Raw genomic sequence first — 138,558 nt, forward strand, 5'->3', positions numbered from 1 at the left:
TTAGAAGAAAGCAGTCCTGTATATGTAATCTAATACAACTAGGGTTGAGCGATCGTGTTCGGAAAAGATTGGATTCTGATCGGCGATCGAGAAAATTTCATGATCGCGATCGGAATTCCGAACATGATCTTTTTAGGTGGGATCGAGATCGGTGATTTTCCCACAATGCTTTGCTACTGGCCAAGCATTGTGGCAAAAGCTAACAATGTTAGCCTTCACACTGAGTATACGCTCCACTCATTCTGAGCGGAGTGTATACTCATTGTGAAGGCTCCGCTGCGGTTCCATAGGAATGAATGGAAGCAGCCAGCACACAGCCTTAACCCCCTGCGCGCCAGCTGCGTCCATTCATTCTAATGAGAGACTATCTAACATCTCTAGTAGCTACTTTCCTGCAGAGATGGCTGGTCCGGTGCCTGGGGTTCTCGTTTTTCTTCACCTCGTTGCCCCCGCCTCCCAGGTTAGTGTTAAAGAGCTAGGAAGAAGACTGGGCTTGTGGCTTAGGAGAGTGTGGGCGGGTACTGGGAGGGGAAACGTCACGTTTCCCCTCCCAGTACCCGCCCACACTCTCCTAACCTGGGAGGCGGGGGCAGCGAGGCGAAGAAGAACAAGAACACCGGGCACCGGACCAGCCATCTCTGCAGGTAAGTGGACACCAGGGGGGACTAAGTAGCCAGAGGATTAAAAAAAAAAAAAAAAAAAATCCTCTGGCTACTTAGTGATTAAAAAAAATCACTACACAGTGTTCAATTGTTAGATTCCATGCTGTATAGTGAATAGGATTGTTTTTAAAATCTGATCTCCGATTAGTAAAAATTCCCATTGACTTGCATTGGGATCGGAATTGGGATCGAGATCGGATTCGAATGAAAAATGATCAGAAGTCGGATTTCAAAATCGATCCTGAAAAGTCAAGATCGGCTCAACCCTAAATACAACCCATGTAAGCCAAACCGAAACTAAACGCATACACCAAAGACGACAGGGCCTCTCAAATATAGGCTTAGTGGGAACCTCTGAAACGGGCAAAAATGGCCAAAGATAGATATGATGAGAAAATTTTTTTAGATTGCTAGAATAATCTATCCACTTACTGCAGCCTGAAAGGTTTGGAGGTATATGTAATGTGCGGGAGGGAGGGGAAGCAATGGGCCGACAGATATGTCCTAAAGTCAACCAGTCAGATTCATGTTCTTGTTAAAGTGCGGATGGTAATACGATAAAAGGGATATGATCGAAACAATTTCCCCCTTTCAGTTCTCTCCACACAAAAATGCCAATGGACGACCAGAAAGGACTTTCTGTTGAGTCATTACAAAGCCTTTTTACATCAAAATTCGTATCAGGGCTTTGCCGAATATCATTGGACCCAAATTTTATGTCTTAAATTATATATTGAAAGACTGGTCCGCGGTCCCCTTTTCTTTATTTGAGGCCTGTCCTACTAACTGGACCAATGGGGTGTATGCAAGTGTTACCTTTTTAGTTGGGTGTTCCTGTAGAGAATATGAGGGTATTTGTACTAATGTCCCCCTATAGGGGAGACAAATAGAAAATGGTCATTTAGATGTGTAAGATATAGAACATGCATGGCTAAAAGAAAGTGTTTCACTTAGTATGGGATGGTGCAGCAAGTTATACAAAGGTATATTGGTAGAGCGGATGTAGGTCCTTATTAATACTGGATAGCTAATATATGTAATAATAGCTTAACCCTTGTGTAGCTGTATGATGATACAATAACTGTGGGTGACCAAGATTAGATAAAGCCCAATTAAATCAGTTGCAGATGACGTGGACACTGGCCGATCCCGCACCGTATGAGTGGCTTTCTTACAAAGCACACATTGTTAGCAGAATGACCTGCTGCAATGTGCTACAATTACTGGCCTACCAAAGATATATATATATATATATATATATATATATAGATATATATATAGATATATATATAGATATATATATAGATATATATATATATATATATATATATATATATATATATATATATATATATATATATATATATATATATATAGGCAGTATTCAACATCTGTGACCTGTGAGAAGATTCTTCCACATTGATATAGAGCAGACATTCCCATCTACGGGCACATACTAGATGGCTAACATTCTTAGCATTGATTATGATGTTGGAAATGACCCACTTTATCCCAACTTAATTTCTCTTTTGGTTGGCAACCATCCTCCAATCTTTTGCATTTTTGAATATTTTATTTCTATTTATTTTATGGGAGTTTTGTTTGAGGCGATAGATCAGTATAAAACGTTTTTGGGTAGGTAAATGATGTGCATTGTGTCACATTGGGGATCAGAGCTTTTGTGTGGTCATTGTGTATTCCACTGTGTGCCTTCCTGTCATTACACACAGCATTGGCCTTACTAGAATAACTTGCTTGCAACATCCTAAATACCATTCCTTTGTTTGACAGGCGCACTGGCCTCGTATGGATTTCTGACAGTGTTATGTTTCATGTGGTTTTATTTATTCACGTGCAATCCCATCGGATGTTTTGTGCTACATTTTGTTCTCCTTTTTCTATAAATATGAACCTTTCCACACATTTTTATTATAAAATTATATATGGTAATAAAACATTTATGCACTTTGATTTGTGTATTTTTGTTTGTTTTTTATATAAAATACCTTTCATTTTGGGGGCAACACGGTGGCTCAGTGGTTAGCACTGAATCCTTGCAGCGCTGGAGACCTGGGTTCGAATCCGGCCATGAAAAACATCTGCAAGGAGTTTGTATGTTCTCCCCGTGTTTGTGTGGATTTCCTACCATTCTACAAAGACATACTGATAGATAGAAAAAAATAAATAAATAAAATAAAAAAATGTACATTGTGATTCCTATATGGGGCTCACAATCTACATTAAAAAAAAAAAAACTTTAATTTTTTATTATCTTAGCTTAACCCTAATACACATGAACACAGAATATTTTCACATTTTGGGGCAGCGCTTTAGATTTTCTACTTAATTAAGTAGATTTATTAGAAAAATGGCGTACCAGGCATAAAAGTCAAAGGTTTTTGGCCAAATCAGGTTTTTGTGCAAAACAAATTTGCAACCTTTTCTTTCTTTTCCTTGTTGCTTTCCCATAATGGGCACGAGGGCCAGGCTTCTTAAATCGCCCCCATTGTTTTGTCACCAGGTGAAAAATTTGGAAACACGGTTTGGGGCAAGGTTGTTTCAACAAAATTGGCATCAGGCACAGGCCAATATGGGAATCTTATAACTGATGTAAGAAAGATTCCGGTTTCATATATGGTTTGTACTCGGACACATGCGATTTTATATACAGTTAGAAAGCTGACAGTGCGCTGAATTCAGCGCACTGTCGGCTTTCCCGTTATGTGCCCTGGGGTTGGAGATATTGGTGCCGTTATAATGGCGCCGATCTCTGCCCACTGTCAGAAGGGCGTTCCTGACAGTCTAGTGGGGCTGTGAGAAAAGTCCCTCTTCAGATTACTCATCATTAGCCCTGTACTGTTATAGGGGGGGGGGGGGGGGGGCGTTCCTTACCCCCAGCGATGACACTAATCTGTAAGGAATGCCCCCATAGACTAGTACTGGGAGAGCGTTCCGCACAGCTCAGCGTCATCGCTGGGCAGTAAGGAGCGCCTCCTCTGACAGTACGGAGCTATGGATGATTACTGTCGGGGGGCGTTCCTCACAGCCCTGCTAGATTGTCAGAAATGCCCTTCTGACAGTGGGCAGACATTGATGCTGTTATAACAGCATCGATATCTCCAACCCCGGGGCACATAACCGGAAAGCTGACAGAGCACTGAATTCAGCGCACTGCCGTCTTTCTAGCGATATATAAAACCGCATGTGCCCGAGGACTCTGAAAGCTCCTCCTTAAAACCATAGTGTAAGTCAAGCGTGACTGTCAACTCAGAGAGATTACATTATATATTGCCCATAGATCTCGATGGAAATGGGAATAGAGAGGAGTTGAAAGACCAACACAGACCTGCTGTTGCTGCAGCTAATGGTAAGTTTTCCCTGTGGCTCCCTAGAGCTTATTTGATATAAGTAATGTTAAGTATGTGTTGTATAATGCCCTCCATACTGCTTCTTAGTCCATTTGGGAAAAGAATCTACTGTTTTTTCCTTGATCTATGAGAGATATCATCGCGTCAGGTCTTCACTTACTACTTAAGGCAAAACCACTTACAATAATAAAATATTCAGAAAAAAAATCTGATTTAAATATGTCATAATCTGATAACCTATATGCTCTTCAATTACTGTACAGATAATCTTGCATCTGAAATGTGTGCACACATCTGTATCCAAGGATCAATACCTACTAGACTGGAGAAATGTGGCATTTCTTTTTGTAAACCGTTGCAGAATACACTACTTTAGATGTATTGCAGCCTACACCAATGTTTCCCAACATTTTCAGACTTTGGCACCCCTGGAAAAAAATAATTCTTCTGGGCACTCCTGGAATATAACCCCCAGGCAAGTTAAAATAATGTTCCCCAGTAGCCCCCAGGCAAGTAATAATGGCCTCTTGTGGTGCCTAGGCATGTAATAATGTCTTGCAGTAACCGCAGACAACTAAAAATGGACCCCACCCCGTGGCCATCAGGCAACTAAGGCCGGGTTCACACAGGGTATTTTGGACGGGAACCTGAGGTGAAGGCCGCCTCAGGTTCCGATCCAAAATATGGGTAGCCGCAACTGGATGCCGGTGCAGTGGACTGGCATCCAAGTCACGCACTCCACTCCGGATTAGTCCCAAATGAATGGGCCTAGTCGAGAGGAGGGAGTGTCTTCAGGCAGATTCGCGAGGCGTCTCCGCCTAAAGAATGAGCATGTCCTTTCTTTTTTCCAGGAGCCAGAACAAACGGCTCCTGGAAAAAAGAACTGACCGGCTCCCATTGATTTCAATGGGAGCCATTTTTTGGTCAGGATTTTGAGGCGGATACAGCCTCAAATTCCTGACCAAAATACCCTGTGTGAACTCAGGCTTATAGTGTCCTCTATTGGCCCCAGTAACCCCCAGGCAACTAATAATGACCCTGAGACAACTAATAGTGTCCTCCAGTAGCCCCCAGGCAAGTAATTATATTCCCAGTATCCAACTGGCAACTAATGTACCCTTCTTTAAAGAGGACCTTTCATCAGATTGGGCACAGGCAGTTCCATATACTTCTGGAAAGCTGACAGTGCGCTGAATTCAGCGCACTGTCAGCTTTCCTGATCTGTGCCCCGGGTAAAGAGCTATCAGTCCCGGTACCATAGCTCTTTACAGTCAGAAGGGCGTTCCTGACAGTCAGTCAGGTACGTCCTTCTGCCCAGCAGCGCCTATCGCGCTGTACAGTGTGAGCGGGGAGAAACGCCCCCTCCCCTCCTGATAATACTCGTCTATGGACGAGCTGTGTGAGCAGAGGGAGGGGGCGTTCCTCCCCGCTCACACTCTACAGCGCGATAGGCGCTGCTGGGCAGAAGGACGTACCTGACTGACTGTCAGGAACGCCCTTCTGACTGTAAAGAGCTACGGTACCGGGACCGATAGCGCTTTACCCAGGGCACAGACCGGGCACAGACCTCTTTAACTATCCATACTCTTGATGTAAAACAGGGATATAAAGAGTGTCTGCCAATCTATTACTGAAGGAAGCTCTATATACAACTTATTATTATGATACTGATGAGAGGCAAAAACCTCAAAACGGCTGTCTGCAGATAGGAACGTCTTCCTTGTAGATGAGCCATACTTGACTATTATTTCCAGATTATGCCCCTAGGTTACTTTGAAAACCTGGAATTAATCTGTAGGGAGCTCCCTGCCAATAGGTGGTGCTAGGAGCAAATTCCTCTTTTACACCAGTGAGGTCTTATTTGTGTTCCTTACCCATGATATAATAAAGAAAGACCAAATTGAACGAGAACAAATATTTTTAATGAACAATATAAATAGATAAACCAATAATGCTGGTGTATACGCAGCGTGATGTCATCTCCAAGCCTTGATGTTACTGGGCTTCCGTATCTCCGTCTGAAAAGGCAAAATACAGAAAATGTCATTCTTTCCACAAAAAAAAAAAAAAAATGTTTTAAACAAAAATATCCATTACTATCTGATATCACTGTTACTTTTATCACCTATGTTGTGATGTTATTTCTTCCACTTCACATAGTTATGTTCTTCCCACGCAGAGTACGGTGTCATTTTTCTATTTGCTTTTTTCCTCTGGGGTTCTGGTGGGTTCTCTTTCACAATATTGTGTGCCGCCACCTCAGGGGTTGTTGCGATTTCCTTCACTGCCTCTGTTCTATCAGGCATCTTCCTTTCCTCTGGGTTTGTGGCTCTATATTGGAGGAATACAGATGTTTTACGTATTTGTAACAGTGTCAGACATAGGTTGATGGCGAATTATGTACTGCATTACAAAATATGTTTTTTTGGGGGGGGTTTTGTGCCATTTTTTTTTTCTCATGGTTTGATGTGGCCTCACTCAGAAAGCACAGTTATTGGCCAAAGTCAGAAGATGCTTCAAAAGGAGCTGAAAATCTAAAGGAAGGATGTCTACTACACCTCCTTGTTGGATCCACTTCTTACTTTGGCTCAATAAACTGCAGTGTTTTTTTTTTTTTGTTGTTTTTTTTTCTATATTAGAAAATTGCTTGGTAGAAACCACTCTTAATGAGGACCTTTCATCAGATTGGGCACAGCCAGTTCCATATGAATTCAGCGCACTGTCGGCTTTCCCGATCTGTGCCCCGGGTAAAGCGCTATCGGTGCCAGTACCGTAGCGCTTTACGGTCAGAAGGGCGTTCCTGAGAGGAACATCCTTCTCCACAGCAACGCCTATCGCGCTGTACAGTGTGAGCGGGGAGGAACGCCCCCTCCCTCTGCTCACAGTGTTCGTCCATAGATGAGTATTATCAGGAGGGGAGGGGGCGTTCCTCCCGCTCACACTGTACAGCGCGATAGGCGCTGCTGGGCAGAAGGGTGTCCCTGACTGACTGTCAGGAACGCCCTTCTGACTGTAAAGCGCTACAGTACCGGGACCAATAGCGCTTTACCCAGGGCACAGATCGGGAAAACCGACAGTGCGCTGAATTCAGTATATAGAACTGCCTGTGCCCAAGCTGATGAAAGGTCCTCTTTAAGGTAAGTTCACACAGGGTTTTTTGGTCAGGATTTTGAGGCCGTATCTGCCTCAAAATTCTGACCAAAAAGATGGCTACCATTGAAATTAATGGAAGCCGGTCAGTTCTTTTTTCTGGGAGCCATTTGTTTTCCAGCTCTCGGAAAAAAGAAGCGACATTCTCATTCGCAAGGCGAATCCGCCTGAAGACACTCCCTCTGAACTAGGCCCATTCATTTGGGCCTAAACCGGAGCCGAGTGCACGACTAGATGAATGGACCTAATTGGGAGGAGGGAGTGTCTTCAGGCGGATTCGCGAGGTGACTCCGCCTGAATAATGAGCATGTCTGTTCTTTTTTCCGGGAGCCGGAACAAACGGCTCCCGGAAAAAAAGACCTGAGCGGCTCCCATTGATTTCAATGGGAGCCGTCTTTTTGGTCAGGATTTTGAGGCGGATACGGCCTCAAAATACCCTGTGTGAACTCAGCCTTAGGGCAGGGAAAATCCATATCTTGTTTTACTTACTCATTTCCATGAGTCTCCAACTCCTTCTTTTCTGTCCATGGCTCCATATACTCCATATACTCTGCCGACTCTGCTGCCTTAGTAGGCATCAGCCCAAGGTAAGCCATGAATTCTAATCTGTGAAGAGATGGTAAAAGATAAAAACCATTAAAACAAATCATAAATCTACAGGCCAAGTATCCCAAGCCAGGGCGACAGTCATGTGTGACTTTTCCTAACTTGCTAATATCTGGAAGGCCCTTGGTCTATGAAATTCTTCCAAAGTCTTATTAAATTTGCTAAATAAGCCATTGATAATAAATGTAAAATTTCTATAAAAATAATCATTTGTTATTTGGTTCAATTAACATTTGCCCTTATTTAATCTCTGACACTGAGCAGATCTTGGTTGGCTCATGGCTGGCATGAGCTGCTGCCAACTGACATCTAAGGCAAATAACAGTTGATGGCACAGGATCCTTTTATGTATTTTCCCCAAACTTGGTTACTAACCAGGAGATAACTCCATGCCCACTACAATACAGACCCCTCCACCTGGACGCTTCTTTAATAAGACCAGGAACAAGAGTTTCTACATTGGGTAGGTGATGGTATTATATTGCCCAATGTCCATCTACTTTACCAGACATCAACTGTCTAAAGTAAAGTCACCCCAAACGTGAGCACTAGGAATAGGAAACACAGTCCATATCTTACTTAGTAGGAGATCGACGTTGAGTTGAAGGCTCCAAATCCTCTATAGGTTCCTCCAAACATCTTTTCCTCTTATTCTGAGCTATAAAAAAAAAAAAAAAAAAAAAAAAGAGGGGAATTTGTAACATTATGTTCTTGGTGTGCAAGGTTACACTCCTATAGGTGGTCACTATAGGAAGAGGAGATGGTGGGCCGGGGTGGGATGGGTTGTCATCAGTTAGCTCACTATTCATGTTACACTTACTTTTTAAATATGCCCAATATAGGTTCCCTTTGTTCAGTCTGAACGACCTTCTTTGTTTAGTTGGTTTAGACATTGGAAAGTCGCGTTTTGAACGAAATTTAGCGAAAATCTTTAACTGTCAGCTACTAGCAGTAACCGTGCACGATCCAGTAATACTCGGTGAGTAGTGACCGGACTGATCTGGTTCGGTTTCAACGGACTCTTTCTATGGAACGTTTGGAATGGGACATAGCGGCAACAGCCGGTGATGCCCATATAGCAGGCATACTGGTGTTTTTACGTCCATTATTATCATATAATCCTATTAATATTATAAATGTGAAAGTTTGTGGGTTTGTGAGTTTGGATGTTCGGATGTTTGTTCCTCAATCACGCAAAACCCGCTCGACCGATTTGGCTGAAATTTTCCACAAATATAGTTAATATACCCGATTGCGCAATAGGCTACTTTTCATCACAATAGCGCACATACGTTTGTGCCAGGACCCCCACAAAACCCAAACTCACACCACCATCTCTTCAATCTAACACACTTTGGACCATAGCAAGCCACAAAATTCATATTGCCCTCTCCAGCCTCGCCCCTAACCCCACACAATCACATATACATATACTTTACCACTCTGCCCCTCACCTTAACGATACTCCAGGAGGCGCTCTATAACGCTCCAGAGAATCCATGTTTGCCGACCCCCACCGCTCTGACAATCTGCGACACCCCCCACCCATGTCAATACCCCTATGCGGTCTAATAAATGCAAAAAAAAAAATTTAAAAAAAATATAAAAACAAATAAAAAGGATTAAAAATTCAAATCACCCCCCTTTCCCTAGAACACATATAAAAGTAGTTAAAAACTGTGAAACACATACATGTTAGGTATCCCCGCGTCTGAAATCGCCCGCTCTACAAAGCTATAAAAATATTTTTCCTGTTCGGTAAACGCCGTAGCGGGAAAAATGGTCAAAAGTGCCAAACTGCCGTTTTTTCACTGTTTTGATTCTGATAAAAATGTGAATAAAAAGTGATCAAAGCAATAACATTTCCCAAAAATGTTAGAACTACAAAGTACACCCGACCCTGCAAAAAAAGACGCCCTATACATCCCCGTACACGGACGTATAAAAAAGTTACGGGTGTCGGAATATGGCGACTTTTCAAAAAGAAAATTTTTAACATAGTTTTGGATTTTTTTAAGGGGTCAAAATGTAAATAAAACCATATAAATTTGGTATCCCCGGAATCATAACGAAACACAGAATACAGGGGACATGTCATTTTGGCTGCACAGTCAACGCCGTAAAACCAAAGCCCGTAAGAAAGTCGCAGAAATGCATTTTTTCTTCAAATCCACCCCATTCTGAATTTTTTCCCTGCTTCCCAGTACATTATATAGAATAAATAATAGTGGCATCATGAAGAAAAATTTGTCCCAGAAAAATTAAGACTTCATATGGCTCTGAGAGCGGAGAAATAAAAAAGTTATGGGGTTTAGAAGGAGGGGAGTCAAAAACTAAAAACCACAATCACAAAAATGCCATCGGCGGGAAAGGGTTAACTTCAAATACTTCTGTCCCAAAGTCACTATGTAAAGTTTCTCACAACACCGTATATATAGCAGCTCAAATACAAAGTAACTTCAACACAAAAGTCTCACGTATTCTCTGAATTACAGAAACAACAAGATACAAAGTTACATTTCATATCCCATACCTTATACACACTACAAAAACCTTACCCACGCCTGTATATACCCACTTCTACAATCACCGCAGACGAAGTCGCGGGTACCAGCTAGTTTTATATAATTTCACATATCCTCCATAAATCTACCCATCTCCAGCCTTGTTCTAAATGCTTTTTCATGAAGTCTAAGGGTACCCATACACATTGCTGCCAATCCATGGTAACCACATATAGATTACCGCTAACCGGGCTGCAAGTACAGGCGCAGTGTGACAACAAGCGGTAACCCAGCAGTTACAACAGCATTGTCTCAACGTGTACATAGAAGTTTCCAAAATATATTTGTTTTTTGTTTTTTTTTTAAAACTATATGTCTAATATAATGCAATATAATAAAAACATAAAATGTCACATATACATGAAGTCATTGATGAAAGAAAATACACCCTCCCACTATTTTTAATCCGGCATTCATTCTATGGAAAAAGATAGGTGGGGAAAAATACGTGAACCCTTCCTCCTTTATTACTATCATTAGAGGGGACCTTTGGCCACCTTGGTGTACTAACATTGCATCCTTCGGCTAAGGCCCCACGGGACGTCCTGCAACAAAAAAGCGCTGTGGGAAAAAACGCAGTGGCAAGAGATTGTGGTTCTTCCCGCAGAGCTTTAGACAGAAAGTTCACAGAGTTTTCTTCCGTGGAGTTTTTGCCTCCTGTTACAATTATATCTATGGGGAAACCGCCAGCGTTTCCGTATTTATAAAACCGTGCCAGATCTGGAAATAGTGGCTTGTCCGTACGGTGGTTTTTTACTGCAAAATAGGCATGGGATTCACTAGAATCCCATCCACTTTACCATTACTGTAAAATGTTGCGATTTTTCCTGTGGCGGTTCCGTCCCGTGGGGCCCCCGCCTTCAGTAAATTTGGGTCCACTGATTCCAGCACAATTAGAGTAGCTTCACATGACTGAATTTGAGGTGATTGTGAGGTGGAGGCCAACCAGTACCTGCATTGCTATTATTTTGTTTTGATGGGAGGATGCTAAATAAAGAAGCACCCTGCTCAATTCAGTCATAGAACCTACCTACACTTGATCAACCACATATTGTCTGGGGCTTAATAAGCAAGTAAACCACAATGGAAAGCCGGAAAGTGGACAGCAGTCTATGGTAAAAGACCGCCTCACATTCAGCGTCACTTTCCACTGTGTGAACAGCCCCTTATAAACTTTTTCCCTAGCCCTCCATTATTCCTGAGCAAACATTACAGTTAGTTTCAGCACTCAGTTTGCCATTTAGGTTCTCTACAGTCAAGTGGGCAGTCTTGGACTGGACTATTATCATATTGCGTACTGAAACTAATAGCACTCATTGGTGAGGGGCTAGAGAAAAAATTCTAAGGCCTGGTTCACATCTGTGTCAGTAATCCATTCGGGGAGTCTGCATGGCCCCCCCAGCCCCATACGGTCTACCGAATGCATTGGCAAACGGTGTGCAGTGAAAGCACACAGACCCCATAGAGTATAATGGGGTCAGTGTGCTTTTCGCACGGTCTCCGCAATGAGTCATGAGGACGGGAAAGTAAATCATGAACTATTTTTCTGTCCGCATGTTCCCCAATTCAGCTGGTTTGTGCTTCAGCAAAATTCAGGTAATTCCATTACTGATTTCTAGCAACAGAAAATCCTCAGCCACCTTTAGCAGCAATAATCTGAAGTAAAAGTTTTCTACAGAAATATAGTGTATCAGTATCTCAGAAATTTTGACCTACTCTGTTTAGCAATATTTCTTCTCCTTAGATTGGACATGGAGAAGACTCCATAGACAGCCATAGTGAAGAACCATCAACGAGACCTGAAGAAGGCACTGTGCACGGCAGACTCATGGTGTCCACAATAAAGACTACTCTATCCATGAAAATGTCATGTCTGGTGACTGTGGTACACACTGTTTTTTCAACTTACTGTAGATGACTATTTTACTGCAGGCAGATAAGTGACACGATACACAGAAAAAACTCTGAGTGCACCCCTTAGAGCCTATTCATTCAACCAAGCACATTGGTCATGTGCACCCAAAATATATATAAAAAAATTGAGCAGGCTCTATTATTTAAACTGGAGGCAACTAGAGGGGGACATAAAACTCCTCCTCTAGTTGCCCTCAGTTTAATGTCCTCCTCTAGTTGCCCCCATTTTAATGCCACCCTCTAGTTGCCCCCAGTTTAATGTTCTCCAGTAGTCCCCATTTTAATGGCCTCCTTCATCTACCCCAGGATTAATATCCCCCTCCAGTTGCCCCTAGTTTAATGCCCCATTCATCCGCCCCCAGTTTAATGTCCTTCTTCATCTGCCACCACAGTTTAATGCCCCCTCGATCTGCCCCCAAAGTTTAATGTCTCCCTCATATGCCTCACCCAGTTTAATGTCCCTCTTCATATGCCCCCTCTATCTGCCCCTACGGTTTAATATCGGTCTTGAACTGCAAACGTTTAACATAAAAAACTCCAAAATATTGATACTCACCTCTCCTCGCTCCCCTGCTGCATAGTCTGCAGTCTCTTGTCCCTGGAGCTGCAGGCACGATGTGAATGATGTTATCACATCGCGCCTACAGCACCCGGGGCTGGAGCACGCATGGGCATAGTGGTGAGGAAGCAGCTGTCTCTCTGGACGCAGATGAGTTGAATCTGAGACACACCTCACACCAACCAGGACCACAGGACACAACCCAGAATCCGGGACTGTCCTGCTAAATCTGGGACCGTTGGGAGGTATGCTTTATCTGCTAAGCCATGACCACTTAGCTAGCAAGTCAGAAAAATGATATCTATAAACTAAGCAACATTTTCAAGCCCTTTACACAAGAGTCTAGTTGGAACTGCAATAATAAATCTACCCCGATTCAGTGCTAGATCTGCCCCAATTCATAATTAAAAAAGCCTAAGCTAGCAAAGTCCACAAATTGGGAGGCAGCGACTTTTTAACTGCAGAACAAAATAGAGAACAATAGTAACAGTAGCACATACAGTCCTCATCGTACCTCTATAAGTCCATCCTCAGTGCAGGAGTTTTCTCTTTGCCAATTTTCGATGGTTTCTGCAGCGGAGTTTCCAACGGAGATTCTTTAAACTCCAGTGTCCACTGCTTTGACCGATTATCGAATGAAGTCCTCCCCCCCCCCCCATCTTTTGCATTGAGGCTGAAGGGGGTCTGCGACTGGTACATGCTGTTAAAATGAAAAGAGAAAAATTTGTGTGTTTAACTAGTAAGAGAAAGAAAGGGTTTATAAAAAAAATGCACTTTAACCCCCCCCCCCAAAAAAAAAAAAAAAAGCATTGTAAAAAAACAAAAGGTTACTGCCCACTTGGTAAATAAGAGCTAATTTACATATCGCTTTCTATGGTACATGGAAAAAAACAAAAATTGTTTAGGGGCACAGCAACAATCAAATTATGTATGGCATTACTAGGGGTTTGGCATAGAGTGGGGGTGTGAACTTGTCTGAGTGTGCCCCGAACTCAGAGATACTGAGGAAAACAGGAATAATTTTGTAATTTACAGGTGACATCCCTGACTGTAATTGTTCACGTCTTGTCTCTTCCATCTGGACCACTATGGGCTAGTTCACACCGGGTGAAAGAAATGCTAAGTAATAAGGGTATCATGTGATTCTCGCTGTGCCATCAACAATCTGGTGTTTTTCTTTTTAAAATCCATGCAAAAGATCTCGCCCTTGGAAGGTTGTATGTGAACTAGCTTTGATTATCCAAGTGGGTGGAAACCAGTGGAGTAACTAGGAATAGCTGAGCCCCAAGGTGAACATTTGAAATACCCCCCCCCCACTCCTTTCCCCCTCGACCGTGCAAACCACATGCCTGCACACACTATTCTGCCCCATAGCAGCCCCTGCACACACTATTATCCCCCATAGCGTCCCCTGTGCACACTATTATGCCCTATAGCGGCCCCTGCACACAGTACTATCCCCCATAGTGGCCCCTGCATACAGTATTATCCCCCATAGTGGCCCCTGCACACACTATTCTGCCCCATAGCAGCCCCTGCACACACTATTATCCCCCATAGCGTCCCCTGTGCACACTACTATGCCCCATAGCGGCCCCTGCACACAGTATTATCCCCCATAGTGGCCCCTGCATACAGTATTATCCCCCATAGTGGCCCCTGCATACAGTATTATCCCCCATAGTGGCCCCTGCATACAGTATTATCCCCCATAGTGGCCCCTGCATACAGTATTATGCCCCATAGCGGCCCCTGCACACAGTATTATCCCCCCTTAGTGGCCCCTGCACACAGTATTATGGTCCATAGTGGCCCCTGCACACAGTATTATGCCCCATAGTGGCTCCTGCACACAGTATTATGCCCCATAGCGGCCCCTGCACACAGTACTATCCCCCATAGTGGCCCCTGCATACAGTATTATCCCCCATAGTGGCCCCTGCACACACTATTATGCCCCATTGTGGACCACCCATGAACAATTATTATACTCTAGGGTCTTTTCAGACCCCAGTGTATAATGATCGGAGAACCAGGGGAGGATGCAAACATAAAAAAACACTGTTACTTACCTTTCCTGTGCTCCAGAACACTCACCTTTGATGGCGGCTATCTTCAATGATGGACTAGACGTCACGTGAGCTGGACCTGCGTCGAAACGCATAATGACACAAGTGCAGCCCATGTGATGTTTGAGATGTCACCAAATAGGCCGGAAGCCTTCCGCAGCCAGGAAAAGTAAGTAACAGTGTTTGTTTTTTTTTATGTTCCCTCACCTCTCCTAGCCCTCCAATCATTATAACTGGAGATCTAAAAAGACCCCTCAAGTATAATGACAGTGTTTGTGGGGTTTGAGGGCCTGTGGCCTTACTTACCGGTCCCCTCTCCTGATCACAGCCGCCTCCTCAGAAGGGGAAGCACTGGTGGCCGTGAGCAGGAGAGTGGATCGGTAAGTAAATAGGCCCTGTTATCTGCTGCGGTTACTCCAGCAGGTAGTGGCCTAGTGAGAAAAAAAAAAAAACCCCAAAAACTTCAGAGATCCCCCGGGCTTCCTAATGTCCCGGGCCTTGTGGCAGCCACTACCCCACTACATACCTCCCAACCGTCCCGATTTCCGCGGGACATTCATGAATTCGGTGTCCTGTCCCATGGTCCTGGTCGGCGGGAGGTATGTCCCAATTTCAACTCATTTCAACGCAACAGTTTAAACACATACTGCTGCGCTCCGGCTTTGGCGTGTGTAGGGTCGATGTGATGATGTCACATCGGGCCTACAACTATGTGAGTGGAGTGAGAGAGCGGCGGGGGAGCGTTGGAAGGTGAGTCAGTATTTGTGTTAAACATTGAGGGGAATGTAATGTAACTGTATGAAACTGGGGGCATATGGGTGGGAGAAGGGCATCACATTGGGGCAGATGAAGGGGGGGAGAACGACATGGCATGACACTGGGGCAGATGAAGGGGGGGAGAACCGCATGACACTGGGGCAGATGAAGGGGGGGGGACATGAATCTGGGGGCAGAGATGACTATAGGATGATTATAATGTGTGGGGGGCACATGAAAAATGAATGAGAATGGGTGGAGTCAACATAAAAGTGGGTGGAGCTAAGTTTGCCGCCACATATTTTGTCCCTCTTTTGGCTCTTCAAAAGTTGGCAGGTATGCCACTATGCCCCTGGTGGGAACCTTATATTGTCTCAGAGAAAAACATAAGGTTACTGGCCACTTGGAGAATCAGAACTAGCTTACATATAACCTTCCAGGGGCCAGAGCTGTAGTGTCTTGTGACTTACAAGCCTTTACTTCACCCCCCAATGTGCTGCCCATCCTGGACAACTGCCACCAAATGTTGGAGAGCATATGCCCCATAATGCTTCCAAAAACTAGAATTAAATAACTAAATAAACAATTAATAAATAAATAAATAATAATAATAATAATAAAAAACAATAAATAATAAACAATAATAATAAACAATTAATAAATAAATAATAAACAATAACAATAAATAATAATAAACAATAAATAATAATAATAAATAATAATAATAAACAATTAATAAATAAATAATAAACAATAACAATAAATAATAATAAACAATAAATAATAATAATAAATAATAATAATAAACAATTAATAAATAATAATAAATAAATAATAATAAATAAATAAACAATTAACTAAGTAAGTAAATAAACAAGTCCATATATACAACTCCCTCATCTAAAAGAACTGAAACCCTCATCCCCACCATCATACTACTGCTGCTACTTTGTTACTTTCCCTTTACATAGAAAAAACATAACAAATAAAGCTAAACATTGTATCAGCGGCAGTGGCCGTGTCTCCTCCCGCGCAGCCCTATTGGTGTGCTTGCGAATACTTTTAATGCGTTATAGTCTTCAAGAAAATGGCCGCCGCACGTCTGCTGTATATAGTCACTGCGGACACTAAATCATGACGTCACTCGCTTCTTTTAGTACTGATTGGCGGAACGGTTACCATGGTACTAAGTGACGCTCTGAAGTTTGCCGCCCTCCGGTTACCCTGGGTACGCGCATGCGCAGTGGATTACCGAACGGTGTCCGAGAATGAAGGTAAGGAGGCCGGAAAGTGAGGGATCAGCTTGTGTTGTGTGGACGGGGCCTCTAAGTGCTGTGATGCTGATGATGCATCGTGGTGTTAGCTGTAGTCACCGAGGTGTGTTAGTCATGTGCAGTTCTCTGCTGGTCATGGTGGTGTCTGTGTGTATCTGTATCCAGGTGTGACCCCAGTGTCGTGGACTAGATATAAAATCTACCATAGACAATCATATATGACCCCGCTATAGGTGACAGCTATAGGGGCCGCCTTCTGTGTGGTAATATGTGGTCAGGGGAAGCCGCCCACATAACAGTCCCCCCAGTATAGACCAAGCTGGGGTGGCCGCCATGACACACTGTCAGACTGGGCTGCTGCAATGATGTTACCATAGTAGTCTCTATAACATATAACCAATTCTGGTCTTAGAAATCTGTGTTCCTCTGTTATACTTCCTGGCAATGTCTGACTTCATAGCTCCCGGCCGTCCTGGATCCAGTTGCCCCGTCCCGGATGATTTGTCCTGCTCTGCCCCTGAGTCAGACTATGATTAAGGGGCTACAATAACGCCCCGAAACGCGTCAGTCAGACGTCATTTCATCTCTGCCATCATGCATACTTGTATTTGATTTTATGGAGCGGCTCATGCTCCGGAAAACTTTTTCATAATAAAAGTTACGTTTTATACAAAGGAATAGATGCTGGATTTTTTCAATTCATGGACGCTTGTACATATATCATAGACCACTTGCACTTTTGCATTGTATTTTAACTGCAATGATAAAAATATAATGTTTCTCTTTTTTCTTTCAGCGGGTGTTTTCATTGGCAGAAAAGGGATTGCTTGGGCATCCCATCCAGTATGTGTGGCAGAAGACTTTAGGAAATTACATTGTAGTTACTGGGTAAGTACGGTAGTTATTTTTCCTTTCTGATAGTATTATATTACAGCATTTGGGAATTGCTTCCTACACCTGCAGTAGTGTCATAGCAGGCCACAGAGCTAATGGTTTCTTACATACTGATCTATGTTGCAGGTAGATTCTGAGGACAAAAAAAAAAAATGAAGCTTTAAAAAATATAATTAAAAAATAAAATAAATAAGTTGTAAATCCCTCCTTTCCCTAGAATACATATAAAGGTACAAAAAACTGTGACACACATATTTATTAGGTATCCCTGTGTCTACTGAATATAGGGGATCTGCAGTGCTCCTGTTCCGTCGGGAAGGGGTTAATAGGAGCACTGCAGATCCCCTATAGTCAGCCAGACTGAATTCCAAGTGGGGAAAAGAAAAAACAGTCCTCAAGCTCAGGGAAGGGGCAGACAGACAACCAAAACACCCCCTCCCCTTCCCCAGCAACTACTACACCCAAAAACTCTGACCATTTTAATTTTTGAAATTTTCCAGTAGCTGCTGCATTTCCCCCCATCGGCTTATACTCGAGTCAATAAGTTTTCCCAGTTTTTGTGGTAAAATTAGGGGGCTCGGCTTATATTCGGGTCGGCTTATACTCGAGTATATATGGGTATGTCATCCAGACACCATGTGGTGAATGCCCTTTGGTTTCTCTGGAACAAATGGGTCATCCAAAGTAGAAAATCCTGTAATAAAATTCTCATAAAATAAAAATTTAACAGGACCACAAATGTGTCCTTCCTTTCTATATTTACATCTTGTTGACTACATTACTGAATAATCCTTGTATTTCTCCAGAGCGGATCACACCGTCAAAATCTATGATCGCCACGGCCAGAAGAAGGATGAAGTTAACTTACCAGGGTGAGTGCAGTGACTGGACTGGATATATTTTAGATTTATGATGATTTGTAAGTAGATGTTTCATCTTGTCTGGATTTAGGTTTTGTAGTTATAATTTATTTATTTTATTTTTTTAGCGCATGTTATTCTATGGACTGGGACAAGGATGGCAACGCTTTGGCTATTGTTGCTGACAAATCAAGTTCCATTTACATGTGGGACTCTAATACCTGTAAAACAAGCCAGTTAGACAGTGGCATGAGGTAAGGGGCATCCTCAGATCTCTCACCCCAATCCTTTACCGAAATATCTTGTTACATGTTCTGGTTTTCCTAGGGAAAGAGCACATTCCAGGTAAAGTAAATATGGCTTGTCTCTTAGGTCAGAGAAGAGCAATTCTGGTTTCTCTATATAGAGTAAAGATGAACAGTCTGACTAGATCTAAATCTATCTATCTATCTCCTATCTATCTATCTCCTATCTATCTATCTATCTATCTATCTATCTATCTATCTATCTATCTATCTATCTATCTATCCATCTCATCTCATATCTATCTATCTCTCTATATCTCTCTCTCTCTCATATCTATCCATCCATCCATCCATCCATCCATCTCTTGTTTTGTACAGACTCATACTGGCAGATTTGTTAAGCAGTACATGATGCCATGGTGTATACGTTTACTGAGTACCCCTAGGTTTTTCCGGTCACTATATTTGTACTTAATATCTTGTCTTTTATGTTAGAGATCAAATGTCTTTCCTGCTCTGGTCAAAGACTAGTTCATTGCTGGCTGTGGGGACAGCTAAAGGAAACCTGCTTGTCTATAACCTACAGACATCTAGGAAAGTACCTGTCCTAGGTAAGTTGTTGTACATGTTTGTCTGAAAACGGTCTCATTTATGACTTGGATATGTGGAACATGTAGAAATGGTGCTATAAATGCGGTCCATCCATCTAGATACTGATTTAGTTTTTTTTTTACTAGTTTAACTGTGTTACCTTGTCAGAGTATATGTGGCAGCCATTCATGTAAGGGCTCGTTCACATCTGCGCCCGGTCGGAAACCTGCCGGCCTTTTTCAAACCCATTCATTTGAATGGGTTTGAAAAGTGTCTGGCCGTGTGCGCCGGTGAGCGTTTTATGCTGTCTGCGGCGAAACTGTTTTTTTTAACCGGACACAGAGTCGGACATGCAGTACTCTGTGTCCGTTTTAAAAAAAAAAAAAACAGTTTCGCCGCAGAGAGCATAAAGCGCTCACAGCCGGACCCGGTGTGACAGGTTTCCGTCTTCTGCATGCAGAAGACGGAAACCTCCGAACGGAGATCGAACGCTGGTGTGAACTCAGTGTCACCATGTAATACAAGGGCGGCTCGAGTCCACAAGTATGGAAGTCACACATATAGAATTACTGTGTTCTTGTTCCGATAATGCTGAGCAGTCCTTGCCCTCAAAGGCCCTTTGCAATGACATAGCTAAAGAGGGGTCTTGAATGGTAACCCAATAGAGAATAAGGAAAGGTATACTACTCATTTGTCCTCCTTTAAAACTTAGAAAACCAGTTTGATTTATTGCCAAGGGTAACATCACTGGTTTGGCTTCCTTCTGCCGTAAAGTGTTGTGCAGATTGTCTGAAGATCTTCTCATCCGCTGGGTTATTGTTCTAGCTGTTTCCGGAGTCGCACTACATGTGCTAGTGTTATTATATTGGAGTGTCTTACATGCATATGTCAAAAGTTGTGTAAGCCAGTCATGCTTTAACTGTAGGTCAAACAATGCACATGTATTGGGCCCTATAGCAACTGGGGCCCCTTTCAACTGTCCTGTATCCAGCAGGACAATTCTGGAGGCTGGTCGCAATTTCAACTTTATCTGTGTCCTCAGGATGCAGGTAAATTTGAATACAATGATAAGCTAGGAGCTGTCAGGTCAATGTTCACCATTCAGTGACTAGTGCTACCTGCAGCATGGTGTCATGCTGAGCAGCAATAGAATTGGAGCCCAAAGACAGCTCTGTGGGAATGGGGGTAGGAGAGTATAACTGATTTTTTTCATGGCACGACTTCTTTGTAGTATCCAAAAGGTGAGCATTACAATGTGGGGTTAGACTGAGGAGGTATTATAAAATAATTTCACAATCATCCCTTTTCGTCTCCTGGGGAGGGTCAAACAATGTGATAAGACAACCCTGGTGTAGGCGCAGGATCCTATTGTGCACCATGCACTGATTCTATTGGATAAAGTGGAATCTAATAAACCTGTAATGTATTTGTTGTAGGTAAACACACCAAACGCATCACTTGTGGTTGCTGGAGCTCTCAGAATTTACTGGCTCTGGGAGGTGAAGATAAAATGATTACCATCAGTAACCAGGAAGGAGATACAATCCGACAAGTATGTCAGAAATGCCATTTGTACATCCTTATTCCAGATAATACTACACCGAAGTGCCTATATTCACAATTCATACATACATACTGTATGTGAAAAGAAGTATTGGTGGTGGTACTGATAATCCTCACCAACATTGGGCTGCAGGTTCCTTTTATAATGACCCAACTGCCTTTCTCCTAAATAAAACTGAGTTAGGATCCTAATACACATAACAGAAAAGATGGCCGACTTATGTGTATTCGGATGCCGCAGCTCACCTTCGACAAGTGAAAAGGAGAGAAGGAAGCATTGGGCAAGATGAATCTTATCATGCGCGGCCCTTTGTTTTCCAGGACATAAGCAGCTGCCAGACCCCTCTTCTTCCTTCACCCTATTGTAAACAATTGCATACTTAGCCAAACCGAGTGTGCATGTGTACAGGGGAGAGATAGCCGTTGGCTAAATGAGCATTTGGCTGACAGCTTCTTGGTGTATGGGCACCTTTAGTGAGGAGTTGTTTATACCGTCTTTTGACGGTACACATTAGGTATCCCTGTGTCTACTGAATATAGGGGATCTGCAGTGCTCCTGTTCCGTCGGAAAGGGGTTAATAGGAGCACTGCAGATCCCCTATATTCAGCCAGGCTGAGTTCCGAGTGGGGGAAGAAAAAACAGTCCTCAAGCTCAGGGAAGAGGCAGACAGACAACCAAAACACCCCCTCCCCTTCCCCAACATCTACTGCACCCAAAAACTCCGACCATTTTGATTTTTGAAATTTCCCAGTAGCTGCTGCATTTCCCCCCTCGGCTTATACTCGAGTCAATAAGTTTTCCCAGTTTTTTGTGGTAAAATTAGGGGCCTCGGCTTATATTCGGGTCGGCTTATACTCGAGTATATGGTAAATGATGGACGTTCAAGCTGCTGTTCAGGTCTGTGTATTTTTACTAAAAGTAGTAGACTAATAAAAGGTTGTAGGGGGATGGAGAGTTCCCCTTAATATTATACCATTTCAATCTATTTTTAACCTTTCTATTTTTTGTAGACCTCTGTGAGGATGGAACCGAGCGACATTCAGTTCTCTGTGATGAAGACAGATGAGCGGGCATCACCAGGAGAAAGCACTGTAATCTACAATTGTCACCATTAATATCCATTTAGCTCTTGTTTATTCACATTTTATTATCTTATGTGTATAGAAGTGATATGTGAAGGGCACAGTTTATAGGACTAGATTTCCGGTTACATGCTGTACTCTACTATTAGCTGAATTAATCCTACTTGTTAAGGCTACATTCACATTGAATGGATCCACATCTCCATTTGGGGAAGATCAGCTGTGGTTTTGCCCAAGCAGCATGTGGTTTCATAGCATCATTGCCACACATTTCACCCCATGCTTTGTAAAATGTGAAATCCCTGGTGGAAACCTGCAACGTAAATTGACATGCTGCGGCTTAACCTATGCTGCAGGTGAGTTCACCACAGATCTGTTCCCCTATGGACATACCCTAAGGGGACATAAACGCCGCGAGATGCTGCGGGAAATATCGCGGCGTTGTACAGTGCAGGCAAAGTGGATGGGATTCATGCAAATCCCATCCCCACTTTGCAGAAAAGATCACAGCGCAGACACGCTGCGATTTGCAAAGCCATTGCAGCTTTGCAAATCGCAGCATGTCAATTATATCTACGGAAACGCCGGCAGCTTTCCTGTAGATATAATGTTAAGAGAAAGTCCGCAGAGGAAAACTAAGTGAACTTTCTCTTAAAAGCGCTGCGGAATGAACCACAATGCAATCACGCAGCGGTAAAGCGCTGCGATTACGGCCCGTGGGGCCTTAGCCTGTGGGAATCATTCAGGTAATAGATATATTTTATGTAGTGTACAAATGATGGTTAACTTTTTCTGTTGGTAACAACTCCACTCACGAAAGATGGTTTGGATGAAGTCCAAGTGCTGCTCCTTATAGCACTGACAAGCACATGTGAGGCCTGTGGTTTAGTAGTTTCTCTTTTAGTTGTGGTTTCTTTGGACATAGCCTTGCAGACATCACTTGGGTTAATGATCTCTCTTTCACCCACATTTTCCTGGAAACTACAAAGCGGTTAAGCACACACTAGAGATCTAATGTATCAAATATGCCTGTATATAAACTGAATATCCTGTTCATAAATCCCACTCGGTATCTAATGTTCTTTACCTTGTTTAGGTAAGTGTCGTAGTAGGAAAGAAAACCTTGTTCCTCTTCAATCTAAATGATCCGGATAACCCAATAGAACTGGCCTTCCAGCAGCGTTATGGCTCCATCGTGTCCCATCGATGGTAAGAGATCCATTGCAGTACGCTTATTGCATAAATATCTCATAGCATTACAGCCATTTATGGCAGGCCTCATTCATACAAGACAAGTCAGAACCTTCCAAATACAGATGATATATGGAGAAGAAAAACGCTAATATGAATAAGGCCTTACCAGATTTCACAATGCAGACCGCATGCATTATATTACATAGATTTCTGTTAGACATCCATGTGACAATGGCTGCATAATCCATTTTGGAAGTTTTGCAGTGTGATGTTTATATAAGCACTTTATGGGGCCAGCTATAGACAGAGCTCATGAGTCCGGTGTAATCTCTGCCCGCGTAGTCTCATTTATATGAATTTTTTAGTGATCCTCCCGACTACTCTGCTGCTTACACTGCTTATGAGTTAAGCTTGGTGGTTGGAGTTGGAGTTTAGCTTCTGAATACACTGGACTCATCAGTTTCTCGTACTCTAACTGGACTCATAAAATGCTTATTTTAATATTAGGCAAAAATGGCTTTCAGATAGGATCTTACAGCCCTTCTGACATCGATTTTCAAAGTAAGACACCAACGTCATCGAGAACTTTTTAGTGATCTATTCAGTTGGTATTGTGAAATTTGGTAACAGATCTTTTTTAATGCCTATGTTCATAGAGAAAGGGAAAATTTAAGAATTTTTCAGCCAGTGTGATCTAATCAATAAGCAATTGGCAGAATTGGTATAGCTAATTCTCCATGCGGTACTCTTGATCAGTCGCCTCTGATGTTTGATTGACAGAGACGATCATTTGGATATGATCACGGGTGAGGGTTGTCAGCCTTTGGATAAAACTAAATATGCATAGATAGCCACTGACTGAAACACATTGGGGAAGTTTTCTGGCGTACAAGGCATAAAAAGCTGCAATTGTTTTTGCAGATTGTGTTTTTGAGACCTCTTCATTTTTGTGCCATCATTGCCACTTTTCCAAAAAGTGGGGGTCTGGGCCATAAGCTCCACCAAATGCACCATCATTTACACTAGAAAGCTAGGAGCTGGCTTAGATTTCCTTCCAGGTGCACGGAGTGGTGGTGGATGCTCTTCATTTATGAGAAGGTTGTCCTAAATGACTGATGATGAGAAATAGAATCCCCCTGTGTGTAACAAGTCTCCATATAAATGCACCTGCTCTGTGATAGTCTCAGGGTTCTGTTTAAAGCGCAGAGAGCATCATGAAGACCAAGGAACACACCAGGCAGGTCCGAGATATTGTTGTGGAGAAGTTTAAAGCCGGATTTGGATACAAAAAGATTTCCCAAGCTTTAAACATCCCAACGAGCGCTGTGCAAGCAATCATATTGAAATGGAAGGAGTATCAGACCACTGCTAATCTACCAAGACCCGGCCGTCCCTCTAAACTTTCTTCTCAAACAAGGAGAAGACTGATCAGAGATGCAGCCAAGAGGCCCATGATCCCTCTGGATGAACTGCAGAGATCTACAGCTGAGGTGGGAGAGTCTTTCCATAGGACAACAATCAGTCGTACACTGCACAAATCTGGCCTTTATGGAAGAGTGGCAAGAAGAAAGCCATTTCTCAAAGATACCCATAAAAAGTCTTGGTAAAAGTTTGCCACAAGCCACCTGGGAGACACCAAACATGTGGAAGAAGGGGCTCTGGTCAGATGAAACCAAAATCCAACTTTTTGGTCACAATGCAAAACGATATGTTTGGCGTAAAAGCAGCAAAGCTCATCACCCTGAACACACCCTGATCCCCACTGTCACACATGGTGGTGGCAGCATCATGGTTTGGGTCTGCTTTTCTTTAGCAGGGACAGGGAAGAGGGTTAAAATTGATGGGAAGATGGATGAAGCCAAATACAGGTCCATTCTGGAAGAAAACCTGTTGGAGTCTGCAAAGTCCTGAGACTGAGATGCAGATTTATCTTCCAACAAGACAATAAAGCAAAATCTACAATCGAATGGCTCACAAATAACCGTACCCACTTGTTTTTGATTCTTCTCCCAAATATTAAAATTTGATATCTTTTATGTTTGAAGCCTGAAATGTGGCAAAAGGTTGAAAAGTTCAAGGGGGATAAATACGTTCCCAAGGCACTGTACTTATCTCTGATCCACAGGATAGAGAAATAGGAGATCGGGGGCTCAAAAGTCTCCCTGATTTCTCCCTGTGAATGTAACGTCAGTGCACTTTTGTGGTCAGGGCTCCATTCACTTATTTGGGGCCGCCAGAGATTGCTGTTGCCCAGGTGTACTGGAGTCAGGACCATAGATGCACATATAATAGAGCTGAATTACAGAAATGGTGATTCTCAGTGTTGAGTGGGAAGAGACATTCTTTGTTTATTTTCTGGCTCTGTGGTTTATTCCCATGTTCAGATAAGGTTCATATATAGAGATGAGCGAACGCTATTGGAAACAGCCGTTTCGAATAGCACGCTCCCATAGAAATGAATGGACGTAGCTGGCACGCGGGGGGTTAAGTGGCCGGCCGCCGGCAAAGTCGGCGTGCCGGCCGCTTCCATTAATTTCTATGGTAGCGTGCTATTCGAAATGGCTGTTTCCAATAGTGTTCGCTCATCTCTATTCATATAGTGGTTTTTTAGATGGATGTATTAGAAGTGAATGTTATAAACTACTGCTAGGAAGGTGCGGCTTCTCCTTGTGGAGATCTAGCGTTTATAAGGTGTCTTCTTGTTCAGTTCTCCTCCAGAAGGTAGAAAATTGTCTCTCTTGAGACGCCTATAGATAATTACCCTAAAAGACAACGCTACACCCATTAGAATACCCTGAACATGACATGGGATGTCAGCTACCTATAGTTGCCACTATAGAGACAGTTTTCTTTGTCTGGAGCTGAGCTATTTTGCAGACTATGACTACTTTCCCAATCTCTCATGTTTTTATGTTGTATGTCTCCTTCTGGCAGGTACGGTGACGGATACATCATGATAGGCTTCTCTCTTGGATTCTTTGTGGTGATTTCCACACACATGAGTGAGATTGGTCAGGAACTCTTCCAGGCAAGCAACCACAAGGACAACCTGACGAGCATCGCTATTTCACAGTCTTTGAACAAAGCCGCGTCCTGCGGAGACAACTGGTGAGAGACGGCTTGGTAGAATAACTAGACTGAATATAGAATACTGTATGTACATAATAATTCTCAATGATTGGATTTTCTAAAGCCCCCGTCATGTAATATTAGTATAAATCATGATATTTCCTTACTTGCTCATCATGATAGTGTTCATATTGAATTGCAGCATCAAAATCCATGATCTGACTGAGCTGAAAGAAATGTACGCCATCATTACCCTGGATGATGAAACTAAAGGTAACTGACCACCTTAAGATACAAGTTGTAAGCTGGTAATAAGATATAAACCACAAGCTTGTGTATCTAGTAGGGGAGCGGGCACTGCTGGATGTAATGTTATCATTCAGCGCCTGCTCCCCTACTAGATATGGAAGCCTATGAGACAGAGCAAGGTACATAGATAGCAGCAGCCCAAACTTACATAACTGTATATAGGTGAGCCTCTTGGGAGTGAGTACCGTATATACTGGAGTATAAGCCAAATTTTTCAGCACAGTTTTTGTGCTGAAAATGCCCCCCTCGGCTTATACTCGAGTCAGCAAAACAAATTAATTTTTTTTTTTTTTTTTTTTGGGGGGGAGGGGGGGTCTATGACTAGTCGCAATAATAATGTATAGAATCTCCCATACAATGGTGCAAAAAAAAAAAAAAAAAGATTTAAAAAAAAAAAAAAAGTTGTAAATCCCTCCTTTCCCTAGAATACATATGAAAGTAGAAAATGACTGTGACACACAAACACATTAGGTATCCCTGTGTCTGACAGTGCCCGGTCTACTGAATATAGGGGATCTGCAGTGCTCCTGTTCTGTCAGGAAGGGGTTAATAGGAGCACCGCAGATCCCCTATAGTCAGCCAGGCTGAATTCCAAGTGGGGGGAAAAAAAACCCAGTCCTCAAGCTCAGGGAAGGGGCAGACAGACAACCAAAACACCCCCTCCCCTTCCCCAGCAACTACTGCACCCAAAAACTCCGACCATTTTAATTTTTGAAATTTTCCAGTAGCTGCTGCATTTCCCCCCATCGGCTTATACTCGAGTCAATAAGTCTTCCCAGTTTTTTGTGGTAAAATTAGGGGCCTCGGCTTATATTCGGGTCGGCTTATACTTGAGTATATACGGTAACCTAAAAAGTATCAAATGTGTATCTAAATGTACTATTTATTTTATTGGCTTTCATGAAGCCTCATTTTTATCTTTGATTTAGTAAATGAGCGTTGTATATGGACTTGTTTCAGATACTTTTTCAATCCATTGTCTGGAGTTCAAATAGACACATAGCAGGGAGAGCAAAAGGTAATATCGGCATACGGTTCACAAATAGGACCACATATAGTAGATATATAATAGTGACATTTATATGGTTTTTTAGACCATATAAAATGTTGCCTCTGCTGCTGCTTTTATACTCTTTTGTCAGTACCAGTTCACTGCCATCTACAAAGAGTTCTCCGCAGGTTTGTGCACTGCAATGGGATAGTGAATTTAGATTGTGAGCCATGCTGGGGGTAGAGAGAGATGATGGCTGTAAAGGGCATCCTAAGACATAGACATTGATGACATACCAAGAACTAGAACTATGTGTATAAGAAGACAATGTGACCTATCGGTCTTTCTTAGTGTTTTGGCCCTCCAACACTGCATGTCTACTGAGAGTCAGATTATATATCTCCTATATGTTTATATATATATATATATATTTTTTTTTCTTTTCTAGGGTTAGATAAACTTTCCTGGACAGATGACGGTCAGCTCTTGGCTGTATCCACACAGAGGGGTTCCCTCAATGTCTTCTTGACCAAACTTCCTATCCTTGGAGATACGAGCGGCACTAGGATTGCATATCTCACTTCTCTGCTTGAGGTCACAGTGTGCAATCCTGTGGAAGGGGTAATTCAGTTATCTTTTCTACCTCCTTTATATAGGTGCAGAAGGAAATGGCTTATATTTGAATAGAGACTTTTAGAATATAAATTCACTTGTGGCACTTTTGCTACCCTTTGGCCTCTATAGCAACTCACTTATACGTATAGGGCAATGAAAGTGCCTGTTTCCACCTTGAATAAGACCTCTCATGTGCATCGACTTGTAGTCGCTTGTGTTCATGTGGTAACGTGTAATTTGCTTGTTACTCAGGAGCTCCCGATCACCGTCTCTGTTGAAGTGGAGCCCAATTTTGTGGCTGTCGGCCCTTATCATGTTGCTGTGGGAATGAACAATCGTGCCTGGTTCTATGCACTGACAGAGAACGGTGAGAGTTAGATTTAGTAGATGTCAACATTTCATTAGAGGGCTGGTCCACAAAACATTTTGGCAATCGCCATCAGTCCCATAGGGAATGAATGGAGCTGTAGTGATCATGTCCACAGAGAACAAGAGACCTTCTACCATTAAAACTTTTTTTTGTGGATAAGACGTCGGAATAGCCTTTAGAAAGGCTATTCGTCTCTTACCTTTAGAAGTGGTCTCCGCTGCGCCGTTCCTCAGAAATACCGGTTTTTACCGGTATGCAAATGAGTTCTCTCGCAGCGATAGGGGCGGGCCCCAGCGCTCAAACAGCGATAAAGGCGTCCCCACCGCTGCCAGAGAAGTGTCTCCAAGCGCCGCCTCCTTATTCGTCCGCCACGTCATGTTTAATGTCTTCTTCCGGCGCAGGCTCGTAACTTCTAGCAGAGCGGACTGCGCAGGCACACAGGCTATGGGAAAATGGCCGCTAACAATAATGTGTAAGCGGCCTTTTCCCTGTGACCTGTGTGCCTGCGCAGTCTGCTCTGCTCTGCTAGAAGTTACGAGCCTGCGCTGGAAGACATTGAAAATGACACGGCGGACAAACAAGGAGGCGGCGCTTGGAGACACTGCTCTGGCAGTGGTGGGGACGCCCTCATCGCTGTTTGAGCGCTGGGGCCTGCCCCCATCATTGCGGGAGAACTCACTTGCATACTGGTAAAAACCGGTATTTCTAAGGAACGGCGCAGTGGAGACCACGTCTAAAGGTAAGAGACCAATAGCCTTTCTAAAGGCTATTCCAACGTCTTATCCACAAAATTAATTTTTTTTTCAACATTAAGTGTTTTATTAAGGTTTTTCCAAGGGTTTAACAAAAGGGGAGAGGGGGAGAGGAAAGGCAGGGGAAGATCAGGGAAACAATGGGAAAGAACAAGGGAAAAAAAAGGGGTCAGGAAAGGGAAACAGGGGGAGGGGGAGGCGGACTCTGACGCAGCAGAGTTACAATGAACAATGCATCTCAGATAATTAGAGAAATAAAGAAGAAAAATGCAACAAGAACCATAATATGTTGTAAAAGCATAACAGAAGAAACAACAATCTGCAACACTAAAGTACTAACGGAGGTTATGCGAGCACCAGAAAGGTAAGTGACAAGAAAGAGTACCAGAAATAGGAAGGTATCATACAGGCGAGGAAGGGAAAAGAGCACGAAAGTCAGTAGAGTAATAGAACATGTTCCACAGTAGCCAGGTCTGATGGTGAAGTCGGTCATCAGGGCGAAGCATCGCCAGCATGTCCTCCATTGTACGGATATGTAGGAACTCCTTAAGCCAGGAAAGGAGCGTGGGGGGGGGACTGGGACTTCCACAGTCTCGGGATGACCAAACGTGCAGCTACCAACATAAACCCCAAAAGCTTGCGAATAGGTTTCCGGAATTTACGAGAGAAAAGAGAAAGGAGCAGAGGGGCCGGGTCATCTTCTAAAGCAACACCTGTCACCTGAAGAATAACCCCTCTCACACTATCCCAGAAAGGGCGAAGAAGGGGACATCCCCACCAGATGTGAGCCATCGTGCCGCGATCGGTGAGACATCTCCAACACCTATCAGAGGTGGTCGGAAAGATGGCGTGGAGCAGAGTAGGGACCCTGTACCACCTAGAGAGGATTTTATAATTTGTCTCCTGAGCCTTGCAGGAAATGGAGAACTTATGACACATTTCAAAGGCTGACGACCACACACCCGGCGGGAACACCACCCCCAACTCCCTCTCCCAACCCCCCACGAATGGTGGTAAGCCACTCTCCGAGCCCTCTAACAGAAAATTGTACAGAAGAGAAACCGTATGTCCCGGTCGAGAAGCAGAAAGGCAAAGGCGTTCTAAAGGCAGAAGCGGTCTGTGGACATCCTGCGACCGCCTCAAGGACGAGTAAAAATGGGATAATTGGGAGCAATGCCAATGGGCAGCTACTGAGTCCGGCCTGGGGGCTAAAGCCAACAACTCCGAACGGGGAAGGAGAGTAGAGGCAGAGGAAACATGCGTGAACCGGAGAAGAGGATGGACAGGGAGGCGACCCAGAAAGGAGGAAGTAAACGCCGCTGGAAAGTCGGGGTTGCCCGAGACTGGAGTCAGAGGGCCGTCATTCTGGAAGAGCAAGCGCATACCACTATAAATTCGACACACACCCATGGTCTGACTCGCTACGAACGGGAGCAAATAGGGCTTACAGTCCGTCCAAAACTTCCTGTGGAGCCAAGGGAGCGCCGTGAGCGGTATAGGGCTCAAAGACTCTTCTAAGGCAACCCAGAGCTTAGAGCGGGACGAATGGTGCCAGTCAAGAATACGTGTAGCGACTGCCGCAAGGTAATATTTAGAGCAGTCAGGCACCGCCAGTCCTCCTCTCTTCTTGGGCCGAGACAGAGTATTCCGAGCAATGCGAGGGGGTTTAGCAGACCAAATAAACTTACAAAAAGTCTGTCTAACCATTGAGAAAAAAGATGCTGGGAGAATACAGGGGACCGTTTGGAAAAGATACAATAGACGGGGGAGAACGTTCATTTTCAAGAGGTTGATGCGCCCCAACCAGGAAAGACCCCTCACATCCCAACGACCGAGATCCGATCGCAGCGTGCGCAGTAACGGAAGAAAGTTCAATGAATAGGTGTCCGACAGGAGAGTAGGAAGCTGAACTCCCAGGTATCGAATCGACTTGTGGGACCATTGGAAAGGGAAAGAGGCTCGGAGAGAACTAAGGACCGTCGCAGGCAAGGAAATATTGAGCGCGGAGCTTTTAGAGAGATTTATCTTATAGTTACTATAGGAGCTGTAAATGTCAATCTCCTTAAGAATGGACGGGAGAGACGTAAGGGGCTGTGTGACAAAGAGAAGGACATCATCAGCAAAGGCGGAAACTTTTAGGTGTAAGCCACCCGTTCGCAAGCCATTAATATCAGGGTTCTTCCTGATCGCCACCAAGAGGTGTTCCATGACCAAGGCATATAGCAGAGGGGATAGGGGGCAGCCCTGACGCGTACCATTGTAGATAACAAAGGGAGCGGAGAGGGAGCCATTGATTCGAACCCGGGCCTCAGGGAAGTTATAAAGAGCTCGAATGCGAGTAAGCATAGACAGGCCAAGTCCTAGTTGAATAAGCGTGGCTTCCAAGAACTTCCAGTCCACCCTGTCGAACGCCTTCTCCGCGTCCAGGGAAAGAAGCAACATAGGCGTACGCGAGCGCTGAGCATGACGGATGGCGGAGAAGGCCTTCAGGGTGTTGTCGCGGGCCTCTCTACAGGGGATAAAACCCACCTGATCCGGGTGAACAAGATCCCCCATGTGTGGGCCGAGCCGGTTGGCTATCAGTTTGGCGTACAGTTTAGCGTCTGTATTAAGAAGGGAGATAGGCCTATAGCTGGAACAGAGGGTATGATCTTTGCCCTCCTTAGGTAGGACGGTAATGTGGGCTTGGAGGAAGGAGGAGGGGAAGGGCGTATCAGGAGAGACTGAGTTGAAAGCGCGTAGAAGAGGCCGGAGCAGATCAGCCTTAAGAGTTTTATAAAAAATTAATTTTTTTTAATGGTAGAATCCCTTTTATCACGGAGACCACACAGCACTTGATTTTCCTGAGACATGCAGCACTTTTGTGATTTGTTTTCCAGCCATGTGGTTTGTACAGATAAATCCTACAGATTCAAGGTGTTTTGCTCATACCAGCCGTGGAGCCATAAACGACTGCACAAAACCATGTTAATTTACTTAGAAAACCGCATGCCTTGTAATCTTGGCCACACTTCACAAACCTCTAGGAGTGTGGGCAGACTAAGATCTTTAAAATTTACTTCTTGCAGGTGTGGAGAGACTGAAGGACATGGAATACCTGGGTACGGTCGCCAGTATGTGCCTAAATTCTGACTATGCAGCTGCTCTCTTTGAGGGGAAAGTGCAGCTTCATATGGTAAGGTATCACAGTATATCCCATAACAGAATAGGGGGCGTTTCTGAAATGTTGGCTTAACAGCAGCAAATTGGGAAAAGAGTTTTGTTAGCACTTTGCTGAATGCAATGCAGGAAACTTGTTCAAAGTAAATTTTTCAAGTTTGGATAAGACAGAAGAATCTATAAAGCTGGCCATATATATTAGATTGATGTCTTACCCCCAATTTGAGAATAGGATTTTCATTAGTCTGATGTCTAATGTGCATGGCTGGCCTAAGCTGTCATTTTTCAATGAGACACTCTGTGGACTACATAGAAGGTAACGGTCTTTTTTGGTTTTAGAACCTTAGGTTCGATATATCTGGTGGTTTATGTGGATCTATAATATTAAACATATACTAGTACTAAGGTTTAGACCGTCTCACTTTGTGCCAGATTTATCAAAGTGCCTGATCCTGTTTGTTAGCATATTCTTAGGCTGTCTTGTGTATAAGCGTACACCACCTATTAGTTGACTCAGTTTATGACAAAAATAATAATCTTCGTCATTTTTTTGGTAGTACAGTGTTGCATATTAAATCCAGCCGCAACTTTTTTCCTGATAAGCCCCACCCACCTGTCAGACAAGGCACTGAAACTATCAGGAGTTGTCTAAAACCCTTAATAAATGATTTGTAAGGCATGCATGTCAGTTTTTTGGCGCAGATTACACATTTTTCTCAATAGATGTGTTTTGTTGACTTATTTGCAGATAATGTGTTATAAGGGAAGTTTTCATTTTTCAGTATAACTCAGTTGTGTATTGAGCCCAACAACAGCTACCAGTCGTGACCTGTATTACTTTCTGCAGATTGAAAGTGAACCTCTAGATTCTCAAGAAGAGAGGGAAACCCGTCTCTTTCCATCCACTGATGAGAAGTATCGGATCCTATGCCATGCGCTTACTGGAGATTTCCTTATTTATGGCACCAATGTAAGTTCTTTTCTTTATCACAGTGCTAGCCTCTGCCCGCTACTTCATCTGTGTGTTGTTGGCTTTGATGATCTGCTTATATTCAGCGGATCATCAATGATCCGCCTACTTCGGCATTTCGGCAGCTCTCAAGCTGGCCTACCACTGAACTTGTTCCTCGTGCCATACCTGTGATTGTTCCGGCATCTCAGCAGCTCGCTGGGACGCCATATAATGAGCGTGTTGTTGGTGTTAATGATCTGTCAGCTTGACAAGAAACTGCCAAGGTGTTTTCTCAAGTCAATGTCTGAACACTCCTCCAGAATTTGCTTCTGACTTTCTGTATTTGTGTCTCCCCCTCCTCCCTCTGGCTCAACAGGACACAGAAGACTTACTTATGAAGAGTCTTCTGTTGTTATCTGTGTGTTTACATAGTGAGATAACAGACCTGGCGTTATCAGCAAGCTGCAGATTAGCTGATAATGCTGGCAGGCAGAGCAGTGTAATATAGTATGTGAACATAAATTCATAACAGTCGTGAAGCCATGTCATATACCGGGATAAAAAGTAGTCTATGTTTAAATTCGAGGTTACAATCTATCTATGTGCCAAATTTCATCCAAATTCGTTCAGCCGTTTTTGCGTGATTGAGTAACAAACGCACAAACGATATAATAGGATAGGATAGGATTAACACTTCCTATAGACTAAAGCACAAGTCAGTGGCAGCGGCTTCCATTACATGCACAGTGACACCAGTTTGCCTCCTTGGTTTCACTGCGTATGTGCTGGATATTCTTGTAATGGCGTATCCCGGTCTGTGGGATATCACTTAAGCCAGAAGGGTTGTGATTGCAGATAGTACCACATGACTATTTGTGACTTTTAATAGGTAACTACCATTTTACATACGCTGTATTGTATGTACATTTTCTACATAATGTTGAATGGGACAGTTTAAACAAGAGCATATATATCAAGCTATTCCCCAGTAGGATAACACTAGTGGTGGTATAGGAGCAGAATATTAGGCTCCTTTTAAAGAGCTATAGATACAACTCCAATATCTTAGTGCTTTGTGTCTAGAGCGGACTAGTCAAGTACTTTTACCTGGAAGATTGGCAGTATGTGAATGAATATCGGCACCCGGTCAGTGTAAAGAAGATATTTCCTGATGCATCTGGGACTAGACTGATTATAATTGATGAGAAGACTGAAGGCTTTGTCTATTGCCCTGTAAGTACACCAATGCATTTTACTTGTACATTGTGTTTTACTTATTCTTATACTGATAGCTATTGATCGGTAAATGTAAGAGCCACTCCTAGCAACATTTAATGTTATAAAAGTTACATGACTTTGCTGCCTAGTGCCGAACTCTCCTGAGAACCCTCTCTAGGCTACAGTACTCCTCAGTGACACAACAAGGGTTGTAATGATGGAAATGTCAAATATTGTGGAGTGTAAATGCTGCAGAACTTTCTTGTACGTGTCATGGCAGGTCTGGAGAAGCAGCTGCATAGACTTCTACAGACACAAAACAATCTGCTAAAAGCTTTGCATGGTGTCTTGTCACCGTTACATCACAGCACACTCATTTATCAACAACTAGCATCTGCCTGCGACTTCGTCTGCGGGTTGGTGTTGGCACTAAGCCGCTTATATTTAGCCAATTGCTGTTGTGGATGATCCACCTGCTCCTGCGTCTCAGCTCTGCTACATTGCAGCATATGCGCAGCTTACTCAGTTGTCTGTACATCTCTGCATATAGAGAGCGTACTGAGCTGTGCTACAGCGCTGCTTAAGCTCTGCTACATCTGGCCATTTGGATTATAGGGGTGTTCTTATGTCAGTGTGTGAGCAGCTTCTGTGTTACAAAGGGCTGAATGGATGTTGCTGAAATGTGCCAAAGTTCGATCAGCCTGCTCCCGTGTCTCGGCTCTGCTACATCGCTGCATATGTGTAGGATACCCAGCTGTATGTACAGGTTTGCATATGGAGAGCCTACAGAGCTGTGCTACAGTGCTGCGTAAGCTCTGCTACATCAGGCAATTGTGATTACAGGGGTTTTGTTATGTGACTCTCTGAGCAGCTTCTGTGTTACAAACGGATATTGCTGAAATGTGCCAAAGTTCTCCCCCCCTCCCCCATCAGACACAGAACAACACATTCCCGTCGTAGTCACTGAAACTCTACACCCGATATACTCCTCTTGCCCACACACAGCCTGCATGTTCTGTAGTCTCCTGATCTTCCATGAAACTCCATTTTCTTTCAGCTTTCACACTGTCCAGCTTCATCCTATATAACTCCGCCCACAAAATAGTGTGTAACTCCACCCACTGCGTAGCATGATCCTATCCTAGAAAGGCTGAAGGACCTGTGATGATATCTTCACAGGTCCTTTAGTTTTGTGTGAACCAAAATTCCTTCACTGCAGTCGTGTAGTGAATTCATTTACTGGGATAAAAAGTAGCCTATGTTTTAATTGGGGTTCCTATCTATGTATGTGGCAAATTTCATGCAGATCCGTACAGCTGATTTTGTGTTATTGAGGAACAAACATCCAAACCCACAAACTTTCAAATAAATAATAGTAGGATGCATTTCCAGAAATATCCATTATATTCATATATCACACATTTATGGCATATGGCCACAAGATATGTATCATAAGGGTCTGATGAATGTAGAAAAACCTCTGAGATCCACATCTATCTGACGGGAAAAGTGGCTGCTCATGTGTGGCTCCCTCCGTTCACTTTCATGGGAGATGCAAAAGTGAGCGTGCTGTATACACTAGCTGGACTTAAAATAATAAGTAGTAAGTAGATACTCACCTATGTATACCGCCAGGGATTCAACGGAGGGTCTCTATCCAGTTTCTTGGTCTTCCTGACCTCTGACCTGCACTGTAGCCAGTCATGAACAGTGATGTTCTGTTCAGATGTAGCATCACCTCTCAACCAATGATTGGCTGACATGTTTGTGTACAGGGAGAAGCTAAATAAGGGCTAGTTCACACGGGGCTAGGGACCGCGTATTTTGGTCCTGATTCTGACCACGTCAGAATAGGACCAAAATATGCCTGCCACGACAGTCGCAGCTTCCCGCTCCGGAGTAGGCCCAAATAAATGCCTAGTCCGGAGGGTGCTGCCGTGAGGCGGATGCCGGGACTGAATCAGCTGCGGAATCCGCCTGAAGAAAGTTCAGTTCGCTTCTTTTTTTCCGTGAGTGGGAACATACCGCTCACGGGAAAAAAGGAAGCTAGCGGTCTACGTAGATCTCTATTGTGAGGGGGCGGATTCTGAGGTGGATTCAACATCAAAATCCGCTCCCTCTTGCCCCGTGTGAACGAGCCCTAAAGACTGGGGACCAGACTGTTCACTTGAACCCCTGCTGAATGAAGAGGCGAATACTGTATACAATGTTTATTATTTTAAGCTTCACTATGGGATCTAAAAATGGCGTGGAACACCCCTTTAACGGGGTTGTTTTGTTTAACTTAACTGAGATGTGCAGGAGTCTGGTTCCCAGCACCTCTGCTGATCAGCTGTTTGCTCACATTGCAGTCCCATTCACTAGAATCAGACTAAACTTGAAGTACCTTGCCTGGGTAGTACAAAATATATGGATCTGTATTGATCTGGCAAACAGCTGATCCCCTGCCAATCTGATCTATCGTAAAGAGAGGTCATCTGTTATGTTGCTGGGAGAAACTGTCTTTCGTTGTTATTTTATTGTTGTTTCCTGTTACTTTCTAGCTGAATGACAACTTATATGAGATTCCAAACTTCTCCCCGACGATTAAAGGAATATTATGGGAAAACTGGGCCATGGATAAAGGGGTCTTCTGCGCATTTGACGACGATAAAGTGTTCACATATGTCTTTCATAAAGACACCATACAAGGTACATTGATGAATGGTAGCCTTACATATAGCGTATGTGACTGCAAGAGAAAAGTATGTTATTTTGTTCAACCAAATCCACATGGTCACTGACTATTCTGCCCTTTCCGTGTTCAGTTCATTCTCCGAATACTGAGCCGTCAGCAGGACAACATGGGGTTTATAGCTATATCACAAACCCTGAAATGCAGTCGCTGAAGAACTCGGGTTGATTTATATTTGGGGAGAATGTGGAAATCTAACGTCACTTATTTCCCTGTTTGTTTCAGGCTCCAAAGTCATCCTGGCAGGTGGCACCAAACTACCTTATGGCCACAAGCCCATCCTCTTACACAACGGTGAGCTGACTTGCCAGACTCAAAGCGGGATGTTAAACAATATCTTCCTGGGCACTCACAGCTTCCTTAGCAACATGAAGGACGCAGAACCCAAAGATCTGAAGAAAATGTTAACACAGACGTTAATGCTACGGAGGTAGGTTTGGAATACCTTGGTCTGTATCCTAAGAACAGTTGGCATTGTAAAGGGTTGGCAGATCCCCTTTTTATTAAAAGGGGATCTCCTAATATTGGAACTACACATCATTTTCTGCATGTTCTATATGACTGCATCCTGTATGTATATAGCAATAGTGGACTGATGAGATTTGTATACTTCCCTTTATGTAGGTTCTCAGATGCCTGGAGTGTGTGCACCTTGTTGAATACAGAGGAGGCTTGGACTGAGCTAGCCCGGGCCTGTCTCCATCACATGGAAGTGGAGTTTGCAGTGCGGGTTTATCAGACTATTGGCAATGTGGGCATGGTGATGTCCCTTGAACAAATAAAGGTATAGGATGAAAATGCTTCTCTGTTTGTATATTATAGACTGTATACTACTTTCCTATAATATGATATTCATGGCTCGCCCTTCTTTTTGGATATTTCTGATCAGCCACAATCCAGAAGTCTAAAGGGCATTTCTGGGACTTTGCAAATGATGACCTATTTATAGGATTGGTCATCAGTATTAGATTGGTGGGGTCTGACTTCTATCTCTGCCACCAGTTAGCTTTAAGGCAGGTGGTCAAAGAACATCGACGTGTGATGTGTCCTCTTCTATGTTTATGACGCACTCCTCTGTAGATTTGGTTATGACGGTGACTGGTATTTCAGTTCCATTCACTTGACTTAGGGCTCGTTCACATCTGCGCCCGGTCTCCGTTCTGCAGGTTTCCATTTCCTGCACAAAACTGAGCAGGAGACGGAAACCTGCAGGACTCTTTCATACCCATTCATTTGAATGGGTTTGAAAGATGTCCAGCCGTGAGCGCCAGTGAGCGTTTTATGCTCTCCGCCACAAAACCGTTTTTTTAAAATCAGACAGAGTCGGACATGCAGTACTCTGTGTCCGATTTAAAAAAAAAAACGGTTTTGCGGCAGAGAGCATAAAACACTCACCGGCGCTCACGGCCGGACCCAGTCTGACAGCTTTCCGTCTTCTGCATGCAGAAGATGGAAAGCTGAGAACGGACTCCGGGCGCTAGTGTGAACCTTGTGTTAGACTGAACTGCAAAGAGCTATGGTAGTGCAAAGACACTACATAGTGCATGAAGCTGTGCATGGTGCAACAGTGAAGAGTGGGGTTGATCCGATCTTGAGATTTCAGGATCAATTTTAAAATCCGATTTCCGATCATTTTCCATCTGATCACGATCGTGAAATTTACTCGATTGCCGATCGGAATCCGATCTTTTCCGATCCCGATAGCTCAACCCCAGTTACTTTATGGAGTAGGGTTGAGCCGATCTTGAGATTTCAACATCGATTTTTTTTAAATCCGATTTCCGATCATTTTCTATCCGATCCCGATCATGAAATTTACTCGATTGCCGATCGGAATCCGATCTTTTCCAATCCCTAGTGAAGAGGATGCAATGGTGGTGCTGTGATTCGGACCAAAGCGTTTGTATGTTCTTCTTTTGTTTACACGTGTTTCCTCTGGGTACTCAGGTTTCCTCTTACACTCCAAAGACATAGTGATAGGGAATTTAGATTGTAAGCTCTTTATATGTCTATAAAGCGCTGCGGAATACGATGGTGCTATATAAGTAAACAAAATAAAAATAGTAAGCAAGATCAATAAATCTAATGCAAATACTGGGGAAGGGCAGCAAACATTTACATAGTGGATAAGCATCATTACTGCTATAAATCAGGGTCCGTGTTGCCTTGATTAGCCTTGCAGAGTGCATTGGGGGCAGGGAGATTCACTCTTTCGTCTTCCCTGCTGACACTTTGACTATTGGTCACATGACCGACTCCACTCTACTCCATGTAAAAGCAGCAGGTGTAGAGCAGACGTCACAGAGAGCCCGTGTGTCAGGGCTGAGCCAAGATTTTGGGCCTCCATTTCATTCTGCAACTCTCAGGGCAGCGGGGGACCCTCATTTATATGAGTATGAATGAATGTTTATCCAGTGCAGTGAATACATTACTGTACAATATGCCAGTCTTAATGAATCCACCCCAGTGTATTATGGAAAAGAGGATGGAAGATTTCACGGTTATCATTGGACAACAATACCCAACAAGTGATCCCCGCACTGCACCATAGGAATAAATGATAGGATGGTGATAATACTCTAGTACTAGGCACACTTTATCAAACCCACCAGAATGAAAATGTTGAAGTTTTTTCTGTGTATTTTCTTGCAGGGAATAGAAGATCATAACCTCCTAGCAGGACACCTTGCCATGTTCACCAATGACTTCAACCTTGCTCAGGATCTATACTTGGCTTCTAGCAATCCTATTTGTGCCCTTGAGGTGACTTCTTCTTGTTTGATGATGAATCTTCTATATTACAGTGTTCATTGTAGACACTTTATTGTTTGATGTATAGCTTAGACGTTCTTATAATGACAATGGGCATAGACCGTCTCTGTGTACGGATAAATCTTTGCACGTCTATGGTCTTTTTATCGACATACCAACCAGCTCACTTCTGGTCTTATCATGGTGGTCACGTCCAAGCCAAGGAATTCATTACTTTCTCTGACTAACACACAGTTTTCAGCTCTGTGTCAGTCAGAGAATTTGGGTGAGATTAAAGGGGTATTCCTATGACGCTTGTTCACTAACCTGCAGGCTGTTGTGCTCTATTCACTTCCTGCTTTTCTCGGCACATTGGTGGGCGGGGATTCCCTTGCACGAGATTGGTTGTAAATGAATTACTACAGTGTGAAGCTGATGTAGCAGAGCTGGATTTGAGTCAGTTTGCATTACATACAGAGGTAACGGACTCCCTATCTCAGCCCTTATCAGCCAAATTCAATTAAACCAACTGATAAGAGCTCAAATCCCGGAGCTCTCACCTCCCCTATCTGAGAAGCTCCGCTACTTATTAAACACAAACAGCTCAGAGCTGCTCCCAGCCCCTCCCTCCCTCCCCCCTCAGAGCAGGCAGCTACATCACTTGGCAAATGAGCAGATAAGCCCAAGGGCCATAGAAACAAGTGTAAACAATGAAGTGAATAAATTAAGATAGCAGCCAAACAAAGCAGTTTTGATAAAGCAATGCATTTAGGAAAAGTCTTAAATCCACATAAACTAACAGTATAGATAGGATCCTTGTGATGGGACAACCCCTTTAACTAAGACTGACCAGGACAGTTAAGCAGTATGAATATCAGTGGACACTTGGCTGAATATGCCAGGAAAGAAGCTCAAAATGCACATCAGTACAGGCCAGCTATCTGGTATGTATAGGGGCTTGACTCTATCCCAACAGATGTCGGGAGACAGAACAATTGGGCATGTTGAATTTCAGCAGCCTTTTGTTCTCCCTGGACATAAGCTGCCACCAGATGTGTCTGGCCCTGATTTATCCCCCTCTTCCTAATCTCTGCATATGCTACTTGGCTGACCTGGAGTGCACATGTATGGGGAAGTTCAGAGGAATAGCTATTGGACCAAGAGCTATGGACTGTGTGTGGGCATCTTTAAAGGGATTCTACCATTAAAACACTTTTTTTTTTCTGGTTGACACGTAAGAATAGCCTTAAGAAAGGCTATTCTTCTCCTACCTTTAGATGTCTTCTCCGGGCCGCAGTTCGGTATATAATCCGGTTTTCGTCGGTATGCAAATGAGTTCTCTCGCAGCATTGGGGGCGTCCCCAATGCTGCGAGAGAACTCTCTTTCTTGTGGCCTGTGGGCATGCGCAGTCGGCTCTGCCCGAGGCCTAGAAGCTTGACCGCCTGCGCTGGAAGAAGACTCGTGAAGCGGACGTTCCTGAAGAAGGTGGAGGCGGCGCTGGAGAATTCTCTCGCAGCATTGGGGACTCCCCCAGTGCTGCAAGAGAATTCATTTGCATACTGATGAAAGCCGGATTATATACCGAACGGAGACATCTAAAGGTAGGAGAAGAATAGCCTTTTTTAAGGCTATTCCAATGTGATAGGTAGAAAAAAATTGAGTATAAATGATAGGATCCTTTTAATGAACTCTTCTTGTCAAAGAGATGTAGTGATGCAGAGTTTGATGAGACATGGTGGATCAAGCACTATATACCCACCGGGTATACATTGAGAACATAGCAGGATATACCTGGAGGGCGGCATTCATAGCAGAAACACTTGTTACAATATCCTTACATGGTGGCGGTTGATATAAAATCACTGCTTGCATATAACATTCTCATTCTGCTCAGGTCAGAAGAGATTTACAGCACTGGGATAGCGCTCTGCAGCTGGCAAAACGTCTGGCGCCCAACCAGATACCATTTATATCAAAGGAGTATGCCATCCAGCTCGAGTTCACGTGAGTTTTGTGTAGTTTTTCATTTTTTTATGTCTGCATTATAAAGTTTTAGTATTGAAAGAGAACAGATAGTGAAATCTTTACCTTGTTTCTCCTGCAGGGGTGACTACGTCAATGCTCTGGCCCATTATGAGAAAGGAATGACTGGAGACAGCATGGTATGGATTGTGAGAATATGGATCGTATATGAACCTTCCTCAGGCACAACATTTTTATTCATTGTTGAAGTGACATACCCATCCAGGAAAATTGTAATTTCTAACTGAAGTCTATTTTACAACACGATCAGGAGCACGATGAAACTTGTCTTGCTGGAGTGGCTCGAATGTCTATCCGTATGGGAGATATCCGGCGCGGGGTTAATCAGGCTCTCAAACACCCCAGTAGACTGCTGAAGAAGGACTGTGGGGCCATTCTAGAGAGCATGAAGGTACATGGGTATGACATTAACCTGGGAAATGGGGATATTAGATGGATATATGACATTAGCCTGTGATATGAGGATATTAGATGGCTATATAACATTGTCCTGTGATATGAGGATATTAGATGGATATATGACATCGGCCTGTGATATGGGGATATTAGATGGCTATATGACATTGTCCTGTGATATGAGGATATTAGATGGCTATATAACATTGTCCTGTGATATGAGGATATTAGATGGATATATGACATCGGCCTGTGATATGGGGATATTAGATGGCTATATAACATTGTCCTGTGATATGGAGATATTAGATGGATATATAACATTGTCCTGTGATATGGGGATATTAGATGGCTATATAACATTGTCCTGTGATATGGGGATATTAGATGGATATATAACATTGTCCTGTGATATGAGGATATTAGATGGATATATAACATTGTCCTGTGATATGAGGATATTAGATGGCTATATGCTATTGTCCTGTGATATGAGGATATTAGATGGCTATATGCTATTGTCCTGTGATATGAGGATATTAGATGGATATATGACATTGTCCTGTGATATGAGGATATTAGATGGCTATATGCTATTGTCCTGTGATATGAGGATATTAGATGGATATATGACATTGTCCTGTGATATGGGGATATTAGATGGATATATGACATTGTCCTGTGATATGGGGATATTAGATGGATATATGACATTGTCCTGTGATATGAGGATATTAGATGGCTATATGCTATTGTCCTGTGATATGAGGATATTAGATGGCTATATGACATTGTCCTGTGATATGGGGATATTAGATGGATATATGCTATTGTCCTGTGATATGAGGATATTAGATGGATATATGACATTGTCCTGTGATATGGAGATATTAGATGGATATATGACATTGTCCTGTGATATGAGGATATTAGATGGATATATGACATTGTCCTGTGATATGAGGATATTAGATGGATATATGACATTGTCCTGTGATATGGGGATATTAGATGGATATATGACATTGTCCTGTGATATGAGGATATTAGATGGATATATGACATTGTCCTGTGATATGAGCATTGTCACCATATTTTTCTTATTTGTTCCTATTGCAGCAATTCTCAGAAGCCGCTCAGCTATACGAGAAGGGGCAGTACTATGATAAGGCGGCTTCTGTGTACATCCGATGTAAGAACTGGTAAGAAATCCGAGTCCTTCCCTTATAATTCCTATGTACCTACTTATGTTTTGCTTTTATTTATACCTTTTTTCCCATTGTTTTTTCCTTTTCCATACTCCATTATATTTTTGTTCAGGGCGAAGGTTGGCGAACTGCTTCCTAATGTGTCCTCTCCTAAGATCCACCTGCAGTATGCCAAGGCTAAGGAGGCAGATGGCAAGTGAGTATGTCAGTAAGGCTTGCATGGGGTTGTCTGTTCATATGGATGATCCCCTAATATGTAAAGGGTACCTCCGATTATGTTGTGGATCACATCTTTTTTCCTGCTGGAAAGTTGAAAGAAATGGCAGGAGCGTGGCCGATCCAGTAGTCTAGGGAGCGCTCAATGCTGAAAACACTTTCAGCATCAGATTAGACTTTTTGGTTTCTTGGCCACATCTCCCTCCGCTGCACTTATACTTCTGGTGGGAGACGTGTTCAGCGACATAACCGGAGGTCCCCTTTTATTGCAAGTAATTCTGACTAACTAGAAATGAAATGCAAGCAAGCTGACATCTTCACTTCTGCCTTGTAGATATAAGGAGGCTGCTTTGGCTTATGAGAATGCAAAGGACTGGGATAATGTCATCCGGATCTACCTGGACCACTTGAACAATCCTGAGAAAGCAGTTGGCATTGTGAAAGAGACCCAGTCATTGGAGGGGGCAAAGATGGTAGCGAGGTAATATGTGTTCACCATCATATATTATCAGTCGGGCAGACTTTGGCGCCTACAGTTTTTAATCTTTTGTGTCTGTATTTTATTTTACTTCTTAGATTCTTCCTCCGTCTTGGCGACTATGGTTCAGCAATTCAGTTCTTAGTATTGTCCAAGTGCAACAATGAAGCCTTCCAGCTGGCCCAGCAGCACAACCAGATGGAAATCTACGCTGATGTGATAGGTACGGCCTTGTGCCTTACGTCATATAGGTCTTGTCTGTCACTTTGCATGCTAACAGGTGGAGATTTGCTTCAATGTAAAGTGGACACTATATATTCTGCTGTCATATGAATATCTTATGCTCATATAATACTCCATGATATATTCTATATTGTGATTACCTTTACATAGCGAGGGCTCATAAATAGAGATGAGCAAACACTGTTCAGATCAGCCGATCCAAACAGCATTCACCCATAGAAATGAATGGAAGCACCTGTGACACCGGCCGGCTGCCGGCAAAGTCAGCGTCACAGGTGCTTCCATTCATTTCTATGGGTGAATGCTGTTTGGATCGGCTGATCCGAACAGTGTTCGCTCATCTCTACTCATAAACAATATTAAAAGAATTTGTCCAACAAACAAGACATATTTCTATCTACAACATAGATGATGACACCAAGTTCAGAGTCCTCCAGTCTGAAAGGAACACGTATTGTCTTTCCATTCAAGTATGGGACTATGTTTTGCAGTCCCATAGAGTTAAATGGAGCTGCAGCCAAAGGACTCATGACCCCATTTTCAAGATTGGAGGGACCCCCAGCGATCAGACCATTATCCCCTATCCTGTGAGGAGGAGGTTATCTTGTTTGTGGGACAGCCCCTATAGACATTCTTTGTTACCTGTGTAAGGCCTCATATGTTAGACAAATAATTCTTATCATTATATGATGTCTTTAGAGCTGCATGTAAAATAAAAATGTACCTGTCTGGTTGCCGTAGGGTCTGAGAACACCAGTAATGAAGATTATCAGAGTATTGCACTTTACTTTGAGGGAGAGAAGAAGCATTTTCAAGCTGGGAAGTTTTTCTTGCTTTGTGGTCAACATGCGAGGGTAAGTGAAAGCAATACCTATATGACATGTTTCCTATGTACACAAACTATTAAATGGGCTTTCACTTTCAGAACCCCCAGTCCTGCGCTCTAGCATCATGTCCCTCATTCCATCCCGTGCTCGCACTGGCTTGTTCGGAAGTGAAGCAGCTTCAGCTATTCACTAGCCTCAATGGTGACATGTTAGGTACCGGTGACATCAATGTCAATATATGACTAGTATGCAACACTGGACAACTGAACTGCTTCCCTTCTGGCCCATACAGTGTGGGCGTGGAATCAAATGGGGGACACAATATCAGAGTAGAGCATCTGGATCAGGTCAGTATTTCTTCTTTTCCAGTATTGCCTGTATTGGGACATTCTGTATATTACTATTACGGCTGGTCATAAACTAGCCGCAATGGTAATATAGCAATGACAGGCCTGGGAGCCTTCAGTTGGCTCCCGGCTGTCACCTGAACAGGTCGGCTCCTGCGATATTGCCACTCAGGAGCCGGCCTGCTGGCTTCCTGCAGGGCAGGAGCATAGCAATGTCGCAGGCCCCGGCACATGTGCCGACGTCTAACCCTCCCCGGCATCTGCCTCTCTATTACAGCAGATGCCGGGTCTGTATTGGCGGCCACATTCGGACTATAAGACGCACCCTTCTTTTCCCCAAAAATTTGCAGTGTAAAAACAGTCTGTGGTTAGTTCAGGTCAAGATTATTCCCACACACCAGGGTATACAGTATATACCAGCGGTGACAAGCTAGAGCATTGAGAGCAGGCTGAGAGGAAGAAAATGCTCAGTGAGCTCTGAACTTGCAGTTCCGCAAGCAGACACTTGGCGATTGTGATATTAATACAACTTATTACAAATTCTATTTTCTATTTTATTTTTTTATTTTTTTTAGGCTTTGAAACACTTTTTAAAGTGTTCAACTTCTGAAGAAAATGCAGCCATAGAAATGGCAATAGAAACGGTAAGAAGATGCCTATTATCTGCTCCAGTTCTGCTTTCTTTAGCTACATATTGGGTTTATTATATGTATTGATATATGTCTTCCTGAACAGGTGGGCCAGGCCAAAGATGAGATGCTGACCAATCAGCTGATAGACTATCTAATGGGCGAAAGTGACGGCATGCCTAAGGTTTATCTACTCCACCATTGTTAATGGCTGAACATCAGTGTTACATATTAGCACTGTATATATTTGACATTGTATATTTTATCTTTGTAGGATGCAAAATATTTATTCCGCTTGTATATGGCTCTAAAGCAATACAGAGAAGCAGCTCGCACAGCCATCATCATAGCCAGGGAGGAGCAGTCCGCAGGTCACTATAGAATTAATATAAGATAAGATAATCCTTTAATAGTCCTACAATGGGGAAATTTCAGTGATACAGTTTCATAGATGGTACAGTAGTATATAACAAGAGAGAAACACATACAAGCTTTGCCACCCAAAGCACCTTTATATACTGTATGAGAAGAAGGACACAATGTGCCATATAGTATATGGCCAGTGTACAATACACTTTAGTCTATGTGCACAATCCTGTATGCGTTGGGATAGATGTAGCTGTACAATGTATCCTATAAGCTGTGTATGGGAAGTTGGTTCCATTGGCCGCTATTTTAGGTTTAAGGCCACCATTAGTTGTATGGCATTACCTCTTTTTAAGACTTGTGTTGTAAAAAAAAAAAAAAAAAAAAAAAGTATTCATCCTCCACCATATTTCTCTTTTAATGAAAAGGTAATTATCGAAACGCACATGACGTGCTCTTCAGTATGTATATGGAACTGAAAACACAGAAGATCAAGATACCGTCAGAAATGGCTACGAACCTTATGATCCTTCACAGCTACATCTTAGTAAAGGTAGTCATATTTGCATATTTTTACCCAGAATCCCTAGTGGAGCAGGAATGACTTGTAAGTCTCCGTACTGCTTATGTAGGCACACACTCTCCCTGATGTGTACGATTGTCCCCTGACCCTGGTCTATAGTCTCTCACTCTGCCAAATCAGTATCCCTGCGCTAAGCTGAGGAGGTCCAATAGGCCGAAACAGCGCTGTCCATAGCTGGGAATCTGTTCCTTTTGGGACAGAAATACTGATTTGGCAATTAAATCCACATTATGATTAAAAAGACTTTATAACTGAGTCGTTCATGATGTTAAGGATGCTGCCCTCTATAAGATAAGATAAGATATTCCTTTAATAGTCCCACAATGGGGAAATTTCAGTGATACAGTTTCATAGATGGTACAGTAGTATATAACAAGAGAGAGACACATAGAAGCTCATGGCAGATAGAGAAATCCTAGGAATCATAGGGTGGTGTACAGAGGCACTGTTCTCCTAATTCCATCCTGGAGAATAGATTTGCATATTTTTTACCCATAAAGGTAGTCAGACAATTTGTAGATACAGAATGATAACTAATCTCATATTGAGCAGGTTTCGTGGCATTAGTCAGTCCCATATTATCCCGCATATGCCACCATGTTTTCCTTGAATGAAAAAGGAAAACTATAAGTTTAGCGCCACCTTTTGAAAGGTAGCTCCTTAGAGATCAATGCCTGTTTTACAAGAAACATACTGACATAACTTGGGACTAAAGCCAAACCAGAATATGTCCTCCAAAATAGAAGAGACGGCTGTTTTAGGATTGTCTCCTCCCATCACTGTAAGGCTGAGGTCCCACGTTGCAGAAACGCAGCTTTTTTTGTTGTTGCAGATTTTGCTGTTTTTTTTTTTAGCCAAAACCAGGAGGGGATTGAGCAGAAGGGAGAAGTCTTAAGAACTTCCCATATATTTCTTATTCCTTTTGTAGCCATTCTTGACTTTGGCTCAAAAAACCGCAGCAAAATTTGCAACAAAAAAGCTGCGTTTCTGCAAGGTGGGGCCTCAGCCTAAAGCAGGTACTGGGTAGTTAGGAGAGAGGCGACAGATGTAAGTTAGGGGGGGGGGTCTATGTTTCTTTAAGGAGACTACTGTCTTTGCAGGCCACCTTCTCATGCTTTACACTGGCAAAGTTTCTAGTATTGATGGGCTATACTTAACATGGGTCATTATTTGTTGTGTAGGGGTCCGACATATGTCGTGCAGATCAGCTGAGAACGGCTCTCAGTATATGCCTACGTACTGGGATCTACGCTGCTCTCTTGCCTTACAAACTCTAGTGGTGAGTGTAGGTACTGCAGTGCTGTCCCATAGGGGTCAGTGGTACAGTGCTGAAATCCCTACACTCGCCTCTACAGTTTGTTTGGTGAGTGAGCAAGTACAGGAATATAAACAATACTGGAGCTATGCGGTCTTGGTACAGCTGATCTGCGGGGTGACCAGGTGTCTGATCCCTGCAGATCTAATATTGATGGCTTATAGTAAGGATAGACCATAAATCCTAGAAAGTGGCTAACCAGTTTAAGGAGGTATAGTACCCTACCTCATCCACTTATGGCCACACATGCTTGTATATTATGGCTGCCTTTCCTTAGCGGAAATCACCAGGACACAAGTACAATGTAGAATTCTTATTTTTCTTCACAGATCCACGTTAAGCGTGGAGACCACATGAAGGGGGCCCGTATGCTGATCCGGGTCGCCAATAACATCAGTAAATTTCCATCTCGTAAGTGTGTGACTAGGTCACCTCTGCTTTATTGGCTATCACAGTAGACACTGAACAAGTATTTCACTTTGCCGTATTGCTGCATTTCTATGTAGTCGGCTATTTCTTCCACTTGTCTTGTGTTGTTAGACATAGTCCCGATCCTGACCTCTACGGTTATCGAGTGCCATCGTGCCGGCTTGAAGAACTCCGCGTTTAGTTTTGCAGCCATGCTGATGAGACCGGAATATCGCAACAAAATAGACGCTAAATACAAGAAGAAGATTGAGGCCATGGTTAGGTGAGTTGTGTCCTGTTTTGTAGTTTACACATCTCTATTATAAAAAAACAAAAAAACTTGAGTCTTCAGTAGTTGATACCTTTTATAATGATGACAGATTACGAAAATACGTAAATTACCTGAGGAAGAAGCCAAAAGCTTGTAATCTGTCATCATTATTAGTTAGCCATTAAAAAAAGGTATCACCTACTGAGGACTCAAGTTTTTTGTTTTTATATTTCCTACTCACTGGCTAACATGGTACAAAAACAAACATCTTCCTACATCTCTGTTCTTGTTTATGGACCAGGCGACCAGACACCTCTGAAGTAGAAGAAGAGACCACACCGTGTCCATTCTGTAACTTCAAACTCCCCGAATGTGAACTTCTGTGTCCGGGCTGTAAGAATAACCTACCGTATTGTATAGCAACTGTAAGTACATCAGTATGACACCAGAGTGCGCTGTAGCCATGTCCAGCTTTTATTCTCTTATGTCTGGCATTGGGTAGCATCTTTGTTAAAGGGGTATTCCCATAACTCTTGTTCTGCAGCCTGAAGGCTCTGTGCTCTCTTCACTTCCTGGATTTCTCGCACATTGGTGGGCGGGGTTTCACTTGCTCTGCTATCTGCTATGATCCACAGTATTTAACGCTGATGTGGAAACTGATGTAGCAGAGCTGGATGTGAGTCAGCTTGCATTACATACAGAGGTACCGGACTCCTTATCTCAGCCCTTATCAGCCAAATTCAATTAAACCGGCTGGTAAGTGGAAAAGCTGAAGATAGACAGCACAGTAATCCCGGAGCTCTCACCTCCCCCTCCCCTATATGAGGAGATCTGTTGCTTGTCAGCCCCACCCTTCCCCCCTGAGAGCAGGCAGCTACGTCACTTGGGAAATGAGCAGATAATCCCAAGGGCCAGTGTCAACAATGTGAATAAATTAAGATAGCAGCCAAACAAAGCAGTTTTGATAAAGCAATGTATTTAGGAAAAGTCTTATATCCACATAAACTAGCAGTATAGATAGGATCCTTGTGATGGGACAACCCCTTTAAGGGATACATGAGACTTGCTGCTGTTTTGAAACATGAATTCTTAAAGGGCAAGTTTATGCTTCAATAAAGTTGCACATATGTGAGCTACTCTTTAAAGAAGACCTGTTATCACTCCGAATATCTCTCTTGTAGTACATACTTACTTTCCCCATGAACTTTGGAACATTTTCCAAAGAACAGTGATGTTATTCCTCCTAGAATGACAACTGGATGTTCCTATTCTCCTTGTCAAAGGGACAAGTCATAGTCTGGCACTGGCAGCACCAACTGAACAATGTGAGACTATCCTCAGGATAGGTGATCATGATCAGTATCCGATCTGTGGGGGGGTCTGACCCCCGGAGCAGACAGCGTCCAGCACTGGGACTATACAGGAGGCAAAGTCAGAAGCAGATGGTGGTGCTAGAGTATGTGAGACTATCCTCAGGATAGGTGATCATGATCAGTATCCGATCTGTGTGTGTGTGTGGGGGGGGTCTGATCCTCGGAGCTGGCAGCCTCCAGCACTGGGACTATACAGGGGGCAAAGTCAGAAGCAGATGGCGGTATTCACTATAGAGCGGTGGTGCTGGAGTATGTGAATAGGAGCAGAGCTGCAGAACTCTGGCACCGCCACTGATCAGTAGGAGTCAGTAACATTTGAGTATATTAATCCTACTATTATAAATGTGAAAGTTTGTGTGTTTGGATGTTTGTTCCACTATCACAGCCAAACGCCTGAACAGATTTGGCTGAGATTTTGCACATACCTAGATATTTTGCTAGAAGGAAACATAGGCCACTTTACGAGACACGCACTCCCCCGACAGCGACCGGAGAAACGATACGCTGGTGACGCTGCATGACCTGAGATGACTTCATCACAGGTCTGTCAGCGGCGCTCCCATTGTTGCATGGTAGGCTCTGGGCCGGCAGATGGAGAAGTGGATCGGCCTGATACGTCCAAGGCAGTCTGTGGGCAGGCTGGGCTCCGCTGTACGACCTGGCCAACATGACGGATACTCGCGGCTCCCAAGCACCGCAGCCACCCCGCCTGCTCTGCGTGCCACGACGACTCTATCCACGGCAGCAGCGAGTGTGCAACATGCCGCGGCACTCTGCGCGGAGCAACACGTCCATCAGCTCGGTCGGCTCACTAAGCATACCTGGAGCCTGTAGGGTGCAAGGTAGGGTGAGTCAACCGTCGGGTCGCTGGCAAGGTGTGTCAGGCCCACGGGCAAAACATTGGTGACCCTGGATAGCGCATGGGAGGATGTGCGCAGGCCACAGTTTGGGGGGTACAAGGGGGTGGCCCAGGAACACGAGGCAGGGAGAGCACGGGAGAAAGCTTGCCGTGGGAGCAGAGGTGCAATCACGGGGGAGGATGGGGCTCCCCGGAAAGGGGGGCCCACAGAGGGGTGCAAGCGGCACCGTAATATGGGGGACCCGCGGAAGGTAAGAGGGCGGGGGGGGGGGGACGGGGGCCACAGGAGGAGCAGCGGGGGAGAGAGACCACCACCACAGCGGCGAAAAGGGTCCGCCTTGGCGCATGGTGGAATTTCTCCCCCACCAATACACCAACTGTACGCGTCTCAGCGCCACCACCAACCCGTGGACGAAGTCGTGGGCAGATGCTAGTTTTATATAAAGCTACCTTAAATTTCTAAGACTGTACCCATGTTATGTTTGTACATGTGCCCTTCTATAGGGAGTATAATTCACTATGAAACACCCTGCAAAATTATATATATATATATATATATATATAAAATTATATATCTATTCTATGAACTTAATCTGCATATCTGTATCTTTTACATTCTGACAGGGTCGGCATATGGTGAAAGACGACTGGTGCATCTGTCCACATTGTGAATTCCCAGCCCTAAATTCAGAGTTCAAAACGTAAGGGAAACGTGACCCTATAGAGATCACTATAGAGTCCCATAAGGTTTTTAATTTTTATTTTTCTGCTGCTATTGTGGTACAATAACCTTACGTAGAGACTTCGTCCTCAGCAAGATGACACTTCTCCTGAACAATTCAAGCGAATCAGTAAGCCAAAGCGGAGAATACACATAAAATAGCTGTCCAACAGTAGCTAGTGGACCTCCCCACAATCCTACATACTGAACATCTACCCGACCTCCCCGCAATCCTACATACTGGACCAAACATCTACCCGACCTCCCCACAATCCTACATACTGAACATCTACCCGACCTCCCCACTATCCTACATACTGGACCGAACATCTACCCGACCTCCCCACAATCTCACATACTGGACCAAACATCTACCCGACCTCCCCACAATCCTACATACTGGACCGAACATCTACCCGACCTCCCCACTATCCTACATACTGAACATCTACCCGACCTCCCCACTATCCTACATACTGAACATCTACCCGACCTCCCCACAATCCTACATACTGAACATCTACCCGACCTCCCCACAATCCTACATACTGAACATCTACCCGACCTCCCCACAATCATACATACTGAACATCTACCCGACCTCCCCACAATCCTACATACTGAACATCTACCCGACCTCCCCGCAATCCTACATACTGGACCAAACATCTACCCGACCTCCCCACAATCCTACATACTGAACATCTACCCGACCTCCCCACTATCCTACATACTGGACCAAACATCTACCCGACCTCCCCACAATCTCACATACTGGACCAAACATCTACCCGACCTCCCCACAATCTCACATACTGGACCAAACATCTACCCGACCTCCCCACAATCCTACATACTGGACCGAACATCTACCCGACCTTCCCACTATCCTACATACTGAACATCTACCCGACCTCCCCACTATCCTACATACTGAACATCTCCCCGACCTCCCCGCAATCCTACATACTGAACATCTACCCGACCTCCCCACAATCCTACATACTGGACCGAACATCTACCCAACCTCCCCGCAATCCTACATACTGAACATCTACCCGACCTCCCCGCAATCCTACATACTGGACCGAACATCTACCCGACCTCCCCACTATCCTACATACTGGACCGAACATCTACCCGACCTCCCCACAATCCTACATACTGAACATCTACCCGACCTCCCCGCAATCCTACATACTGGACCGAACATCTACCCGACCTCCCCACTATCCTACATACTGGACCGAACATCTACCCGACCTCCCCACTATCCTACATACTGGACCGAACATCTACCCGACCTCCCCACAATCCTACATACTGGACCAAACATCTACCCGACCTCCCCACAATCTCACATACTGGACCGAACATCTACCCGACCTCCCCACAATCCTACATACTGGACCGAACATCTACCCGACCTCCCCATAATCCTACATACTGGACCGAACATCTACCCGACCTCCCCACAATCTCACATACTGGACCAAACATCTACCCGACCTCCCCACAATCCTACATACTGGACCGAACATCTACCCGACCTCCCCACTATACTACATACTGGACCGAACATCTACCCGACCTCCCCACAATCCTACATACTGGACCAAACATCTACCCGACCTCCCCACAATCTCACATACTGGACCAAACATCTACCCGACCTCCCCACAATCTCACATACTGGACCAAACATCTACCCGACCTCCCCACAATCCTACATACTGGACCGAACATCTACCCGACCTCCCCACAATCTCACATACTGGACCGAACATCTATCCGACCTCCCCACAATCCTACATACTGGACCGAACATCTACCCGACCTCCCCACAATCCTACATACTGGACCGAACATCTACCCGACCTCCCCACAATCTCACATACTGGACCGAACATCTACCCGACCTCCCCACAATCCTACATACTGGACCGAACATCTACCCGACCTCCCCACTATCCTACATACTGGACCGAACATCTACCCGACCTCCCCACAATCTCACATACTGGACCGAACATCTACCCGACCTCCCCACAATCCTACATACTGGACCGAACATCTACCCGACCTCCCCACAATCTCACATACTGGACCGAACATCTACCCGACCTCCCCACAATCCTACATACTGGACCGAACATCTACCCGACCTCCCCACTATCCTACATACTGGACCGAACATCTACCCGACCTCCCCACAATCTCACATACTGGACCGAACATCTACCCGACCTCCCCACAATCCTACATACTGGACCGAACATCTACCCGACCTCCCCACAATCCTACATACTGGACCGAACATCTACCCGACCTCCCCACAATCTCACATACTGGACCAAACATCTACCCGACCTCCCCACAATCTCACATACTGGACCAAACATCTACCCGACCTCCCCACAATCTCACATACTGGACCAAACATCTACCCGACCTCCCCACAATCTCACATACTGCACCAAACATCTACCCGACCTCCCCACAATCCTACATACTGGACCAAACATCTACCCGACCTCCCCACAATCCTACATACTGAACATCTAAAAAAGATGCGGGTCCGCAACACTGAGGTACGTATAAAATAAGTTTTATTCCATCAGATTAAAAAATAGGTCGGAGTGACCATCCAGACAGAGAGCTGGTTACATAGACAAGTGCAAAAAGACTAGAAAAAGTGAAGAAACAACATGCTGCCACAGGTCTAACTTTCTTCACTTTTTCTAGTCTTTTTGCACTTGTCTATGTAACCAGCTCTCTGTCTGGATGGTCACTCCGACCTATTTTTTAATCTGATGGAATAAAACTTATTTTATACGTACCTCAGTGTTGCGGACCCGCATCTTTTTTGCATGTCATTGGAAACACTGCTCCGTGGAGTCGGGAGGAAGGGTCGTGCACCTAAGTAACGCTATATGGACTTAACGGACATTTCTTCTGAAGGGTGAGCTTACCTTGACAATTTTTTGTTTCGAATTATACTGAACATCTACCCGACCTCCCCGCAATCCTACATACTGGACCGAACATCTCCCCGACCTCCCCGCAATCCTACATACTGAACATCTACCCGACCTCCCCACTATCCTACATACTGAACATCTACCCGACCTCCCCACTATCCTACATACTGAACATCTACCCAACCTCCCCACAATCCTACATACTGAACATCTCCCCGACCTCCCCACAATCCTACATACTGAACATCTACCCGACCTCCCCACAATCCTACATACTGGACCGAACATCTACCCGACCTCCCCACAATCCTACATACTGGACCAAACATCTACCCGACCTCCCCACAATCCTACATACTGGACCGAACATCTACCCGACCTCCCCACAATCTCACATACTGGACCGAACATCTACCCGACCTCCCCACAATCCTACATACTGGACCAAACATCTACCCGACCTCCCCACAATCTCACATACTGGACCAAACATCTACCCGACCTCCCCACAATCCTACATACTGGACCGAACATCTACCCGACCTCCCCACAATCTCACATACTGGACCAAACATCTACCCGACCTCCCCACAATCTCACATACTGGACCAAACATCTACCCAACCTCCCCACAATCTCACATACTGGACCAAACATCTACCCGACCTCCCCACAATCTCACATACTGCACCAAACATCTACCCGACCTCCCCACAATCCTACATACTGGACCGAACATCTACCCGACCTCCCCACTATCCTACATACTGGACCGAACATCTACCCGACCTCCCCACAATCCTACATACTGGACCGAACATCTACCCGACCTCCCCACTATCCTACATACTGGACCGAACATCTACCCGACCTCCCCACAATCTCACATACTGGACCGAACATCTACCCGACCTCCCCACAATCCTACATACTGGACCAAACATCTACCCGACCTCCCCACAATCTCACATACTGGACCAAACATCTACCCGACCTCCCCACAATCCTACATACTGGACCGAACATCTACCCGACCTCCCCACAATCTCACATACTGGACCAAACATCTACCCGACCTCCCCACAATCTCACATACTGGACCAAACATCTACCCGACCTCCCCACAATCTCACATACTGGACCAAACATCTACCCGACCTCCCCACAATCTCACATACTGCACCAAACATCTACCCGACCTCCCCACAATCCTACATACTGGACCAAACATCTACCCGACCTCCCCACAATCCTACATACTGAACATCTAAAAAAGATGCGGGTCCGCAACACTGAGGTACGTATAAAATAAGTTTTATTCCATCAGATTAAAAAATAGGTCGGAGTGACCATCCAGACAGAGAGCTGGTTACATAGACAAGTGCAAAAAGACTAGAAAAAGTGAAGAAACAACATGCTGCCACAGGTCTAACTTTCTTCACTTTTTCTAGTCTTTTTGCACTTGTCTATGTAACCAGCTCTCTGTCTGGATGGTCACTCCGACCTATTTTTTAATCTGATGGAATAAAACTTATTTTATACGTACCTCAGTGTTGCGGACCCGCATCTTTTTTGCATGTCATTGGAAACACTGCTCCATGGAGTCGGGAGGAAGGGTCGTGCACCTAGGTAACGCTATATGGACTTAACGGACATTTCTTCTGAAGGGTGAGCTTACCTTGACAATTTTTTGTTTCGAATTATACTGAACATCTACCCGACCTCCCCACAATCCTACATACTGGACCAAACATCTCCCCGACCTCCCCACAATCCTACATACTGGACCAAACATCTCCCCGACCTCCCCGCAATCCTACATACTGAACATCTACCCGACCTCTGCACAATCCTACATACTGGACCGAACATCTACCCGACCTCCCCACTATCCTACATACTGGACCGAACATCTACCCAACCTCCCCGCAATCCTACATACTGAACATCTACCCGACCTCCCCGCAATCCTACATACTGGACCGAACATCTACCCAACCTCCCCGCAATCCTACATACTGAACATCTACCCGACCTCCCCGCAATCCTACATACTGGACCGAACATCTACCCGACCTCCCCGCAATCCTACATACTGGACCGAACATCTACCCGACCTCCCCACAATCTCACATACTGGACCAAACATCTACCCGACCTCCCCACAATCCTACATACTGGACCGAACATCTACCCGACCTCCCCACTATCCTACATACTGGACCGAACATCTACCCGACCTCCCCACAATCTCACATACTGGACCGAACATCTACCCAACCTCCCCACAATCCTACATACTGAACATCTACCCGACCTCCCCACTATACTACATACTGGATCAAACATCTACCCGACCTCCCCACTATCCTACATACTGGACCGAACATCTACCCGACCTCCCCACAATCCTACATACTGGACCGAACATCTACCCGACCTCCCCACAATCCTACATACTGGACCGAACATCTACCCGACCTCCCCACAATCCTACATACTGAACATCTACCCGACCTCCCTGCAATCCTACATACTGGACCGAACATCTACCCGACCTCCCCACTATCCTACATACTGGACCGAACATCTACCCGACCTCCCCACTATCCTACATACTGGACCGAACATCTACCCGACCTCCCCACAATCCTACATACTGGACCGAACATCTACCCGACCTCCCCACAATCCTACATACTGGACCGAACATCTACCCGACCTCCCCACAATCCTACATACTGAACATCTACCCGACCTCCCTGCAATCCTACATACTGAACATCTACCCGACCTCTGCACAATCCTACATACTGGACCGAACATCTCCCCGACCTCCCCACAATCCTACATACTGGACCGAACATCTACCCGACCTCCCCACAATCCTACATACTGAACATCTACCCGACCTCCCCACAATCCTACATACTGGACCGAACATCTACCCGACCTCCCCACTATCCTACATACTGGACCGAACATCTACCCGACCTCCCCACAATCTCACATACTGGACCGAACATCTACCCAACCTCCCCACAATCCTACATACTGAACATCTACCCGACCTCCCCACTATACTACATACTGGATCAAACATCTACCCGACCTCCCCACTATCCTACATACTGGACCGAACATCTACCCGACCTCCCCACAATCCTACATACTGGACCGAACATCTACCCGACCTCCCCACAATCCTACATACTGGACCGAACATCTACCCGACCTCCCCACAATCCTACATACTGAACATCTACCCGACCTCCCTGCAATCCTATATACTGGACCGAACATCTACCCGACCTCCCCACTATCCTACATACTGGACCGAACATCTACCCGACCTCCCCACTATCCTACATACTGGACCGAACATCTACCCGACCTCCCCACAATCCTACATACTGGACCGAACATCTACCCGACCTCCCCACAATCCTACATACTGGACCGAACATCTACCCGACCTCCCCACAATCCTACATACTGGACCAAACATCTACCCGACCTCCCCACAATCCTAAATACTGGACCGAACATCTACCCGACCTCCCCACTATCCTACATACTGGACCGAACATCTACCCGACCTCCCCACAATCCTACATACTGGACCAAACATCTACCCAACCTCCCCACAATCTCACATACTGGACCAAACATCTACCCGACCTCCCCACTATACTACATACTGGACCAAACATCTACCCGACCTCCCCACAATCTCACATACTGGACCAAACATCTACCCGACCTCCCCACAATCTCACATACTGGACCGAACATCTACCCGACCTCCCCACAATCCTACATACTGGACCAAACATCTACCCAACCTCCCCACAATCTCACATACTGGACCAAACATCTACCCGACCTCCCCACTATACTACATACTGGACCAAACATCTACCCGACCTCCCCACAATCCTACATACTGGACCAAACATCTACCCGACCTCCCCACAATCTCACATACTGGACCAAACATCTACCTGACCTCCCCACAATCCTACATACTGAACATCTAAAAAAGATGCGGGTCCGCAACACTGAGGTACGTATAAAATAAGTTTTATTCCATCAGATTAAAAAATAGGTCGGAGTGACCATCCAGACAGAGAGCTGGTTACATAGACAAGTGCAAAAAGACTAGAAAAAGTGAAGAAAGTTAGACCTGTGGCAGCATGTTGTTTCTTCACTTTTTCTAGTCTTTTTGCACTTGTCTATGTAACCAGCTCTCTGTCTGGATGGTCACTCCGACCTATTTTTTAATCTGATGGAATAAAACTTATTTTATACGTACCTCAGTGTTGCGGACCCGCATCTTTTTTGCATGTCATTGGAAACACTGCTCCGTGGAGTCGGGAGGAAGGGTCGTGCACCTAGGTAACGCTATATGGACTTAATGGACATTTCTTCTGAAGGGTGAGCTTACCTTGACAATTTTTTGTTTCGAATTATACTGAACATCTACCCGACCTCCCCACAATCCTATATACTGGACCGAACATCTCCCCGACCTCCCCGCAATCCTACATACTGAACATCTACCCGACCTCTGCACAATCCTACATACTGGACCGTACATCTACCCAACCTCCCCACAATCCTACATACTGAACATCTACCCAACCTCCCCACAATCCTACATACTGAACATCTACCCGACCTCCCCACAATCCTATATACTGGACCGAACATCTCCCCGACCTCCCCGCAATCCTACATACTGAACATCTACCCGACCTCCCCACAATCCTACATACTGGACCAAACATCTACCCGACCTCCCCACAATCCTACATACTGGACCGAACATCTACCCGACCTCCCCACAATCCTACATACTGAACATCTACCCAACCTCCCCACAATCCTACATACTGAACATCTACCCGACCTCCCCACAATCCTATATACTGGACCGAACATCTCCCCGACCTCCCCGCAATCCTACATACTGAACATCTACCCGACCTCCCCACAATCCTACATACTGGACCAAACATCTACCCGACCTCCCCACAATCCTACATACTGGACCGAACATCTACCCGACCTCCCCACAATCCTACATACTGAACATCTACCCAACCTCCCCGCAATCCTACATACTGGACCGAACATCTACCCGACCTCCCCACTATCCTACATACTGGACCGAACATCTACCCGACCTCCCCACTATCCTACATACTGGACCGAACATCTACCCGACCTCCCCACAATCCTACATACTGAACATCTACCCGACCTCTGCACAATCCTACATACTGAACATCTACCCGACCTCCCCACAATCCTACATACTGAACATCTACCCAACCTCCCCACAATCCTACATACTGAACATCTACCCGACCTCCCCACAATCCTATATACTGGACCGAACATCTCCCCGACCTCCCCGCAATCCTACATACTGAACATCTACCCGACCTCCCCACAATCCTATATACTGGACCGAACATCTACCCGACCTCCCCACAATCCTACATACTGGACCAAACATCTACCCGACCTCCCCACAATCCTACATACTGGACCGAACATCTACCCGACCTCCCCACTATACTACATACTGGACCAAACATCTACCCGACCTCCCCACAATCTCACATACTGGACCGAACATCTACCCGACCTCCCCACAATCCTACATACTGGACCGAACATCTACCCGACCTCCCCACTATCCTACATACTGGACCGAACATCTACCCGACCTCCCCACAATCCTACATACTGAACATCTACCCAACCTCCCCGCAATCCTACATACTGGACCGAACATCTACCCGACCTCCCCACTATCCTACATACTGGACCGAACATCTACCCGACCTCCCCACTATCCTACATACTGGACCGAACATCTACCCGACCTCCCCACAATCCTACATACTGGACCAAACATCTACCCGACCTCCCCACAATCCTACATACTGGACCAAACATCTACCCGACCTCCCCACAATCTCACATACTGGACCAAACATCTACCCGACCTCCCCACAATCCTACATACTGAACATCTAAAAAAGATGCGGGTCCGCAACACTGAGGTACGTATAAAATAAGTTTTATTCCATCAGATTAAAAAATAGGTCGGAGTGACCATCCAGACAGAGAGCTGGTTACATAGACAAGTGCAAAAAGACTAGAAAAAGTGAAGAAAGTTAGACCTGTGGCAGCATGTTGTTTCTTCACTTTTTCTAGTCTTTTTGCACTTGTCTATGTAACCAGCTCTCTGTCTGGATGGTCACTCCGACCTATTTTTTAATCTGATGGAATAAAACTTATTTTATACGTACCTCAGTGTTGCGGACCCGCATCTTTTTTGCATGTCATTGGAAACACTGCTCCGTGGAGTCGGGAGGAAGGGTCGTGCACCTAGGTAACGCTATATGGACTTAACGGACATTTCTTCTGAAGGGTGAGCTTACCTTGACAATTTTTTGTTTCGAATTATACTGAACATCTACCCGACCTCCCCGCAATCCTACATACTGGACCGAACATCTCCCCGACCTCCCCACTATCCTACATACTGGACCGAACATCTCCCCCACCTCCCCGCAATCCTACATACTGAACATCTACCCGACCTCCCCGCAATCCTACATACTGAACATCTACCCGACCTCCCCGCAATCCTACATACTGGACCAAACATCTCCCCGACCTCCCCACTATCCTACATACTGGACCGAACATCTCCCCGACCTCCCCGCAATCCTACATACTGAACATCTACCCGACCTCCCCGCAATCCTACATACTGAACATCTACCCGACCTCCCCACTATCCTACATACTGAACATCTACCCAACCTCCCCACAATCCTACATACTGAACATCTACCCGACCTCCCCACAATCCTACATACTGGACCGAACATCTACCCGACCTCCCCACAATCCTAAATACTGGACCGAACATCTACCCGACCTCCCCACTATCCTACATACTGGACCGAACATCTACCCGACCTCCCCACAATCCTACATACTGGACCGAACATCTACCCGACCTCCCCACAATCCTACATACTGGACCAAACATCTACCCGACCTCCCCACAATCTCACATACTGGACCGAACATCTACCCGACCTCCCCACAATCTCACATACTGGACCGAACATCTACCCGACCTCCCCACAATCCTACATACTGGACCGAACATCTACCCGACCTCCCCACAATCCTACATACTGAACATCTAAAAAAGATGCGGGTCCGCAACACTGAGGTACGTATAAAATAAGTTTTATTCCATCAGATTAAAAAATAGGTCGGAGTGACCATCCAGACAGAGAGCTGGTTACATAGACAAGTGCAAAAAGACTAGAAAAAGTGAAGAAACAACATGCTGCCACAGGTCTAACTTTCTTCACTTTTTCTAGTCTTTTTGCACTTGTCTATGTAACCAGCTCTCTGTCTGGATGGTCACTCCGACCTATTTTTTAATCTGATGGAATAAAACTTATTTTATACGTACCTCAGTGTTGCGGACCCGCATCTTTTTTGCATGTCATTGGAAACACTGCTCCGTGGAGTCGGGAGGAAGGGTCGTGCACCTAGGTAACGCTATATGGACTTAATGGACATTTCTTCTGAAGGGTGAGCTTACCTTGACAATTTTTTGTTTCGAATTATACTGAACATCTACCCGACCTCCCCACAATCCTATATACTGGACCGAACATCTCCCCGACCTCCCCGCAATCCTACATACTGAACATCTACCCGACCTCTGCACAATCCTACATACTGGACCGAACATCTACCCGACCTCCCCACTATCCTACATACTGGACCGAACATCTACCCGACCTCCCCGCAATCCTACATACTGAACATCTACCCGACCTCCCCACAATCCTACATACTGAACATCTACCCGACCTCCCCACAATCCTACATACTGGACCAAACATCTCCCCGACCTCCCCGCAATCCTACATACTGGACCGAACATCTACCCAACCTCCCCACAATCCTACATACTGAACATCTACCCGACCTCCCCACAATCCTACATACTGGACCGAACATCTACCCAACCTCCCCACTATCCTACATACTGGACCGAACATCTCCCCGACCTCCCCACAATCCTACATACTGAACATCTACCCGACCTCCCCACAATCCTACATACTGGACCGAACATCTCCCCGACCTCCCCACAATCCTACATACTGAACATCTACCCGACCTCCCCACAATCCTACATACTGAACATCTACCCGACCTCCCCACAATCCTACATACTGGACCAAACATCTCCCCGACCTCCCCGCAATCCTACATACTGGACCGAACATCTACCCAACCTCCCCACAATCCTACATACTGAACATCTACCCGACCTCCCCACAATCCTACATACTGGACCGAACATCTCCCCGACCTCCCCACAATCCTACATACTGGACCAAACATCTACCCGACGTCCCCGCAATCCTACATACTGGACCAAACATCTACCCGACCTCCCCGCAATCCTACATACTGAACATCTACCCGACCTCTGCACAATCCTACATACTGGACCGAACATCTCCCCGACCTCCCCACAATCCTACATACTGGACCGAACATCTACCCGACCTCCCCACAATCCTACATACTGAACATCTACCCGACCTCCCCACAATCCTACATACTGGACCGAACATCTACCCGACCTCTGCACAATCATACGTACCTGGATGAGTGTCCATGTCAGACCATGGGAATGATGGCAGCAGTAGAGGATGAGCTGATTCTTTAGAAGGCAGTGACCCATCTACACAAGTGATTGTCAGGGAGTCCAGTATTGCATATGACCATGTAGAATAGGATATAACATTAACCCCTTTATCTTCTTCCTCCCAGATTGCTGGAGACAGAAAGTATCTGCCCCATGTGTTCTGAGAGAGTCAAAGCCGCTGAGCTGGAGAAAGTCCTGGATTGTTCTACATATCTCAAGCAGGAGAAGGAGGATCAGTAAAACCGGTACAAGTTATAGATTAGGTAGCGATACATTCCTAATAACAATGTTACGTCACTATAACAATTGGGGTATGGTGATAAGTACAGCAAGTAATACGCTGCTATTGTGATGGGGCGTCCCAACAAGTTCAGATCAGGGAAACAGGAGGGAGATGTGATTAACAATAGCCAACTTACACCAGATACCCATGGGACCGTTTCTGGGGGGAAAAGCGAACACATTATTGTAATTTGGAACAATTCTATTAAAAGTAGAGCTCAAGGGTATATATAAGTAGGCTTGTTTCACCAGTTTTGCTCAGCCAGACCCTGCAGCGAAGCCTTCCTATAGGGGGCCCTATCAGGTTTTTTTCTACCTGGCTACATTTCTGTCTGAGGCAGGGGGTGTACAATACAGAGCAGTCTGCCCCTTCCCCATTTTTATACATAATTCTGCCAGAAGCAACTATAATGTAGCAAATGCAGATAAAAAGATCTGATACAGAAACCAGAATTACCACAGTACAAAGAGGAATCCCATCAGCAATGACACATGGAGCTAGGAAGTAGATCAACTCTCCATAAACAGCTGCAGACTCCTCTCTGAGCCTTGTACAGACAGGGAGCCTCTAATATGCTGAACATTATCTCATTTTACTCTCTGCAGATGTCCTGACTAGTGTCATATAGACTATGCTTTCTGCATATGGTATTACAATTCTGATTGGACTCCTTAGTATCAGTCCCATTGGGTGTAAAGTACAGTGTATACTATAAAAGAAACAAGTGTTGTGGGGTCAGCAGAAGACGTCATGCACATGCTAGGAGATATCAGTGTGTTTTTGCTTAGCTGGACTTTCCTTACCCCCAAGGGGGAATTGAAAGCTCATAATACACTAACGTGAGATCCTTGTTGGGGATCATAATGCAATGCTACTGCAACCTAAACATGCAGAGGTTATAAAGAGAGACCTGCCCTTCCCCCATCTACATCCTGTGGTCCATCTTAAGCCTAGATGGACCTTCCCAATTGTGTGCTTTCCGTGTTTTTCATGGCTAGTACATGGACCCATTTATCCCTATGGCCCCATACGGACACCTGTGTATTATCATGGGCCATGTGAGCCCTGTGCAAATATCAGGACAGCTCTTAATTGTCAGTTTTGTGGCCTGGGATGACTAAAAGTAAGTGGACTCAGACGTAGGTCATCCATGTGCAGTTTATGTCTTTTTACCACAAACTGGGCACATGTGAACACAGTAGTGGGCATGTAGCCTAAGGGTAAGTTCACACAGGGTTTTTTTGGTCCGGATTTTGACATGGGAATCTGCATCAGAATCTGAACCAAAAAAAAACGCCTCATGGCAGTCCGCAAATGAATGGGCCTAATCAGGAAGGCGTGACGCGTCGCTGGTGGATTCAGTGGCAACATAGGGCAGCTTGCTTCATTTTTCCGCGAGTGGAAAAATACCGCTAGCAGAAAAAGGAAGTGTACAGCTCCTAATGAAGTCAATGGGAGGCGTTTTTTGGAGCTGGATTCAGTGTCAAATCTGGACCAAAAACCCCCGTGTGACTTTACCCTAATAGAGTGAAAATTTGGAAGGAGGGAGACACCTAGTGGCAAGGACTTTAGGCCGAAAGCAGCAATTATGTTTGGGTTTTTTCCTTTACATGTTGGTCCAGAATCCCATGGTTTATGAAATGAGACTAAGTTGGCTAAAAAAAAGTAAATGACCATTTAATTTCCGTTTTCTTTTCTCCATAGGTCTTCATGTCTTGATGTTACAGAAGATTTACAGACTATTTTTCTAGCACTACAATTGTATTGTGATCAGTTCTGTACATACTTTTTAATAACGGTTTTGTATTTGTGACCAAATGTTATCTAAACTACAATATTTATAATAAAAATAAAATAAGTTTGTACTATTGTGGGGTTTGTTTGTTTTTTGGTGGATCACTTAGGCTATATATATATATATATATATATACACACATGACCGTCTGCTTGTAGCCAAGCCATGGAAGTGCAGGCACGTATAACGTCTGCTAAAGATACAACTGTGCAAAAATGAAAATTTTAAGGGAGCCTACGCTTGCTCATTCTGAACATAAAACTCATTCAGAGTGAGCGGCGTAAAAAACAGATCCCATTGACTTGAATGGGTGCCAGCATACGAGCGCTCCCCATTGAAATCAATGGGAGGCTTTTTTACCTATTGCTTTCAATGTGATACGCGCCTATGCCGGCACCCATTCAAGTCAATGGGACCTGTTTTTTACGCCGCTCACTCTGAACGAGTTTTATGTTCACAATGAGCGAGCGTAAACTCCGAGTTCAGGCTCCCTAAGAATAAATCATACAAAACATAAAACCAGAGATTCCGTTTTTGTGAAACTAACTTTAATGAAGTTTTTCATATAGTTACAATATTATTATACAAAGTACTGTTTATATTCTATATACAGAAGAAAGGAGGGAAGACTCCGTAACATAAAGTACACCTGGAGAAAAAAGTGCTGGAGAGTACACGGGCCTGAATGGTACATACTAAAAAGCTGTGTAAATGGAGCCTTTCCTTATTACTGTACACTGTCACTGGGGGGGGAATCCAAGACCACTTATCACAAGACCCCCCCAGGCCGATGACAGATCTGTCCGGAGCCGTCAGCCATTGCTTACTCTACGTCTCACTTGGCCTTCTTAGCTTTTGCTTTACCTTTACTTGGCTTTTTGTCTCCACCTTTGTCAGCCTTTGAAGCTTTTGATTTTTTTGCCTAGAAATGGGGAAAAGAAGAAATGCTTTAGCTCTTTAAATTTGTCAATACAGAAATTAAAACCACTATAGCTATACCAGAACCGCTAGTCTTTATAAGGCTGTACCAATATAGTAAAGGACACACTATATCTATGGTCAGTGGATGCAGAAAATTACTTAAAGGGGTATTCCCATGTCCCTTGCTCACCAGTCTTCGCTGCTGCAAAGACTTCTTTCTTCCTGGTTTTCTACGTCAATTGGTGGGCGGGGTTTCATATGCAAAGCCATACTGTCCGACTACCTCCAGTTTAGCTCCACCCCCAAATTAGCATGTAGCTCCGCCCACCACATAGCGTGATCCTATGGGACGACTAAAGGGCCTGTGATGTCATCAAAGGTCCTATAACACTTGGATTTAGCTTGTTCTATATAGAGTCGCCTAAATCCTACTGGGCTAAGGGACCAGGTCCTTCTGCCCACTAACTTTTAACCTGCTCTATATAAGAAAGCTCAATCCTAGTGAGCAGAGGGACCAGGTCATTTAGACTGTTTTATATAAGAAAGCAGCACTCATTTCCCCCCCTCCTTTATCTGAAAGCAGGAAGCTAGGTCACATGTGTGGTGCAGACACAGGAACAGCTACAGACACAGGCTTAGCCCCTCCCCCCTGAGAGCAGGCAGCTACATCACTTGGGAAATGAGCAGATAATCCCAAGGGCCATAGAAACGCAGTGTCAACAATGAAGTGAATAAATTAAGATAGCGGACAAACAAAGCAGTTTTGATAAAGCAATGTATTTAGGAAAAGTCTTAAATCCACATTAACAAGCAGTATAGATAGGATCCTTGTGATGGGACAACCCCTTTAAGAGACACTTAACCCAATTTGGTCAATTCTGTGCTTCCCAATCAGTTTCTATAATAAGGTGGACATGTGTAGTGGCCTCCCCCTCTCCTCCCCCCATCTTCTCAGTCAGTTTCTCAATATCATTCACTGCTCTTTTTTTGGTGGTTTATATATCCAGCCACACCTGGATTTGTAAAACCAATCTTGCCAACTCTAGCTGTGCCGACACTTGCTGCTAAATAAAGCTGACCGTGCACCTTCTATAAACCTCAGCCAAACCCACAAATTCTAGCAGGGACTGATCAGCCATCTAATGGGTTTAAAAGTATCATGACTCTTCCTCAATAGGACAGGAACCGAAGGTTTGGGATGTTAGATTTCTAAATACTGATCCTCAGATTAGCCATCCACCAGGTGTACCCGATGCTATTGGTTTACTCCAACATTCCCTCTACAGAATACATGTATGATAAGGTCATGGACAAGACTTTGCCTAAACATGTCCATACACCTTAGATAGCTGTAAGACAAATATGTAAGTAGATAATCTGCCGTACAATTTCATAGTGTGAGACATTTAATAAGATTTGCTTAATAAAATTTGCATAAACCTAGTGAACCTGGCTGAAAATACTCCAAATTCACCCCCGAGGCACACACCGTTTGATCCCTTTGGCACATCTTGGGCTTTTTACTTCTCTACTACACTTCCTGGATGGTTTTGCAACATAAAATGGTGCCTACCAGTTTATAAATGTGGCGCATTTTCCAATTCGGCAAAGCTGTAGCCACTTTCTGAATACCACCTAGTAAAGTGTCTAGCATACAAGCATTTGCTAGGTTTTTTTGCACATTACAAGTCGGAATTTAGTAAGGTTGTGTTTGCACTGCTGTTATTATAACAGTTGTTCTGATCTGTGAGAAATATGGGCTGAAAGGTCGCCAGAATGACTGATGTAGGCAAATCCCCCTCTGTCTGCATCAGGCTCCATGCATTGCAATGTTAAAAACAAGATTAAACAAAAACTCTTCTGTCTATTCTGTAAATACGGCGCGTCGTCTGAATCAGACCAATAGTGAACATACTTGGATACAGCAAAACATTAAAAGAGGCAAACTTACCCCCATCACTCAGCCCGTGTACGGAACATACAGTTGCATAAGAAAAGCCAACTGGCCAGACACAGTCATTTCAAAATGGCCACTTTCAGCAATATTTTTTTTATAATTTTTATATAGATTGTGAGCCCCACATAGAGCTCACAATGTACATTTTTTCCCTATCAGTATGTCTTTGGAATATGGGATGGAAATCCATGCAAACACGGGGAGAACATACAAACTCCTTACAGATGGTTTTTTGCCCTTGGTGGGATTTGAACACCAGGACTCCAGCGCTGCAAGGCTGCAGTGCTAACCACTGAGCCACTTTCAGCAAATTTCTCAGCCTGAAGCAGCTAGCCATCAGCCATTGTGTGCACTTAGGTGTATGGCACACTACGCTGGATAACAAGGGGTTAAGCAGGAAGCTCTCCAGCCTTGTACCTCAAGCCAATATTACAAATTTATTTCTCTGTACTCTCCTCACAAGGAGGAATCGATTTCCCGGCTGGTTATGAAGCACATTAATTCTCCATGTTATTACATATAGCTGTGGGCGCAGGAGCTTATTACTTCTGTATTATTATGTCTAAGCTTCGCGCAGCAGGCCCGTGACGTCACCACCACCGCCTGGGGCTGCAGTGTACATCCCAAATACTCGGTGTCAGTAAATATGTAGGATGGGGCCTAGGCATGGGGCCAGGGTTACCCAGGATTACTGGTAATGAATTTGTTGCCCATAGCAAGCAGTTAGCGCGCCATATAACCAGGACAGTTTTCTCTCTTGTTCTCCGTTTTCGTACACGAGGCCATTTCTATCTATAGGGTGAAGCTAGTCACATTCTGCACGTGCTTAAAGCGAGTCTAATACAATTTCAATCCGAAAACCCAAGAGGTTAAATCATCACAAAATCTGTCCTTTACCTTTATCATTGCGTCTACAGAGACATCCTCCTCGTTTTCCTCGGTCTGCGTCTCTTCCAGGTTTTCCTCTTCGCCATATTCAGACTGTATGGCAGAAGAATTATTTCTTTTGGTGGCCTTAACCACTTGCAGAGAGTAAGGTGTGAGATGGGTTTCCTTGTTATAGCCACGGGTGAAGGCCGCCTTCACCTGAGAAAAACCGTAGCTGGTTATTATCTTGTGATGGGAAACTCCCCAGGGTCTGATTTTTTTCACTTTGAGGTGTGAAGAGATCCCAGAATATACGATTGATTGATTATTGAATCTCATTGGGCCAACCTGAAATTTTTGGAAAACTCGTAACCCAGTTTTTGCTCATCCCTAGCATTTTCGCTCTCAGTTTTGTGCATATTTTTCAGTGAATTTCCGGTTTTATAATGTGTTTTTGCCTATACAGATTCTACTTGGAGAAGCCGTGTGACCAAAAACCGCCATGTAACAGAAAATTTAACAAAACTTGTATATAAAAAGAACCCTAAATACCCCGACCGTAAAAATGAGCCTGAATTCTGGAGTAATTTGTGCGAAAGAACTAACATACTTCACGCCACGTTTCATTAGAGTTTCAGATAATTTTCTGACTTGTACGAATTTTGGGCGAATTTTTTCTGGTGTAAACTAAGCCAGCTAATAGGAGTTGTAATGTGACAGATTTATCATCTATGGTAGTAGAGATGAGCGAACACTGTTGGGATCAGCCGATCCAAACAGCACGCTCCCATAGAAATGAATGGGAAGCACCTGTGACGCTGACTTTGCCGGCGGCCGGCCGCTTAACCCCCCGCGTGCCGGCCGCTTCCATTCATTTCTATGGGAGCGTGCTGTTCGGAACGGCTGATCCGAACAGTGTTCGCTCATCTCTAATGGTTAGATACTTCTATCACCTGGCATAGTCTCAGGCTGTCTCTTAGACCCCAATGTTGGATTGTCACAGACAATGTTCATCACAAAGGGGTTTATGTGGATTAGGGGATTCTGACATTACCATGTATCTTCACCGTACCTTAGGATCCAGTTTAGAAAAGGGAGTAGGTTTTCCACCCCAGCTGCAGATTTCCATAATATTATCATAATCTTCTTTCATCAAGTAGTACGTGTCCATAAGATCCACCACTTCCTGCACACCATCTGCCCCGTGTGCAGCCAAAGGGTGCACCAGCCTGTCCCTCATGTATGACAAGTAATCCAGGTTCAGTGCACACTTGCTTGTTCGTGTTCTGAAAGAGGAGAAATGTAAACGGGGTCAATATCATTTGCTGCCCAACCCCATATGCAAGTTTGGCCACAATTAATCTCATGTGCATGGCAAATTCAAGAACCTAAGGATTACTTGTAGAGCAGGTCTTACCTAAGAGACGTGTGCATGGCGAGCTCCTGGGTAATGCGGTCATGTTTCCCTGTAGAGGAGTATTTTCCCAGCCAACTAGGAAAGCTTGGAAACTGGGACATGTACCCCCTCATCAGCTCCCCGGGAAGGACACTGGCATAGATCGCCTAAGGAGAAAATGATATTTCTCTAAGAATTGCCAGATTTTCCACTTTTTCTGTTTTTAGGTAACAATTCTTTATTGTATCTTAAAGGGATTCTACCATTAAAACCTCTGTTTTTGTGGATAAGACGTCGGAATAGCCTTTAGAAAGGCTATTCGTCTCTTACCTTTAGATGTGATCTCCGCCGCGCCGTTCCTTAGAAATACCGTTTTTTACCAGTATGTAAATTAGTTCTCTGGCAGCGATAGGGGCGGGCCCCAGCACTGAAAATGCGATGGGGGCGTCGCCACTGCAGCTCGAGAACACGATCCTGCGACGCCTCTATCTTCGGCTGGATCCTCCCCTTCTCTGTCGTCTTCCTCCTGCGTTACCTCCGACGCCTGCGCAGTTGGCTCTGCCAGTGAGACACTAGTAGAGCCGACTGCGCATGCCGGCCGGTGGCCATTTTTGGGAGGCTGCTCTTGCTCTTGTAGTTCAATGCAGGAGCAGCCTCCAAAAATGGCTGCCGGCCGGCATTCGCACTCGGCTTTGCTAGTGTCTCACTGACAGAGCCAACTGCGCAGGCGTTGGAGGTGGCGCAGGAAGAAGACGACAGAGAAGGGGAGGATCCAGCCGAAGATAGAGGCGTCGGAGGATCGTGTTCTCGAGTAGCAGTGGGGACGCCCCCATCGCATTTCCAGAACTGGGGCCCGCCCCCATCGCTGTGAGAGAACTAATTTGCATACCGGTAAAAACCGGTATTTCTAAGGAACGGCGCGGCGGAGATCACATCTAAAGGTAAGAGACGAATAGCCTTTCTAAAGGCTATTCCGACGTCTTATCCACACAAAAAAAGAGGTTTTAATGGTAGAATCCCTTTAATATATTTTGATAGCAGTCAGAGCTCCAACTACATGCATTTAAAAGACAGTAAAACTTCTCCAATAGACCACCCCCTTACACCCCTACCGATTTTCAGTTTCCAAATTAACCACTTTTGTAATGCAATTTTCTGTGGACATCTCAGAGGTTTCACTGTATAACATTCTGCCTTCCTGCAGCCACCACTAGGGGGAGAGCATGAGCTCACTGCTACCATCTTATAATTGACATAATTCTAGTACACAGGAACACCCCTAGCGTCTGCTGCAGAGTCCAAGTCATCTCTTAAAGGGGTTTCCCGGCACTAGGATATTAAATTGCTGCAGCGTCCTCAACTACTTATAAAGCATAGTGCCGTTCGTTGTGTAGTAGCTATGCTTGTAGTAGTGTAGGTCAGTCCTATTGCCTTGAATGGGACTGAGCTGCACCATGGTCATGTGACCAACAAACATGAAACTCAATATTGCAGTGCCGGTTTATGCAGGAGACTTAGACCTTTGTATCAGATGAATGGAGCTCCAACTGTTTTATTGCAAAATATAGTCGCTTAGAATCTTGAGTATATTTACATGGAAAAAATTCTAAGTTCAATAATAAAAGTTTTGGTCCCGCCCACACTTTTGTTGTGTTTTTTTTTTTACCATTATTAACCTTTTTATTACTTTATTTTAAATGACTTAAAAAGTGAAAGTTGATTAAAATAAGCTTTACCTGTGTTGGTAAGAGGCTCCAGACCTGTTTACTCCGAATAGCCCTGTCTACAAGATCGCCGTCACATATACTATCGGCCGCCTTGCTCAGGAGCGTTAAGTGCTTCTTCAGGTTTCCTCTGCACACAAGAAACACAATGATATGACTTGTTGGACAATTCCATCTATGCAGACGTCCAGTACATCACCAGATTTAGAGATCTTACCCCGCAGCGGCAGGTTTGACATGAACATAATTTTCTTGAACAAACAGAGGTGCCATGGAGTAGTCATGGAAGAAGAGATCCGACTTGTCTATCAGGGTCATGTGAGCAGTCTCTTCACCACCAACAAACACCTTACGTACAACATCAAATGGACCCTGCCAAAAAAACATGCGAGCACAGTTAGAATAATAACAGCCAGCGTATGAGCGGAGGAGCGCGAGCGGCACTGCACACACCAGACTATTACCAGGGAATTATAGAAGGAAATCTAGCAATATCATTTGTATACATCTTCCTCATATATGATGGTTGGATGCTTCAGGCCCAAAGCCAAACGCTGCACATCCAGAAGATTTGGATATTTAATTTTTTTTGCCATGTAAAGAATATGTGGAGAAATACCACCAGATACACAAGAGTCCTTGTGCCTTCCTCTAGATCAGGGGTGGGCAATTAATTTTCCCATGGGGTCACATGAGAAATTGTAACGGTTTTAGAGGGCCATGCGCGCGCGGGAAATTTAGCTCCACCCACTTCTATGCTAACTCCGCCCAGTCTCAATTATTTCTCCATTTGCCCCCACAAAGTATAATCCTCCTACAGTCACCTGTATATTATATTATAATGTTCCCCTCCAAATGTCCCACAGTATTAAGTCCCTCTCCTGGTGCCCCAGTATAAACCAGCAGAAACTAGAGGGGACATTAAACTGGGGGCAACTAGAGGCAGACATGTCCCCCTCCAGTTACCCCCATGGATTAATATCCTCCTCCAGCTACCCCAGTTTAATGTCACCCTCCATATGCCCCCTAGTTTAATGTCCCCCCTCCATGTGCATTCAGTTTAACTGCCCCCCTACATCTGCCCCTAGTTCCCCCTCTTGCTCACACATGCTGTCTCTTCTCTCTTCTTTATCATCCAGCAGCCTCCATTGCCGGCAGCTTGCAGTAAGCACACAGTCCCGTGTGGCTCCACCCACTAACGAGTCATAGCCTATCCTGGTGATAGGCTGTGATGACGTCATCACAGGTCCTTCAACGAATTTCCAAAAGCTATGCGGGCCGGGCAGAACAAGGCAGAGGGCCAGATGTGACCCGCGGGCCGGCCATTGCCCAGGTCTGCTCTAGATCAACACTGCAGAAGAATTCACTGGATAGGATGGACACATGCTTTGTTTTTTAGCCTTCTAGTTTGTTACACATAGGTCAGCCATTATACAAAGTAGATATTGTTGTGTTGGGCAATGCAAATCTCTGTCGCAGGACTACAGGAAACAGTCTGAACAACATATAGGCTTTGGTCCTGTAACAAAGTGATCCTAAGACTTAGCATGTAAGATAAAAACTGAATCATCTTCTGCTAAGACTCCTTTAAAGAGGACCTTTCATGTCCTCAAGCACATGTGGTCTTATATACCATGTACTGAATTCAGCACACTGTCAGCTTTACCGTTATGTGCCCCGGATGTCAGAGGGAGTGTTTCTTACCCCCCAGCGATGACGCTAAGCTGTAAGGAACCCCTCCCCGCTCCTCCATAGTCTAGTACTGGGGGCAGTGTCATCATACATAGCGACAACCACATTCCAAGAAGATGCTTACCATTTTAATGTCCTTTTTGGCATTGTTGGCACTACTCTTAGCGTCATCGTACGTTAAGGCTTTGCTGCTTGCACACCACATACTGAGATTATGCAGTACCTGAAAGAAGAAAGTAAGCAAATCAAACCAAGAAGCCACAACATGCAATACATTTCGTTACGTGCAATGGTTCACACCTGCCGAATATCTTGGTTCGCTCCAAGAATTACTTCGTTCATAGCTGGTGGAGGGATCTTTAAGCCCTCCTTAAAGGCCACAGACATCATGGCACCCTGGAGAAACAGAACATAGATCAGTTTGAAAGAGTATTCACTCCATAAAAAAAAATAGAGAGAGAGAGACTATTCTAAAATCACATAAACTGACCTTAATCTGTTCCAGTCTTGGCCTTTGGAATCGGAGGTCAAAACAGTAGTTTGATAGGGATCGGATCTTAGGATGGTTCCGGTCATTGCACATACAGATTATGGGAATCTTAGAACCTTTTATAAGGGCGATCAGCTCCTAAAACAGAACAATGAAACCGTCAATGAAAGATTTAACTACTGCAAGCAAACAAGGATGACAAAAAGAAGAAAGGGTTAAACTGTGCACCACCTCGAATTCTGACCACCACTCTGTTCTTGCTGTCTAATGGGAGAACTGATGTATATCTGAGTTTAACCCCAAACAAAACTTCTGTTATGTGTATGCAATATCATTTACTAGTGTCACAAATGCAGCTAGAAAATCAAGTTATTCAAAAGTTTTGTGATACTAATACCTGGGGAGGTGAGATGAACATGACTGGATATAAGGAGCTTTCCCTCCATCTAGAAAAAGTGGAGCTGTCACCACTCCAGGCTATTTGTCTCCTACCTTTCTTTGTGTTCTCCGCACCGCCGTTCGCCTAGAATCCCGGATTTCGTCGGTATGCAAATGAGTTCTTTCACAGCACTGGGGGTGGGCCTCAGCACTCAAACAGCACTGGGGGCGTCCCCAATGCTGCGAGAGAACTCTCTCCAGCGCGGCCTCCATCTTCGCCAGGAACGTCATCTTCCTCCTATTCTTAAGGCAGTGGGTTGTAACTTCTAGGCCTCGGGCAGAGCAGACTGCGCATGCCCACAGGCCACGAGAAAATGGCCGCCTACAATACTGTGCGAGCGGCCATTTTCTCGTGGCCTGTGGGCATGCACAGTCTTCTCTGCTCAAGGCCCGAGGCCTAGAAGTTACAAGCCACCACCGGAAGAAGATGCTGAAGAGGACGCTGCTGAAGAAGAGGAGGTTGGGGAGAGTTCTCTCGCAGCATTGGGGACGCCACCAGTGCTGTCTGAGCGCTGGGGCCCGCCCTCAGTGCTGCGAAAGAACTCATTTGCATACCGGTAAAAAACGGTATTTCCACCGAACGGCGGGCCGGAGGCGACTGATAAAGATAGGAGATGAATAGCCTTTCTGAAGGCTACTTCGACGTGTCAGCTAGAAAAAAAAAAAGGGTTTCTATGATAGGATCCCTTTAATTATGTTATTTAGGAAGTAGGAGAGGGTGTTTAGATTAGTGTATCCCGGACATTTATCCCGGACAACCCCTTTAACCCCTTCCCGACATCCGCCGTACTATTACGGGTGTTTAACTATGGCAGCCACCCAGCCATGCAAAAAAAAAAAAAAAAGACATCCTATGCATTCCTGTATACTGAAGTATATGAAAAAGTTATGAATGTTTGTTAAGGGGTTAAAATGTAAATAAAACCATATAAATTTGGTGTCCCTGGAATCGTACCCAAACCTAGAATACAGGGGACATGTCATTTTGGCTGCACAGTGAACGCCGTAAAAATGAGGCCCGTAAGAAAGTCGCACAAATGCAGTTTTTCTTCAAATCCATCCCATTCTGAATTTTTTTCCAGCTTCCCAGTACATTGTACAGAATAAATAATGGTGGCATCATGAAGAAAATTTTTTCCCGCAAACATTAAGACCTCATATGGCTCTGAGAGTGGAAAAATAACAAGAGTTATAGGGTTTGGAGGGGGGGGATGTAAAAAATGAAAACCGAAAATCAAAAAATGGTGTCGGCAAGAAGGAGTTAAATAATGTGCTGTATGTATGAATAAACTGACAGGTAGTGTTACCAGTCGGTGGTCTATCTTAACACACTGACATAGTTCAATCAGTGCTGGGGGTGTTGGACATGCCCTTATTGCTAGAAGAAGCTCTATGTTGACCTTGTTTTGGTGCCGAAAATAGTGCTGAGGCTGTTGGCCAAACCCTGGTCTGTCCCCTTATATCGGCCAAAGCAGCATGCTGACCCATGGCAGAAAGTGTGTGCAGACTGACAACACAAACTCAAAGCTTGGCCTCAGGTTTACGTCATGGGCTCCACAACAAAAACTATGGCCGGTATTCTTTGTGTGGGCATAACTTTTACTAAAAACAGACATGCCAGATCCTCTAAGCAGTGGCCCAGGGTAATTCCCCTACTTGAAGGGTATATTCTAATGATAAGCAGATAGTGCTTGGACTGCAATCCCTGTACCTGGCGCACTCCTAGCTCCATAACACAAGCAGCATACCTGTACTCCTCCACGGTCTTCATTTCCTGCCATTCCATCCACTTCATCCATGATCAGAACGTGTTTAGCGTTTACAAATTTGCTGGTGCCTAGTGAAGGTGAATAACGTATAATGGAGTCAGACTACTGCAATAATGTACAAGAAGAGCCGACATCTGGAAAGAGCCTACCTGAGTAAAACCCTTTAATGCTGGTGTTATTCAAGGACTCCGCTACCACTTCCTTCATACTGTTTTTGCTGCGTTGGTCACTTGCATTTAACTCCACGTAACTGTAGCCAAGTTCCTAATGATCCGAGACATCACAGTGTTAGAGATAGAGTTAGGGAATACGTGCACCCTATACTATCACAGTCTACAACAATGGGAAAAAAAATTAAAAAATAAATGAATAAAATTACCTCACACACTAAAACAGCTGTTGTGGTTTTCCCAACACCTGGCGGTCCGGAGAGCAGTGCTGCTTTAAAGGAAGAGCCATCGTCCTTGCCCCCGAATTTGTTATATTTTACTGGAAGAACATGACAGTGACATTTAAGTACATGCACGTACGTTTGCCAAGTACAACAACATGGGACGTAACCAGAGAAATATTAATGAAAAGGTATTACTGAATATTTAAAGGGTGTTGTCTCTTATTCGTAATCTAACATCAGGCTGGAGAGGTGCTAGTGCAATAGAATAGAAATGTCTCCACTCAGCATCAATATGCGGTTCTGGAGTGCATCAGATCATAGCGTCATATTAGATAGCGTAGCCAGATAAATACAGCAAAGCTGCAAAGAAGCTCACGTGCCACAGATACTAGAGAATGAGCCCTAGTGAATGGGCTTGCTCCCTGCTTCGCATACAGTCATCTGACAAGTTCACATATCCACTTTGGCAACCTTGACTTGTATTTATTTCAAATGGCCAACCATCATTCTTCTATCATGTTGTGAGGACCCTGCTAAACTGTACTGTTGTTGTCACCCAAAACTGACATACAAAGGTTAACATCAAAGAAGTTGGACAGCATAATGTAAAAAAATAAATAAAAAAAATTAGGCCAAAGGAGGTAAAAACAAAACAAAAACCCACATACTGACTTGTCCCCAGTTTCTCCCAGCGTTGTCCATTCCTGCTGCTGATGTTTTCTTGCAGAAGAGGTCCTCACCAACTGTGATGTCCCAGGTCCCTTTCCTTAAAGAGGACCTTTCATGGTCCGGGGCACAGGCAGTTCTATATACTGCTGGAAAGCCAACAGTACGCTGAATTCAGAGCACTATTGGCTTTCCTGATCTGTGCCCCGGGTAAAGCGCTATATTTCCCGGTACCGTAGCGCTTTACAGTCAGAAGGGCGTTCCTGACAGTCTGTCAGGAACGTCCTTCTCCACAGCAGCGCCTATCGCGCTGTACAGTGTGAGCGGGGAGGAACGCCTGCTCTCTCCGCTCACAGTGCTCGCCCATAGACGAGTATTATCAGGAGGGGAGGGGGCGTTCCTCCCCGCTCACACTGTACAGTGCGATAGGCGCTGCTGTGGAGGAGGACGTTCCTGACTGACTGTCAGGAACGCCCTTCTGACTGTGAAGAGCTAAGGTACCAGGACTGCTAGCTCTTTACCAGGGGCACAGATTGGGAAAGCCAACAGTGCACTGAATTCAGCGCACTGTCAGCTTTCCAGCAGTATATAGAACTGCCTGTGCCCAATCTGATGAAAGGTAAGGACCTGGGGACATCACTGCTAGGTCTCTGCCGGTGCTTACCTCCTGAGGGCATCTCCATGCATTTCTTCTGAGTAAGGCACACAATATACCAACATTAACACTACGTATATTCCTAGTAAACCATAATGCCTATTACCAGCAGGTTTCTTTTCATCAGTAGAGTGGTTCTTGTACCAGTCTCGTAGCCAGCGGATGAGTTTGTTGGCACAGCTCTGTTCTCCCTGCTGTCCTATGATGGCCTTGACAGACGTTGGCTTGTATTTATCAACCCAAAGTAAACTCTCGGTCTTGCCGGTGGCTGACGCCAGGTCCAGTGATTTAGCAGAGCTTGGTTTCTCCTCATGTTTCACGCTGGTCTTCCAGTGATCACTTGTCTCCTCACCCGCCAGTTTCTTTGCTCTTGGTGAATGCCTTTTCTCTGGAGTTAACTTCCTCTTTAGTGGGCTAGGCTTTTTCGTTACCTTCTCTGGGGTTTTTTCAATTTTCGTTTTGGTTTTCACCTGAAATGCAACCAACATAATATAAGCGGATGGCAGACGTGTCCCTACAACATACTGTACATACACCAATAAGTCACAATGAAGGCATGTAGTTCTAAAAGGGGATATATCATGAAGACATCCCCTTTCCATGTATATGGGCATCACAAGGAGATCCCTCTACATCAGGGGTGTTCACACTTTTTCAGCGTGTGAGCTACTTCCTAAACTGACCAAGGCAAAAGATCTACTACCCACTTCTTGTGGGCGGGATGGGGGTGTATCTGTTGGCAGAGTGGGGCGTGTCTGTGGGTGGGGTTGGGCTTGTGGGCGGGGTCGGCGCAGGGCATGAGAGTAGGAGACAGCGTCGACAGATGCCCAGGGATTCCCGGTGTCTGCTTTTTCACAGCGCAGGCTGAGAGTTATATCTGGACACTGGCAGCCCCACCTGCCAGTGTCCGGAGATGACTCTCAGCCTGCGCTATGAACAAGCAGCACCCCGGCTCCCTCCATCCCTAAGAGCGGGGAGCGCGTCATCCCCCGGAGCTGCTGCTGCCCGGCCTGCAAGTGTCCGGAGTGCTTGTTCACAGCGCAGGCTGAGAGTCGACTCTCAGCCTGCACTGTGAACAAGCAGACACCGGGGATCCCTGACTACATCCCTGACTACATCCCGTAGATTGACCCATACGTCCTTTGCGATCGACCGGTAGATCGCGATCGACGTATTGGGCACCCCTGCTCTACATCAAGGGACATTCATTTAAATGTACACTATGCTATTTAATGTTGAGACATAAAAGGGGTTGTCTCATCCCTTTAATTATTTGATGCAGGGCCTTGTTGAGTCTCAAAAGCAGGTGCCACTAAAGGAGACAACACCACTAGACCCAATAAGACTGGACACGTTTTCCTATTCTTTTATGGCAAATTGATCGTAAGTCTGAATGACTGGAGGTCATACATATCCATACAATCATTTGCTTTATAAGAAGATTTACTTACATAAAAATAAAATGTACATAGAGTAGAGGAATGCCATGAAGCCTGTAACGTTCACTTTGTAGCCTGCACTAGACTACCAATACCGGACTGATATTGGCAAAATCGTAACTTTTTTTGGCATTAAAATACAGATACCCCAAGTTTAATACATCATTCAATACAACAATGGAGCACTTCTTCCGCACGTACCTCAGCTTCTGCCGCTATGACATACTTTGATTTCTTTCCAGGTAAAGTGCGAATTAAATGGAACAAGCCGTCCTCATCAATAACTTTTGTTCCAAGACTTTCCGCCTGTACAAAAGACATTACAAAAGCAGAACTACATATTTACAGACTGAAGAATATAAAATGTAAAAGGTTACTTCAATGTGTAGAAATTAACAGTAAAGGGATTATGCAGGATCATCGAACAAAAGATATAGGACACTAATACTTGATGCTAATAAGACATAATGTAACTTCATAAAGAGGGGCAAAACTGAAAACAAGGTTGTCAAGTGTGAGGGCGGGTTAACACCTGCGCCCTTTAGGCAATCCAGCTGGGTTTCCATCTTCGGACCTGAAAAACTGGACAGGGGACGGAAACCCAGCAGTCAGTTTTCAAACCCATTCACTTGAACTGCTGGGTTTCTGTCCTCTGTCCAGTTTGTCGGGGCAGAAGACGGAAACCCAATAGGATTGCCTAAAGCGCACAGGGGCGCAGGTGTGAACCCATCTTGACAGAAATAACACTCGCAGTCAGCTTTTAAAAATTCGAAGGCTTCCTAAAATACACAAATGTAGGAATTTCAAAAATACCTTGAAAGAAAAAGCTCCAGTGTGGAGCATAACCTTATCTCTCATCGCTTAAATTAATGAAGAATGACATGGCTACCAACATTACTATTACCGTATATACTCGAGTATAAGCCGAATTTTTCAGCACAGTTCTTGTGCTGAAAAAGCCCCCCTCGGGGCATTTAGAAGGAGGGGGGTCTATGACCAGCCACAATGTATAAAATCTCCCATAAAATAGTGCAAAAAAAAAAGAAAAAAAAAAAAGAAAAAAAAAAAAGAATTAAAACAAAATAAAAAAATAAAAGTTGTAAATTCCTCTTTTACCTAGAAAACATATAAAAGTAGAGAATTATTGTGGAACACATACACATTAGGTATCCCTGTGTCTACTGAATATAGGGGATCTGCAGTGCTCCTGTTCCATCGGGAAGGGGTTAATAGGAGCACTGCAGATACCCTATATTCAGCCAAGTGGAGTTCCAAGTGGGGGGAAGAAAAAACAGTCCTCAAGCTCAGGGAAGGGGCAGACAGACAACCAAAACACCCCCTCCCCTTCCCCAGCACCCAAAAACTCCCCCCCTCGGCTTATACTCGAGTCAATAAGTTTTCCCAGTTTTTTGTGGTAAAATTAGGGGCCTCGGCTTATACTCGGGTCGGCTTATACTCGAGTATATACAGTAACTAAAAGAGAATATAGGCAGAAATACCCATTCTACAAAATTAAAGTGTGTAAAAGTGCAACAGTACCTCATAGCAACCAAACAGGTCACTTTTCTCAAAACCAGAGTACCAAGAGGACATTTGGTTGATACAAGAACATGGCAGCATTAGTGATTATAAGCCCGCTTACAGAATCACCATAAGATCTATAAGATACCTTCTCACGTTTGGATTCGCCGCCATCACGGCCTAAGATGAGGTAGTTTGTCTTCTTGCTGACGTTTCCAGTTACTTTGCCCCCGTAGCGCTCTACTAGTGACTTGGCCTCATCCCGTTCGATGGACTCCAGGACACCAGTGATGACAAACGTCAGGCCCTCCATGCAGTTATCTGCCCCCTAACATGAGATCAGAAATGTCACAGGGATCAGGACATGCCACCTGTCAGGAATGACAACAACACCAGAAACCAAACACAAACTATACAGTAGTAACTTATTAAATATTGATGCTGGTAATGATGCCATTTCTATAGCTCCAGCCTCTCAGCAGGGGATCTCCAATTCATCAATACAGGGAGTCTGGTAAAGTCTTAAGATCTATGGGAGATATGGAGACAGTACACTTGTGCGTTTCCATATCACTGATATACTGTGCAGGCAGGTCCACCTCTCTGGAAATGGCAAGACAGGTTCTCACGATTTACACTCCAATGAGCAGACAAGCTGCTATGCCATGAAAGTCTGTAATAAGACAAACCCCTTATCTGACCCATGCTTATGACTTACCTGTGGAATCTCCTTGGAACCAAGAGCTCTAGGGCCTTCTCGATTTAGGTAATTTCTATATGAAGTGAAGTTACCACGCTTCTTCTCAGAGTCTTCAGGACTGGACTGTGGGGGGGAGAGGGGAGGAAACACTTTAATAAACCGCATTTTGGAAAACTATAATTATATGACACCTATTAATATTTTCTGCATTAAGGCCATTCATTGCCTAAGGAACAGCACAAGTGATAGCAGATAAGACACAAATCCATCAATTCCAACCTATAATCCTACATTGTTCATTATTCAGCATGGCAGAGAACCTACATGCATTCAATACAGGACTTCAATTGGATTAAAGGGATTTGCCCAGGACTCTCAGAAATGAGATATATGATATAAAATGCAGACCTCTGACTTTTTAGAAGTTTTGACTGGTGTGACCACTTCCTTCTTTGGAGATATGACTTTGGATTTGGTGACTGGGCTCGATAACTCCATGTCTTTATGAGGAGCTTCATCCTTCTTTTTCATTAGAGCGAGCTTAGAGCTGCTCTTGACTGGGGAAATCTTCTCTTTGCTTGAGGATGAACCTTCTGACTGGGTGCGTGAGGTCTTTTTGGTCTCTTCTTTGTCCTTTTCCTTCTTCACTGCTGTTGAAAATAGAAAAGCATTTAGATACCCCTTAGTAAAATTGCTGGGGATCATCATTAGAGATGAGCGAACACTGTTCGGATCAGCCGATCCGAACAGCACGCTCCCATAGAAATGAATGGAAGCACCTGTGATGCCGGCCGGCCGCCGGCAAAGTCAGCGTGCCAGGTGCTTCCATTCATTTCTATGGGTGCGTGCTGTTCGGATCGGCTGATCTAAACAGTGTTCGCTCATCTATACTCATGGATACTAACAATGGGTTTATGGTGCTCTCTAAAGTGCTTAAATCTCCCATAATCCAATTTTCTGAATTTGAGAACAATTGTTGGACAGGCATTCCATGGCAGCATCCGATTAGGCCTGAATGAATGGGCCTGATCTGCAGGGAGTCTCGAGCCGCGGACTCTGTGGCTGGATCAGTTGTGGAATCCACGGCAAGATCAAGCAGGACACTTCTTTTTTCGTATCCACTTGTCACGTATCCCCTATACACTGAATAGAATATAAGCCCCTTTATTGAATGGAGGAAATACCTGTATATACTCGAGTATAAGCCCAATTTTTGTGCTGAAAAAGCCCCCCTCGGCTTATACTCGAGTCAGCAAACAAAAAATTGGGGGGGGGGGGGGGGGGGGGGGCTAGCCACAATATCAATGTATAGAATCTCCCATAAAATAGTGTGTGTGGGGGGAGGGGGGGGGGGAAGAAGCTTTAAAAAAAAATTTTTAAAAGTTGTAAATACCTCTTTTTCCTAGAATGCATATAAAAGTAGAAAATTACTGTGAAACACAAACACATTAGGTATCCCTGTGTCTGACAGTGCCCGGTCTACTGAATATAGGGGATCTGTAGTGCTCCTGTTCCGTCGGGAAGGGGTTAATAGGAGCACTGCAGATACCCTATATACAGCCAGGCTGAATTCCAAGTGGGGGAAAAAAAACCCAGTCCTCAAGCTCAGGGAAGGGGCAGACAGACAACCAAAACACCCCCTCCCCTTCCCCAGCAACTACTGAACCCAAAAACTCCGACCATTTTAATTTTTGAAATTTTTCAGTAGCTGCTGCATCTCCCCCCCCCCCCCCCCCCTCGGCTTATACTCGAGTCAATAGATTTTCCCAGTTTTTTGTGGTAGAATTAGGGGCCTCGGCTTATATTCGGGTCGGCTTATACTCGAGCATATATGGTAATATTGAGTGATAACAATTGGAAGTATTCATTTTAACCAGAGCTCCCCTTTATAATACACGGACCATATCTGTTCATGTAATGAGTATAATGAAGGAGGTTAGAGAGTTGGTTTACACCCAAAGTATAAAACGAGGTACACATCTGCTCCTTTATCATTAATGGTACAAATGTGACACTAGATCCAAAGGAGGCCCTTCATTCCTACACATTTCGATACAGCATGGATATTCTCCAGCGGTTTATTCCTAAATTTGGCATTCAGTAAGTATAATAAGTAGCCACGAATAAACAGCAAAGAGTAGAAATCAAGTGAATGATAAGCCATAATAAAGCAGAAAAGGAGCGCCGAGGCCAAAAGGTAGCCGCCACTACTCACCAGCCAAGCTGATGATTACCCCGGGGCCGCATGCTTCTCCGAGTAATACTGTAAATAGGTAACTACACACGTACTGTACATTAGCTACCTTTCCTAAATTACCTAGATTCACACTTGCACCGTGCTCTGCGTCATTCGGACCCACCATGGGACCCGAATAAAACAGCGGTTACCTGCGGATCCCACAGACTTTATACTGAAACCAGTGGAGAGAAAAGTCCAGCCATTTTGTATCTGCTCCCTGCCAGTTTGCGACAGCAAAGTGTTATCCATTTAATATATTTAGTCACTGAAGGAGTAATAAAATTAAAACATAACTTTTAATAGTGATATATAAAAAAGATTCTAAAATCATCCACCAATACACTAACTAATGGTGCTCAGGGATAGAAAGATTAGAGGTACGCCCATACATTATAGGACACACTTTAAGATACATGCCTCCACTAGCCCTGAGTCACCACTAACTACCCCAAAATGAAAGCAGGGGTTAAGTTTGCATGGTCAGTGGCTAAAGTGTTCACCCTGACCTATTTACAAATACGGCTGGGCTATTCCTAGCATCCTAGCCAGAAAAATGTTTAGCAGTAAAAATGATATCCTGCTCTCAGCATATTCCCCTCAACGCGTTTCATTAGCCCTATTACGGGTCAAATCATCAGGAGGGAGTGAAGTACTCGATAGTACTAATCGTAGTGCGGTAAGAACCGCAGTTCCCCCGTCCCGTATGGTAGGACGGAGTACTGGTGTATGCCGCCGGCCGCGGCGTCTCTCGGGATTATGAATCCAAAACTTAATATATTTGTATAAAAAATGTGTGTGGGTTTTTGTTTTTATAAATGATTAATTTTATCGGTCTTTTCATGGACACAACCCACTGGTCTGATTCTAATGCCCATCACTCAGAGGCAAATCAGTTTTGATGGCTGTCTGGAACTGACCCACAAGAAAAAAAAAAAAAAATTGTTGGAAGCCCAGGAGAGGTGAGTATAAGTGTTTGTTAATTTTACTCACCATCCCTTGGCAGAATGTGTATAGCGATTGGAGAATCTGTCTTGGTGACCGTCCGTCCCACTTCAGGTGACCTTGCTCCACCACTGCCATCCCCAACCACTACATTCGAACTGTAAGACACACCCCTGCTTTCCTACCAAATTTGGGGGGGGGGGGAATGTGTCTTATAGTCCGCAAAATACTCATTTTCTTTCTCTGATTTTTCACCATCATGGGAATAAAGGATTTAATGATACAAATATCATTCATTTTCCCACCCCAAGGATACATGACTGCAAGATCTTTCAATTTATTTCCATGCAGTATAGTTTGTTCACATTTGGTACCTGAAGGTTTTTCGGTCTTCGCCGGGCTTTTCTTAGACGTTGGAGAGTTTTGCTTCTTATCACTGTTTCTCTGCGCCTGAAGAAATAAATAGAATTAATCAAAGAATTATCAAATCAGATTTGAATCGGGATTCTGACAGTCTGGTCTAAACTCCGCTTCATTACGGCGCTCTGGTTTGGGGTCATATTCACTTTGGCGATCATTTTGGTCAAAGAAGAAAGTAAATTTGCTGTTTAACACTGTGGAACATAGAATAACATGCACGGTGGCTCAGTGGTTAGCTAGGTTTAAATCCTGCCAAGGACAACATCGGCAAGGAGCTTGTATGTTCTCCTGATGTCTACACGGGTTTCCTTTGGATATTCCGGTTTCTTCCCACACTCCAAAGACATACTGATAGGGAATGGAGATTGTGAGCCCTATATGGGACAGTGACTGACTATGTCTAAAGCGCTGTGGGATAGGATGGCTCTATAGAAGTAAGCTAACTAAAGAAAATATTAAACCATCCTGATATACTACACCCAACAGCTTGTACAACACGGTAAGATACCTTCTCTTTGGGTACATCATCTATCATCGCCAGGGTTTTAGCAAATTCTTCATCTTCATGAAGCTGTCTTTCCAACTACAAAGAAAAAGGGAACATTATCAGATTATACAGAACAAATGCAACAATTTATGTATGTGCAACCCAGGCTATTGCACCTGGTATCTGCATGTTGCATATCTGCATAAAAAGACAGATAAGTCAATGGGTGATAGTGAAAAAAAAATGGTCCCCTGGTTATATATATATATATATATATATATATATATATATATATATATATATATATATATATATATATATATATCCTTCCTAGCTTTCACCAACTGCGTCATAAATAAAACAACCTTGCCAATACCTGGCTTAGGCAATAGCTGTCACGTCAGATCAAAAGTCATTTACTGCTCTAATCGAAATGACAACTTGGAAGGAAAACAAGACGGAAAAGCGAACAAATCTATATAGTGGTGCCCCAACCATGACCCATCCAATAGCTACGCTGTCCAATGAAGAACGTCCTAGCTCAGGGCCACCTGCCATCAGTATCAATACTGAGAAATCAAAGTCCCTACAAGACGTAAACGTGTTAGTCTTGGCTACGATTTATCACCTTTTTAATCACCAGGAAATGACACGTGTCCGTAGGAAGAACTAAGGTTTGATGTGTAACCCATAATGAATAAGATTAGGCGCCCTTTGCCGTATTATTCAATGAAACCAGAAAAGAGACTTAAGATTTTTTTTTTTCCAGTCCTGCAAACCATTAAATATCAATGGAAGTAGGCTCCCTTTACAGGTTCATTTTCACCCCTCAGTGCCCAGAAAGTGCCTCCACCCTAATATTCTGCTCCCCGCTTGTTATTATAATGTGAGCTAATCAATAGGTTTTAATGGTAGAATCCCTTTAAATAAAAGATTCTTATATACCCTGTTAGGTATGGGAGGGTCCTCTGTTCAGGGTACTCATCTGAATTGGAAGTGGTTACAAAGAAAGTTTCTATCTCTGAAGGACCTGTCCTCCTCTGCATTACACAACCCACCATTGTGTAATACCTCATTTCACCTGTGGAGGCACTGCAGGGAAATTGAACACTAATTACTAAGTTCCATCACAGGATGTTTCACATAAGGACACTGTCATAAGCTTATCAGAAATGGACCCTTCCAGTAAATAGGGAGTGTCCAAAGCAGAGAAGATATTTAAAGAGAACCTGTCACCAGACCTGAAATACTAAGAGCAGTTTTTTTTGCCAGATTTTAAAAAAATAAATAAAAAATAAAATATAAGTTTACTGCATTCACACCAACATGCATAGGAATAATTTCTTTAAAAAAAATTAAAAAAAAGATAATCCTACTTACTTCCTCATCCTCAGCAAGCTGCAGCTCTCTAGCAATAGCTTCATCATCCATCATAGAGTCGTCCGTGCTCCTCTGGGGCTGTTCAGTGGAAAACAGTGAAAGGCTTAGAACCAGACACTTTCAACGCAAAACATGCCAAGACACTAGAGGTGACTGGTAGGAAGGACTTACTTCTTTTTTCTTGGTTTCCACAAGCTTCTTGTTAGATCGTTTAACACTCCCCAACCCAAAGAAATCTTCCATTGATGTTGTGACCCGTTTTTCTGGCGTTTTAACCTTGGCAGGTACCCGGGTTTTGTGTGCAGTGACTGCAGGCTTTAAAAGAGGAGAAACAGCAGTCGTTCCATTTTGGGGGGGTTTCTTGGGCTTTCTCAATGAAGCAAAGTCTTCCTCATCTGCAAGGAGAATAATAAAAGGTTAATACACTTGGCCAATTTGTCCAACTAGATGGCTGTTGGTAAGGAGGAGGCCAGATGACCAGGTAGTAGAGACCTACTCATTCTAAGGGGGCGTTCACACTACCGTCGGTGTTCGACAGCTTCACATCAGGTGCATTCTTTTACCTATTTTTCAAGCGGACAGCAAGAATGCACCCGATGCCCATTTAAATCAATGCAAAATGTAACAGACACAGCTAGTGTCCGATGCTAATGTCCACACAATATTTTGCGCGGATATTAGCATTGGACACTAGCTGTTGGACACTGACGGTAGTGTGAATGCTCCCTAACCAGAGGATGCCATTAATATGTTTTATGGGAAATGTTCTGCAAAGGGTAAAGATGTAGTAGTCTCCTACCAAAGCCAAAAAGGCATTTACCATGCAGCAACTGGTGTAATATAACTTCCAGCCCATGTATGTATTATATGGATGGCTGTGAAGACAGGCCCAAATGGGAAGCTGCTGCTACTTTCTACTGGACCTCCAGTGATCAGTTACTTATTCCACATGGATGTGTGGAAAAAACTTGTTAGGGAAAACCATTTCGGGGGCAGAATAGAGATGGTGTGCTACATCTGATCCTACGTATCATAGTCAGTGGTTCCCCCTCCTCAGCTGATGTGGTAAGATCTACAATTATTGTGATGTGACTCTGGCCATTGGGAGTCTATATGGGATGATGGCTGTAGCCGTTCCCTGGTAAGTGACCTGTAACTGGCTTTGTTTGGTTAGAGAAAATCTTTATAACTCTGCAAATCTGGGTCCTGAAAGACACAACATGGCCATAGATGGTCGGCCAACGGGAAATGGGTCTAATACGTATGACCAGATTTGCTGTCCATTAGCAGTGTGAAGCCCAGTATACAGACCCACACAGAAGAGGCTGCAATCTATGAAGACCTCTTTACTTGTGACCTGATGTAGCCGAGAAGCGACAAGTAGACCGTATGAGTAGTAAACAACTTAACATGTCATTCTTTGGACTTGATCTCATTTCCGGCCAATAACCATCACTTTTCTAACCAGACAAACAGTATTTTTTGTAAAGACACAATAATGATAACGTATGAAGTAATATCGTGGACGGCACAAGCTCAGCTCTGTCAGTCAGGCGGTTAATATCAGCCGTGATATCTTAATGAATGACGCATTACTGCTCGCCACCTTGCCTGCAATATTAGATCAAGGCGCCGGCAGGCAGAAGGAAGAACGCAAGCGTGCGAGATCAATCAGGACGCCATGAACTGGTACAACAAGGAATAAACACATATTAGAACCGCGGCCAAATCACGTACTTTGGTCAAAAGATTTGGAGCAAAAGAGAATACAAAGTAAATCTAACAGGATAGCAAATACATGGCCATAAAGCAGCTAATTACGGTCTGTAACTAATAGGATAGTGTTCATAGGAACATGACAAAATACTAAAGCACTTCTCATATACTGAAAAAAGGGACTAGCATTACGGACAGTTAGCAGTAAGATATGTATGTGGAGACCCAAGAGAGTCTTGAGACCCCCAAAGCACATTAGATTGTTGGCCAAAAGCCTCATTTGTATAACCAGCTTAAGATTTTACCACAATGCGGTGAGACCTGTATATTAAGTATCCATATCTGCTCAGCCATTTCAATTTTAGAATTGGTTATCGATTTGGGGTGCAGATTCCCTCCCCGACTCAGCGGCAGATTTCACCTACCAATGAAAACAATAAGCGTCCTGCTCGATCTTGCCCCGGATTTCGGAACTGACCTAGATGTGAAGTCCGCAGCCCGAGACTCCCTGCTGGTTAGGTTCGTTCATCTGGGCCAAATCAGGAGCGCAGAGCCATAACTGGATGTTGATTAGAGATGAGCGAATACTGTTCGGATCAGCCGATCCGAACAGCACGCTCGCATAGAAATGAATGGACATAGCCGGCACGCGGGGGGTTAAGCGCCCGGCCGCCGTCAAAGCGGAAGTACCAGGTGCATTCATTCATTTCTATGGAGCGTGCTGTTCGGATCGGCTGATCCGAACAGTACTCGCTCATCTCTAATGCTGATGTCCCACATTGCAATCAAAACATGGCGGTGGAAAATGACGAGGAATTCCTTATTTGCCACCATGTGAACGGCCCCTTAATGTTGATGCAAATCAAGCTATACTAGCCAAATGGGTAGTAAGACTTCATGAAATACAGCACACAGAGACCCCCGGAGAAACCAAAGTGTTACCGCCCACTTGGGGAGTAGACACCAATTTACATGAACAATAAAAGGGCTTATATCTTTGGAATGGCTGAACAGATTTGGATAAGAAAAACACCAAAATGGTCAGCGTACAACACCTATTAGATAATGCAAGTCATTGGGCTTTTCAGACCTCATGACAGGTCCCCTTAAGCAAACTCGGTAATATTCCAAAAAGTTTATTCTTTAATTCAAAGTTGCTATGACGAAAAACATCACTTTATTAAAAAGAACAGAAACTATTCCGAGTGACAAAAATATAATGGGACATCTAGAAAGGGTCAAATTCTTGTTCCTTGTCCATAGACAGTATTAGGGTGAATTCACACTGAGTAAACGCTAGCTTATTCTGAACGTAAAACACGTTCAGAATAAGCGGCGTCTAAAGCAGCTCCATTCATTTCTATGGGAGCGGGGATACGAGCGCTCCCCATAGAAATGAATGGGCTGCTTCTTTCACTCCGTGCAGTCCCATTGAAGTGAATGGGGAGTGCCGGCGTGTACGCTCCGGCATGAGCAGAGCTTGCCGTATACGCCGGCACTCCCCATTCACTTCAATGGGACTGCACGGAGTGAAAGAAGCAGCCCATTCATTTCTATGGGGAGCGCTCGTATCCCCGCTCCCATAGAAATGAATGGAGCTGCTTTAGACGACGCTTATTCTGAATGTGTTTTACGTTCAGAATAAGCTAGCGTTTACTCAGTGTGAATGCACCCTTACAGAGTGTGTTATGACAAAACCTATGAAACAAAATGATGACTAATACAGATACAGAAAAGTGCTAAACTTGGTCAACCCCAAACATGATGAAAAATATAAGCAACTGAACAACTAGAGCCTTCACCCGTGGTTAGGTAAAAGTAACCTTGAGCTAATAAATCAGCAAAATAGATCCATCCCTCCACCTCCAGACAACCTTGACCAATGGCCAACTCCTGTTAGCCAATAACTCTATCAAGATTAACTCTATGAACCACAGTGGGAACATGTACGACTGCACTGTAACGTAGCATGTGAAAAGAACCCGTGCAAGTAGCACACCATTAATACTGCGACATGTCACACCACTACCTAGTGACCTCGGCCTTCAGAGTGATAGAAAGGTTGTGTCCCATGAGTGTGCGTCATTGGGCTTCTAGAGGCTTGCCTCACTGGACAACTGAGTGTTTCATTAAGTGCAGCACTGCCAACACCCTTATGTAAGGAAGTTGTCCAAAATTACTCTAGGAATTCAGCTTTGCTCCGATCATGTAAATGCTGTCGTCTCTAGGAGGACGGAATTTTTTTTTATTTTTTTTCTCCTGAAAACGGCCCTTAACCCCTTAACGCTCTGGTCAGTAATAGTACGTCCTTGCAACTAGCACGTTCGCGCTCAGCTCCGTACTATTACTGACCAGTATCTGTACTATTACTGACCAGTAATGCCGTGGGCACAGACGCTGTGCCCGCGCCATTACACCCGGCTGCATTACACAGCCGAGAGCCAGGACGAGCTGCCCCGCTGAATTGCCGGTCAGAGCTCCGCTCCGATTTGCAGTATTAACCCTCTCAATGCTGCGGACACATGTCCGCGAAATCAAGTGAGTTTCGCTAAGTGTGACCTACTGGCAACAAAAACTGGCTGTTTTCTACCGTGGATTTAACTCGCTTGACTACACTGGCTCTCAACCTCAGCAATTCAACCGCCGCCAAATCTGCAGCAATAACAGACATGATGCCGGTCCCAAACAAAAGGGATTTTTTATTTTATTTTTTAGATTGATGACCTACCTGATCAGCGGGTGTCTGATACCTGATCAAGCCACATCCTAGGAATGGACGTTAATGCAAAGCAGCAGTGCTCATAGCAGACAGAATTCCTATACGCCGGTACAGCCAATACTAAGTGGACAGGGCTGCCAGATCAGATGAGTGGTGTGGGGTCTGATTGTTGGTCCACTACAGATTGGATATTGATGGCCTATCCTTAGGCTGGGGCCCCAGCAAACCAGACTTTGCAGAAAAATACAAGTAGTGGTAATGCTGCAATTTCCAAAACCGTTGCGTTTTTTTGGAAACAGCAGAATGTCAATTATACCTATGGAAATGCCTGCAGTTTCCCTATAGGTCTAATGGAGGCAAGAAAGACCGCAGAGGAAAACTCTACAGACTTTCTGTGAAAAGCGCCGTAGGAAAAACTGTGATGCGTTTCCGTGGCGGTTTTTCCTGGAGCACTTTTTCGCTTAGACCTGCTACATGGGGCCTTAACCTAAAGGAAGATTCTACTTAAAGTGATAGCACGGCATGGTTCAATAATCCCAGAGGTCAGACTTGCTTATCTTGAGAATAAAGGGGGACAGTGCTGGGGCCCCTTCACAAATTTTCCTGGCCAGTCACACTCAGGACATAAAGGGTCAGGGCTGCAGGGTGCTTGGACGCCATCACTTTACAAGACGAGACTACCTCTTAAGTTCATTTTAAAACCTTTATTGGGCCTAGTAAACTACATAACCTGAATAGAATGGCCATTACCCTCGGCAAGGAGCGTCACGGCCTAAAAACAAACAGAAGAGCTGAAGCACAGACCACAATAATACAATAATCAGAACCTCAAGTGTAGAACAAATAGGGCGTCCCCAGGTAAATATACTGTCCTCTACAATGAAAAGATGGAGATTGGGACCATCATCGTATCCAGGAAACACAATACCAGCAAACAGACTTTAAAGGGAACTCCTTATAAAGCAGATGAATGCTAGAAGCCATTTGCAATGCAAACTCGCAAACAGCGTATCATCTATGGAGGATTAAGACGGCAAAGGCCATTTCCTAGAAGGTAAAATGGATAGAAGGTGGAGGATAACACATGGCCGACCAGACTGTGACTGGGGAGAGGAGTCAAAGGATCAATTAACAGTTTAATATCAGGTTAGAACAAGATTTTCTGTCTAGTTACACACATATAATAGGATCACTGGGGTATAATAGTGTCTAGACACACGTGGCCTTGGTCTGGGGTGATTATACACACACAATAGTGCAAACCTCCACATGTTACGTGCAAAACAACACAGTGTTGTAGTTTATAACCGTATAAAATTATAGGGCTTTTCTAGTTCCTAATACTGATGGATTATCCTTATTACATCGCCGAGGGTCCGGCAGCCGAGACCCCAACAGATTTGTTACTTGGGAAACAGCAAATGTTTACATGCTAGGAGCTGCACTGCTTACGACTTGCTGTGGTGAGGTTTGGTACTGCGGAGCATTTCCACAGAGATCAATGTGGCAGCCCAGCAGTACCGAATAGCAGATCCGTGATAGTCGTGGCTGGTAGGCCCTCGCAGATCTAATATTGATGACCTATCTTTATAATAGGAAAATAATATTAGAAACCACATTACTTCTTTAAGGCCTATCTGTGAGAACTTTGCAAAGCTATTTCGCCATTAAAGGGGTTGTCCCATCACAAGGATCCTATCTATACTGCTTGTTAATGTGGATGTAAGACTTTTCCTAAATACACTGCTTCAGCAAAACTGCTTTGTTTATCCACTATCTTACTTTATTCATTTCATTGTTGAATTGGGGGGGGGTGAAGGGAGGAGGGGCTAAGTGCTCAGGAGCGAGCCTGTGTCTCTAGCTATTCCTGTGTCTGCACCATGTGACCTAGCTTCCTGCACTCAGATAGGGGAGAGGAGCTGCTTTCATTTCTGAACTCGTCTTCTGTTCTCCCAGTTATCAGGCTAGCTAATTCAATTGTGTTCATTATGGCAGGCAGTCTCTGTATGTAACACAGAATGGAGTTGCTCCTGCCTGTACTTCATAGTCCAATATTGTGCATATAGTGTTTAAGGATCTTTGATGACATTCAGCCGCCCCATAGGATCACGCTATGCGGTGGGCGGAGCTACACACTAATTTGGGGGGTGGAGCTAAACAGCAGGTTGCATGTGAAACCCAATCAATCATCAAATAATGCAAGAAACCAGGAAGAAAGAAGATTTTACAGCAGTGAAGACTGGTGAGTATGCGACATGGGAATACCCCTTTAACATCATATAAGTTTGGCAAATGTAAATTTTGAGATTTTGTTATAAAAATATTGGGAAATCGTAAATTACACACAAAAAAAAACAAATATATCATGCCTCAACAATATTTGGCAGTCGCTGTTAGGCTAGGTTCACACTACGGTATTTTAGTCAGTTGTTCTGATCAGTCATAGGATCAGAACAACGAGCTCAAAAACAAAATTATTCACACACACAGTTCTACTTAGCCTTACAGTCTCATATACTGAATATACTCGAGTATAAGCCGACCCGAATATAAGCCGAGGCTCCTAATTTTATCACAAAAAACTGGGAACACTTATTGACTCGAGTATAAGCCGAGGGGGGGAAATGCAGCAGCTACTGGAAAATTTCAAAAATTAAAATGGCCAGAGTTTTTGGGTGCAGTAGTTGCTGGGGAAGGGGAGGGGGTGTTTTGGTTGTCTGTCTGCCCCTTCCCTGAGCTTGGAGACTGTTTCCCCACCCCCCCTTGGAATTCAGTCTGGCTGAATATAGGGGATCTGCAGTGCTCCTATTAACCCCTTCCTGACGGAACAGGAGCACTGCAGATCCCCTATATTCAGTAGACACAGGGATACCTAATGTTTCACACCTAACTGTGTTTCACAGTCTCTTTGTACTTTTATATGTATTCTAGGGAAAGGAGGGATTTACAACTTTTATTTACTTTATTTTTTAAAGCTTTTTTTTCCCCCACTATTTTATGGGAGATTCTATATATTACTATTGCGGCTGGTCATAGACCCCCCCCCCAAAAAAAAATAAAATAAATAAATAAATAATAATAATAATAATAATAATAATAATAATAATTTTGTTTTGCTTGACTCGAGTATAAGCTGAGGGGGGCTTTTTCAGCACAAAAACTGAAAAATTCGGCTTATACTCGAGTATATACGGTAGATTGTTTTGACTTACTTTGAATATTTTGCTCAAAAAAGTTTTATTTTCCTCCTATGAATATCTTTGCATATATGGCTATGTAAATCACATTGTTATTAATCTGTTCAATGCTTTTCTTTTCTGTAAAAATTTGAAAAACCCAATAAAAACTTTTGAATTAAAAACAAAACAAAAAAAAAAAACCTGAATTACGGGCAAAGACACAGTACCCCCTATGTTTGCATCCATTATTCTAATGCTAAAAACAAAATGGCCGTTTTCGTCATGTTTGGTTTTTCATTTCCAGTTTTTTGGACCGCTTTTATACAGATTTCAATGCTAGAATGAACGTCTGCTTTCTATCAAACTGCAAAAAACAAACAACAAAAGTCCCTATAAGTGATCAGCAGAGTACACGATACCATCTGCTCCAAGCACTGAGCTGAAGTAATAGCAAATAAACCACAAAACAATTCAGTGAATCCATTGACTTAGTCTTTCTAAGGTCAGTGTCTAAAGGACAAGGATGCAGCCAGTGTAAATAATAGCCAAGTCCGTGGCATTACTGAAGGTTGTGTCACATTCACCTGTTATTAAACATGATAAAAGAACCCAATGTTTCAAAAGAAGTAGGCGAAAAAACACAACACAAAAAAAATAAATAAAAAATACATTTCATATGTTATAGATAACCTGAAAACACAAGGAGGATTTGTCTTAAAACAAGTCTGGTCTATCCTTATGTAAATTAAAATTGAAAGGGGTTTCTGGGACGAAACTCCTGATAACCTATTCTTGTGAATAGGACGCAACTTGAAATTACCGTAAATCCGCTTATGGCTGAGTACCCACGTTGCAAAAAAAACACAGTTTTTTTGTAGCAGATTTTGCTGAGTTTTTTTGAGCCAAAGCCAAGAATGACTACAAAGGAATGGGGAATACATAAGAAGCTCTTATTCTTCTAACTTTTGCTCAATTTATTCCTGGTTTTGGCTAAAAAAAACAAAAAAACACCACAGCAAAATCTGCACCACCACAAAGCTGAGTTCTGCACCATGGAGCCTCAGCCTTAGGCCAGGATCCCATGTTGCAAAAACATACCAGCATTTTGTTGGAAAAAAAAACAAAAACACGCTGCGTTTTACAGTACCCGCAAAGCGGATGGGATTTTGGCTAATCCCAGAAAATTGCAGAAAATTCGCAAAATTGCAGAAAAAGATCTGCAGATGAAAAGTTATTTTTTATAAAAAAAAAAATCAATTTAAAAAAAAAAAATAATAATAATGCGTTTTTGAAAATTGGAAACATGTCAATTATGGAAATGCTGGCGGTTTCCGTATAGATATAATAGGGGCAGAAAGTCTGCAGAAGAAACTGCGCACTTTCTTTGAAAAATGCTGCAGAAAAACCAGTGATGCGTTTCCACCTTTTTATATTTGCTGCGGCTCGCTATTTGGGGCCTTTAGTCTTAATCTGTAAATTTTAAATCATATTGAACTCCCCATTTAAAGCACCAGTCTACTCCACAGGGCTGGCCAAGATGTCAATTAGCCATACACAGTAAACCGGTGTCTCTTGAATGCCAGTTCAGCCTACAGCCATTTACTCCAGTCCGTGTATGCACGCACTTGCCACAGGAAGAAGGGGATGACGTTGGCCATACATTTTATATATTTCGGATGGCCTATTGATGATGCAAACAATACAGGAACATACCCTCTATGAATGTTATAGGGTCACCAGGTCCCACAGAAATCAGTGGGTTCGACCTACATTCATCTAGAAAAATGATTAAAAATGGGGGGGGGGGGGGGACACCTGGCTTGCACGTGCTTTGTATTCCATCTTTGCCTTCTCACTGGAAGGCACCATAAAATTAAGAGCTGATCAAACGCTGTAAAATAGTTATCATCCTATGCTTTGTGTGATATGAAATACAAGAAGTGTAATTAACCATATACAATCCAGATAACATTAATGAAGACGCACTGCTTATCTAGATTCAACGCCATCAAAGCCTCCAAAAGTAAATACACATGCCACTCTCCCAAACTGATAGCACTGGTTGCCTGGAATAAGAGGTATTGTGGAGACACAAAGGCATTCACTAACTAAAAGCCAAGTTGGGTTCATAGGTCAGAAATATCCTGGAAATATGTTTCCAGGGTACGTTTAATGGAAAAGTCTAAGCATCATACAGTGAAACCTCTCCAAAAGGCCACCAATGTGAGAAGACCACCCTGACCACTGAGCTGCTGGCTGACATGATACACAGATTCTTTTTGGTTCTTTAAATGTCTGACTATGTGGCAGAGAGGGTCATAGTCACAAGCACCTAAGCTCAGGTAACGACCCCATCACAGGCAAGAGAGTAGAATCATAACATAGACAAATAGTACAATGGGAGGTGTACAATATCACATAAAGCAGGAATGTTGCAGAGCCACAGTATGGTAACATACAAGAAACTGTGTATAAAACTCTATGGGGAGGGTAGTGCAAAAATATAATAATCATCAAAGTTTTGTTAATATAGAAGTATACACTCACCGGCCACTTTATTAGGTACACCATGCTAGTAACGGGTTGGACCCCCTTTTGCCTTCAGAACTGCCTCAATTCTTCGTGGCATAGATACAACAAGGTGCTGGAAGCATTCCTCAGAGATTTTGGTCCATATTGACATGATGGCATCACACAGTTGCCGCAGATTTGTCGGCTGCACATCCATGATGCGAATCTCCCGTTCCACCACATCCCAAAGATGCTCTATTGGATTGAGATCTGGTGACTGTGGAGGCCATTGGAGTACAGTGAACTCATTGTCATGTTCAAGAAAGCAGTCTGAGATGATTCCAGCTTTATGACATGGCATTGCATTATCCTGCTGAAAGTAGCCATCAGATGTTGGGTACATTGTGGTCATAAAGGGATGGACATGGTCAGCAACAATACTCAGGTAGGCTTTGGCGTTGCAACGATGCTCAATTGGTATCAAGGGGCCCAAAGAGTGCCAAGAAAATATTCCCCACACCATGACACCATCACCACCAGCCTGAACCGTTGATACAAGGCAGGATGGATCCATGCTTTCATGTTGTTGACGCCAAATTCTGACCCTACCATCCGAATGTCGCAGCAGAAATCGAGACTCATCAGACCAGGCAACGTTTTTCCAATCTTCAATTGTCCAATTTCCATGAGCTTGTGCAAGTTGTAGCCTCAGTTTCCTGTTCTTAGCTGAAAGGAGTGGCACCCGGTGTGGTCTTCTGCTGCTGTAGCCCATCTGCCTCAAAGTTCGACGTACTGTGCGTTCAGAGATGCTCTTCTGGCTACCTTGGTTGTAACGGGTGGCTATTTGAGTCACTGTTGCCTTTCTATCAGCTCGAACCAGTCTGGCCATTCTCCTCTGACCTCTGGCATCAACAACGCATTTCCGCCCACTGAACTGCCGCTCACTGGATGTTTTTTCTTTTTCGGACCATTCTCTGTAAACCCTAGAGATGGTTGTGCGTGAAAATCCCAGTAGATCAGCAGTTTCTGAAATACTCAGACCAGCCCTTCTGGCACCAACAACCATGCCACGTTCAAAGGCACTCAAATCACCTTTCTTCCCCATATTGATGCTCGGTTTGAACTGCAGGAGATTGTCTTGAATGTCACTGGTACATGCACTGGGATTAAAGGATACCTTCAATATGTAATATAACTGCCAAAGTAAGTGATTTTCTTTATATTCATTCTTATTTTCACTTTTATGCCTCACCTTACTTTTATATTATTGTTTACTGTATATACTTGAGTACAAGCCGAATTGTTCAGTACAGATTTTGTGCTGTGAAAGCCTCCCTCGGCTTATACTCGAGTCAGCAAAAAAAAAAAAAATTTAATATATATATATATATATATATATATATATATATATATATACACACTCACCGGCCACTTTATTAGGTACACCTGTCCAACTGCTCGTTAACACTTAATTTCTAATCAGCCAATCACATGGCGGCAACTCAGTGCATTTAGGCATGTAGACATGGTCAAGACAATCTCCTGCAGTTCAAACCGAGCATCAGTATGGGGAAGAAAGGTGATTTGAGTGCCTTTGAACGTGGCATGGTTGTTGGTGCCAGAAGGGCTGGTCTGAGTATTTCAGAAACTGCTGATCTACTGGGATTTTCACGCACAACCATCTCTAGGGTTTACAGAGAATGGTCCGAAAAAGAAAAAACATCCAGTGAGCGGCAGTTCTGTGGGCGGAAATGCGTTGTTGATGCCAGAGGTCAGAGGAGAATGGCCAGACTGGTTCGAGCTGATAGAAAGGCATCAGTGACTCAAATAGCCACCCGTTACAACCAAGGTAGCCAGAAGAGCATCTCTGAATGCACAGTACGTCGAACTTTGAGGCAGATGGGCTACAGCAGCAGAAGACCACACCGGGTGCCACTCCTTTCAGCTAAGAACAGGAAACTGAGGCTACAATTTGCACAAGCTCATCGAAATTGGACAATTGAAGATTGGAAAAACGTTGCCTGGTCTGATGAGTCTCGATTTCTGCTGCGACATTCGGATGGTAGGGTCAGAATTTGGCGTCAACAACATGAAAGCATGGATCCATCCTGCCTTGTATCAACGGTTCAGGCTGGTGGTGGGGGTGTCATGGTGTGGGGAATATTTTCTTGGCACTCTTTGGGCCCCTTGGTACCAATTGAGCATCGTTGCAACACCAAAGCCTACCTGAGTATTGTTGCTGACCATGTCCATCCCTTTATGACCACAATGTACCCAACATCTGATGGCTACTTTCAGCAGTATAATGCGCCATGTCATAAAGCTGGAATCATCTCAAACTGGTTTCTTGAACATGACAATGAGTTCACTGTACTCCAATGGCCTCCACAGTCACCAGATCTCAATCCAATAGAGCATCTTTGGGATGTGGTGGAACGGGAGATTCGCATCATGGATGTGCAGCCGACAAATCTGCGGCAACTGTGTGATGCCATCATATCAATATGGACCAAAATCTCTGAGGAATGCTTCCAGCACCTTGTTGAATCTATGCCACGAAGAATTGAGGCAGTTCTGAAGGCAAAAGGGGGTCCAACCCGTTACTAGAATGGTGTACCTAATAAAGTGGCCGGTGAGTGTATTTATTTATTTTTAGTGTGTGTGTGGGGGAGCCACAATATTAATGTATAGAATCTCCCATAAAGTAGTGGGGGGAAAAAGGAAACTTTAAAAAAATAAGTAAAAGTTGTAAATCCCTTCTTTCCCTGGAATACATATAAAAGTAGAGAATGACTGTGACACACATTATACACATTAGGTATCACTGTGTCTACTGAATATAGGGTGTCTGCAGTGCTCCTGTTCAGTCGGGAAGGGGTTAATAAGAGCACTGCAGATACCCTATATTCAGCCAGACTGAGTTCCAAGTGGGGGAAAAAAAAGCAGTCCTCAAGCTCAGGGAAGGAGCAGACAGACAACCAAAACACCCCCTCCCCTTCCCCAGCAACTACTACACCCAAAAACTCCGACCATTTTAACTTTTGAAATTTTCCAGTAGCTGCTGCATTTCCCCCCCTCGGCTTATACTCGAGTCAATAAATTTTCCCAGTTTTTTGTGGTAAAATTAGGAGTCTCGGCTTATATTCGGGTCGGCTTATACTCGAGTATATACGATATATATTGTACTTTTTTTTACTATTTTTTAAATATTCTTTAAATGTTCTTTATTCTATTTTCACTTTTATATACTTACACAATCCTTATATATATTTACTTGTCCACATGTCATTTGTATACTATCTGTGGTGTGTTACATTGATCTCCATGTATTTTTGGTTAATACATCTATGCTTCTGCTCGCTGGTGACGCGGTCACGTGACTTATTGTCACGTGATGCCGCAACCCGCGTCGCCCGGCTTGCCGACGTTTTTACACACTCCCATTTCCGATCATGTGGCTCTACCACGTGATCTTGACTACGCGTCACTACACTTCGCATTGTATACACCGGTCTGTACTTACTGATACTTGCGCAGCTTATATGCATCCTCATGTGTTTCTATTAGCCTATTACCCTGGCATAAAAAAACCCTCCTTTTCCCCATTCCCGACACCACCCCCGAAAGAAGGCATTCGCAATGAAACGCGCATTGAGGTTAGGTCTCGGCCCCCTCCTCCTGGCTTTACGTACATCTGTAATATGGGTATGTGTCTTTATGTGGTTTTCCTGTATTTACAACTTGTTTTTCTAACATGTACAGCGCATATTTATATTCCTTTTCTGCCAGCCCCTGTGAAATTGACCTTATACCTACTTATGGTTGCATTACAAGGTTGTAGCATTACACCTTTATTACTTACTGTCTATCTTAGGTCTTTTCATTACTTACTTTGGCTGTTATATTACATATTGAAGGTATCCTTTAATCCCAGTGCATATACCAGTGACATTCATTTCTCACTTCTCCCTTCCAGGTTTCTGTGCTCCGTGGACCCTGACTCGTGTATAAGCCGAGGAGAGCTTTATCAGCATGAAAAATGTGCTGGAAAAGTCGGCTTATACTCGAATATATACAGTAGTTGCAAGAAATTGTAAGAAAATCTTTGAAACCAATTGTTATCCAGACACATATACCGCACTGTACCATAGCAGCAGGATCCCTGATAATCTGATCTATCAAAACAATAAATCCTAGGAAGGCTGAAACAGCCGCCATTCATCTACATGTGAACATACCTGTATCTGAGACATAGTCAACAGGATCAGGTTTTTTAACCTTTAGCGGCTTTGAAATCGGTGGCAAAATTTCCTGTGGCTTTTTTGTTTTTTTAACTGGTGGCGTGTCATCTTCGGAGTCTGAAGAAAAAGAACAGTTACTTTAGTAACAGGTTACATTCATTAAGTCCAGTGTTTTATATATCTTCAAGGTCTTAAAGGGATTGTCCAGGAACTAGCAAAGTTTACTGGATACTGATGCCCAAACCCCTGTGGCGATCATATCCCATATACCAGGTATACAGCTGGAACCAGCTCTGCTCCTATACAAGTGAATGGGAGCAGAGCTGCAGTTCCTGTACAACAGCTATTGTGTACGGAGCTCCTCACACTGCATACAGCTTCCTGTCTGTATACTGTAGTGGTGGGGCCAGGAACTACTGCTCTGCTCCCATTCACTTGAATAGGAGGAGAGCTGGTTCCAGCTGAAACAGCTGACCGTGCTGGGTCCAGGTATTGAACCCCAACCAATCGGATACAGATGACCAATCCCTATGCAGTGCCCTTCACCAGTCATCCCCATCCATACTTTTCCCACACCACTCTCATCAATTTAGAAAGTAGCATGAGCTGCAGAAGTAAGCAATATAGGGAGCAAATCTTAAAACGGCACCTTTTTCCTCTCAAATTTAGTTTAATGAATGTACCCCATTGGCTTTTTGCTTTGATACGTCAAGTACATAGCAAGTATGGTTGGAAGCAGAGTACTCTACTAAGATTTTGAACCCTTGTATGTTCTATGTCTCGGTAATGTATACTAAATTCTATTGCTCTCTTGCATGCTTTATCCATGCGCTTCCTCCACCAAACATGTCATTTTTTGGAATCTTGGACCCTAGCTGGTCTTCGAGGTACTTTCCTATAGACATGTAGCATTGTTATCATTTGTTACATTTTTTTTTTTTTTTTTTTTTTTTTGATTCCTTCATATGACAATGTAAGACCTGTAATTCTAGGTTTGTTTGGTTTTTTGTTTGGTTTTTTAAATGAGGCCAACATGCCAAAAAAATGACTCTGACCATGTGCCTTCCTTTAAGATTTATCAGTGTTCAGGTTCACAGGAAACATCATATCAATGGGCCAGCCAACTAAAGTCTCCTTAAGCGACAGGTTTTTTTCAATGTTGATAATACAAGATCAGTCCATAATTATCCATAAGGTCTTAATTAGAGATGAGCGAACACTGTTCGGATCAGCCGATCCGAACAGCACGCTCGCATAGAAATGAATGGAAGCACCTGTGACACTGACCTTGCCGGCGGCCGGCCGGCGTCACAGGTACTTCCATTCATTTCTATGGGAGCATGCTGTTCGGATCGGCTGATCCGAACAGTGTTCGCTCATCTCTAGTCTTAATACTGGTATGCAAAGAAATATGAATGTGGGGGGGACCCAGTCACCATCAGTGAGGACCACCCTCTAGTTATACAAAGTAAAGCCAATAATACCTGAATCATAAATTATCCTCTTCTTCTTGTTACTCTGTTGTTTATTCCTCAACCCATCATCACTTCCAGGACTTTTCAGCTAAAAAGAGCAGACAAATGCATATATTATGTTGCATCAATTTCCATTGCAGGCATTTATAGCATATCCACATGATATAGAAATGTCCCATAAGGACCTGTGCCAGAGCCCATAAACAGCTGCCCCCCAATCTCATAATGATAACCAAGTCCAAGGACTCTAAACCAGTTATGGAACAGAGAAGATACCACTTACCTTACTGTCTTTTGATTTCTTTTGTGTAGCAGCTCCATGAGAACTTTTGATATTCTCCTTCTTTTCTTTCTCATTAGTCGGCTTCTTGGAAACTGGGGTGACTCCAAAAAACTTTCGAATATCCTTAAAGAAATAAAAAGAACCAATACTGGTAAGGAAGGGTTAAAGAACTGCCTGCAAGAACAAAATAAACTCATACTTGGCAAAATCTTCATAAAAAAATGTTAAAACATAAAACTTCAAGTATACGTCAGATTCACTGTGCAAGTGTTCAACATACAGCGATTGCAGAGTGAAGCGAGATGTACTGCCTCAGAGACACACACGTGCCAGGAACACTAGATAGGAATCTAATGGATGTCACGGTCTTATCTTTTGTTGTTGTTTTTAGCCATTATTAGGATATTCTGTGCTACCCAGTTTCCCCAAAAATAAGACCTACCTGTAAATAAGCCAGGATTTTTGGAGTATGCTTGAAAAATAATCCCTAGTTGCATTCAATTAAAAATAGTATCCAGGCAGCTATACATGTAAAAATAAACAGCATATAGCAATACAGATACAATAGTCCCTTCATCAAGGAAAGCGGACACCCCCAAAAGAATTGGACATTAACCTTAAAGAGGCTGTCCAGGCAAAAATGGACAACCCTTAAGGTTTAAATCTGGGGCAGTGAAAAAAAAAAAAAAAAAAAAAGCATACTCACCTGTCCCTCTGGCGGTGTCTCCTGGGTCTCTTCCATAGGTCCGCTGAATGTGATGTTGGTCTTAGCGGTCACGTGACCACTGAGGCCAATCAGCGAAGGGTTTGCAGTGTCACTATTGGTGACATGACGGGTCCTCTTCCTGAGGCCACTGATTGGCCTGAGCAGTCACATAACTACTGAGGCCAATCATCAACTTCAGCAGAACTCTGGAAGAGACCTGGGAGATGTCGGAACAGAAGAATCGGGACGTGCGGTAGAACACCGAAGCAGCGGGGACAGGTGAGTATGCTTTTTTTTTTTTTAAATTTTATTCACTACCCCCCACTGATTTCAACGTTAAATGAGTTGTTCATTTTTGCCTGGACAACCCCTTTAACCTTAAGGAGCTATCTATGCAGGATGGCACTAGCGAGATAGTTCTCCACAACAAAAGGTTGACTACAGGTACTGCCGGGCTCTCACGTACAGATCCAGTAGTCCCGCTGGCATCATTCTGCTCCTGAACCAGAGCATTTTGGCTGCTTCGAGTCACCAGAGGGAGCCAACCGCTACACTTGGCTGCAGTGGAACGCTGCTGCAACGCAAGGTACCTGACAGTGACATGCCATTGACAGGAGTGACACAGATCTGTGTGTGAGATCACATTCGCCATTGGCACGTACTTATTTGATTCTTTTTTTATGTGCTATAAAACCTCTTTAAGTGCACAGGAAGTGTCCACTACTGATTTTCTACAATGGAAAAATCAGAAGCGAATTTTCCCATTCCAATTGTGCTGTGGCAAAAACCTGCATGAAATAGTTGTCGAGGAAGATCCTACATGGGGCCTTAGACTTAAATGGGAAACAAAACAGGAGGCAAGAGTGACTTAGAGGCTAGGTGCTAATTCCAATCACATCTCAGGGATCAGAAGCAACCCAGAAACCAGTGCTTTGTTTTTTGTACAAACCGGGGAGAACCCCTTTAATTATTGTTGGCTAGCTGAAGCATTCACCCTTTGTCATGCATGAAAACTGGTGAAGACTCACAGCAAAATTTGTCATAGTGCAGATGGAAAACATGCACATCAGGTCAATTTGTGCAGCGCGTAGATGCCATTTGTTTCAATCTCATCCACTTTGCTGCTACTGTATCCTACAGAGAGTAGCTTTCAGTACATGTCTACAGTGCCTAGTGTCTGCGGACATAGCCTTAAAGGAATTCTCAGGGACTTACATACTGATGACCTATTCTCCTGATAAATCATCAATATTTGATGGGTGGGAGTCTGAACCCCAGGACCACCACAGTTCAGCTGGTTGGCAGCTGCAGCATTAGGGGGAACACTTCAGCCTCTTTACTGAATGTCAAGAACCATACATATGGTTGACAGTTGGGTTTGGTATTGCTGCCTAGCCTCATTCACAGGACAGCTACAGTGACTCATGAACATGATGGCATCAGCAAAGAGACTGCAACCTCTTCAATCTTCTGATCTGTGAGGGAACTGAATTTCAGGCCCCACTGATCACATATTGATGACCCAGAAAACCCCTTTCATGTCCCGTAAGATGTATCATATTAAATGGGTTATCAATATTATATCTGCGGGGGTCCAACATCCAGGACCCCCATAGATCGCCAGTATAGAGACAGCACGGTTTATGAGTTTTTTGTTGTTTTTTTTTACATATCTTGAGCTGTGCTGTTCACTCAACATACTGCAGTGGTGTCCCATTGAAACCGGAAAACCCCTTTAAAGCTAACTGCCCATATGTGCCCTGCTCCCGTTAATTTCAATACCAATAACACTGCAGTGTCAGAGGGGCTGGCCTCCCAGCTACGTGTCATTACTGGGTGGTTGCGAGTGGCCCCCTTCACAGTACAAGTCTATAGAAAAGTACCGTCATGGTGGCATTTCTCACTATCCAGCAATGATGCTGAGTTTGGAGGTAGCTCCTCTGTCAGTGTAGTGATATGGGTATTGAAAACAACAGCACCATTATCCCTGGCGCCACCTCACATACATGAATTCAGCTCATAGATTGTAAGCTCTTATGAACAGGACCCTCACTCCAATGGTTTCACATGTTAACTCTTTGTCACATTGTTTGTAATGTGAAATCCTGTCTGTTCATGTTCCCTCTGATGTGTATAGTCGGCACCAATATAAATAACACTTATTATGATGCAACACACTGTCATGTTTGCAGCGGTGTGCAATAGGACACATCTTAGAGGACATGAAAGGTTCTTTTTAAGAAACTAGGTCATCTTGCCATCTGTTTTGGAACGTCGGGGAGGTTCACAGGAAAAGGGAGCGCTCCCAAATAACTGGAAGTGTTGCTAAATCTTTCAGGTGATGCTCAGTATACAATCACTTCTGTGCATGACACCAGTAGGCTCCAACATCAACCTCTGAATCCAAATACACGTCAGGGGCAAGGCTGTGCAAAGGGGTTTGGTCTGCAAAAAAAGAGGGGGTGCATATACTAAACAGACTATAGTAGGACATACATAGAAGTTGCCCTAGGGCCTACCTGCACTACTAGCAGTAGAATAACACATTATAGGCACAGCACTATATCCCTGCTTACCTGCATCTGTTCACCTGAACCAGTGATGTTGTTAATAAAGTTTCGTGACATTCAGAATAAAAAGGGGAACTGTAAGCAGCGGCGGCTACTGTTTACATCTGACATCACGTGATCGCCGCCCTGCAGCCAATCAGCGCCAGGCAGAGCGTTCGCGCAGTTGTCAGAGGCAGCAGTGACAGTGGCGCCTCATTACCCAGCATCCCTCCTAGCAGCATGGCCGGACCGATAAGAGGCTCCGTGCAAGCCGGGAACTACAAGCCCCAGCAGGCTAACCGGGAGACGTTACTGCCTGCCTGAGCGGTCACGGCATCAGGCCCCGTCACGTATCAGTGCGCTGTAACAGTCACTGGTGCGGAGATCCCCTCCGATCACTGTACTATAGAACAGGGATAGGAGTAGTAGTACATGCCGCTCATCTACACGCAGGCCCGGCCATCCGCACACGGCACACGTAGCCTGATCTCTCCGGTCTCCTACAGCCAGGCCTGTGCTTACCATGGCCGGTAGCCGCACTCTCCTCTCCCGCCGGTCCCCACGCTTCGCGCCAACTCTCCTCGCTCAAGCAGCAGCAGCCAGCCCAGACCCTCCCACCATCTCCGCCTCTGTGTGACAGACATGCGCAGGGGTAACGGGGTCACTAAACACCCCCGTCCTCACCTGCACTATAGAGCAGCCCCTGGGATGCTGCAGCTGTGCGCCCTCCATGATGGCAGTTGTATTATGCCAAAAATATTAATAAAACACTTCTAACCAATCATGTCACTGCTTCCATTTCTGTAGCTCAGGATAGAGTTTGCCCTGCACTGGGGGTCATTTACTGATGGTGGAGGGCTCGGGCATTTGGGTTTCCATTCATGTTTCATGCGGAAACCACACGGACCCCATTATAGTCTATGGTGTCCGCGGGTTTCATTAGGTAACCGCTTTTTTTCATGCGTTTAGGTTTGCGTTTGGGGGGCCACAAGTGGACTCCCCAAATGGAAACCTGAACCAAGATGTGAATCGGGCTTAATTGCTGGGACTTGTACATATCATGAGAATGGGAGGCTGTTCTACCCACATAAAAATTAGAACAGGGGTCTCTTGTACCCCCATTAGGGGCATAACTTGGGGTAGCGGCTGCCACAGGGCCCAGGACATTAGGTGCCTGGTGACAGCCACTACCGCTGCGTTTTTTTACTTTTTTTTAATAGGCCGTTAACTCCAGCTGGTACCAGGCCCTATTTACTTACCGATCCTGGCAGGGGCTGGGATCGGTAAGTAACACCCCACAAGCGCTATTATACTCGGGGGGGGGGGGTGTTTTCTGACCCCGAGTATAATGATCGGAGGCCCAGGAGAGGCAAGGGAACATAAAAAACAGTATTACTTACCACTCCGGGCAGGCTTCGAACCTAGTTGCATGACGGTCACATGGTCGGGACCTGCGTCCCGACGCAGGCCCCCCGCTCACATGATCTACCAGTCATCATTGAAGATGGCCGACAGAGTATAATAATTGATCATGGGTGTTCACAATGGAACATAATACTGTGTATAGGGGCTACTATGGAGTATAATACTCTGTGCAGGGGCCACTGTGGGGGATAATACTGTGTGCAGGGGCCACTATGGGGGATAATACTGTGTGCAGGGGCCACTATGGGGCATAATACTGTGTGCAGGGGCCACTATGGGGAATAATACTGTGTGCAGGGGCCACTATGGGGGATAATACTGTGTGCAGGGGCCACTATGGGGGATAATACTGTGTGCAGGGGCCACTATGGAGTATAATCCTGTGTGCAGGGGCCACTATGGGAGATAATACTGTGTGCAGGGGCCACTATGGGGAATAATAATGTGTGCAGGGGCCACTATGGGGGATAATACTGTGTGCAGGGTCCACTATGGGGCATAATACTGTGTGCAGGGTCCACTATGGGGCATAATACTGTGTGCAGAAATGCGGGGGGGGACCCATGTCAAAAGTTCGCCATCCCTAGTTACGCCACTGACCCCCATATAAATAGAGTGACTGGTGACACACACAAGGCTGCGCCATTCACTTCTCTGGGACTGCAGGACATAGCTGAGTATAGCACTGGCTATAACGGACAGTCCAATAGAGTAAGAATGGAGTAGAACCCACTGTTCTATTCAGACAAGGGAATTGGACATGCCAGGGAACTTTGATGATTTAAAGGGGTTTTCTGTGTTTATAAGGGTTATCCAAGGCCTATGAGTAATGTATATTCATGGCCTACTCACAGGATAGTTCATCAGTATCAGAACAACAGGGCCCTGCATCCGTCAACTGATTCAGCTTCCATAAAATGTCTACAAGATTTACAGCCATACGCAGTCCTGCTCCTATTGAATGGGATGGGATCAGAACTGCAGCTCCCGGCGCCATCGCTACAGTGTTTGTCTCTTTTATACTACATACAACTTCAGGCTCCGTTCACTGATGCAGTGGTACTGGAGAACTACAACTCTACTCCCATTCACTTAAATAGAAGGAAGGTTAATTCCTGCCTTCTATAACATATACAGCTGACGGCAGACAAATATGGATGTGTTTACACTACCATTGTCAATGTCCGTTACTATTTTCCATCACAGGATGAGAACAATGGGCATTAAATGATAGATGTATACAGAACCCCTTTCGTCTGGTGTCCATCTGCATTCACCCCAATGTAAGCAACATAATAGAAGATTACATACTGATAAGTTATTATACTGTGGATAGGTCATCTGTAGCTATTACCCATAGGTCTCAGACAACCCCTTTAATAACTGATGACCTATCATTACAATAGGGATGTGAAGCAGAAGCTCAATGCCATTTCCACTTATCCTATGGATAGATCATCAATTAATAAGTCCCCAAAAAAACCTTAATTTTGGATCAAGGAGGTTGGAACAAGATTTGTGGCCATAACAGTGTCTAAAAAATCTGGACTCACTGCGGCTTTGTGCAGGATGCCTTAGTTGCTACTGTTTCTTAAGGTTTCTTCCCGGAACAGAAGGTGGTGGAGCTCACAATGTGTTGATCATAAAGTGATAACATATCTTTGCTATATACATCATACCTCAGGCTGGGTTTACACTTTGCATATTTTCATTGACTTTTGCAGGTTGTGGAATCCAAACAAAAATTCTGCAACAAAAGAAATGTACAATGCAAATGTTGGTGAGGTTTTTTTGTATCTGTTTTAGATGTATTTTTCATTGCAAGTAACATAATACAAACAAGAAAAGAAGGTAAAAGGATTTAGACATAATAAGTGTAGTGACAACGCAATAAATGCAGCACCTAAATACACATGGCGACTGCTCAATGCAAAGCATGCATAGTTGTGATGTGGGTAAATAGCAACATGGTACATAGGTCAATTATCTGCAAGGGTACGTAGCAACCATACATGAGGCTGTGTGGGACACAGACATACAGGAACATATCAAATTTGTACAGGCACTCAAAATTATGATAAAGAACTTTCTCACAACCAGGCTGGGAAAGCTATTAGCCATTCAGCATAGAACTATGACTTTTCTACTGATAAAAAAAATGACTCTCATGGGCAGGGGCCACATGCAGCCTGGATGCAACAGATTAGCTGGCTGCTATCATGCTGTAATATACACTACCATAATAGTGGAGGGCATTTAAACAAATCCCATTCACACACTGCTGAAAAAAATAATTAGAGAATGCCACTTCTCCTCGTCAGGAGAGGAGCGAGAAGGGAAAAAAACGGCAAAGAAATAACCTGATTGATGTCGGCATAGGAGGGAATTTTAGGGAAAAAACCCGGCAAAACTCTTAATTGGACTCGGTCCGGAAAAAAACTGTACATAGGGCTCCACAGAGGAGAGGGCCTGAAGTTCTCCCACACGTTTGGCAGATATTATAGCCAATAAAAAAGCCATCTTGAAAGATAAATATTTCAGATCCACAAGTTCCAGTGGTTCAAAGGGAGGACCGCAAAGGCCCGCTAGAACTGTGATAAGGTCCCACTGCGGTACTGGAGAGCATATGGTTGGTCTCAACCTTGTAGCACCTTTAAGAAACTGGGCTATGAGTACATCCTTGGATAGGCGCCTGTGTAAGCGGGAAGATAGGGCAGCCACATGTACTTTAAGGTTGGCGGGTGAAAGCCCCTTGTCCAGCCCATCCTGTAAAAACTCCAGTATTAGAGAAATAGGCGGATCCTTAAAGGATCTCTGTTTGTCTGTACACCAGCCTTTGAAAACGTTGAAAATCTGGTCATAGGCTCTTGTCGTAGAAGGAGCCCTGGAACTGGCCATGGTGTTTTGGACAGCCACGGACAGATTTTCTAGTCCAGATACGGGCCGGTCAACTTCCAGGCTGTCAAGTTGAACCTGTTTAGATTTTGGCAGAGACTGGTACCTTGAGTAACCAGGTTGTGCACCGAGGGAAGCCTCCAATAGATCCCTCGACTCATCTGAATGAGTTGGGTAAACCAAGCCCTCTTTGGCCAAAAGGGGATGATTGCTATCACAGATGCTTGATCCTGTCTTACTTTCCCTCTGTATCATGGAAAGCAGAGGGAAGATGTAAGCCAGCCTGAACCTCCATGGGATCGACAGGGCATCTATCGCCAAAGGATCGTCCTCCTGGTAGAGGGAACAAAATTTCTCTACTTTGGCGTTGTATTTCGTGGCCATCAGGTCCATTTCTGGTAGTCCCCACATCTCTGTGATTTGATGGAATATCTCCCTGTTGAGAGACCATTCCCCTGAGACCGGACGGCCTCGACTCAGTTGGTCCGCCAATACATTCAGGGACCCTTCGATATGCACCGCCATGAGGTGTGTTAGATTCTCCTCTGCGCAGGCGATGATTAGACCTGCTTCTTTGAGGAGGGCAGATGACCGGGTGCCTCCCTGCTTGTTCAGGTAGAGGACTGCGGTTACGTTGTCCGAGCGGATCTTTACTGCCTTGCCCCGGAGCAGAATGGCAAAATGTAGGAGCACCATATAAATGTCTCTGAGTTCGCGCCAATTGGATAATCTGGTCTTCTCCATCCAGCTCCATGTCCCTCTCGCATGCATCTCGCCTAGATGGGCTCCCCAACTGGTAAGAGATGTGTCTGTAGTCAACAGGGTCCAGACCTGCTGGACCGTGGACTTCCCGTCCTTGAGATGGAACCACTACTTGAGTGACAGACGAGTATTGAGGGATAGTTGGATTGGCATGTTCAGACCCAGAGGGTTGCAGTCCCAAACGCTGAGGACCTCGCTCTGGAGAGGGCACATATGCCATAGAGCCCAAGGGACTGCATCTGCAGACGCTGACATGAGGCCGAGGACTTTCATGGCTGTCCGAATTGAGACTTCCCTGGTAAGGTAGAGGTGCCTGGTTGCCATCCTGATTTTCTCCTTTCTTCCGGGAGGAAGAGAAACTGTCATGTGGACGGAGTACAATACGTGACCTAGGAACACCTTCCTTGTAGAAGGAACAATATCTGATTTGTCCCAGTTGATCATCCATCTGAGATATTGAAGGAAAGAGATGGTCATGTGAAGGTGACAACGCAGGACCTCTTCTGAGTGGGCCTTCAACAACCAGTCGTCCAGGTATGGGACTATAAATAGTCCCTGGAGTCTGAGGACCGCAGCCAGTAGAGCGACAACTTTTGTGAAGATGAAAGGAGCTGAAGAAATCCAGAACGGGAGAGCTGTAAACTGGAGGTGGCGCAGACAACCGTGCAACAGGACCGGTATTCTGAGGTATCTTCTGTGAGAAGGTGCAATTGGCACATGAAGATAGGCATCTTTCAAGTCTAGAGGACATCGCCGGGTTGAAGAAAAGCGACCACCGACTTTACTGACTCCATCCAAAAATGCACCTTGCGGATGAACCTGTTCAGGTAACGGAGATCTATAACCATACGCCAATCCTCAGATGTTTTGGTACAAGAAAAACCGGAGAATAAACACCCAAGCCTCTTTCGTCCACTGGAACTGATTCTAGAGCGGCCTTGCCCAGATACTCTTGGACCGATCTTTCCAAGCAAGCCTGCTTTGGAGCGGAAAAAGAGTGGGTTACCATAAATCTGTCGGGTGGAGGAGACTTGAAGTCTATCCGGTAACCATGTTCAACTAGTTGGAGGACCCAGGGGTCCTGGACTGATTGGAGCCAGGCAGGAGAAAACAGGTTTAAACGACCTCCGACTGCTGGAGAGCCCTCCAGAGGGGGAGTACATACACCGTCAGAAGGATGGTTTCTTGGGGTCCTCCCTGGAAAAACGACAGCCCGGTCCCCGGGCCTGGAATCAGGACCTCCGCTGGGACTGGGGTCTAGGAGGAGACTGGCGCTGAAAACCTCTGCCTCGGGAAGGTCCAGATCTTCCTCTGAACGATTGGGCCCTCCATTATGTCATCCAACTACTTCCCAAAGAGCCTCCCTGGCTCAAAGGGGAGGGTGCATAGATTGTATTTGGATGCATTATCAACCCTCCACGGCTTCCGCCACAAGGGCCTCCTAGCGGCAGTAGATAAGGCCATACCCTTGGCGGCCACCTTGACTTGGTAGAGTGAGGCCTCCGTTAGAAAATCCACCGCTAAGGAGAGGGATGACAGAGAAGACAACAAGTCATCCCGAGGAACACATGAGACAATATCCCTCTGAAGACTGGCCAAGCTTGAGCGGAGGGTGTTTACCACCTCATTGGAGGCTACGCCAATAGTGGCCTGGGAAGCCGCTGCTGAGTAGATCCGTCTCAGAATACCTTCCGGCCTTCTCTCCATGGCCTCATGGAGGTTTGACACGTCCTCGGCCGGGACCACGGTACGCCGGGAAAGTTTCGCAACGCCGTTTTTAAAGAAGTCACAGACAGACACAAACGGGTGAATGTCAGGAAAAAAACGCCACAAGCAGCAGCAGAGCTTGGTCCGGTAACAGAGCAAGTACAGAGTGCAGGCTCGGAGGGACCTAAATAAGACAAGGAACCGGAAGAGGCGGGGATGGCCCCCACGCCCCTAACCCAAAATGATATACAACGAAAAGAACAGAAGTGAAAGGAGAGAGATTGAACCCGCACGTCACCGGCGCCTTACTACACTAGGCGCCGGAACAGAAAGCCGCCCAGAACAGAACATCGCTGTAGAGCAGCAGAGGGAAGAGACAGGCACGCGCACCCAGAGGCAGGCACGCGCGTATCCAACTCCCGGGAGGAAGCGTCCGCCGGGAGAACGAAAGTCAGACGCCGGGAAGCGCTGCATCCAGCAGCGCTGCTGAAAACTCCTCGCAGACTGCGGAAAGGATGGGGAAAGGGCCAGGTGAGACCCCAAACCATCTCACTTCTTTTTCCCGGAAGAAACGGCTCCCGGAAAAAGCTCCTGAGCGGCTCCCATTGATTTCAATGGGACTCGTCTTATTGGTCAGGATTTTGAGGTGATTACGGCCTCAAAACCCTGACCAAAAAATTCTGTGCGAACCCGGCCTTAGAACTGAAATATGCTGTTCCTCTCTTGCTCATCCTGGATCTGATAAATCCCTTTCCAATACAGATGCTGCAGTGATCAGCTGCAAGGGAGAATAAATATTATATGGTGGCCATAGCATTTATATACAGTGGTGTTTACAGGGCCGGCGTCAGCGCACGGCATAGTCGGGCAAGTGCCGGGGCCCACAGAGCCTCTGGGGGCCCCCCGGCACTTGCCTGTCACAATTTCAGCTCATCGGCGTTCGTCCGCCGATGAGCTGGAATACATACGCGATGCAGGAGCTGCGAGATCAGCTCCTGCTTTAAAGCTCCGGCCCGGCTTGCGTGTGTAGGCGCGATGATGTCATCGCGTCATGCCTACACATGCAAGCCGGGCCGGAGCTAAGCAGAAGCTGATCTCACAGCTCCTGCATCGCGTATGTGATTGGAGGGAGAGAGGAGCGTCGGGGGAACGATGGAAGGTGAGTGATAGAAGGTGAGTGTAAGTGTTTGTTTTGTATTACATATTAAGGTGAAACATAATGAAGGGGGCCCATGAAACTGGGGGGCAAATGAAGGGGAGGGGGGGAACGGCATGACACTGGAGAACATGAAGGGGGTGGGGAGAGAACGGCATGAAACTGGGGACAGAGATGGAGGGGGCCCAAAGAAACTGGGGGGCAAATGAAGGGGAGGGGGGAACAGCATGACACTGGGGCAGATGGAGGGGGGGGGGGACAGCATGACACTGGGGCAGATGGAGGGGGTGGGGAGAGAACGGCATGGAACTGGGGACAGAGATGGAGGGGGCCCAATGAAACTGAAGGGGCAAATGAAGGGGAGGGGGGGAACGGCATGACACTGGGGCAGAGATGGGGGACATGAAACTGTGGGCAGATGAAGGGGGAGAACGTGATGAAACTGGGGATAGAGATGGAGGGGGGACATGAAACTGGGGGCAGAGGAAAGGTGTATATGAAACTGGAGGAGAGATGGAGGGGGGCATATAATTTACAGGTCACTGTAGGAGGATTATACTGTGTGGGAGCACATAATGAATGAGTGGGTGGAATCAACATAAAAGTGGGTGGAGCTAAATTTGCAGCGGCGCGCAGAGCGCGCCGCACATTTTGCCCCTCTTTCTGCTCTTTAAAAGATTGGGAGGTATGGCGTTGGTGACGCCACACTCCTGCATGACGTCACTCGCTTCATCTGCAACGCACAGTGTCTCAACTCCCCCACCTCCTTTACAAGGGGGCCCACTGAGGCTCTGTCGCCCAAGGGCCCATAAAAACCTGGAGCCGGCCCTGGGTGTTTATATAACACAGACACTTCGAAACCACCAGCGCTGTACATAGTCATAAAGCAACTTTCTTGTTTGGCCGATGGAGGGGGCCATGAGTGGACTATTCTCATTCTTTTTTTTTCCTCTAGTAATGTCTATAGACCCTCATAGAGTTCTAATGTGATGTCCCCTTTGATGCCAAAAAAATGCTGCAGAAAAGACTGTGGCGGAAACGCATTGCAGTTTTTTCTGCAGATTTTTTCACAGACTTTCTGCTTCTATTATACCTATACGGAAAATGCCAGCATATCCATAGGAATAATTGACATTCTGCTATTTATGAAATCGCAACTGTTTTGGAAATTGCAGCATTTCCGCTGCAGATTATTTCCTGCAATTTGTGGATGGGATTAGCCAGAATCCCTTCCACTTTGCAGGTATTGTAAAATGCAGCATATTTGCAATGTGGGGCCCTGGCCTACAACAGACTATTATGTATATACCAGATTAACAGGACAATAAATAGGTACACACAGGTACATGGCCCAATAGAAGAAAGATGCATGTAGTGTTCCTGCTGTAGAAAACCATGCCTGGGTTTCTGGCAAGTGCCAGACCATAGAAAGTTCCTGTATTCATGGTCATACATTGCCAACCGATCGTTATATTTGCAAAACAGGTTTACATTTTAATTCTATACCAACATAAATATAATTCTAGTAATGGAGGAAACAACTTTAATAAAGACCCTAAATGTCACAACTGTAAAAATACGTTTTTGACTTTCCTTCCTAAAATGGTATTGTTTGCTTTTGTCGACCTACATTTTGCATTACTAAAATAATATAACGTAAAGGAAATACCATATTGGCCCCGACATGCATCATAAACATCACTCAGACATCTGGCGATACTGTAACCACATCCTGTGAGCGACACTTTCACTCAACATTATGAAGTCAGTGTTCATCCTTATTGTCAATGAAACTTCATGGTGGTCAACAATGCACTGAAAGTTGGCAAATAGAAACCTTCTCCCTTCTTTTGACTTCTGGTGAGAGAGTACAGAAGCCACAGAAAGTAGTAATACCCACGATATAACCTGTCATAGAAGCCATAGTACCCCAATAAAACCAGCCACAAGTGTTAACTTTATTCACAGACTGTTCTTGTTTTACCCTTACCATGGATCTACAGTATAGTAGTGGTGTATTTTGCCTCTGTTGTAGGTATACAACTAATATACAAGCTGTTTATATCAAGAATATCTGGACTGCCACTAATGCTGCTTACACCAACTATGCCAGTCTTCATAACTCCTGCAGCGGCGGAGGGTGCACCTGGTTTATGAGTAGGCGCACTACTCCTTATAGATCAGCTGCACCCTTCTCCAGGCTGTGCACCTGCAATGAACTCTATGCAACAGCTATCCCTACCAAGCCCACCATGCACACAAACACTTGGCTCAGCCAAGCATGCACGTCTTTTGAAAGAAGAGTGCAGAGAAATCTAACATCGGACATTTCTGGCTGTGGCTTTTATCCCCCTTGTTGAAATACAACATCCTGATTCTTCTTTTTCCTGATATCTGCCATTGAAGTTAAGTTGAGATACCCCGACACTGATGCAATGCACAGTCAATCTAATCTAATGTGTATGGTCAAATTTAGGTGCATCATTCGTAAATGGTTTTAGTAAATCTATGTTGATACATAAAATATTGATACAGTCTTATAAGATTAGGAACGTAAAATAAATGTATCTGGGCCAGTGTCAAGAAAGCATCAGTAGTGACTTGTACCACTGACACAACTGTCTGGTAGAGCTGTACTTTGAAAGCTGCTGTTTAACCAAAGATGGCCTAAAGTTGGTCGGTGCCCTGTGCACTAACTTTTATTAATTCCACCTTCCTGTGGTCTATATCTATGTTGGCGAACCTATGACACGCGTGTCAAAGGGGATGCTCAGAGCTCTCTCTCTGTTGGCACACCCACCATCGCCCCATCCAGGCTCCCTGATTGCTCCGCAATGGAGAATCCAGTACAGGCTCAGAGTAAAGTCAAAAACTTTAGCCGCCTACGCGTTTCAGGGTCAGAGCCCCTTCCTCAAGTCTTCGCCATGAAGAAGGGGCTCTGACCCTGAAACTCGTAGGCGGCTAAAGTTTTTTCGTGTAACCATTGTCCTATGTAACCCAAGTAACGTCTTCATGTAAGTGCTGTGTCTTTTTTCTATTTTTTACTGGTTTCTTGTTATTTTGGAATTTTAATGGTCTAATTAAAGCAAACAATTCTTTTAAGCTTACACTAGACTGGATGCTGAATTACTATTTTTTCTGGGACTGTTAAGCAGGACAGTCCTCAGATTCCGGGTCCTGTTCACTGTCTCAGGTGGCGAGAGGTAAGTGGCAGTTTCCGCTCCCTGCTTCACCATTCGTCCCCCAATCCCTACTCTGGGAGCAAAGGTTTTTAGAAAAGATCAGCAGGGAATGGGTCCAGGTGAGTATAAGTTTTTTGTGTTTGTTTGTTACCAGAAGGGGGACTTTAAAATGTGGGGGCAGCTGGAGGGGGACATTAAACAGAGAGTAGATGCAGGGGGACATTAAACTGTGGGAACAGATGTAGGTGCGACATTAAGCTGTGGGGACAGATGGAGGGGGGAGATTAATATGGAGGCAGCTGAAGGGGGAAATTAAACTATGGGGGTAGATGGAGGGGGACATTAAACTGTGGGGGTAGATGGAGGGGGACATTAAACTGTGGGGGTAGATGGAGGGGGACATTAAACTGCTGGCTGCTGCAGGGGGACATTAAACTATGGAGCAGCTGAAGGGGGAAATTAAACTATGGGGGTAGATGGAGGGGGACATTACACTGTGGGGGAAGATGGAGGGGGACATTACACTGTGGGGGAAGATGGAGGGGGACATTAAACTGGAGGCAACTGCAGGGGGACATTAAACTTGGGTCAGATGGAGGGGGCATTTAGAAGAGGGCATTATAATTTAGGGGCATATCTTGTTAAGATGACTGTAGAAACATTATACTTGTGTGAAGGCACAAAGAGAAATGGATGGAAAATAGTGGATGAATAAAAAGTCTATAATGCTGCTATTAAGTTAATGTGTCTGCCACCAAGTTTTCTCAGAAACTGATAAAATATATAGATTTAAAATTATGTAGCCCACCCCTATTCTTAAACCTACAGCCCATAGCCCCCTTTTTACCACATTTGGCTACACCCCAAACACGCTAAATATACCCACTGTACTCCTTACATATAAAAAACTGCAGCTAATCCCTCCACAATACATTTATAAATCACGCCCTACTACTACTATATAAATCCAACCCATAAAATACTTAAACGCGTAATCCAACCGCCTGCCAAGACAAGAGCAATCCAGGGGTACTTGCATCGCTGCTGTCTTCTTCCTCTTCCACTGTGTAAAGTCAAACTTTTGTCTTCGTCTCCGGAAATACTCCAAACGCTCACGGCGGTGATTCTAAAAACCCATTGAGGCCCCATGTTATGGAAACGCAACTTTTTTTGTTGCTAATTTTGCTGCATTTTTTTCCCACTGAGGGAAATCCTTGTGTCTGTGGATCTCATCCATTTGCCGCCTGTGCCATATTTCGATGGACCCGTTCCTGCACATGTTTGTATGCATTTACCCTAAATATTAGATAGGAAGTAATATATTTGAGATTCCTATTACCAACCCCACACAAATAATAATACCATAACGCCGCATATAATAGCTTTGATGACATGAATTATATATTCGGACTGGCTTGTCGGTAACAACCATACTGAGTCTGTTCATACAGAAGACAGATATGCGGCCATTTGGAGGTCTTCCCCATTCTGGCTTGCATTAGATTAATGAATGACCCCCACAGGGCACGTTATCCACGCTCCATGGCATATAAAATACGGCAGCTCCACCCTTAGAGTAAACCTATTAAGCAGACCAGTGGTCAAAGCAGAGCAATGTAGTTTTTCATATTGTCATCTGAGCAGTCATTTGTCATAGTCTTATGGCTACAAAGCTGAAGACAAGGAAGAAAAGACCAACCAAAGCTGCGTAAATAATTATTGATTTACTGCCTGACGTTCTGACTGAGATGGATGCCGTTCTATTTGTCAGGAAATTTTATCTATCTTTCTAAATAACGGAAACAATTTTGTACAAGGCACCAATATATACCATAGCGTTCTGAAGTGGGGGGAAGCAGTAGGCACGGAGAATGGCAATAGGGAATATAGGTTCAGATCGGTCACCCAGCCAGACGGCCTACTGATACAATGAGAGAATGGGATTGACAGGACAACTGTAATAAGGTCAGGTTGTATGTGTACCAAGCGCTTGGCGGTAATTGTAAACTTATAGGACACAAGCTTTCTTGAAGAAATGAGTTAGAAGAGCAGTTGAGAATGCTAAGAAATGGAATGGGGCCTGTACAAGCTCAGTACTTTTTAGACTATATATATATATATATATATATATATATATATATATATATATATATATACACTCACCGGCCACTTTATTAGGTACACCATGCTAGTAACGGGTTGGACCCCCTTTTGCCTTCAGAACTGCCTCAATTCTTCGTGGCATAGATTCAACAAGGTGCTGGAAGCATTCCTCAGAGATTTTGGTCCATATTGACATGATGGCATCACACAGTTGCCGCAGATTTGTCGGCTGCACATCCATGATGCGAATCTCCCGTTCCACCACATCCCAAAGATGCTCTATTGGATTGAGATCTGGTGACTGTGGAGGCCATTGGAGTACAGTGAACTCATTGTCATGTTCAAGAAACCAGTCTGAGATGATTCCAGCTTTATGACATGGCGCATTATCCTGCTGAAAGTAGTCATCAGATGTTGGGTACATTGTGGTCATAAAGGGATGGACATGGTCAGCAACAATACTCAGGTAGGCTTTAGCGTTGCAACAATGCTCAATTGGTACCAAGGGGCCCAAAGAGTGCCAAGAAAATATTCCCCACACCATGACACCACCACCACCAGCCTGAACCGTTGATACAAGGCAGGATGGATCCATGCTTTCATGTTGTTGACGCCAAATTCTGACCCTACCATCCGAATGTCGCAGCAGAAATCGAGACTCATCAGACCAGGCAACGTTTTTCCAATCTTCAATTGTCCAATTTCGATGAGCTTGTGCAAATTGTAGCCTCAGTTTCCTGTTCTTAGCTGAAAGGAGTGGCACCCGGTGTGGTCTTCTGCTGCTGTAGCCCATCTGCCTCAAAGTTCGACGTACTGTGCGTTCAGAGATGTTCTTCTGGCTACCTTGGTTGTAACGGGTGGCTATTTGAGTCACTGTTGCCTTTCTATCAGCTTGAACCAGTCTGGCCATTCTCCTCTGACCTCTGGCATCAACAACGCATTTCCGCCCACAGAACTGCCGCTCACTGGATGTTTTTTCTTTTTCGGACCATTCTCTGTAAACCCTAGAGATGGTTGTGTGTGAAAATCCCAGTAGATCAGCAGTTTCTGAAATACTCAGACCAGCCCTTCTGGCACCAACAACCATGCCACGTTCAAAGGCACCCAAATCACCTTTCTTCCCCATACTGATGCTCGGTTTGAACTGCAGGAGATTGTCTTGACCATGTCTACATGCCTAAATGCACTGAGTTGCCGCCATGTGATTGGCTGATTAGAAATTAAGTGTTAACGAGCAGTTGGACAGGTGTACCTAATAAAGTGGCCGGTGAGTGTATATATATTAGCTTTTACCCGCGTCTGCGGTGATTTGAGAATTGGGCGGACACAGACGTGTGAAACTGTAAAAGTGCTTTAAAAAGTTTGGTGGGATAGCAAATGTGATGTGTTATATTGTGTATGTAGTAATACAGACAATGTGATGCGTTGTATTGTGTATGTAGTGATACAGACAATGTGATGCGTTGTATTGTGTATGTAGTAAGGGCCGGCTCCAGGTTTTTATGGGCCCTTGGGCGACAGAGCCTCAGTGGACCCTCTTGTAAAGGAGGTGGGGGAGTGGAGACACTGTGCGTTGCAGATGAAGCGAGTGACGTCATGCAGGAGTGTGGCGTCACCAACGCCATACCTCCCAATCTTTTAAAGAGTAGAAAGAAGGGCAAAATGTGCGGCGCGCTCTGCGAGCCGCGGAAAATTTAGTTCCACCCACTTTTATGTTGATTCCACCCATTCTCATTCATTTATTATGTGCTCCCACACAGTATAATCCTCCTACAGTCACCCGTAAATTATATGCCCCCCTCCATCTCTCCCCCAGTTTCATATACACCCTTCCTCTGCCCCCAGTTTCATGTCCCCCCTCCATCTCTGTCCCCAGTTTCATCACGTTCTCCCCCTTCATCTGCCCACAGTTTAATGTCCCCCGTCTCTGCCCCAGTGTCATGCCGTTCCCCCCCTCCCCTTCATTTGCCCCTTCAGTTTCATTGGGCCCCCTCCATCTCTGTCGCCAGTTTCATGCCGTTCTCTCCCCACCCCCTTCCCCAGTGTCATGCCGTTCCCCCCCCCCCCTTCATTTGCCCCCTCAGTTTCATTGGGCCCCCTCCATCTCTGTCTCCAGTTCCATGCCGTTCTCTCCCCACCCCCTCCATCTGCCCCAGTGTCATGCTGTTCTCCCCCCCTCCATCTGCCCCAGTGTCATGCTGTTCCCCCCTCCCCTTCATTTGCCCCCCAGTTTCTTTGGGCCCCCTCCATCTCTGTCCCCAGTTTCATGCCGTTCTCTCCCCACCCCATTCATCTTCTCCAGTGTCATGCTGTTCTCCCCCCTCCATCTGCCCCAGTGTCATGCTGTTCTCCCCCCTCCATCTGCCCCAGTGTCATGCCGTCTCCCCCCCTTCATCTTCCCCAGTGTCATGCTGTTCCCCCCTCCCCTTCATTTGCCCCCCAGTTTCTTTGGGCCCCCTCCATCTCTGTCCCCAGTTTCATGCCGTTCTCTCCCCACCCCATTCATCTTCCCCAGTGTCATGCCGTTCCCCCCCTCCCCTTCATTTGCCCCCCAGTTTCATGGGCCCCCTTCATTATGTTTCACCTTAATATGTAATGTAATACAAAACAAACACTTACATCACTCACCTTCTATCACTCACCTTCCCTCGTTCCCCCGACGCTCCTCTCTCTCCCTCCAATCACATACGCGATGCAGGAGCTGTGAGATCAGCTCCTGCTTAGCTCCGGACCGGCTTGCGTGTGTAGGCGTGATGCGATGACGTCATCGCGCTTACACACGCAAGCCGGGGCCGGAGCTTTAAAGCAGGAGCTGATCTCACAGCTCCTGCATCGCGTATGTATTTCAGCTCATCGGCGGACGGACGCCGATGAGCTGAAATTGTGACAGGCAAGTGCCGGGGGCCCCCCAGAGGCTCTGTGGGCCCCGGCACTTGCCCGACTATGCCGTGCGCTGACGCCGGCCCTGTATGTAGTGATACAGACAATGTGATGCGTTGTATTGTGTATGTAGTGATACAGACAATGTGATGCGTTGTATTGTGTATGTAGTGATACAGACAATGTGATGCGTTGTATTGTGTATGTAGTGATACAGACAATGTGATGCGTTGTATTGTGTATGTAGTGATACAGACAATGTGATGAGTTATATTGTGCATGTAGTGATACAGACAATGTGATGTGTTATATTGTGTATGTAGTAATACAGACAATGTGATGTGTTGTATTGTGTATGTAGTGATACAGACAATGTGATGTGTTGTATTGTGTATGTAGTGATACAGACAATGTGATGTGTTGTATTGTGTATGTAGTGATACAGACAATGTGATGTGTTGTATTGTGTATGTAGTGATACAGACAATGTGATCTGTTGTATTGTGTACAATGTGATCTGTTATATGTAAATGTGAGTGAGTAGAGTGAGGGCTACTCCTGAGGTGACAGTAAGGAGTGTGCAGGCAGGTTGAGGCAGGAAATGCCAGGCAGTGTGTGTGAGTCTATAGCTGGGGCTAGGAGTCCTGCTTCTGTGAGTCTCCTGCTAGGAAGCCATGTGACTCAATCCTAAGGGAAAACTATGTTTGTGGAAAATTGCACGCAAATCCGTCCAGGCGTTTTAGCGTGATTGAGGAACAAACATCCAAACTCACAAACATCCAAACACACAAACTATTAGTAGGATATATATATATATCCGCACCAGTATAGGCATAGGGTGCTCACCAGAGTTGAGCGAACACTGTTCGGATCAGCCGATCCAAACAGCACGCTCCCATAGAAATGGAAGCACCTGTGACGCCGGCCGGCCGCCGGCAAAGTCAGCGTCACAGGTGCTTCCATTCATTTCTATGGGAGTGTGCTGTTCGGATCGGCTGATCCAAACAGTGTTCGCTCATCTCTAGTGCTCACCAATGGGAAAAGGATTTGTCCCGTTCAATATAACTCCAAAAAAAATGTTGACCGCTGAACATTTGAGCGGCGGTCCTGCTAGCGGTCAGAACATCTACTGCTTGTTGCTATATGCTATGTCTGTGTTCCTGGAGCGAGGAACTTATAGATAGACCCCTGATGATTCTCTCCCATAGAGAAGAAACGCGTAGGGTCAAATTGAGAAGTTATTGATACTACCCACACACGGACAATTTGAGCAGTGACCTGACCGATGGTACCTCCCTTCTCTGTTGGTGTGGCGTTAGGCCAGTAGCCTCAGAGGGGTGGGGGAGTATCCCATTGTGTCTGTGTATGCGGTCTTGCTCATATTTTAATCTGTGATGCTGTTGGTGGCTATCTTGCACTAAGTAGGGAGTGAGTGAGGTTTTGCAGGGACAACTAAAGCAGTACCTCCTTTCCCTATATATCACTCATTCTTGTAATAAGCGGGTATTGGTGATGGACAAAAATTTTTTTTATACTTTTGTTTGTGTCCAGTTTTTAAAGCATATCTAATAAAAGTAAAGTTTTATTTATTAATATTCCTATGGTGGATGTGTCTATCCCCCTTCAGTGCACTTTGTTTCAAAACATACTTTTTGGTGTGCCGCCTGCTTTTTTGTATATATATATGTACAGGATATGGATATAAGAAAAAGTCTCAAAAAGACTCAATGTCCGTTGTCTGACATGGTAAAGTCACTTATTTTTGCACAAGCTCCTTCTTTTTCCTAGCTTCTGACCTGTTCATTTTGCTGCATCTTAGGCTGGTCTTACACGACCGTACTGAATGTACGGTCCGCAAGTTGCTGATCGGCAACATAGACTCTGCAGATGTCCGTGTCCTGCCGCACTCGCCCATAGAGCTTTACTTCTAAGGTGCCATGACCCCTACAAACAGCTGATCAGTGGGAGTCCCAGGTGTTGGACCACTAATCTCTTATTGATCACCTTTCCTGAGAATAGGTCTTCAATTTAAAAAAAAAAAAAAAAAAAAAAAAAAAAAGGTCTGAACTACCCCTTCAACTAGAATGGAGAGAGGCTCTTATAATAAAAAATGTAATTCCATTTGTCAGTAACAATCCAGTAATAGAGGTCACTAGGTGACAGAAGGTTTTGTAGGTGGTAGAGGTCACATTGGAGTCTGACTTTATCACTTCACAAGTTAACACCAAATGGAAATCTGCATAAGGATTTATCTGAGAGGTAAATCAACAAAGACAGAAGGGAATGCATCAGGTATTATCAAATAATTGGATAGCAGAAAGAAAACAGCATGTGAAACTGTATCTGGGAGATTCTATTAGTACAATGTAACAATAGAAATCTATAGGCTCTGTGTGCTTTCTGTCTGTCTCATATTCTGAGTACACATGAACATTGAACTGGAAGGTGCAGGTAACCTCCATCAGGAGACAGCGTGGCTTTTATATTGGACTGTTTGTGAGCAGACCTTTTACCACAGTAATCCCAACCTCCAAAACCGCATAAAGAATTAGAATAATTAGTAGGGGGTTTTTTTTTGGTAAACACTCCACATGTATATAGACCACAGAACCCACAGGAAAGTATACGTTTCACTAGTGGATTTTGCTGTGGATTCACTATATCACACTGTTATACTGAAATGGAAATTCACAGGAATTTCCATTCTATGGGTGACAATTCAGCACCACAAGTCAGTTTCATCAACGTGTATATGAGATTTGTTAACGTCTCATCCGCTCTATTGCAAATGCATTCATACCTCCCAACTTTTGAAGAACAGAAAGAGGGACAAAATGTGCGGTGCGGCAAATTTAGCTCCGCCCACTGTTATGTTAACCCCACTCATTTTCATTAAAAAAAATTTCATGTGCCCTCACACAGTATAATCCTCCTACAGTCACCTGTAAATTATATGTCTCCACATTATAATGTTTCTTTCCAACTGCCCCAGTATTAAGTCCCTCTCCTGGTGCCCCAGTTTAAACTGGTGGAAACTAGAGGGGACATGAAACTGGACCAGCTGGAGCAGGACATAAAACTGGGGGCAACTAGAGGGGGACATTAAACTGTAGGGGTAGCTAGAGGGTGACATTAAACTGGGGGCAACTAGAGGCAGACAGGTCCTCATCCAGCTACCTCCACGGTTTAATGTCCCCTCCTGTTGTCCCCAGTTTAATCTTCCCCCCAGTTTAAGTGCCCCCCTTCATCTACCCCCAGTTTCATGTCCCCCCTCCCTTTCTCCCATAGTTTCATATCCCCCTTCATCTGCCCCCAGTTTCAGCTGCAGGTAGTTCTGCTTTGCTCTTTTCTGCACGGGACTGGACTGTAGAGGAGGAGGAGGGGGGCTCATAGGTCACATGTTCAGTCTCCTCTCCTGGCTCAGCAGGAGGTGGGGGAGGAGATGCAGCAGAGAGCCGGAAAATTGGGGCAAAGTGACTTTTTAAAGAGAAAACACTCAGGGGCAAAGCGGGACAATCTCTAAGCTGTTTGGGACGGCGGGACAGAACTGTAAATGCAGGACTGTCCCGCTCAAATCGGGACTGTTGGGAGGTATGTGTGTTCCACTGCAGATTTTCCACTCAAAAAATCTGAATAAAAATCTGCAGTATTTCTATGTGTGAACGTACACTAAGAGAACAACTTGTAGAACATAATTTGACAGAAGCTAGGCTGCAATACCACACATAACCTGTGGACAGTGTCAGCCTTGCCTACCTAAGTATTAGAGGAGTCTCTGATAGGCCCTAAAGGTGGGTTCATATCTTCATCAGAGTCACTGCTCAGAATATCAGTGTGACACTGTAGACATCTGTAGACACTGTATGTGGATATGTGTAGTGTTGTTTGGAAGACAGTAACAGTGTATTTCACCCTTCACCAGTGGCGTAACTAGGAATGGCGGAGCCCCAAGGCGAACATTTGACATGGGGCATAAGGATGCAAGCCCAGCCCATGTGATGTCCAGGACGTCACCAAGTAGGCCTGAAGCCAATCCCAGGAGCCCAGGAGAGGTAAGTAACAGTGTTTTTTATGTTCCCTCACCGTTCCTTGGCCTCCGATCATTATACTCGGGGGTCTAAAAAGACCCCTGGGTGTAATGATAGCGGTGTTTGTGGGGTTTGCGGGCCCGCAGCCTCACTTGCTGATCCCCTCTCATGCGGAGGTGGCCATGAGCAGGAGCGAGGATCGGTAAGTAAATAGGACCTGCTACCTACAGTACTGGAGATATGGCCTATTAAAAAAAAATTAAAAATCCACTGCGGTAGCGGCTTCTGCCGGCCCCCTAATTTCCTGGGCCCTCTGGCTGCTGCTACCTCTGCTACCCCAGTAGTTACGCCCCTGCCATTCACCCAGGAGAGTCTGGGTAGGAAAATCTAATTCATACATTGGTCCGATTTCCCATCCTAAACCCAGTCAGGAGACTGAGGCTTCTTGCATGATAGACCTCTTCTGTGGACCCCTTTACTCGCCGGATTTGACCCCACTTGATTTGTGGGGACATGTGACGTCCGTTGTGTACGCAACGTCTGTGCCAACCCATGAAGGGCTCGTGAACGGCATCCAGGCTGCGTTTGTCGCGGTGAGGGCCATGCCAGGAGTCTGTGAACGGGTGCATCAATCCATCTCCCGGCGTTGCACTGCTTGCATCAAGGCAGGCGTCCAGCACTTTGAGCAATTCTTGTAAATAAGAAACAGTGATTAAACTGATTTCCCATTAAAGCGTTTTCTCGTCTTCCTTTCTCCTTTCACATGGCGCAGTGAGGGATAGGAAACCGACATCTCAGTCTACCTGCAGCGCCACAACGGTGCATCTCCGGTCACATGTTCATTAATAAAAACACACTTCATATAAAGTCCACCCTTTCGTTTTGTATACTTACTTTCCCGACACCCTGTATAGGAAAGGGTTCTTTACGGTTGCAGTAGTCAAATTACGGAATGCCCTACTCCAAGAGGTCGTGATAGTGGAGCCGAGGTCAGCAGAAATAAGGGCCAGATACTTATGTAATAATAACTGTCATTGAAGGTTATAAGTAATCTTACAAGCCATAGGAATTAGATGTTAGAGATGGAGCGTTGAATGAGTGATCTATGTGGATTGATATATTCTCCCTAATATGTGGTCTTTGCTTTCTTCTGGATCAACACTGTAGGATTATAGGTTGTACTCATAGATTGTAAGCTCTTGCGAGCAGGGCCCTCAGTCTCATTGTGTGAAATGACTTTCTTTGTTATGTATCTTTCTGTCTGTATTTGAACCCTACAAATTGTACAGCGCTGCGGAATATGTTGGCGCTATATAAATAAAATGTATTATTATTATATTATTTGATGGACCTGCCTCTTTTTTCAACCTTATTAACTATATCATCTTTCAGGGGGGCTTTAAAATATGTTGAAGAAGATTTCTCTAGGTGGAGGGATGTCTTCTTATTTATATATTACTTACACACCATTTTTAGGTTAGATATATTTGCTGGCTATGTTGTAAAGCAGTCGTGTGGTGAATAACTCCCGTGTCTGTAACCTTCCAGGCAATACACAGTATGTGGCTAATTTAACCCCTTGACAACCAATTGAAGGCTGACCTCATGACCCCGGTGACCTGGTTGTATTTTCAGCATGCAGTGCTTACTTTAGGCTATGTCATGTTGGACATTCATGGCAATTTTTTAAGTCTTACTAAACTATTAGGGTGCATTCACACTACTGATACGCTGCCTGATTATGAACGTTAAAACACGTTCAGAATCAGTGCGTATAAAGCAGATCCCATTCATTTCAATGGGAGCCGGCATACGAGCGCTCCCCATTGAAATGAATGGACTGCTTTTTTCACTCCGAGCGCTCCCATTGAAGTGAATGGGAAGTGCCCGCGTGTACGGCTAGCTCTGCTCAGTCCGAGCCGTAGTTGGAGCAGTGGTTGGGCAGTGTGCACACCGCTACATTCATTTGATAGAGATAGTTGCGCGCTGGCGATCTCCGGTGCTCCCATTTAAATGAATGGATTGGTGCGTGCACTGCCTGACCATCCTACTAGAATGGGGAACAAAAGTCAGTAGGGTCTGATCAGTCAGACCACAATTGATCTGCAAATGATCCCCTATCCAACTTGCTTCATGGAAACCCCCCTTTAACTACTACATATCCACTTGTGTGGTTTTCTTAGCATTTATAGACCAATAAAACAAGATATGCTAAAAATCATAACTTACGCTGTCATCGCAACATTCCACAAATTCCCAGATAATGGTCTTGCACACTACAATTTCCTAGACGCTCCTAAGTCTGACAAGTGCATTAGAAATCATGTAAAGCTATACATTCACAAGGACACCCTGAATGATGGATGCAAATTCAAGTGCACAATCCCTGCACCGACACCCACACAGGCAAGTGACATAATGATGATGTAGAGCTCCAGAATTCCCTAATGATCCCTCACATACATTACTGTCCTTCCTGACATACCATATGTTGTTGGATGTATTTTAACACAGTAGTTACTGGATGATTCTCTTCACTTCAGATGTCTATGCCTGTATTATACTGGAGGTGTAACTGGAGGCTCTGGGTGTCCAATCCATAATTTGATGAATAACCCCTCAACTAAATACACATTTATAATACTGATGTTCTCTTATGTGTTAGACTGGCTGGGGAACTCATAAAGAAACAGGAAGAACTGCAATTTCTGCATCCCTTATACTTTATATAGTTATTCACACATATAGTGTACTTAAAGGGATTCTACCATTAAAACCTCTTTTTTTGTGGATAAGACGTCGGAATAATCTTTAGAAAGGCTATTCGTCTCTTACCTTTAGATGTGATCTCCGTCGCGCCGTTACTTAGAAATATCGTTTTTTACCGGTATGCAAATTGGTTCTCTCGCAGCGATGGGGGCGTCCCCACTGCTGCTCAAAAACAGGCTCCAGTGACGCCTCTATCTTCTGCTGGATCCTCCCCTTCTTTCTTCGTCTTTCTTCAGCGTCACCTCTGACGCCTGCGCAGTATGCTCTGCCAGTGAGACACTAGTAGAGCCGACTGCGCATGCCCGCAGCCATAGCTCCGACGCCGCAAATACGCGCATGTGCAGTCGGCTCTACTAGTGTATTTCTAAGGAACGGCGCAGTGGAGACCACGTCTAAAGGTAAGAGACGAATAGCCTTTCTAAAGGCTATTCCGACGTCTTATCTACAAAAAAAAGTTTTTAATGGTAGAATCCCTTTTCATGAAAATGGAGCTGCAATCCTACTAATATTATAAATGTGAAAGTTTGTGTGTTTGGATGTTTGTGAGTTTGGATGTTTGTTCCTCAATCACGCTAAAACGCCTGGACGGATTTGCGTGCATTTTTCCACAAACATAGTTTTCCCTTAGGATTGAGTCACAGGCTACTTTTAGTGCAATTAAACAACATGGCTTCCTAGCAGGAGACTCACAAAAGCAGGACTCCTAGCCCCAGCTATAGACTCACACACACTGCCTGGCATTTCCTGCCTCAACCTGCCTGCACACTCCTTACTGTCACCTCAGGAGTAGCCCTCACTCTACTCACTCACATTTACATATAGATTTCCACTACACATACACAATACAACACATCACATTGTAATTACATGTATCTCCTATCACTGCTATATACAGTACCTGATACATATATACTCCTGTACACAGGCTGTATATACTATATAATTACATGTATTACCTATCACTGCTATATACAGTACCTGATACATATATACTCCTGTACACAGGCTGTATATACTATATATTACATGTATCTCCTATCACTGCTATATACAGTGCCTGATACATACACTCACCGGCCACTTTATTAGGTACACCTGTCCAACTGCTCGTTAACACTTAATTTCTAATCAGCCAATCACATGGCGGCAACTCAGTGCATTTAGGCATGTAGACATGGTCAAGACAATCTCCTGCAGTTCAAACCGAGCATCAGTATGGGGAAGAAAGGTGATTTGAGTGCCTTTGAACGTGGCATGGTTGTTGGTGCCAGAAGGGCTGGTCTGAGTATTTCAGAAACTGCTGATCTACTGGGATTTTCACGCACAACCATCTCTAGGGTTTACAGAGAATGGTCCGAAAAAGAAAAAACATCCAGTGAGCGGCAGTTCTGTGGGCGGAAATGCGTTGTTGATGCCAGAGGTCAGAGGAGAATGGCCAGACTGGTTCGAGCTGATAGAAAGGCAACAGTGACTCAAATAGCCACCCGTTACAACCAAGGTAGCCAGAAGAGCATCTCTGAACGCACAGTACGTCGAACTTTGAGGCAGATGGGCTACAGCAGCAGAAGACCACACCGGGTGCCACTCCTTTCAGCTAAGAACAGGAAACTGAGGCTACAATTTGCACAAGCTCATCGAAATTGGACAATTGAAGATTGGAAAAACGTTGCCTGGTCTGATGAGTCTCGATTTCTGCTGCGACATTCGGATGGTAGGGTCAGAATTTGGCGTCAACAACATGAAAGCATGGATCCATCCTGCCTTGTATCAACGGTTCAGGCTGGTGGTGGTGGTGTCATGGTGTGGGGAATATTTTCTTGGCACTCTTTGGGCCCCTTGGTACCAATTGAGCATCGTTGCAACGCCAAAGCCTACCTGAGTATTGTTGCTGACCATGTCCATCCCTTTATGACCACAATGTACCCAACATCTGATGGCTACTTTCAGCAGGATAATGCAATGCCATGTCATAAAGCTGGAATCATCTCAGACTGGTTTCTTGAACATGACAATGAGTTCACTGTACTCCAATGGCCTCCACAGTCACCAGATCTCAATCCAATAGAGCATCTTTGGGATGTGGTGGAACGGGAGATTCGCATCATGGATGTGCAGCCGACAAATCTGCGGCAACTGTGTGATGCCATCATGTCAATATGGACCAAAATCTCTGAGGAATGCTTCCAGCACCTTGTTGTATCTATGCCACGAAGAATTGAGGCAGTTCTGAAGGCAAAAGGGGGTCCAACCCGTTACTAACATGGTGTACCTAATAAAGTGGCCGGTGAGTGTATATACTCCTGTACACAGGCTGTATATACTATATAATTACATGTATTACCAATCACTGCTATATACAGTACCTGATACATATATACTACTGTACACAGGCTGTATATACTATATAATTACATGTATTACCTATCACTGCTATATACAGTACCTGATACATATATACTCCTGTATACAGGCTGTATATACTATATATTACATGTATCTCCTATCACTGCTATATACAGTACCTGATACATATATACTCCTGTACACAGGCTGTATATACTATATATTACATGTATCTCCTATCACTGCTATATACAGTACCTGATACATATATACTCCTGTACACAGGCTATATATACTATATATTACATGTATCTCCTATCACTGCTATATACAGTACCTGATACATATATACTCCTGTACACAGGCTGTATAACACATCACATTGTCTGTATCACAACATACACAATATAACACATCAAATCACATTTGCTAGCCCACCAAACTTTTTAAAGCACTTTTACAGTTTCACACGTCTGTGTCCGCCCAATACTCAACTCACCGCAGACGAAGTCGCGGGTAAAAGCTAGTGCAGAATAAGGGAGGCATCTTTGAAAAGTGTAGAATCTACTCTACAAGATACTGCCATTAGTTTGATACTGATTTTCCTGCTGACAGACTCTATCTAAGCTTGGGCTATTAGATAACAGAACATGGTTAAAGACCAATAACCCAGGACAAGGCAGAGTTCTAAGAAATTATGCCCCAGCAGCATGTTCTAAAACAGACCCATTGGTCCTAGTTAAAGATGACCTTTCTTGTCCTCTGCCATTTGCCAAGTTATATACCCCTAGAAAGCAGACTTCATCGCACTGTCAGTATGTGCCCACGTTGCGGAGATATCGCTGCCATTAGTTTCGCACCGTCCGCTTTCTATATAACTCTGCCAATCTCTCTATTTAAGGGCTCATGCACTCAACATAACCCTGGATGGTGCCCTAGTAGGGAACTGGATGAATTTTGGGGGTACCTTTGCCAAAAAGGTTAAGGACCACTGACTTCAGGGAATGGCCTCCATTTACCCTTCCCCTCATTCCCTGTGTCTGGAATACCAGGAAAACATTGTTCCCCTCAAGGATGAAAATATGTGATCTTTGCCCATCCACTTCTGAGCGTGCAAAATACTCGAGATATGCACAGGTCAAAGTGTATGTAGTGAAAGTTTATCATAACAAGACATAGTAGATATATGACAGTTGTTATCGTAGCCTTAGAAGATAGTACATAACCTGGGAATCCCTACAGTCCACTAAGATGTAAGAAATCTGTGCATATAAAGCATAGTCGCCATGATACTACTGCCGTCACCTGGTCTTCATGTCCTCTTCTCATCTATTATCAGTTCTCCCATTACCGACTACATACAAGATGTTTAGATTTTTTATCTACCGGATCATATACAGTATATGTACAAAGATATATTTCTTGTGACGACTACATGTCATGCTGGAGGTTTACAGACAACAATAATGTACAGATGTAGCAGAGTTCAACCGACCTTAATTGGTTAAAGTGCTGCAGTGTGATATCTTATCACCGAAGACAACAAGAAACAATGAAAAGTCATTGAAAAATGTTTTCCCAATAAGATAAGATATCCTGCTGCAGCAACTTAGACAATTGCAGAACTTTGGGTCAACTCTGCTCCATTTGTGTATTTTATTTTGCATTAGTCAATTTTCATCTGTACAAGGGTCTACATACACCATCAGTCACCCATAGTCATGAGGATGGATCCCATAGTTTCTGATACCTGAGACCTGGCGTTCCGGTTTCCATTGGGGGATTCCACTTGGTGACCACCCGAACAGAAACCTATACACATAAAAAAAAGCAGTTGCCTAAGGAAAACCGTGGACCCAATATAATGGGGTCCGTGTGGTTTGCGCAGATGGAGGGGGGGGGGGACATGAAACTGGGGGAGAGATGAAGAGGGCACTTAAACTGGGGGGACATTAAACTGGGGACAATTGGAGGGGGCATTAAACTGTGCAGGTAGCTGGAGGGGGAACTGTCTACCTCTAGTTGCCCCCAATTTAATGTCACCCTCCAGCTACCCCTACGGTTTAATGTCTGCTTCCAGCTGCCCGATTTTAATGTCCCCCTCTAGTTGCCCCCAGTTTCCTGTCCCGCTCCAGCTGTCATTAATTTATTGCCCCCCTTCAACTACCCCCACTGTTTAATGTCCCCCTCCAGCTGCTCCAGTTTAATGTCCCATCTAGTTTCCACCAGTTCCACTGGGGCACCAGGAGAGGGACTTAATACTGTGGGGCAGTTGGAGGGGAACATTATAGTGTGGGGGCATATAATGTACGGGTGACTGTAGGAGGATTATACTTTGTGGGGGCACATGGAAAGATAATTGGGAATGGGCGGAGTCAATGTAGAAGTGGGTGGAGCTAAATTTGCCGCAGCGCGGCCCTCTAGCATAGTTTCAATTTCTTATGCGGCCCCATGGGAAAATTAATTGCCCACCCCTGGTCTATGGGGTCTGCAGGTTTCCCAAATAACCACTTTTTATGCATATGTTTCCCTTGGGGGGGGGTCCCCAAATGGAAACCCAAATGCAGATGTCAACCGGGCCTAAGTCTAAGGCTATTTTCACATCTGCACTGGAGTCTCTGTTGCAGAAACCCCTGCACCCCTTCAGTTTGAAAACAGTGGACACCCAGAGGACCCCATTATAGATATTGCTGATGTTCGTGTGTCACCGCTGTTTTAGCGGTCCAGGTCTCTGTGGTTCAGATACCCTCGCAGATCTAAACAATGGAGACCATAACGCTAATATAAACTTAGTATAATGCAAAGCCGTTATTTCATTATTTGCTAAAATCGCCATTGATTTTTATTTAAATCAGCCCATATACTGGTTACATAGACAGCTGGTACCGCTGTATACATATATATCCATGCTGAGATCCCAGTACAGACAGCACAGTGTGATGCAAAGCAGATCATATCGTAGCATGTCTTGTTCTGCTGAGATGCGACAGATAGACATCTTAGTGGAATGTATAATTGTCTGTCAGCTCCTCTATGCACCCGATGCTATACTCAGCACCAGTGTCTGCCTATGTACTGTAGATCAGGTTCTCCATCATAAAAATACCTGAGCACCAGAGCAGCCTTATCGCAACTCTGTGCTCCCAATATCACTGCTTTAACCCTTTGTATGTTGACACAGTTTCCATTACAACGCAACAAATATTTGTTTAACTGCTTCATGTCCAGAGTCCAGGACTGAGCACTTATCAGTAGTTTATGCAGGTCAGGACTGGGTTGTCTGTCTGGTTCAAGACGTTTTGGAATTGTTTCTGCACATGTAGTGAGTTATTGTGCCATATATCCAACTAGTGCAGGTAAGGGGAAGTTGGGAGACCCCCATACACATTATATGGAATTCCTCCTTTTCTAGTCTATTGAATGGCCAGTCTACAAAGTTAGGCAGTGATATATTCCCATACAACTCCATATATAAGCAGATTTACAAATGTTGGATATATGTCTGTGGACAAAAACTATGACTAAGGGCATGTTAACCTGAAACACATCAGTGTTCCAGTGTGTACATGGCTTTAATGTACTCAAATAAATGCTCCGCTTTTATTTGATCAGAGGTATGCTGGACTTTATTCCTGTTTTCTGTGCTGCTGACACTTCCTTGCACTCAGGTAAGGGTTGGTTGTATTCCGTCCGCAAGGAGTCCGCATGAAGACCCCCCCGGACGGAATGCAATCGCAATTGCAAGTGATGTGCTTGCAAAGCACATGGAGCCCATAGACTATAATGGGCTCCATGTTCTTGCTGCGCCCTGCCCGCACAAATGAATTGTGCAGGCAGTGCATGGCAAGCACACGGAGCCCATTACAGTCTATGGGCTCCGTGTGCTTAACTGCACAGCGTTTGCATTAGCATTGGTATTCCGTTCAGCGGGGGGTCTTCATGCGGATTCCTTGCGGACGGAATACAAGCGCTAGAGTGAACCAACCCTAAGTCCCGGTTCACTTCTGCGTTTGGGCCATTCCATTCCCCTCTCTGCAGGAAAAATGTAAAGAGAAAAATCCTGCGAGCAGCACTTTTCTCTATGCATTTTTCATGCGAAAACCACACGGACTCCATTTTAAGTCTATGGGGTCTGCGGGCTTCCTTATGTAACTGCTTTTTTATGCGGATTAGGTTTCCATTCTGGGGGGTCCCCAAGCGAAATCCCTGAACGGAAACCCATGCGCAGATGAGAACTGGACCTAATACTGTTTGGTAACTACAACTTCTATATGTAGTGAGCGAGACAAGAGTGGAAGTGCTCTATGTACTGCTCTATACACCTCCATACCTAAATATCCCCGCAGATGTGCAAGCATTTACAAGATACAATGTTTTGGCTATATTTTATGTGTCTATGGATAAAAAAAATAGAGAAAAATGTGAAGTCAATAAAGCCAAATTACTAGAGATGAGCGAACAATGTTCGGATCAGCCGATCCGAACAGCACGCTCCCATAGAAATGAATGGAAGCACCTTCCATTCATTTCTATGGGAGCGTGCTGTGAGCGTGCTGTTCGGAACGGCTGTTCCGAACAGTGTTCGCTCATCTCTATAAATTACTACTAAATATAAGATAAGAAAAGATAATCCTTTAATAGTCCCACAGTGGGGAAATTTCAATGATAATACAATAATAATAATAATAATAATAATAATAATATACTGTTACTATATTAACGCTGTTACTTTTGGAAGCTCCAACATACTTTGTGGTGTAGTACAGAGGTATAAATCATCTATGTATCGAATTGTGAGAAGTTGTCTATGGAAGATGTCATACTATTACCTTCCATAGGGCAATTAGCATGAACCTCGTGGGGTTTTTTGCCTTCCCCTGGATCAACATTGTAGGGATTGTAGGGTTATTGGTTGGACTTGATGGACTAATGTCTTTATCCAACCTCATCAACAATGTAACTATGTAACTATCTTATCCCCCATGATAGCCGCGTGGTCCTGTTTTTGTTGTGTCACGGGTATGGTCTACAGACTCCAGGTGGTAGCTATGTAAAATAATTTTTTCACAAACAAAACAGGGAATTGCGTTTCCAAGCATTACTAGGAATGATTTACAATTTGGAATGTCCAAGACTTTGCATTGCAAAAAGATACATTACTAAACAGACACTGAATACAGAATATGGAACCATAGGCGCAGGAATATTTTCCAATGCATCTAATATTAAGCATTCCTAGCACTAGTTAGTGCACATATAATACATAATGGAATATGGCTAGTGTAAAACAGTCACAAAAATTTTCAGACATTTGGAGATGGATAGGATGGCTGTAAGGGCTCGGAGGAGGCTATTAACTTTTTTGATGTGTTTTTAAATAAATTGTCTGAAGATTATGGCGGCATAGGAATACATTATGTATGGAGTCTTAACACGCCATCTGC

At 44.5% G+C, this 138,558-nt stretch overlaps 2 protein-coding genes and 1 long non-coding RNA gene across 5 annotated transcripts; 1 reads left to right on the forward strand and 2 right to left on the reverse strand.

Moving 5' to 3' along the window:
- Positions 1-5,998: 5,998 nt before the first annotated feature.
- Positions 5,999-8,446, reverse strand: LOC142196344 (uncharacterized). Its single transcript, XR_012715194.1, has 4 exons — positions 8,366-8,446; positions 7,670-7,786; positions 6,156-6,361; positions 5,999-6,048 (listed from the first exon to the last, which is right to left on the reverse strand). It is a non-coding gene; the product is annotated as an uncharacterized LOC142196344 (long non-coding RNA).
- An 8,432-nt stretch (positions 8,447-16,878) lies between these two features.
- WDR19 (WD repeat domain 19) lies at positions 16,879-64,550 on the forward strand. The gene is made up of 36 exons (XM_075261319.1): positions 16,879-16,922; positions 17,719-17,810; positions 18,623-18,688; positions 18,805-18,930; positions 19,417-19,532; positions 20,949-21,064; positions 22,087-22,167; positions 23,255-23,367; positions 26,287-26,460; positions 26,624-26,694; positions 28,170-28,342; positions 28,589-28,703; positions 32,527-32,633; positions 33,465-33,587; positions 34,653-34,802; positions 37,331-37,478; positions 37,747-37,951; positions 38,146-38,305; positions 40,174-40,284; positions 42,168-42,277; positions 42,378-42,435; positions 42,567-42,707; positions 43,832-43,914; positions 44,033-44,116; positions 44,471-44,617; positions 44,713-44,837; positions 45,599-45,711; positions 46,607-46,675; positions 46,767-46,844; positions 46,935-47,031; positions 47,455-47,579; positions 49,254-49,335; positions 49,465-49,615; positions 49,905-50,028; positions 52,460-52,536; positions 64,436-64,550. The coding sequence occupies exons 1-36, from the start codon at positions 16,917-16,919 to the stop codon at positions 64,548-64,550; spliced, it is 4,032 nt and encodes a 1,343-aa protein (XP_075117420.1). The 5' UTR covers positions 16,879-16,916.
- Positions 64,551-66,945: 2,395 nt separating this feature from the next.
- RFC1 (replication factor C subunit 1) lies at positions 66,946-108,432 on the reverse strand. Of its 3 annotated transcripts, none has more exons than XM_075261380.1 (25): positions 108,387-108,432; positions 104,610-104,732; positions 104,336-104,414; positions 102,849-102,968; positions 88,657-88,880; positions 88,486-88,563; positions 87,127-87,201; positions 86,573-86,648; positions 83,426-83,667; positions 83,036-83,140; positions 82,466-82,645; positions 80,998-81,102; positions 79,464-79,827; positions 78,022-78,131; positions 77,792-77,906; positions 77,622-77,710; positions 75,436-75,573; positions 75,246-75,341; positions 75,070-75,168; positions 73,471-73,625; positions 73,266-73,383; positions 71,551-71,696; positions 71,206-71,419; positions 70,164-70,352; positions 66,946-67,310 (listed from the first exon to the last, which is right to left on the reverse strand). In XM_075261380.1, the coding sequence occupies exons 1-25, from the start codon at positions 108,387-108,389 to the stop codon at positions 67,224-67,226; spliced, it is 3,330 nt and encodes a 1,109-aa protein (XP_075117481.1). In that variant the 5' UTR covers positions 108,390-108,432; the 3' UTR covers positions 66,946-67,223. The 3 variants fall into 3 exon arrangements, with proteins under 3 accessions (XP_075117481.1, XP_075117480.1, XP_075117478.1); XM_075261379.1 differs by lacking the exon at positions 108,387-108,432 and adding an exon at positions 107,892-108,061 and having other exon boundaries at positions 83,426-83,664; XM_075261377.1 differs by lacking the exon at positions 108,387-108,432 and adding an exon at positions 107,892-108,061.
- Between the last annotated feature and the right edge of the window lie 30,126 nt (positions 108,433-138,558).

This window comes from Leptodactylus fuscus, chromosome 1 (assembly GCF_031893055.1).
Source record: "Leptodactylus fuscus isolate aLepFus1 chromosome 1, aLepFus1.hap2, whole genome shotgun sequence".
Taxonomy (NCBI): Eukaryota; Metazoa; Chordata; class Amphibia; order Anura; family Leptodactylidae; genus Leptodactylus; species Leptodactylus fuscus.

Coding starts and splice junctions, on each gene's coding strand:
- WDR19 (XM_075261319.1), top strand. Junction 18,931..19,416: donor CAGTTAGACAGTGGCATGAG/GTAAGGGGCATC, acceptor CTTTTATGTTAG/AGATCAAATGTCTTTCCTGC. Junction 32,634..33,464: donor GGAAAGTGCAGCTTCATATG/GTAAGGTATCAC, acceptor TACTTTCTGCAG/ATTGAAAGTGAACCTCTAGA.
- RFC1 (XM_075261377.1), bottom strand. CDS start 107,942: ATGTCACGAAACTTTATTAACAACATCACTGGTTCAGGTGAACAGATG. Junction 87,202..88,485: donor AGCTTGCTGAGGATGAGGAA/GTAAGTAGGATT, acceptor TTTTCTTTGTAG/TTGGAAAGACAGCTTCATGA. Junction 73,384..73,470: donor GTCAAACCTGCCGCTGCGGG/GTAAGATCTCTA, acceptor TCTTGTGTGCAG/AGGAAACCTGAAGAAGCACT.